At 39.3% G+C, this 117,616-nt stretch overlaps 1 protein-coding gene across 1 annotated transcript; it reads right to left on the bottom strand.

The window, feature by feature from the left end:
• Positions 1–6,992: 6,992 nt before the first annotated feature.
• Positions 6,993–104,988, bottom strand: LOC129020592 (zinc finger protein 430). Its single transcript, XM_063657749.1, is given in 12 exon segments — positions 6,993–9,346; positions 9,432–9,492; positions 9,948–10,993; positions 28,009–28,020; positions 37,120–37,135; positions 69,817–69,861; positions 70,335–70,528; positions 70,530–71,874; positions 93,552–93,647; positions 94,155–94,281; positions 94,812–102,135; positions 104,897–104,988. Coding segments are annotated over 11 exon segments (3,123 nt in total). The 5' UTR covers positions 94,875–102,135; positions 104,897–104,988; the 3' UTR covers positions 6,993–9,228.
• Between the last annotated feature and the right edge of the window lie 12,628 nt (positions 104,989–117,616).

The following is a 117,616-nucleotide window of genomic DNA, read 5'->3' as shown; positions in this document are numbered from 1 at the left end:
GAATGACCTCCTGAAAGAGTCATTAAATATTACAGGCCAGCTACCTTGGGGCAAGACAGGTCATGGAGATGCCGCACCCCAATCTATATGCTCAACTGCATCATAAGGTTGCAGGCAGTCCTTGAAATTATAACCAATGAAACATCAAAGGCACTAGATTTATTGGCAATACAAGCAACACAAATAAGAAGTGCTATATATCAAAATAGATTGGTTTTAGATTACCTCTTAGCCTCAGAAGGGGGAGTATGTGGAAAATTTAATTTAACCAACTGTTGTCTAAAAATTGATAATAATGGCTGAGCTGTCATGGAAATCACAGCTAGAATGCACAAGTTGGCCCATGTTCCAGTTCAGTCATGGTCCAGGTGGTCCCTGGATTCCTTTTTTGGAGGATGGTTCTCAAACTTCGGAAGATTCAAAACCCTCATTGGTGAGTTCTTGCTTATTCTTGGCATCTGCCTCATCCTCCCTTGCCTATTATCCCGTTTATTAGGAATATTCAATCAACTATGGAGGCAATAATAACCCGACACACTACCGCGCAGTTGATGGCATTAACCAAATATCAGCTGCTGCCAGTAGAAGAAAAAGCTCAGCTCCATGAAGAGGTGGCAAATAGTGATGTTTTCTATTAACACCTTTGTTATAAAAAGCACCAAAGGGGGGAAATGGAACAGAAATTAAATGAAATTAAAGAATACGTAAGCAGAAACTCAGTTGTATGTAAGAAAACCTAATTCCCCCTGAGAAGAGAAACAGCTGGAGTCCTTTAAAAATTAACTGCCTGTTTTTCTGTGGCTAGTGAGCCTTATCTCTCCTCCTTTCCCAGGCATTTTGAAAGCCCTGTTTCTCTAGCTGTGCAGCCGCAAGGTCACTAGACAGATAAACTCAAGTTGTAAAACATGTTTTTCCTTGGAAAGTAAAAAATTATGTAACGCATATCTCAGTTAATTGAATAACTGTCTTTGTTTCTTGCTTCTGTAATATGCTTCCCCTGCACAGATCTCCCCCTGCTGCCCCACAAAATGCTTAAAAGGTAACTTAACTCTTTGTTCACGGCTCAGTCCTTTTGACGTTAATCCGACTGGGCCAGTGCACCTAAATAATAAATATCTTCCTTAACCCCATCGGTCTCTCTGATTTCTTATCAATCCTGCTACAGTATCCCAAAAGACAAGCAACAAAAACAACAACAAACTGACTCCAGTGAGATGGTGTAACAGCTTGCAAAGTAAAATGCACCACTGCACTCCAGCCTGGGTGATAGACTGAGACTCCATTTGAAACAACAACAACAACAAAAAACGAACAAACAAAATTTATTAAACTTTCAAAATACAAAAGCATCATCAAAAAGTCATAGCATTTCTATACATTAGTAACAATCTCAAAATGAAATTCAAAAAAATTCCATCTACCTAACTACAGTTTGAAATAAATTTAACCAAAAAGTTGAAACACCTTATATTCTACTCTAAAGAACATTGTACAAATTAAGTAATACATAAATGGAATAATATTACTCATTAACTGGCATTATTAATAGTTAAATATTTGTATTACACAAAATGATCTGTAGATATAATGCAACCTCTATCCAAATACCAAATATCCAAATGCTTTTTTAAAAAGCATATCTAAAATTCATATGGTACCACAAAACACCCTGAATAGCCAAAGCAATCAAGGCAAAAGAAGTTAAGGTATCACCCTGACTTTGAAATACACTACAAAACTATGGTAACCAAAACAGTATGGCACTTGAATAAAAACAGAGATATAGGACAATGGAGCAGAAGAAAAAAGAGCAGAAATACATCTGTGTATTTACAGCTGATTTTAAATACAGGTGACTTTTTTTTTTTTAAGGGAAATAACAGTATCTTCAATAAATGATGTTTAGAAAACTTTATATCCACATGCAGAGAAAAAAAAGTGAGACCCTCATCTCACACCATATGTAAAAACAAACTCAAAATAAATTAGCCACTTAAATGTAAGGCCTAAAACTCTTAAACTACTACTACCAAAAAATAGAGTGAAAGCCCCATAACATTGGTCTGGGCAGCAAGTTTTTTGATTTAACCTAAATATCCCAGGACACAAAAGGAAGAACAAGTCAGTCAGATCACTTCAAATTAAAAAGCTGCTGCACAGAATCTGATACAATGAACAGAATGTGACAACTAAAAAAAGGGAGAAAATATTTGCAAATTATACATGTGACAACGGGTTAATATCAAAAATATATAAAAAACTCAAATGACAATACAACAAAAATAAGTAACTATTAAAAATAAGTAGCTGAAATATTTTTCAAGAAAATACATACATAATGGCCAACTGATATATTTAAAAATGCTCAATGTCAATTATCACAAAAAGGCAAGCCAAAAAAGAAAAAACAAAACTAGGAGATATCAACTCATTCCTGATAGAATGACTCTTATTAAAAAGAAAAAGCGTTGGTAAAGATGTGAAGAAAAGGGAAGGCTTGTGCACTGTTGGTTTGGAATGTAAATGAAGACAGCCATTATGAAAAACAAAATAGAGATTTCTCAAAAAACTTAAACTACCATGTCATAACAGCAATTGCAGTACTGGATATATATACAAAACAAATAAAATCAGAATGAAGAAACATTCGCAATTCTGTTTGCAGCACTTTTCACAATAGCCAAAATACAGAATAAACAGTTTAACATCTAATGAGTAAATGAAGACAATGTGGTAGATATACACAACGGGATATTATTTTTTAAATAAGAAAATTCCTTTTCTCTTGAGACCACGTCTCACTCTGTTACCCAGGCTGGAGTGCAGTGGCATGATCTCAGTTCACTGCAACCTCTGCATCCCTGGCTCAAGGGATTCTCATGCCTCAGCCTCTGGAGTAGCTGGGATTACAGGCATGCACTACCATGCCCATGCCCAGCTGAGATTTTTTTTTTTTTTTTTTTTGTAGAGACGGGGTTTTTCCATGTTGACCAGGCTAGTCTCAAACTCCTAGGCTCAAGCAATCCACCTGCCCTGGCTTCCCACAGTGCTGGGATTACAGGTGTGAGCCACCACACCTGGCCTTAAAAAAAAAAAAAGAAAAAAGAAAGAAAAAAATTATATTATTTTAAATCACATGGATTAAGCTGGAGGACATTATATTAGTTGGGATAGGCCAGGCACAGAAAGATTAATATCTCATGATTTCACCTACACATGGATTCCAAAAAACTTAATCCCATTGATGTATAGAGTAAAATGGTGACCATCAGATGCCAAGGTATTTAGAAGAAATGGGGGGTTGGAAAAAGTCTGTCAAATAATACGTAATTATAGTCAAATAGGAGAAATAAGTTCAAGAGATTTATTGTACAACATAGTGACTTAGTTCATAATAATGTATTTGGATTTTTGAAAAATGATAAGACAATGTCACACGGTCTCACCACAAAAACGTTAACTATGTGAGGTATTAATTACCTAGAAATAATAACTATATATACTTCAAAATGTTCTACAGAAAAAGTACACATTTTGTCTGTCAAGTTAAAATATTTTTAAAACATTATAAAAGAATAACTGTGTCAAATACTGTGTCTTTGTGATTATTTTGGCTAAATAGTATGAAAATACATAGTTTGGGGACTATTGTCATTTAATTTTTTTAGTCATAATCATACGAACTCTGATATTTAACAGCACGTTCAAAATATGTTCTACAGAAAAAGTACACATTTTATCTGTCAAGAGAAAATATTTTTAAAACGTTATAGAAGAATAAGAATGTGTCAAATACTCTCTGTATCTTTGTGATAATCTTGGCTAAATAGTATCAAAAATATGTATTTTGGGGCTATTATTGTCATTTGTCAGTCATAACCATAGGAACTCTGATATTTAATAGCATGTTCTGGACCCAGCACATTGCATGGGAGAAGCCAATGTACTTTAGGATTTTTACTTTAAGCTTGGGGCACCTGGAGTTTCTGGTACTGATGGTAATGGTATGAAAGACACTAAAGGGGCAGGTGTTGCTTATGGTCCCATGACTGGCCAGTCTGTGAACACAGTAAACTAGTTTGCATGCAAAATAACAGAATGTTTTAATCCAAAAGTTGTCATGATCTCCAAATGCTTTTCAGAGAAAATGACCCAGGAGTTGGCTACAGCTTGGTGACTAAAAATAAAAACTGTAGACTAAACTTCTCCCACTAAAAGAAAAAATATAAAAAATAACAGAAATTTCTCCAAATTGTAAAATCAATATAGAAAAGACATATTTTTCTAAATTTTAAATTCAGAGGTCATTTCATTATTTTGCAATCTTTACCACCACACTTAAAAATAAAAGATTCTGCACGGAAATGTAAATTGTGCTGTAATTCTATCACAGAAAATTAAATTCGTGGCCTGGCGCGGTGGCTCATGCCTGTAATCCCAGCAATTTGGGAGGTCAAGGCGGGCTGATCATGAGGTCAGGAGATTGAGAGCATCCTGGCTAACATGGTGAAATCCTGTCTCTACTAAAAATACAAAAAAATTAGACGGGTGCGGTGGCGGGCCCCTATAGTCCCAGCTACTCGGGAGGCTGAGGCGGGAGAATAGCGTGAACCCGGGAGGCGGAGCTTGCAGTGAGCCAAGATCACACCACTGCACTCCAGCCTGGGAGACAGAGCGAGACTCCATCTCAAAAAAGTAAAAAATAAAAATAAAAAAAGAAAATTAAATTCGTTTACTATTAACTCTCTTAAAAATTTAATTTCCATCTTTTCAAGCAAGTTTTATATTTGCCACACTTTGTATAAGTCTATAAAAAGATTTTTCTTTTAAAAACAAAGAAATGCAATGCTAATTTAATCCTCTTACCTGTGGACAGTGTGCACCTTTTATCATTTTTTCCTTTTTTTTTTGAGAAGGAATTTTGCTCTCGTCCAGGCTGGAGTGCAATGGCGCAATTTCGGCTCACTACAACCTCTGCCTCCTGGGTTCAAGAGATTCTCCTGTGTCAGCCTCCCGAGTAGCTGGGATTACAGGCATGCGCCACAACATGTGGCTAATTTTGTATTTGTAGTAGACACGGGGTTTCACCATGTTGGTCAGGCTGGTCTTGAACTCCTGAGCTCAAGTGATCCACTTGCCTCGGCCTCCCAAAGTGCTGGGATTAGAGGCGTGAGCCACCACACCTGGCTTTTATCTTAACTAATCTGCATGTTATATTGATAAGCAAACTCACCAGTTAAAATCCATTTTTAAGTGCACTAAAAATAGAATTTCCTCATCAAAATCTACAAAGTACCATGTGAAATGAAATGGCGTGAAGAGAACAGTGAGAAAACTGTATAACTCAGAAAAAGAAGGACTGTTGTGCATACATAGTTGGAAAGTACATAAGAGAAACAAATCTGAAGAGAAGTGAAAATAAAAGCAGAATTTTTTTTTTTTTTTAATGAGTCTCGCTCTGTCACCCAGGCTGTAGTGCAATGGCACAATCTCGGCTCACCACAACCTTCACCTCCTGGGTTCAAGCAATTCTCCTGCCTCAGCCTCCTGGGTAGCTGGGCTACAGGTGGATGCCACCACATTCAGCTAATTTTTGTAGTTTATTAGTAGAGACTGGGTTTCACTAAGCTGGTCTGAAACTCCTAATCTCAGGTGATCCATCTGCCTCGTCCAGAATTTCTCTTTAAATTCAGCAAGATTCAGTTTTATAGTCTGGAAAAAATGTCCACTCCATATGAAGAATCAATCTTATTTCTTCACCATTGATATTTTTCATTTCTGACTTGAAATTACAAACTAACTCCAGCAGGAATATTTATGAATTATTATGGAGCATTGATTACATAGTAAGAACTGTAATGTATGTTAGCTACATTTATATATAAAAACATCCTTATGACTTATGAAGCCCCCCAGTACTTACCTGAACAAATTGACTCAATAAATAAATACACTTATGTCAATTATAAAAAGTGAAAGGAACAATCACTAAAGAAAACTTATATATTGTTCTCCCCTTAAAAGAACAAAATGGAGTGCTGTCACTAAATAAAATGTAACTTAATACGCTACTTTTGGGATTACATCTAAAAATTATTTTGTGTGCACTAAATTTCATAAAAATTCTTATAATCACAGACCAGCTCACATAATGAATACTTCCTAAACCATAAAACAAAAACATACGTAAGAAGCAAAAAAAGTATGGATCTAGCATGAGTACCAGGCAAGTATATACAGAGAATTTGCATGAAAAGGTTCAGAACTGTAAGTCATGGATTGTACAGTAATAAATTCAATACAAAGCACAAAGTATACATTTGCTTTCATTATTTTTTAAGTTTTTAGTTTTACAGTAGCCACCTTATTAAAATGATTTTTATTCCCATATTGTTCTTTTCTTCTGAAAATAGGTACAAACTCATACTCACACACACACACTTATTCCATAATTTTCTTACACCTAAAGTTTGTCTTTAGACTAATATATATTTAACTCTATGTGAATCAAAAAGTCTGCATGTTTGCAGTTAGACAGGCCACATGTTCAAGAAAAATATATAACAATTTGGAAAAAATATCAAGAGTTTAGAAATGAATTTTATTTATACTCATATATAATTTGTATTATGACCATAAAAATAACCCTATAGTAAATAACAATTTAATTGTACATTTTAAAATTTTAAAAAAGTGGCCGGGCACAGCGGATCATGCCTGTAATCCCAGCACTTTGGGAGGTCAAGGCAGGCAGATCATGAGGTCAGGAGATCGAGACCGGATCACGAGGTCAGGAGATCGAGACCATCCTGGCTAACACGGTGAAACCCCATCTCTACTAAAAATACAAAAAATTAGCCAGGCATGGTGGAGGGCGCCTGTAGTCCTAGCTGCTTGGGAGGCTGAGGCTGGAGAATGGCATGAACCCGGGAAGCGGAGCTTGCAGTGAGCTGAGATTGTGCACTCTAGCCTGGGTGACAGAGCGAGACTCCGTCTCAACAACAACAAGAACAACAACAACAAAAAATTTTTAAAAAGTGTAGGATTGGATTGTTTGTAAAACAAAGGAGAAATGCTATGGGTGAAGGATGCCTCACTTAACCCTGATGCTATTACTATATATTGTATTCCTGTACTAAAATATGCCATATAAGTGCATAAATATATACTCATATTATGTACCCACCAAAATTAAAATAAACTTAAATGATTAAAAACAAAATAAAAATTTAACCTACAGAAACAATATTTTTTAACTTATTTGCAGTTTAAAGCCACTGGCAAAAAAAATTACTAGAGATGTTAATCCATTATGCTACTAAATAGTATATCGTTACCATCTTATACCTATACCCCTCGAGTAAGGTGGAAGAGGGTAAAGTTTGTGGTATAATAATGCTTCATTGAATGCACAATAGTATTTAACATGTTAAAAATGTTAAGTTAAACTATTAACTTCACACAATCTAAAATTTTAAAAATGTACTGCATCTTCTTATATAAAAGTATAATTAGTATGATAATATACTACTAAATTTAATTTTAAATAAGTTTTCTTTTCATAATGCAGAATATTACTCTGAACACCAACCTCATGCACCACTCAATATTACAAGTTAACCCCAAAGAGCCTCTCCACTTATATTTTCATTATGCATCTTACATTCTAATGTCTTTACTTTTCAATAGAAAAGATCACAAATAATGCCCACCTAATAAAAAAGAATCTCTTGCCAGGAGCAGTGGTTCATGCCTGTGTAATCCCAGCACCTTGGGAGGCCAAGGTGGGCAGATCACAAGGTCAGGAGCTCAAGACCAGCCTGGCCAACATGATGAAATCCTGTCTCTACTAGAAATATAAAAATTAGCTGGGCGTGGTGATATGCGCCTGTAATCCCAGCTACTCAGAAGGCTGAGGCAGGAGAATCGCTTGAAACTGGAAGTTGAAGGTTGCAGTGAGCCAAGATCACGCCACTGCGCTCCAGCCTGAGCGAAAGAGCAAAACTCCATCTCAAACAGAACAAAACAAATAAAGAATCTCTCATATCTTTGATACAGCAATAATTGATCCCATGCTTTCACATGTGAATCCAATAGGAATGAAGAAACAGCAGGAATTTCAGAGTTGAATGACATCATTACTCACTTTTCAAAAAATCTGTAATATTTTTCAAGAAATAAAGTATACTTTGAATGTAATTATAACTGCAAAAAACCTTCTGATCCTCTTAAAGTTATATACAAATAATTTTTCTACCAACTTTAGTTTTATTTTCTATACTCAGCCCTCTGATTTAGTATATCTGATGTGTCAGTGCCTTATGTATTTCTACCATAAATTCTGATATTTACACAGACTTATGGATTAAATTTTTTTTTAACTTTTACTGCATCTATATTCTAGTATGAACTCTGTTTTCTAAGCTGTAGTTTTTGAAAAAGTGTTTTTCCAAATTTACTACATTTGCATGATTTTTCTTCAATATTAATTCCCTGATATTGAACAAAGTGTGAAAGTGCTTCAGAGTTTTTCCTCTACAAAAAATGTCTACAATAAGATCTGTGATACAAGTAAAGGCACTACCACCCGCTTTATATTTGTAAAGTTCATCTTCAAAATAAATATTCTTCACTGTGAAAGTTCATATTTTCTTTTTTTTTACTTTTTAGATGGAGTCTTGCTCTGTGGCCCAGGCTAGAGTGCAATCTCAGCTCACTGCAATCTCTCCCTCCCCGAGTTCAAGTGATTCTCTTGCCTCAGCCTCTTGAGTAGCTGGGATTACAGGCACCACCACCGCGACCGGCTAATTGTTGTATTTTTAGTAGAGATGGGGTTTCACCATCTTGGATAGGCTGGTCTCAAACTCCTGACCTCATGATCCACCTGCCTTGGCCTACCAAAGTGCTGGGATTACAGGCCTGAGCCACCACACCTGGTCAAAAGCTTGTATTTTCTGAAAGATCTTTTGACAGTAATTGTACTTATAATGCTTTTATTAAGTATGAACTCTCTGGTGTTGAGATATGAACACATATTAATGGCTTTTTCAGTCTTTATATTTGTATAATTTATCTCAAGTACAAATGCTTTCCTGTACAATAAAGTGTGAGCATTGGTTAAGTTTTGCCACATTGTTCACACATGTAGGTGTTTTCTCCAGTACGAATTACCTTACCTACAATGAAGTGTGAAAACCATTTAAAGGTTTTGTCTCATTCTTCAGATTTCTAAGATTTCTCACCAGTATAATTTCTTTTATGGTTAGAAAACTTTGAGGCGTTGTCAAAAGCATTGCCACATCTTTCTGGTTTGTAGAGTTTCTTTCCAGTATAAATTATCTTATGTCTGTTAAGAATTGAGGGCTTGTTAAAGGCTTTGCCATGTTTTTCACCCTCGTAGGGTTTCTGTACAGTATGAATTTTTTTAATGCTTAGTAAGAGTTGAAGACTGGTTAAAGGCTTTGCCATATTGTTCACATTTGTAGAATTTCTCTCCAGTATGAATTATTTTCTTTAATAAGGTTTGAGGACTGGTTGAAAGCACTGGCACTTTCTTCACAGTTGTAGGGTTTCCTTCCAGTATGAATTTTATTTTTATTTTTATTTTATTTTTTTTTTTGAGACAGAGTCTTGCCTTGTGGCCCAGGCTGAAGTAGAATGGTACGATCTTGGCTCACTGCAACCTCTGCCTCCCGGGTTCAAATGATTCTCCTGCCTCTGCCTCCCGAGTAGCTGGGATTACAGGTGCCTGCCACCACATCCAGCAAATTTTTGTATTTTTAGTAGAGACAGGGTTTTAGCATGTTGGCCAGGCTGGTCTCGAACTCCTGACCTTGCGATCTGCTCACCTAGTCCTCTCAAAGTGTTGGGATTACAGGCGTGAGCCACCACACCCTGCTGAATTTTCCTATGTTTAGTAAAAGTTGAGGATTGGTTAAAGGCTTTACCACATTCTTCACATTTGTAAGATTTCTCTCCAGTATGAATTATGTTATGTTTAGTAAGGTTTGAGGATCGGTTAAAAGCTTTGCCACATTCTTCACATTTGTAGGGTTTCTGTCCAGTGTGAATTCTCTTATGTGTAGTAAGGTTTGAGGATCGGTTAAAAGCTTTGCCACATTCTTCACATTTGTAGAGTTTCTCCCCAGTATGAATTATCTTATGTTTGGTAAGGTTTGAGGATTGGTTAAAAGCTTTGCCACATTCTTCACATTTGTAAGGTTTCTCTCCAGTATGAATTATCTTATGTATAGTAAGTTTTGAGGAGTGGTTAAAGGCTTTGCCACATTCTTCACATTTGTAGGGTTTCTCTCCAGTATGAATCATCTTATGTGTAGTAAGGTGTGAAGACACATTAAAGGCTTTGCCACATTCTTCACATTTGTAGGGTTTCTCTCCAGTATGAATTCTTTTATGTTTTGTAAGGGTTGAGGACCAGTTAAAGCCTTTGCCACATTCTTCACATTTGTAAGATTTCTCTCCAGAATGAATTATCTTATGTTTAGTAAGGTATGAGAATCGGTTAAAAGCTTTGTCACATTCTTCACATTTGTAGGGTTTTTCTTTAGCATGAATGAACTTATGTGTAGTAAGGGCTGAAGGGTGGTTAAAAGCTTTACCACATTCTTCACATTTGAAGGGCTTCTCTCCAGTATGAATTATCTTATGTGTAGTAAGGTGTGAAGAATGGTAGAAAGCTTTGCCACATTCTTCACATCTGTAGGGTTTCTCTCCAGTATGAATCGTCTTATGTGTAGTAAGTGTTGAGGAGTGCTTAAAAGCTTTGCCACATTCTTCACATTTGAAGGGTTTCTCTCCAGTATGAATTCTCTTGTGTCTAGTAAGGGTTGAGAACCGCTTAAAGACTTTGTCACATTCTTCACATTGGTAAGAATTCTCTCTAATATGAATTCTTTTATGTTGATGTAGGTGTAAAAGCATGCAAAATGATTCATCACATTTTTTACATTTGAAAGGTTTCTCTCCAGTATGTCTTATGTCTATTTGAATTTAAAATTTTACTAAAGACTTTTATATATTTATCACATTGAAATATTTTGCTCTGGGTAGTTGTCAAACACTGGTTTAGTTCATTATAACCTTTGTGCACCTTACACTCATCCACACTTGCGGACCCTTTTCTTAACTGTAAATTCTCATGTTCACATTTTCCGTATCTTCTCAGTATCACTTGTTGAAAAGAATCTTTTATGTCTTGCTCTGGCCAAAGGTCTCTGGTAAAATAAGAACACATAGCTGAAAGAAATAAAAACAACAAATTATTCAACTTACTAGACTTAGATAAACATCCTTTACAAATCTAACCTATATTATACAAACTACATAAGCAAGATGCCATAATAAAATACCACAGGCCCTAAATCCTTCATAGACATATAAATGTAATAAAAAACATACTGACCAAAATACATGAGGAAAACTTATAAATAAGCGTGTAAAGTTCCCCAGGTGAGTACACAGATGAGTACACAGGAATGCAAAGACACAGAAGAAAAAGAAAAGTCTGTTACCTTTGCCCAACACAGTTCTTCCTACTTAACAGTATAACATAGTGCCTTTCAAAGTAAATTGCTAACTTTTGGTTTCTTTTATAATAAAAAGGTAAAATACTGGCACATGCATCTATATTACTTGCTTCTAGAGGCCTTTCCAGAAACTGGTCTCCCATAACATAAAGTGCTGAAAAAAATGGTAGTATATTTTGGAGTTACAGTTTGGGTCTTGAGACCAAAGCTAATTGTTACAGCGGCAGAGAGACTGCAGTACAACAGACAGAAAACAGATAGAGCAAATGGTTACTGATTAAGATGAAGCAGAAATAAACTCCTTTAACTAAAAAGTAAACACAAAATTTTAGGCAAGATACATTCTAAGAACATGTTTGAGAGTCTACCAGGATCTCTAACCAAGATAATTGTTTTCAGACTATGCCAGGAGAAAGCTACATGATAAAAACTGTGTCGGGTAGCTTTATTTAATGTCCAAATTTTAATCAAAGATTACAATGAATACAAAATAGGGCAAAATGGTTCTATCAAAAATATTATAAATTTTTCAGAAAGAAACCATAAAAAGGATGTATACATTAATTTTAAAAATTAAAAATAAATTGAATACTCAATGAGTAAAATAGGAACACAGAGAACTATAGAAAACCAGAAAAAACTGAGGAAAAGAAAAAAATATTTAAAATATCCAAAAAACAGAAATTGTAAAGGTAAAAAATATCAAAAGAAAACATAACTCAAAAATTCTGAAAGAAAAAATATTGTCAAAATGAAGAAGCTCAACAATTAGGATACACACAAAGATATTTATAACAAACACATACATAAGCACAATTTCAAAAACCACAGACAAGAAGAGAATGGAGCTCAAGATAAAAATGGCGTGTCATTTACAAGCATAGTCTTATGAGATAGTCAGTGAACTGTGAACAAAACCTTTGCAGGCCAGAAGGAAACTGTGATATAGTCAAAGTCCTAAAAAAAAAAATAGCTATCAAGTGAGAATAATACCAGTCCTGCCAAATAAAAAGAAAAAAAACCTTCAAAAATAACCAAATTCTGAAAAAATATATTGGCACTTCATATGCCCTAAACATAAAAGATGCTGAAAGCAGTTGCTTCTACTGAAAATAATGATTAAACAAAATACTTTTATAAATAATAATTTTATCATATACATTATTTTCTAGGGAAAAATGCACATACACAAAAATGGAATTTCTTAGCATTATATTAATGGCACAAAAAACATTTTTAATTATTCTCTAAAATTTGAAAGGTAAAAGAATAGAAATCATCATAAACATTTCTTAATGATATACAACTTAAAATATATGATTAGCAACATCAATGACAAATTTGAGGGCAGATATAATGAGAAAAAATTTATGAATCCAGCTGAAGTTCATTTTTTACCAGATTAAAATACACTGTTTTATCTTTTAGAGGTGTTACATAATTCCCAATATACCACCAAGAATATATCTGCATAGATACACAAAACAAGAAAGAAGTGAAAGCATATCAAGATAAGTATAAAAAAAGACACAAAGACAGAAAAAGAGAAAATGAGGAACAAAGATACAAGAATCAAATAAAACAATAGAATAACATTACTAAGTCTCTGTAACTGGAGAAAAATAAAATTCTTTTCAGAGAAGCAAATGCTGAAGGAATACATGACCACCAGGCCTGCCTTGCTAGATAGAGCTATTAAAGAAGCATTAAATATGGGAAGAAAAAAAACCATTACCAGCCACTGCAAAAACACAGTGAAGTACAAAGATGAATGATGCTATAAAACAACTACATCAATGACTGCAAAATAAGCAGCTAGCACCAAATGGATAGAATCAAAATCAAACATAACAATATTAGCCTTAAATGTAATAGGCTGAATGCCTCAATTGAAAGACACAGAAGGGCAAGCTGGATAAAGAGTCATGACCCATTTGTGTGCTGTATTCAAGAGACCCGTTTCGCATGAAAAGACAAACGTAGGCTCAAACTAAAGGAATGGAGGAAAATTACAAAGCAAATAAAAGCAGAAAAAAAAAGCAGAAAAAAAAAAGCAGGGGTTGTAATCACAGTTTCTTTTTTTTTTTTTTTTTTTTTGAGTTGGAGTCTCACTCTGTCACCTAGGTTGGAGTGCAGTGGCACGATCTCAGCTCACTGCAAGCTCCACCTCCTGGGTTCATGCCATTCTCCCACCTCAGCCTCCCAAGTAGCTGGGACTACAGGCACCCGCCACCACACCCGGCCAAATTTTTTGTATTTTTAGTAGAGACGAGGTTTCACTGTGTTAGCTAGGATGGTCTTGATCTCCTGACCTCGTGATCTGTCCACCTTGGCCTCCCAAAGTGCTGGGATTACAGGCATGAGCCACCGAGCCCAGCCTGCAATCATAGTTTCTGACAAAACAAACTTTAAACCAACAAAGATCAAAAAAGACAAAGAAGTGCATTACATAATGGTAAAGAGATCAATTCAAGGAGCACCCAGATTCATAAAACACATTCTTAGAAAACTATAAAGAGACTTAGACTTCCACATAATAATACTGACAGTCTTTAATGCTCCACTGTTAATATTAGACAGATCATTGAGTCAGAAAAGTAAAAAGGCTTGAACTCAGCTGTGGGTCAAGTGGACCTGACAGACATCTACAGAACTCTCCAGCCACAAACAACACAATACACATTCTTCTAAGTTCCACATGGCACTTACTCTAAAATTGATCACATGGCTGGGCATGGTGGCTCACACTTGTAACCATAGCATTTTGAGAGGCCGAGGTGGGTGGATTGCGTGAGCTCAGGAGCTCAAATCCAGCCTGGGGAACACAGAGAAAGCCCACCTCTACTAAAAATACAAAAAATGAGCCAGGCATGGCAGCATGTGCCTGTAATCCCAGCTACTCAGGAGGCTGAGACAGGAGAATCGCTTGAACCTGGGAGGTGGAGGTTACAGTGAGCCAAGATTGTGCCATTGCACTCCAGCCTGGGTGACAGAGCAAGACTTGGTCCAAAAAAAAAAAAAAAAAAAGAAAAAGAAAAAGAAAAAAAAACAAAGAAAAGAAAAAAAATTGATAACATAATTGGAAGTAAAACACTTCTCAGCAAATGCAACAGAACTGAAATCATAACATGCCACTGCACCCCAGCCTGGGTGACAGTGTGATACTCTGTCTCAAACAAACAAAAAAACAAAACAAAAAAACTAACGAGTAAGAAACTCACTCAAAACCACACAACTACATGGAAATTGAGCAACCTGCTACTGAATGACTTTTGGCTAAATAATAAAATTAAATCAGAGGCCGGCATCCACAGCCACACCATTCTGACCGTGCCCAATCTTGGAAGCTAAGCAGGGTCGGGCCTTGCTGGGACTTGGAGGGGAGACCACCTGGGAATACCAGGTGCTGTAGGCTTTGGCTGGGCATGGTGGCTGACACCTGTAATCCCAGCACTTTGGGAGGCCGAGGTGGGCAGATCACTTGAGGTCAGGAGTTCGAGACAAGCCTGGCAAATGGTGAAACACACCATGACTACTAAAAATACATAATATTAGCCTGGCATGGTGGTGGGTGCCAGTAATCCCAGCTACTCAGGAGGCTGAGGCAGGAGAATCACTTGAACCTGGGAGGCGGAGGTTGCAGTGAGCCAAGATTGCGCCACTGCACTCCAGCCTGGGCGACAAGAGAAGAACTCTGTCTCAAAAAAAAAAAAAAACTCAGAAATCAAAAAACTATTTGAAACCAATGAGAATGAAGAGACAATGTACCAGAATCTCTGGCACACAGCTAAAGCAGTGTTCATGGGGAAATTTATAGCACTAAATACCCAAATGAAAAAGCCAGAAAGATCTCAAATGGACACCCTAACATCACAACTAAAAGAAAGAGAAAACCAAGAGCAAACAAACCTTAAAGCTAGCAGAAGACAAGAAATAACCAGATTCAGATTGGAAGTGAAGGACACAGAGACACAAAAAAACCCTTCAAAAAAAAAAAAAAAAATCAATGAATCCAGGAGCTGTTTTTTTGACCAAATTAGTAATATAGACACTAGCTATAAAGAGAGATGAATGAAATAGACAATAAAAAATGATAAAGGGGATATCACCACTGACCCCATAGAAATAAAAACAACTTTCAGAAAATACTATAAACACCTCTGTGCACAAAAACTGGAAAATCTGGAAGAAATGGATAAATTCCTGGACATATCCATCCTTTCAAGTCTGAACAGGAAGAAGTTGAATTCCTGAATAGACCAATAACAAGTTCTGAAATTGAGGCAGTAACAAATAGCCAATAGCCTACCAATCATAAAAAGTCCAGGACCAGATGAATATATAGCTAAATTCTACCAGAGGTACAAAGAGTACCATTTGTTCTGAAACTATTCCAAATGATAGAAAAGGAGGGGCCTCTCCTTAACTCATTCTATGAGGCCAGCATCATCCTGATATCAAGACCTGGCAGAGACATAACAACAACAACAAAAAAAACCTTCAAGCCAATATCCCTGATAAACATTAATACAAAAATTCTCAATAAAATACTTGCAAACTGAATCCAGCAACACATTAAAAAAGCTTATCCACCACAATCAAGTCAGCTTTATTCCTGGGATGCAAGCCTAGTTCAACATACAAAAATCGATAAACATAATTCATCATCACATAAACAGATTTAAAGACAAAAACCACATGATTATCTCAATAGATGCAGAAAAGGCCTTCGATCAAATTCAACATCGCTTCATGTTAAAAACTCTCAATAAACTAGGTATTCATGGAACATACATCAAAATAGTAAGAACCATCTATGACAAACCCACAGCCAATATTATACTAAAAGGGCAAAAACTGGAAGCATTCCCCCTGAAAACTAGCACTAGACAAGGATGCCCTCTCACCACTCCTATTTAACATAGTATTGGAAGTTCCGGCCAGGGAAATCAGGCAAGAGAAATAAATAAGCAGTATTCAATTCGGAAGTCAAACTTCTGTCTGCAGAAGCTCGCAGACGACATGTTTGCAGACAACATGATCCTAGATCTAGAAAGTCCCATTGTCTTAGCCCAAAAGCTTCTTCATCTAATAAGCAACTTCGGCAAAGTCTCAGGATACAAAATCAATGTGCAAAAATCACAAGCATTTTAATACACCAGCCATAAACAAGCAGAGAGCCAAATCACGAATAAACTCCCATTCACAACTGCTACAAAGAGAATAAAGTACCAAGGAATACAGCTAACAAGGGAAGTGATAGACCTCTTCAAGGAGAACTACAAACCGCTGCACAAGAAAATCAGAGAGGACACAAACAAATGAAAAAGACAGAAAGAATCAATATTGTAAAAATGGCCATACTGCTCAAAGTAATTTATAGATTCCATGCTATTCTGACTAAACTACTACTGATATTCTTCACGGAATTAGAAAAAAAAACTATTTTAAAATTCATATGAAACCCCAAAAGACCCCATATAGCCAAGAGAATCCTAAGCAAAAACAACAAAGCTGGAGGCATCATGATATCCAACTTCAAACTATACTACAAGGCTATAGTAACCAAAGCTGCCTGGTACTGTTATAAAAACAGACACACAGACCAATGGAACAGAATAGAGAACTCAGAAATCTAAGACTGCATGTCTACAACCATCTGATCTTTGAAAAACCTGACAAAAACAAGAAAATGGGAAAAGGATTCCCTTTTAATAAATGGTGCTGGGAGAACTAGCTAGCCATAGGCAGAAAATTGAAACTGGACCCCCTTTCTTACACTTATACAAAAATTAACTCAAGATGAATCGAAGACTTAAATTTGAAACCCAAAACTACAAGAACCCTAAAATAAAATTTAGGCAATACCATTCAGGACATAGGCATGGGCAAAGATTTCATGATGAAAGCGTCAAAAGCAATTGCAACAAAAGCAAACATTGACAAATGGTATCTAATTAAAGAGCTTCTGCACAGCAAAATAAATTATTATCAGAGTGAACAGACAATCTACAGAATGGGAGAACATTTTTGCAATCTATCCATCTGACAAAGGTTAATATCTAGATTCTACAAAGAACTTAAACAAATTTACAAGAATAAAACAAACAACCTCATTAAAAAGTGAGCAAAGAACAAGAAGAAACACGTCTCAAAAGAAGACATTTATGTGGCCAACAAACATGAAAAAAAGCTCAACATCAGTGATCATTAAAGAAATGCAAATCAAAATTACAATGAGATACCATTTCATGCCTGTCAAAATGGTGATTACTAAAATGCCAAGAAACAACAGATGTTGGTGAGGCTATGGAGAAATAGAAATGCTTTTACACTTTTGGTGGGAATGTAAATTAGTTCAACCATTGTGAAAGCCAGTATGGCGATTCCTCAAAGACCTAGAACCAGATATACTATTGGACCCAACGATCCCATTATACTGGGTATATACCAAAGGAATATAAATCATTCTACTATAAAGATACATGGATGTGTATCTTCATTGCAGCACAATTCACAATAGCAAAGACATGGCATCAACCCAAATGCCCATCTATGACAGACTGGATAAAGAAAATGTGGTACATATGCACCATAGACTACTATGCAGCCATAAAAATGAACAAGATCATGTACTTTGCAAAGACAGAGATGGAGCTGGAAGCCATTATTTTCAGCAAACTAACACAGGAACAGAAAACCAAACACCACATGTTCTCACTTATAAGTGGAAGCTGAACAATAAGAACACATGGACACATGGAGGGAAACAACACACACTGGGGCCTGTTGCAGGGGAGGGAGAGAATCAGGATAAATAGCTAATGCATGCAGGGCTTATCACCGAGGTGAGGGGTTAATAAGTGCAGCAAACCACCACGGCACACGTTTACTTATGTAACAAACCTGCACATCCTGCACATGTATCCTGAAATAAAATTAAATTAAATTAAATTTTAAAAAAAACAACAATGAAACTGGTAATAGTAACTTTATATCTTTAAGCAGTCATTTTAAATATAAATTAATTAAACTACTTATTTAAAAAATGTAATCTCAGAACTTTTGGAGGCTGAGGAATCTGATCACTTTAACTCAGGAGTTTGAGACCAACCTAGACAACAGGGCAAAAAACTGTCTCTACAGAAAAAGGTACAAAAAACTATCTGGACTTGGGATGGCAAATATTTGCAACCCAGCTACTCAAGAAGCTAAATGAGATCATCTGAGTTTGGGAGGTTGAGGCTGCAGTGAGTCATGATCATGCCACTGCAAACCAGCCTGGTTGACAGAGTGAGACTTTATCTCAAAAATAAATAAATTTATAAAAAGAAAAAAATAAGATGGCTTAGTGGCTTAACTTAAAAAGCATACAATTTGCTGTCTATAAGAGACTCATTTTAGCATTGAGTCAAATAGGTTGAAAGTAACAGAATGGAAAAAAATCTATATTCCATGCAAATAGTAACCACAATTGGGTGAGGTGGTAATAATTATATTGGATATGTTTTAAGTCAAGTACTAGCATAGGACAAGCATGGTATTATATAATGGTCAAATGGGTCAATTTACCAGGAATCTATAACTGTCATATCTATTTATATGTATATGTGTCTGTATATATAACATGAGGTTTCCCAAATATACAAAGCAAATTTTGGCAAAGGTGAAGCAAGAAATACATAGCAACATAAATGTGGAGATCAAGACATCATTTGCAATAATAAATAGAAAATTCAGATAAAAGATCAATAAGAAAACAGAAAACAGACATTATAGACTGTATTAACTATTTTGCATAAAGAGGAATACCTGAGTGTATAACTTATAAAGAAAGCAGGTTTATTGGGCTCACAGCTCAGCAGACTGTACAAGAAGGGTGTAACAGCATCTGCTTCTGGTGAGGGTCTCAGGAAACTTACAATCATGGTGGAAGACAAAGAGTAACTGGACATATCACATGGTAAGAGAGGGCAAGTGTGAGGTGAAGGAGTCAGTTTCTTTAAATGAACCAGCTCTCATTTGAATTAATGGAGTGAAAACTTTCTCATGACCAGGATAGCACAAAGGCATTCATGAAGAATTTGTCCCCATGACCCAAACACCTCCCACCAGGTTTCACATCTAACATTGAGGATTACATTGCAGCATGAGGTTTGCAGGACATAGACATCCAAACCATACCACAGACCAACTAGGCTTAACAGATAGGTACAAAACTTTTCAGTTAAAAGCAAGAAACAACACAATGTTCTTATTTGCACCTGATGTATTCTGTTAGGACACATAACAAGTCTTATTAAATACTGGCTGGATGTGTGGTTGGTACCTACAATCCCAATAATTTGGAAGATGAAGGTGGGAGGATCACTTGGGATCAGAAGATTGACACCAGCCTGAGTAACATAGTGAGAACCTGTCTAGTGAGACCCATTACTACAAATAACCAAAAAAATTAGTGAGGCATGGTAGTGCATGTCTGTAGTCTCAGCTACATAGGAGGCTGAGGTGTAAAGATCGCTTGAGTCAAGGAGGCTGAGGTTGCAGTGAGTCAAATTTATGTCAAGGTACTCCAGCATGGGTGACAAATATGATCCTGTCTCAAAACGACAATAAATAAGAAGACCAAAATCATACACTTTGTTTTCTGACCAAAACTGAATAAAACTAGAAATTAAAAAGTAAAACTGGCAAATCCAAGAATATCTAAAAATAAAACACACGGGTTGAGTATGGTGGCTCATGCCTCCAATACTAGCATTTAGGAAGGCCGGGCAGGAAGATTGCTTGAGCTCAGAAAACCTACATGGACAACATAGGAAAACCCTGTCTCTAAAACAAATAAAATTAAATTAAAAGACACTCTTCAACATATTTTTGTTCAATGGTCAATAAAATTAATTTTGTTAAGATGTCAGTACAAACTACAGTGGGAAACAAATTCAATATAAGTTCTTTAAAAATCCCAATAGTACAGTTTCATTATAGAAATCTTGTCTATGGCTGGGCATGGTGGCTTACACCTGCAATCCCAGCATTTTGGGAGGCCAAGGCGGGCGGATCACCTGAGGTTGGGAGTTCAAGACCAGCCTGACCAACATGGAGAAACCCCATCTCTACTAAACATACAAAATTAGCCAGGTGTGGTGGCGCATGCCTGTAATCCCAGCTACTCGGGAGGCTGAGGCAGGAGAATTGCTTGAACCCGGGAGGCAGAGGTTGCGGTGAGCCGAGATTGCACCATTGCACTCCAGCCTGGGAAACAAGAGCGAAATTCCGTCTCAAAAAAAAAAAAAAAAAAAGAAATCTTGTCTAAAATTTAAAAATTTGATTATAAACTATAACCAGCCAAACGCCCAGGAAAAAGAACAAAGAAGCATTATACTTCGAAATTTTAAAACATATTACAAGCTAAAATAAGCCAGGTACGGTGGCTCATGCCTGTAAGCCCAGCACTTTGGGAGTCTGGGGTGGGTGGATCACGAGGTCAGGGGATCGAGACCATCCTGGCCAACATGGTGAAATCTCGTCTCTACTAAGGATACAAAAATTAGCTGGGTGTGGCAGCGCGTGCCTGTAATCCCAGCCACTTAGGAGCCTGAGGCAGGATAATCACTTGAACCCGGGAGGCAGAGGTGCAGTGAGCCGAGATCGCACCACTATACTCCAGCCTGGTGACAGAGCTAGACTCCATCTCAATACATACATACATACATACATACATATATAAGCTAAAATAACAAAAACAGTATGGTACTGACACAAAGGCAGATAAACAGATGAAAGAAAAGAGTGGAGAGCCCAGAAATGAAGCCTTCTGTATATGATTACATGATCTTCCACAAAGTTGCCATGAGCACACAACAGAGAAGAGATAATCTTTTCAAAAAATAATGCCATAAACTGGATAACACTGATAAAGTTGAATCATTTCCTTGAACCATATACAAAAAATATTTTATTGTTTTTTGTTTTTCAGACGGAGTCTTGCTCTGTCACCCAGGCTGGAGTGCAGTGGCACAATCTCGGCTCACTACAACATCCGAATCCCAGGTTTAAGTGATTCTCCTGACTCAGCCTTCTGAGTAGCTGGGATTACAGGCACCTGCCACCACGCCCAGCTAATTTTTGTATTTTTAGTAGAGATGGGGTCTCACCATGTTGGTCAGGCTGGTCTCGAACTCCTGACCTCGTGATCCGCCCGCCTCAGCCTCCCAAAGTGCTGGGATTACAAGCGTGAGCCCGATTTTATTTTATTTATTTATTTATTTATTTTTGGAGTGACGGAGTCTCGCTCTATTGCCCAGGCTGGAGTGCAGTGGTGCAACCTCGGCTCACTGAAATCTCTGCCTCCTAGATTCAAGTAATTCTCCTGCCTCAGCTTCCCAAGTAGGTGGGACTACAGGCACGTGCCACAATGTCCAGCTAAGTTTTGTATTTTTTAGTAGAGATGGGGTTTCACTATATGTTGGCCACGCTGGTCTCGACCTCCTGACCCTCACGTGACCCTCCTGCCTTGGCCTCCCAACATGCCGGGATTACAGGCATATGCCACCACGCCCAGCCTATTTATTTTGTTTGAGATGGAGTCTCATTCTGTCACCAAGGCTGGAGTGCAGTGGCATGATCTTGGCTCACTGCAACTTCCACCTTCCGGGTTCAAACAATTCTCCTGCCTTAGCGAATCTCTTAGAAAAAAAAAACTTGACATGGGTCTTGGCACCATTTCCTAAGATACGACATTAAATGCATATGCAACAAAGGAAAGAACAGAAATATTTAACTACACTATACTTCAGAATTTCTGCACATTAAAAAAATTCAATAAACAGAAAAAGTCATCTAGGAAGTGGGTGAAAATATATGGAAATCACGAGTGAAAGTAGTTAATATTCAGAATATATGAACAACTCTTAAAACTGAACAATGAAGTTGAATAACTTTATTTAGAAATGAAAAAGTAAGGCCAGGCACAGTGGCTCACGCAGGTAATCCCAGCACTTTGAGAGGCCGAGGTGGGTGGATCACGAGGTCAGGAGTTCAAGACCAGCCTGACCAAGATGGTGAAACCCTTTCTCTACTAAAAATACAAAAATCAGCCAGGCGTGGTGGTAGGCACCTATAATCCCAGCTACTCAGGAGGCTGAGACAGGCTGAGGCAGGAGAATCACTTAAACGCAGGAGGCAGAGTTTGCAGTGAGCCGAGATCACACGATGGCACTCCAGTCTGGGAGACAGAGTGAGACTCCGTCTCAAAAAAAAGAAAGAAATGAAAAAATAATTTTCATCAAAAAATAAACCCAAATGGGAAAAAACATTTGAAAAGAAAAGCAGAATTAATGATTTGCAGAGAAACAGATAAAAATAGAGGCCAGGCGCTCACCTCACGACTGTAATCCCAGCACTTTGGGAGGCCGAGTCAGGTAGGATCACCTGAAGTCAGGAGTTCAAGACCAGCCTGGCCAACATGGTGAAAACCCCGTTTCTACTAAAAATACAAAAACTAGCCAGGCATGATGGCAGGTGCCTGTAATCTCAGCTACTCGGGAGGCTGAGGCATGAGAATTGTTGGAATCCAGGAGGCGGAAGTTGCAGTGAGCCATTGCACCATTGTACTCTAGCCTGGGTGATAACAGTAAGACTTCATCACAATGAATAAATAAATAAATAAATAAATAAATAAATAAATAAATAAAATGAAAAAACAAAATTGCCTCACACTCATTACAATGGCCACTATACCTTTTTTTAAAACACCAAATCTCTTGATGATGCAATGAAAATAAAACTATGTTGATTGTTGGTAGAAAACAAGATGCAACCATTATTTTAAAATGTTATAAATGCTTCTTAATTAAAAATGGAATTATCATCAAATACAGCAATCCCACTTATGAATATATTTCCAAAATATGAAGCACAGGGCCTGGAAGACAAATTTGAACATCCATGTTTATTGTACCAGTATTCACAAAAGCCAAAAGCAGAAGCAACCCAGGTGTCTCTTACAAACACATCAAAAATGTAACATATACATCCAATGAAATATCACAGAAATCAAAGATTATCAAATATTATCATAATTAAATCAAATATCAAAGAAATCTTGTCACATTTTGATATAAACTTTGAAAATATTATGTCATGGGAAATAAGCCCATAACAAAATGATAAAACTATATGATTCCACTATGTATATGAGATATCTTAAGTAGTCACACTCATAAAAACAAAGTGGAACAGTGTTTGTCAACGGCTGGGGAGAGGGTAAAATGGGTTCTTGTTACTTAAATGGGTACTGAGTTTCAGTTTCACAAGATGTAAAATTTCTAGAAGTCTTTTGCATAACAATGTGAATATATTTAACATGACTGAAATGTACAGCTTCTTTTTGAGAGAGGGTCTCACTCTGTCACTCAAGCTGAAGTGCAGTGGCACAATTATGCCTCACTTCAGCCTCAAACTCCCAGGCTCAAGTAATCCTCCCCTCAATCTCCCAAACAGCTGGGACCACAGGTGCACACTACCATGCCTGGATATTTTTAAAAATTTTTGTAGAGAGGGAATCTCCGAATGTTGCCCAGGCTGGTCTCAAACTTTTCGGCTCAAATGATACTCCTGTCTTGGCCTCCCAAAATCCAGGGATTACAGATGTGAGCCACCACCATGTCTGGCCCTGAAATGTGCACTTAAATAGACTTAAGATGCTAAATTTTAATGTTTTTACTGTTTTTTCTTGTCATTCTTTTGAGACAGAATCTCGCTCTGTCACCCAGGCTGGAGTGCAGTGGTGTGATCTCGGCTCACTGCAACCTCTGCCTCCTGGGTTTAAGCGACTCTCCTGCCTCAGTCTCCTGTGTAGCCCGAATTACACAGGCGTAGGCCACCATGTCCAGCTAATTTTTTTTTTTTAGTAGAGACAGGGTTTCACCATGTTGGCCAGGCTGGTCTGGAACTCCTGATCTCAAGTGATCTGCCTGCCTCAGCCTCCCAAAGTGCTGGGATTACAGGCGTGAGCCACTGAGCCAGGCCTGTTATGTGTTTTTACAACAATTACTTTTTCTAAAGGAAAAACGGAAAAAATACTAAATTACAAATCTTCTCAAAAATTACCTTCAAATCACAAATAGCGTTTCTCTCACACAAAGGAAATATACATTCATCATTAGACACATGGAGAAAATAAGACATAATGAAAATATTTCCATGACTACTCACTTAGACAAGATAAAATGCCCACTGAAAATCAGCTAAGAAAGAATATATACAAGATAAGCCATAACCAATATTGGGGTCATATTTATAGATAAACACCCACACATATATAATCCAATTGTGATAGATGTATGGCTGATTTATCTCTTAATTAAACACCACATTGACTTAAAGTATACAAACAGAATTGCAAATTGGCTAAAATTATAATATATAAGAAAAACTAAAAAACACAATAAGCTGATGTTAAGAAACCTACACTGAAAAAACACTAATATGAAAACTGCACAACAGTAAGAGACATGTTTACTCATAAAATCTGGTATGCAGCATTAATATACCTTTAAAAAAGAATTGTCTGGATAACCACAATATTTGTGTACTCAGGGAAGGCAGGTATTTTGAATCATTGGCATGCACTATGTGGCAGTAAAATTTCACAGAATATGCAGTATAATTATAAATAGAATATACTAATGAGAAACTTTTAATAAGCATGTAAAAGAAATGTGATAATTTTTATGTTTTAAATATATGCTATTCTTACACAAAATGAAACTGCTGTAATCCAACTTCAGAAGCAAAGAACAGCATTACATTGCTAAATTAAAACTTATATTTTTCAAAATAGGGTTAGAGCCTCTGATATGTAAAACAAATATTTACAAGTAAATTATCATTTAGATATATGCTGAAGAAAGTGGGTGAAAATCCTATAATTCCTTTTTACCTGCAGCAAACTTAAATTAAGTAACCATTCTAGTAATATGGAGTGCCTATCAATTATCTAATTTATTTCAGGCATAACATGTAAATTCTAGCATATTGTCCTAAATGTCTGAATCTAAAATTACGACAAGTTTGAAATGGAAAATAGAAAGTAAAAATGTATAGAAAGAGTAACATCAGTGACATGAAAAAATAAGAGGTGCTCTATTTGACCATCCTCACCACAGCAAAAAAGCTTTTCAGTCACCCCTGACAAAAAAATGCCTTTATGAGACAGCCAGGCATCATGGCTCACACCTGTAATGACTGCTACACGGTACATTGAGGTTGGAGAATTGCTGCAGGCCAGGATTTCAAGACCAGCCTAGATGATAAACAGGATCCCATCTCCCAAGTAAGTGCCTTTAGAAGAGCTTTGAGACCCAGGGAGGGAGTTGTGAAACTCTGCTAAAGCCCAAGATTGAGGAGTGTTTTTTTTCAGAGGACAGGCACTTATTCATGTGAGAAACTACATGACACCTGGTTTTGGATACAGACCAAGAAATGGCCCACCCAACTTGGTCCAACAGAGAATTCTGAAGTTAACTCTGTAAGCATCCCAAACTCCTCCCAGTTACAGTCTAAGAGAGGTCCTGCCCTTCCAGAGACCTGGAGGAAGACACCCATTTGCAGCCATGCAGACAGGCCTACAGACCTTGGTTTTTACTGCAGTCCCTGAAATAGTTTAATGACTCAGTTCCAGCTCTGAGACACAGTTCATGACCAGTTTTGCTTAAGTAGAAACCCACACAGTGACCTGAGGAAATCCTCTCTGGTACTCAGTGAAAGGCAAACCCATTCACATCCTGATATAAGCGCCATTATATATGGAGCCAGCTGCAGACACTGCCCTCGTGTCTGCCCTACAGATCAAAGTCTTAAAGAACATTCAATCTGTCCAAAAATAAAATGGAAATTACGATTACCCAAGCCCTTTGTAACAAACCATCTAAAGGTGGATGCTAGTGCAGACCGAGCAGTCTTGTGACCAAGCTACAACCCCTCTTCACTACAAACCCAGAGGGCATCCCATCACCCTAGGGACACAACAGAAAAAGATCTTTACCTCCTGAAACCAGTTTATAAAAGCTTAAGGAGTTGTTTGCTCCTTCAAATTCACAGATATCAATATATCTGTGAATTTGTGCCCATTGTCAATGCTTCTATTTTAATGTAGCACTGGAAGTGTATGGCACAAGGATTAGTCAAAAACATTTTTAAAAAGCCATTGGAATTGAAGAGAAATAAGTAAAAAGTTGCTTTTTGTGGATCGTATGATTTTATTATATAAAAACCCATAAACAGCACATTAAAATTTGTCTAAAAAGCCGGGCATGGTGGTTCACACCTGTAATCCCAGCACTTTTGAGGGCCGAGGCGGGCAAATCACGAGGTCAGGACTTCAAGAACAGCCTGGCCAACATAGTGAAACCCTGTCTCTACTAAAACTGCAAAAAAAAAATTAGCCAGGTGTGGCGGTGGGCGCCTGTAGTCCCAGCTACCTGAGAGGCTGAGGGAGAATCATTTGAACCCAGGAGGTGGAGGTTGCAGTGAGCTAAGATCGCGCCATTGCACTCCAGCCTGGGTGAAACAGTAAGACTCTGTCTTGAACAACAACAAAAAAATTGTCTAAACTAATAAATACAGTCAGTAAATTAGCAAAATATAAAATTAACATACAAGTTATGGTTCCATACACTTAAACTATCTGATGCAATAAAGAAAACAATCTTATTTATAATAGTATTAAAATAATAAATTTCTGAAAACCAATTTAACTAACAAGGTAAAAAATCTTTTTGTTTTATTGAGATGGAGTTTTGCTGATGTTGCCCAGGCTGGAGTGCAATGGTGCCATCTTGACTCACCACAACCTCTGCCTCCTGGGTTGAAACGATTCTCCTGCCTTAGCCTCCCGAGTAACTGGGATTACAGGCATGTAATCTATGCCTGTAATATGGCCAGCCACTTTTGTATTTTTAGTAGAGACAGGGTTTCTCCATGTTGGTCAGGCTGGTCTCGAACTCCTGACCTCAGGTGATCCACCCTCCCTGGCCTCCCAAAGTGCTGGGATTACAGGTGTGAGCCACTGCGGCTGGCCAAGGTAAAAAATCTTTACAATGAAATATATAAGATATCAATGAAAGAAATTAGAGAAGACAAAAATAAATTTAAAAATATTTTATGTCGGCTGGGCATGGTGACTCACGCCTATAATCCCAGCACTTTGGGAGGCCAAGGCAGGCGGATCACAAGGTCAGGAGATCGAGACCAGCCTGGACAACATGGTGAAACCCTGTCTCTACTAAAATACAAAAATTAGCCGGGCGTGGTGGCACATGCCTGTAATCCCAGCTATTAGGGAGGCTGAGGCAGGAGAATCACTTGAACACAGAAAGTGGAGGTTGCAGTGAGTTGAGATTGCACCACTGCACTCCAGCCTGGGTGACAGAGCGAGACTCTGTCTCAACAACAACACAAAATTTCATGTCTATGGATTGAAAGAATAAATATTGTTAAAGTGCCATATTATCTAAAGTAATCTACACATTCAATAAACTTCCTAATAAAATTCCAGTGGCATTTTTTTCAAAATAGAAAATACAATTCTAAAATTTACAAGAAACTACAATAAACTTCAAATAGCCAAAGCATTCTTGAGAATAAAAAGAACAAAGCAGAGAGACAGGACATCATAACTTATAATTTCAAACTATATTTTAAGACTACAGTAATAAAAACAGGATGGACTATGCAGAAAAATTAACAAGAAACCCCTAATGGAACAGAAACCACTACTCTCACATATTTCAGACAGGATGCAAAAAAAGAACTAAAAAATAATGTAACATAGAGTTTTTCAGCCGGGCGCAGTGGCTCACACTTGTAATCCCAGCACTTTGGGAGGCCAAGGTGCGCAGATCACTTGAGGACAGGAGTACAAGACCAGCCTGGCCAACATGGTAAAACCCCGTCTCTACTAAAAATACAAAACAATTAGCCGGGTATGGTGGCAGTTGCCTGTAATCTCAGCTACCCAGGAGACTGAGGCAGGAAAATCGTCGAACCCAAGAGCCACAGGTTGCAGTGAGTCGAGATCACCCCACTGTAATCCAGCCTGGGCAACCAAAGCGAAACTCTGTCTCAAAACAAAACAAAACAAAACAAAACAAAATAAAAAAACAGTGTTTTTCAAAATTATGCAGATATTTGTGTGTTCACCCAAGGAAAAGGAAAATTCTTAGAGAATTTAAAAGCATAAGACAGAAGATGCCCTTTAGTGAGAGAAAATTTTAAGAAAATATTCAGTCTTCCCAGAAACTATATGCTTTGCAACACAGCTTCCCAAATCACATTGTAAGGACTGGCTTGCTTTTTTTTTAAACCTTTGTACCTCTCATCTGTGTCATCTGTTGTGTTCACTCTCACCTACCTGGGGATTCATCCACCATCTCATGTCTCTTCATATTCCAGGGCTCTTTTTCTTGCTCCAGACTGGTGATCGGGTCTTGCTTAGAGACAGCAATACCTGCCTTATTAAAAGTAAACAGCATAAATCTTGCTTATATTCTCTAGTTACCAACCTAGTACTGTGCTCAGTAAAAAGGATGTAATAGAATATTTTAGAAAATTAATCCTAAAATACTAATTAATGAGACATCTCTAACTATTTAGAAAATATTTTAAATTTGTAGGTCCTTAATTTTACTACCTGGTACTCATGAATCAAAAATTGATGGCGGAAAATAGATTTTAAGATATGGGCAATATTTTATGCCACCAAATTTCTGGAATTACCACTAATTTAGAGTGAAGGATGCAGATCAGCTCAGGAATGTGGAAAGTTCAGGTCAAGATGAAACATGTTGAAGAAATTCTTTTCTACACAGACAAATCATCAAGATTTTCTTGAAAACTGGGATCAGAAACTCATTTATACAAAGCATAAATTACCAAAAAAATTCTACAAAAAAACAGACATAAAACATTTAGGGTATATTAAGAATTACGTATTAAAGTTATTCTCACCCAAGAAGACCAGGTTTTTGTAGTTCTCTAACATCACATTCATATATAAATTCTGCTGAGAAGGGTTCAGGCATTCCCACTCCTCCAGAGAGAATTCTATGGCCACATCCCTAAATGTCAATGTCTCCTGAAAAACACAAGCACAGAGACACACATATATTTACCAAGTGGCCATGGGCAGAATTTATTATTTGACTTAAGGTGAAATGAGAGAGTAAAGAGAATTGGTTCTGACTTATAAGAATAACTGAAATTATCCAGTAATTTTTAACACAGAAATATTCTCTAATGTATTCTTACTCTGAGGGCAGAGAATGGCATAAGATCCACAACACCAGTGCATATATAATACTTTTCTGGATGATAAAGAATATAATTAAGGACACAAATGTATACATTTTTGAGTGCTATATCTACATCATAATGAGTTGTGTATATTTTTCAGACAAAAAAAGACATGTTGAGTTAGATGGTACCTCTCAAATTTAAATATGTACAATAAACTGGAGATCCTGTCGTGAAGCTTTTTTTTTTTTTTTTTCCCCCAGAAGATCTGGAATAAAGTCTGAGTTTTTAAAATTCTAACAAGGTCACTAGTAATGCCAGTGTTTTTGACCCCAGAAGACTATTTTGTCAGACATTCAGTAAGTGAAAGAGATTGTGTTTTTCCCAACTTTTCTGGTCTGTAAACAAAGAGCCTTCATTTTCCAAAGACAGATACTTGCAAAAAACAAACAAAAAAACCTAATAAAAAAGGGCAGGTGCCAGATTAAATGTGATAGTTTATTAGCTACATAAAGATACTTAATAATAAAGAGAAAAACAATTAACTCTATAGTGAAAAAAAGTCAGAGAGCTCTTTAACCAAGCAAATTATTAACATCAACAACACTAGAATAAATTTTTATGATGTGCTGATGCACACAGAAGAACACAACATCACTGCTGAGATATTGCCCCTCAAAAAGTCAATTACAGACTGAATTTAACCATAAAGAAAAATCAGTTTTATGCGAAGGTCAAGATATCTCCCATGTTCTATAATTTTTAATAATGATTTTAAGTATTCCTTCTTTAGCATCCTAGAAAGCAGGTATCTCTGAATAATTTTCTCCAGAACTTCCTGGGTAATAAATGCCATCCTGAACAGGCCGGGCACGGTGGCTCACACCTGTAATCCCAGCACTTTGGGAGGCCGAGGCGGGCGGATCACGAGGTCAGGAGATCGAGACCATCCTGGCTAACATGGTGAAACCCTGTCTCTACTAAAAATACAAAAAATTAGCCTGGTGTGGTGGTGGGCGCCTGTAGTCCCAGCTACTGGGGAGGCTGAGGCAGGAGAAAAGCGTGAACCTGGGAGGTGGAGCTTGCAGTGAGCCGAGATCTCGCCACTGCACTCCAGCCTGGGCGACAGAGCGAGACTCTGTCTCAAAAAATAAAAATAAATAAATAAATAAATAAATAAATAAATAAATGCCATCCTGTTTAAATAAGCATTTTCTTAATCCTGTTCTGCATAGAGCTAATGGAGAACACAGGCGACACCTCAACATTATATGTTCTCCATCTTTACTAAGGACCCTAGCTTTCCCCCAATAGGAATCTTGAGTATCCACATCTTCCCATGTTCAGCAGCCACAAAAGGAACACTTTTAATATGGCAGATCATAAATTCATGGTAGGAATTCTGCATTGCATATAAGAAGCCATGATGTAGAGAAGGCTCTGGTACATAGGATAGAAATATTTTTTAGAGACCCTTGACTATCACAAGAATTTTTAAAAGTATGTGAAACAAAATCACTGGGGGAGGGAAAACACAAGTAGAGAAGCAAAGGTTTGCAAGTACTAAACGCATGGCACTCCAGGAGGCAGAGTGGACACAGCTCTTGATCTGAGACATGTTTAGCTGAAAAGAAGCATTTTTCCTTTCTCCTCCTCTGGAAATCCTTTTCAGATGAAATTCTCTGGACAAGTAACACCTGCATCTTGAGAAAAGTCCCTTAAACGCATCAGCACCACCTGCTTACCTACTAGCCTCACACTCACAGACAGAAGGACCAAGACCAAAAAGTCCACTCATCTTTCTCCTTTATAACAGAAGAGATTCAGGAACAATGAGTTGCTCCACGGAAATAAAAATATATGTTCCTCTTTTACTGTCCACAGGTGCCCTCCCCTGCCACAGACACCAACAATTTTTGCTACAGTAATGAAAATATGAAAATATGGGCCACTGCCCTGTCCCTACCAAACCCAAACAGAACAGGTCCTGAAGCCACCCTTTAGTGCAAATGTGGCACTTAACTCTCAGGAATGTATCTTGAAGCCCTCATGCTTGATTCTGGCCTCACCGTAGAGTCACATGAGGCCCTGGAGTTTCACTCTCTTACCACACATATCTACATGTATCATGACGAAGACACCAAAAGCAACTGCAACAAAAGCAAAAATTGACAAATGGGACCTCTTGGGGTGATCAGACTCAACACCAGGTCGTGGGGGTGAGAAAGTCCGGTGGAGTCAAAGGATTGAGAAAAAGACAGTTTGAGATATAAAGGTGGGACACCAGGCTGGGCACGGTGACTCACACCTGTAATCCCAGCACTTTGGGAGGCTGAGGCAGGCGGACGACGAGGTCAGGAGATCGAGACCACGGTGAAGCCCCGTCTCTACTAAAAATACAAAAAAAAAAATTAGCTGGGCACGGTGGCGGGCGCCTGTAGTCCCAGCTACTCAGGAGGCTGAGGCAGGAGAATGGCGTGAACCCGGGATGCGGAGCTTGCAGTGAGCCGAGATCACACCACTGCACTCCAGCCTGGGTGACAGAGTGAGACTCCGTCTCAAAAAAAAAAAAAAAAAAAAAAAAAAAAGTGGGACACCAGAGGGCCATCACCATCATGGAGGCTGCGAAGGCCCTGAGCTCTGGGAGCCCACAGTATTTATTGGTAATCCAACAAAGAAACAGGTGGTGAGAACGTGGAGGTCAAAAGAGCAGGCGCATGATCTACAGCTGTGATGGTTTAGCATTTATAAGGAACATGTTCTGCTACTTGAGATAATGGGAATAGGAACCTAGGAAAGCTAGAAGCAAGGAGCCAGCAGGTCTAGACTCATTCCAGAGGACATTATGCAAGCTCTGCCTCAGTTTCCCTCCCAACACCCAGCTTTTTCCCAACAGGGACCTAATTAAAGAACTTCTTCACAGCAAAGGAAACTATCAATGGAGTAAACAGAAACATACCAAATAAACAAAAATATTTGCAAACTATGTTCCTGATAAAGGTTTAATATCCAGAATTCATAAAGAAGTTAAGCAGGTTTACAGAAAAAAAAAAAAAAAAAAACTTCATTAAAAAGTAGGCAAAAAACATGAACAGATGCTTTTCAAAAGAAGACAAACATGTGGCTAACAAGCATGTGCAAAAAATGCTCACCACTAATCACTAGAGAAATGCTAAAAACAAACAAAAACCACAATGAGATACCATCTCACACCAATCCGAATGGCTGTTGTTACAAAGTAACAGGCTGGGTGCAGTAACCCCAGCACTTTGGGAGGCCAAGGCAGGCAGATCACTTGAGGTCATGAGTTTGAGAGCAGCCTGGCCAATATGGAGAAATCCCATCTTTACTAAAAATACAAAAATTGTCAGGCTTAGTGGCGCACATCTGTAGTTCCAGCTACTCTAGAAACTAAGGCATGAGAATCTACTGAATCAAGGAGGTGGAGGTTGCAATGAGCTGAGATCACACCACTGTACTCCAGCCTGGGTGACAGAGTGAGACTCTGTCTCAAAAACCGAAGTCAGTAACATGCTGGTAAGGTTGCAGAGAAAATGGAATGTTTATACACTGCTGGTGGGAGGGTAAATTAGTTCAACCATTGTGAAAAGCAGTGTGGTGATTCCTCACAGAACTGAAAACAGAATTACTGTTTGACCCAGCAACCTCCAAATTGAGTATATACCCAAAGAAATATAAATTATTCTGCCATAAAGACACATGCATATGCATGTTTATTACAACACTGTTTGCAATAACAAAGACATGGGCTGGGTGCAGTGGCTTATGTCAGTAATCCCAGCACTTTGGGAGGCTGAGGCCGGTGGATCACCTGAGGTCAGGAGTTCCAGGCCAGCCTAGCCAATATGGCAAAACACCATCTCTACTAAAAATACAACATTTAGCCAGGTGTGGTTACATGTGCCTGTAGTCCCAGCTACATAGGAGACTGAGGCAGGAGAATCGCTTGAACCCAGGAGACAGAGGTTGCAGTGAGCTGAGATGGTGCCACTGCACTCTAGTCTGGGCAAGAGTGAGACTCTGTCTCAAACAAACAAAAAACAAACGCATGGAACAAATCGAATTGCCTATTAATGTAGACTAGATTAAAATAATAAGGTATGGTCAGGTGAGGTGGTTCACACTTGTAATCCTAGCACTTTGGGAGGCCGAGGCAGGTGGATTACCTTAGCTCAAGAGTTCAAGACCAGCCTGGGCAACATGACAAAACCCCATCTCTACAAACGATAGAAAAAGAAGTTAACTGGGTATGGTGGTGCATGCTTGTAGTCCCAGTTACTTAGGGGGCTGAAGAGGGTGCCTTGAGCCTGGAAGGTTGAGGCTGAAGTGAGCCAAGATTATACCACTGCACTTTAGCCTTTGTGACAGAGTGAAACACTGTCTCCAAATAAATAAATTAATTAAATAAAATAGAAGATTTAATAAAAACAAAGTATGATATATAAACATGATGGAAGATTATGTGGCCAATAAAACAAAACAAAACAAAACAAAAAAAACAAGCTGGGCATGGTGGCTCAGCCTGTAATCCCAGCATTTTGGGAGGCTGAGGCAGGCGGATCACCTGAGGTCAGGAGTTTGAGACCAGCCTGGGCAACACGGTGAGACCCACCTCTACTAAAAATATAAAATTAGCCATGAGTGGTGGTGCATGCCTGTAATCCCAGCTACTCGGGAGGCTGAGGCAAGAGAATTGCTTGAACCCAGGAGGCGCAGGTTGTGGTGAGCTGAGGTGGTGCCATCACACTCCAGCCTGGGCAACAAGAGTGAAAACTCCGTCTCAAAAAATAAATAAATTAAATAAAAACAAGATTAAGTGATTTGCAAGGCCGGGCATGGTGGCTCACGCCTGTAATCCCAGCACTTTGGGAGGCTGAGGCGGGTGGATCACAAGGTCAGGAGACCGAGACCATCCTGGCTAACACTAAAAATTCTCTACTAAAAATACAAAAAATTAGCTAGGTGTAGTGATGGGCACCTGTAGTCCCAGCTACTCGGGAGGCTGAGGCAGGAGAATCGCTTGAACACGAGAGGCGGAGGTTGCAGTGAGCTGAGGTCACGCCACTGCACTCCAGCCTGGGCGACAGAGCAAGACTCTGTCTCAAAAAAAAAAAAAAAAAAAAAGATTAAGTTATTTGCAGCAACGTAGACGATGCTGGAGACCATTATCCTTAGGAACCTAAAACAGAAACAGAAAACCAAATGCATGTTCTCATTGATAAGAGCTAAATAATAAGAACACATGGACACAAAGAGGAGAACAACAGACACTGAGGCCTAGTTGAGAATAGACAATGAGAGAACAAAAGAAACAGAAAACGTACCTGTTTGGTGTTATGCTTAGTACCTCAGTGACAAAATAATCTACACCAAACTCCCATGACACAATTTTACCTACATAATAAAGCTGCACATGGATCCCTGAACCAAAAAGAAAAGTTGAAAGAAAAAAAAAATCCATGCTTGGGGAAGAATGCAATGTAAGTGGAAGGAGTTGTTTGTTCTACAGATAGTGGCCCAGGTGGGGCTGGACTCTGATTTATTTCTGTGCCCATGCAGGTAGATGAGATTATGAACAGGTGGCCCAGAACTCTAGGTTACTGGGGAAAACAGTTTGCTGCTGCAGATTCACTGTCTGGGGGTTGGAATATGCCAGGAGACTTGACACTTTTGTGGGTTTTTGTCAAGAAACACTAAAATCAACAATGCTGTGGTGAAATTCCTGAGGGTGGTGCCTAGTCCTGGGAGTGGTGTGCGCATGTCAATGTCTAGTGGGCATGTTTGGGAGTGGGTGGGAATCCTGTGGTGGCAGCTGTGGGAAAAGGGGGTCTGTCATCAGAGCTCCTTTCCTCTAAGTTTTCATCCTCTCTCTCCCTGGGAGGAGGCCTGGGATCCCAGGACAACGGGCAGTGTGAAAGCCTGTGTACAGGAGAGCAGAGCCTCCCATTTCCAGATACCAAGAGTTTTATTCCAGGACAGGCCTCTGTGATATCTTTCTTCCGGCACCAAATCTGTAGTTTGCTTAACACCAAGCAATTCTCCAACAGTAACTCAATGTCTAACATTTCAATTCTGACACCACCCAGAGTCAGCACAGACCCTGATTCAGGGCTCAGTCTCACAACATTGCCCTCATTGCAGATGCCAGTCACAAACCCCATAGGCCCATCTATGCTTCTGAGCTACTGTTTAAAAATGGGGGACTCCTACAAACTTCCTCAAGTTCAATAATTAGATCAAGCTACTCACAGAACTCAGCAAAACACTGTAGTTATGTTTACTAGTTTATTATAAAAAGTACAACCCAGGAAAAGTCAAATGGAAGAAATGTACATGACCAAGAAAAGAGGTGGGGAACAATGAAGCACAAACATAATCTAGGTAAATAGATGTGATTAATAAAATCCTTCATCCTTTGTGTTCTCTAGAAAGTTTATGGAAAGAAACACCCTTCCCATTATGACTTAGATGGTGCTCTCTTTTCTTATTTATCACACAGCCAGACACAGACTCTGTCAGAGGCGTATGGAACCAGAGCAACTCCATTTGGAATAGAGGCTGAGTAAAAATAAGGCTGAGACCCACTGGGCTGCATTTCCAGATGGTTAGGCATTCTAACTCACAAGATGAGATAGGAGGTCAGCACAAGATACAGGTCATAAAGACCTGGCTGATAACACACGTTGCAGTATAGAAGCTGGATAAAACCCACCAAAATTAACATGGTAATGAGAGTGACCTATGGTCATCCTCTCTGCTACACTCCCACCAGTGCTATGATAGCTTATAAATGCCATGGCAAAGTCTGGAAGTTATCTTATAGCAGTTTAAAAAGGAAAGGCACAGGCCAGATGCAGTGGCTCACGCCTGTAATCTCAGCACTTCGGGAGGCTGAGGTGGGTGGATCACGAGGTCAACAGATTGAGACCATCCTGGCCAACATGGTGAAACCCTGTCTCTACTAAAAACACAAAAATTAGCTGGGCGTGGTGGCACGTGCATGTAGTCTCAGCTACTCGGGTGGCTGAGGCAGGAGAATCGCTTGAACCCGGGAGGCGGAGGTTGCAGTGAACTGAAATCATGCCACTGCACTCCAGCCTGGCAAAACAGTGCGAACCTGTCTCAAAAAAAAAGGAGAGGCATAAATATTCCACCCCTTGTTTAGCATATAATCAAGAAATAACCATAAAAATGTGCAACCATCAGTCCTCAGGACTGCTCTGCCTATGGAGTAGTCACTCTTTTATTGCTTTACTTTCTTAATAAACTTGCTTTCACTTTATGAACCTGCCCTGAAGTCTTTCTTGAGCGAGATCCAAGAACCCTCTCTTGGGGTCTGGATCAGAACTTCTTTCCAGTAACATCTTTCTGGCAACCACAAAGGGACTATACTCTGACCCAAAGGAAAATCATCTGTGTGCACCAACTGGCTGACTTTGGGTGACTGGGGTGCATATACCTGGGTAAACCTCTCAGTAAAATCCAACTCAGCAAGAACTGGTTTGACACTACGGGATATTCATTGCTATTCTCTTTGGATTAATCTGTCTTGCACTCCTTGCTGATGGCTATGGGTGACAGAATTAGGCATCTACAGGACCATGGGACATGGGGATCTTTTTCTTCTCCAAAAAGGAAAACTGAAGTGCTAATGGGACTTCTGGAAAAAATCTTTCCTACCAAGAGGCAGCCACCTCAACTTTTTATTATCACTGCAATGGGCAGGTCTTTCTCTGGCCCCCTGAGCTCTTTGCCTTCCCCACCCTGCCACAGGCAATGCTTTTTCTCTCTTTTCCCTTTCTTATCTTTTCTATTACTCAGAGTAACCATCTTGCCCAGAGGCCTCAAGTTGAAACTCCTGATCAGAGGTTGAATTAATGATGACAGGGCCCAACTGGGGCCAAGTTTAAGAGTTGCGTTTGATATTGGTTGCTAAGCAGAGTAGCTAATGTCTGTGTTGTCACACATATTTTGCTATGGCCAGAATAGAAAAAGATAATTTTCCTTTGTGTTGTGGCTTGGCCCCCAGTGCTGTGGTGCAGCCAGCCACGTCACTAGGGCAACCCAGGGGAAGGGAACCCAGAAGCCTGGCATGCTGGCAAAAGGGTACAAATTTCTTACCAGACTTCTGGCCTCTATGTAAACTGATGGAATGAGTGGTAAAAAAATTACTGTTTATCTCCTATGTAAAGTTCTAATTAATTTGGAGATGCATTTGTGAGGTTAGTCTTAAGCTGTAACAAATCTGTTGTACTTTGAGCTATAAATGTCTTTCTGTATGGTTCTGTCATTAAGAGGGGTACCTTAGGATAGAATGCAGGCCTAGGACCCTTTAAGGCTGCTGTTCAGGATGGCCCAGCAAAGTGCTCAGTCATGTCCTTGGAAGCTCGACCTTGTGACCACATGACAGTACTTTCTCTTGGTCTCCACCATCACAGTGGTGGCCCAGGTTCAGGGTTCCATTCTCAGCTTAGGGAATGAGGACTTTCTTGTTTGATATTTGGGTGAGCTTTACCATTTGTTGATTCTCTTCCCCTCCAGGAACCATCTTGAATTCTCCTTTTTCAGAACACCTGTGAAGTTACTTTGGTAAAATTCAAAAGCCAGAGATATTGGCTGTTTGACCTGACTAACGCCTGGTAATAAGAAATTTAAAAGGATTTTTTAAAAGAGCACTATGTTTAAAAGTCAGCTTAATTAAAAGCAGGTATTCAAGCTCTAACAGCCTGGGACTCCTTGGGAAAAACAGAAGAGACACTATAGACCCTGTTTTGGGAAACACCTCTTTTTCCTCATGAAACCCCAGGAATTGGAAGTGAATAGATCCTTCTCAAAATCTAAGTTTATCTTCTGTTTTGCATTGCATTATCTGATGTTTTTTACTTTTGGGGGTATCACGAATTACTTCACATTATAAAAGAACTTTGGCATGTAATAACTGGGCGAGAAATATACTTTTGGAATGGCTAAGGGCAGTTATGGGGAAAAACTCAGCTCTTCACATTTGGATCAGAGAAACATACTCTGGACCACTTAGGAAGTATGGAGGTGTACCCATGTCCCACTGAGAAATAAGACATCCCTTGGGATGAACTGATTCTCTCCTTTTTAGATACAAGATCTGATGTAAAAATGGGAGCCTTAATTTAGGGGGATCCATTTTGTTGTCCAGCTCTGTTTACTTATTAAGCCATAGAAACTACATGCTTTCCTGGTCGTGGGCTAGTAATCCAATTAAGAAACTGACAAAGAAAAACCTTACAACTACTGAATCTTCTGTCTGTGTGTGTGATATAAAAAAACTCTGATTAATTGGTTTAAAAATAATAAGAGCTTAAATCAAATATTTTGTCAGAAAAGTAAAAAGTGCAATGCCTTTTAGTTCATGTGACAAGTAATCTTTTCAAAATAAAAAGTTTAAAAGATCAATGGGAAAATAAAAATGTCTTCAAAATATAAACCATTTGATCTAAATTATATAGGTCAGATATTAGATTTGCCAAATACTTTAAGGTCATAAATTGGTTCTTTGACTTTTAAAAATTGTTCAATTTACCTATCTTGAAGCCAGTAGATTCTAAATAAGGCCTTGGGACATATGGAATTAGCCATGTCCCCTAAATATACAAAGGTTATAAAGAAGAGAAATTTCATATAAGAAAATTTGTTGTATAGTAAATTATTATCCTAAAATAAAATGACTGGTTATTTAAAAAGATGGATGTTTAGGACAAATCAGAGAGTCCAAACATATTATAGATGGTCTGTATAAGTCATGAAATAATTCACTAAAGGAAATTTATGCAAGAAATATTGTACAATTTAAAGGTTACTAGGCCTCTTAAAGACTTCTCAAAATGCCACTATGACTGTTCACTGTACAACTTGCCTGCTTTACAGCTAGGTAAGGCCTGGGACACATCAAGTTAGCCACACCCCCTAACTATTAATACACTGGAGTCAGACCTTATATACACTTGTGTCTGTGTCCTGGACTCCAGGCCTAGTACATAATTAAAATCCCTTACTTACCAAGGGTTTCATCAAAAGCAAAAGTTGCTAAGAGTTAACATTGTAACATGTAACTTTGACTACTAAAAAACAGTTTTACATGCAAGGTATGCAGAGAAAGTGAAATGTGTTTTTGATAAAAGATTATAAGAAGACATGGAAATGTGGACTTTTGCCTGGATTAAAAGGTTAAAGGATTGTTTCAAATTAGAATAAAACTGAAGGTTTAAACAAATTGTGAAAGATGTGCTAAAATTTAATTGCAAAAGAGATTCTGTGTGTGAACATACAAAGTTAAATGGGTATTATTCAGTTTTTCTATAAATTGAACATTGAGATAAAAACAACAGGTTTCTCTGAAAGCACTGATCTACTCTTTAACAACAAGGACTTTGTAAAGAGTTATAAAACGTTTATAAGAATATTACCTTATGGTCAAATACTAAAATTGGATAGGTTTGTCTATAAAGATTAAGAATTGGGTTTGACATCAATAATACACAAATATAATAGTAAAGTTTGGCTCATTTAGTATAAAAAAATCACATAGAAAACACTGTCAAATGTGAAATCATGTTTGACTATTTTTGGACTGTTTTTCTAAATGTTACTGGTATGTGTTCCAAAATTATGAGAAACTCCTGTAATTCTAATGACTAAGTGTATATCATTAATAATCACAATTGTTACATAAAATTATTGTATGCCACAGAGCTAACCAAATTTCCTTGTCAATCATGTTTTTTTTTTTTTTTTACTGAGACTGCCCTAAGACTTTCCCATCCAGACAATCATCTTGTGTTGATCCTCTTCAAAAGATGATTTATAGTTAACTTAAGACTTTGACAGATGTTCTCAAATGCAAGTTTGTTGTAACTTTAGAAACTGTGACATTAGAATAGAGAGAAAACTTTCAGTATTCATGGAGAACTGAAATGTTCATGACTATCAAACAGAATAGGAATTAACTGAATGGACTGAACTAATAGAAGACTGAAGTTATATTTTTTGACTTTGCATAAAATGTCACTGATCCTTTGTTTTGTTTTTCAGGGTCAAGAAGACTCTGACTAGTTAGGCAAAAATATCATCACCCCTATTCAGCATGAAGTAGTTACAGTAAATGAATCTTCATCCCTGTACAACTCTTAGGATTAAGTGTGCCCATGTTAAAAAGAAGGGGGAGATGTCAGAGGCATATGGAACCAGAGCAAATCTATTTTGAATAGGGGCTGGGTAAAATAGGGCTGAGACTGACTGGGCTGCATTCCTGGATGGTTAGGCATTCTAAGTAACAGGATAGGATAGAAGGTCAGCACAAGATACAAGTCATAAAGACCTTGCGGATAAAACAGGTTGCAGTAAAGAAGTCAAATAAAACCTACCAAAACCAAGATGTGACGAAAGTGACCTCTGGTCACCCTCACTGCTACACTCTTACCAGTGTCATAACAGTTTACAAATGCCATGATAACATCAGAAGTTCCTGTATATGGTCCAAAATTGGGAGGCATAAATAATCCACCCCTTGTTTAGCATATAATCAAGAAATAAGCATAAAAATGGGCAACCAGCAGCCCTCGGCACTGCCCTGCCTATGGAGTAAGCCATTATTTTATTCCTTTACTTTCTTTTCTTTTCTTTTTTTTATTTTATTATTATTATACTTTAAGTTTTAGGGTACATGTGCACAATGTGCAGGTTAGTTACATATGTACACATGTGCCATGCTGGTGTGCTGCACCCATTAACTCGTCATTTAGCATTAGGTATATCTCCTAAAGCTATCCCTCCCCCCTATTCCTTTACTTTCTTAATAAACTTCCTTTCACTTTACTGTGTGGACTCACCCTGAATTTTTTCTTGAGTGAAATCAAGAACTCTGTTGTGGGGCTTGAATTGGGACCTTGTTCTAGTAAGAACTCTGCACATTTTCTTCTTTTTCCCATTAAAAGATTCAGCTGAATTTGTCTTCAGTGGTCTAAATAAAATTTTTCACAGGCCCCAGAACTTTAAACTATTCTCAGTCTGAGTCAACACAAAACCTCTTTCTATGTCTCTTCTAAGAACACGCTGTCTTCACGGTAAAACATTCTCTGATTTAAAATCTGAATTTTCACCCTTCATTTGCCATTCCCCTCCCACCTTCTTTCTAATCTTGCTTGCCGCTCCCTAGGAAAGAAAGCCCTTGTTTGCCTAAACTATGCAATCCTTAAAATTTTTATAGTTGGTACTTTTTCCTGTTGCAATACTCCTTTGGAATTCATTTTCTTTCTTTTTTTTTTTTTTTACATAAACCTAACTTTGTTTGATATTCCAAAGCCTAGAAACTGCCTCAAAACAATAACAACTTTATCATCAGTAAGACCCTCTCAGTCCCCTTTCATCTTAACATTTGCCTGTGGGTCCCCAGCTTTCCAGGGCTCTGTCAGCAGAAAGGCTTCTTCCATGGCTGGGGTGAGCAGGCTGGACATCTGTAGGAGAGCATCCCCAGAAATAAACTAGCTGGTCCTTTAATAACCTCCTTTTGTAGGCTCAATATTAGCCTTAGCTCTGAGACACTGGGCTCAAGCTTTAATTTCCATGTTAGAGTTACTTATTTGGTTTTTGAAACTACGTGTTTGAAAAATCCAGCAAAATTACTCAAACACAGTGTTCATATAAGGGAAGGAAATTTTGAGGTACTTACATTTTATACCTCAATAAGAAAAGCAAAAGTATCTACTCCTTTACGATAATATATCTATTATTGTATTATTTTCATTAAAAATCATGTAGTAAACAATTAGTCATATGGGAACACTTCTAGGTGGTACCAAGTTTCATCTCATAAAATGTAGCATGAAACTCAGAAATCAAGATAACAGGATTTGAACAGAGATATTCACTGTCACAAATTTACCCCGCAGATAGAGGAACTGATGTTTTCATGAATCTATGTTTACTCACCAATTATCTACCACATTTTCTTATGGACATGTATTCATTTTCTACAGCCAAAATAGATAGAGATTTTCCCTATTCTTTTCCTCGGTAGCTAGCATTCTAAAAGCTAAGCCTTGAAATTCTGTTTGAATTCACCTAGCCATAAAAAAAAACACACCTGAGAAAACTTTTAAACTCACTCTGGGAAAGAAAAAGGTAAATGAGAATTTTTAACAAATGGAATATATAATTAAGCATTAATTTCTTTTTCTAAAACCCATCTCTTTTATGCCCTTTGTAAATATTTTCCTGCTGGCTGGGCGTGGTGGCTCACACCTGTTATCTCAGCACTTTGGGAGGCCAAGGCAGGCAGATCATCTGAGGTCAGGAGTTTGAGACCAGCCCGGCCAGCTGAGGCAGGAAAATCACTTGAACCCAGGAGGTGGAGGTTGCAGTGAGCCGAGATCGTACCACTGCACTCCAGCCTGGGCAACAAGAGTGAAGCTGTCTCAAAAAAAAAAAAAAAAAAAAAAAGTTCCTACCTTTCAAGCCCAATATAATGCAATTTACAGCAAAAAAACTGAGGTCAAAATAAGTGAACAAATCTCTTCAAGGTGACAAATCCAGAAGTGGCAGTGATGGTTAAATAACAGATGTGTGTGACTCATGTTTCAAGTCAAGCCATTCAGTCACTTGAGAGTTTCTTCCACCCACTCCTGCTCACTTATGTGCTCAAGAAGCACCCATTCAGGAGACACTGCAGTATTTCTCGGTGGCTGCTCCAGAGGCATTTTACTTTGCAAGTTCTTACACCATCTCAGTTAACCTTGCTGATGGCTATGGGTGACAGAATTAGGCATCTACAGGACCATAGGACATGGGGATCTTTTTCTTCTCCAAAAGGGAAAACAAGTGCTAATGGAACCGCTGGAAAAAATCCTGACTGCCGGAGTCAGGTTTTTTGTGGGTTTTTTGTTGTTGTTGTTTGATTTTTTTTTCTTTTTTGGTCTTTTGGGACACTATTTTTTCTGTCACAATTTTTTTTTCTTTTTAACACCATTTTTTCTTTCACTATATTTATTTCATTATATTTCTGCCCCCTTAGACAATCCAGGAGGCGGATGTTATTTCTGTGTTTTCCCTTCAGTACCAACATCTGATTACCTTTTCAAAATAAGAGTACACTAGAACCTTCCTCTCTGCCCCAGGGATCCACTTGCTCCCTTGAGAGGATACACTCCAGACCTCAGGTGGTCCTATGGAAGAAAATAAACCAGAAGCTGATACTCACTAGGCACTTTAGCTGACATAACCACGGTGGATATCTTGGTTTATCCCCAGACAGTACTGAAACCCACAACCAGAAAAAAACTAAAGGGTGGCTGAGGACACATCACCTCATAAAGTTTTCAAAGGAATACCTTGACCCAAAAACATTCTGACAAGATCTTTGTACCTAGAGGAGATACAAGGAGAAGAGGCACAGAGAGATTTTACAATACAGTGTCAGGGGATTATTCTTTGCTTTCTTCTCATGGGAAATAGTTACAAACAGGTAACAAACCTTTTTAAAAGCGTCATTTAATGCTTTGTCAAAAAATAATTAATTAAAATACGGTATAGAAAAGTACACTAAAAGACAAATAGGTGATAACGTGAATTAGGGAGGCATTAGCTGGCATTTGGGAATGCCAGGAGGAACTGGAAATTTAATATCTTACTGCAAGCCAGAGTGAGGCTGGAGATATGGGGGACGGGAGGTTAGATTTAAGACACTGCTTGGGACACAGTTGAAAAATGCACCAGAAAATCAGATCCCCATGGAGTGTGAAAATAATTAAGCGGTGGGAAATTAGACTGAGGTGTCTCTAGTCCCTGGATTCCTACTTTTAAAAAAATCTGGCCGGGCGCGGTGGCTCACGCCTGTAATCCCAGCACTTTGGGAGGCCGTGGAGGACAGACCACCTTAGGTCGAGAGTTCGAGACCAGCCTGACCAACATGCAGAAACCCGTCTCTACTAAAACCACAAAATTAGCCGGGCGTGGTGGTGCATGCCACCTCAGCTACTTGGGAGGCTGAGGCATTGGATCGCTTGAACCCGGGAGGCAGAGGTTACGGTGAGCCAAGATCGCCCCATTGCACTCCAGCCTGGGCAACAAGAGCGAAACTCCGTCTCAAAAAAAAAAAAAATCTAACTGAAGTGCATTTTTAGTAAATTGCTACACTGAGAGAAACAAAATTCATCCTTAACCAACTATAAACTGCCAATTAACATCTAATTACATAACCAGGAAATTTTCACCTTTATTTTACAAATTAAGAAACTATGTATCTGAACCTAACCAATTACTGAATTTGGTTTTCTTCATCATGCTGTTTATAAAAGTCTTTACTTCAAGCCCCGCCCATGAACCACAAATTACAAACCACAGCTGGGTGCTCCACAATTTTTGAATCACTCTTTGATTAAATGCTTTAGTGTTTTAACGGTGACTCCCATACATTTTCAACAGAAGAAAAGAGGAACTGGGAACCTCACGGACCAAAGCTCTTTCCATTCATAAACCCGCACCCCGAGTCAGGATTCTTCCCCGGGGACCCTCCAGTGGTCCCTGCACAATCCGGGAGAGTCGCGCCGCTGCGGGTCCAGAGCTGCCCTGAGAGGGCTCCAGGTCAGGGCCCAGTCACCGCTCAGGGAAAAGACAGGACGCCTGGGGTCCCGCAGTCAGCGCAGCCGCCATCTTATGGCTGAAGGGGACTGAGGCCGAGCTGAGCAAGGAGAACTCGGGGCACAGATTGCAGAGTCGACTGCGGGGAGGCCTAAGTCCCGCCACAGCCACTTCCCACCGGTTACAACCCGCCCCTTCCCCTCTCTCGGGATGTCGGACCCCGCACTCTCACCATTTCTAGGCTTCCAGGGGGTCCTGGCGTCTTAGCTGTGGATCTCCCAATACCTGCAGGTCACAAGGCCACAGAGGCTGGGCCTCTGCGAGCAGAGGACACAGGGCAGTGAAGGCGAGACCTGCGGCTCCAGCTGCAACGAGAGACAAAGGCCCCGCCACATCCCCGAAGCCATCCTGTCCGCTCTAGCTGTGGGCCTGATTGGATGGTTCCCAACCCGGCGTCGCTGATTGGATAACGTTTAAAACCCCACCTTCTCGTGCCCTGAGTGACAGAAGATGTGATCAGATGCTGGGCTAAGTGAAGAAAGGGTGACAGCCTAGGCTGCAGCCTTCTGAGGCAGGGCTTCCTCCCAGAGCTGAGCCAGGCCCACCCCAGAGGGAATTTGCCTTTAAACTTGTGTGTAAAGTCATATGCATTTATAAATAATATATGGCTATTCACAAAGGAAAAAATATAATTTTATAATAACAATTATTTTAAAATTTCAGATTTTATGAGCTTCCTGGCTTCTTTCTGGTTCTTTGAGCAGGCAGGCTGAGATTTTAGAAAGGAGGTAATCTCCGAAATAAAATGTGAGCCACATGTGAATTTTAAATTTTCTAGTAGCCAAACTTGAAAAAGAAACAAGAACAGGTTGAATGATTGTAACAATTTAATTAACCCAATATATCAAAAAAAGTTTCATTTTGATGTGTAAGAAATATGTAATTATTATTAAAGTATATAAATATTTGGAACTAAATCTTTGAAACTAACTCTGTATTTTACCTTTCTAGCATCGCACTTCAGACCAGGCGCCGCACATGGCCGATAACTACCACATTGAAGTGCGGCTCTGATGTCAGCGGTGTGAAGGGCCCAAGCAAACCTTTTCTGCCAGAGGTGAAGGAAGAGCCTCTCCCTACCAACATCTCTCTTCAGTTCCGGGGGTGGAACAGATAGTGGCCAAAGAAAGACGAGAGGGTAGCAGGAATAAAATAATCACAGATAAAGCACTGCTGGATGAGATCACAGGCGCACGCCACCATGCTCGGCTAATTTTTTGTATTTTTGGTAGACACGGGGTTTCACTATGTTGGCCAGCCTGGTCCTGAACTCCTGACCTCGGGTGATCTGCCCGCTTCGGCCTCCCAAAGTGTTGGGATTACAGGCGTGAGCTACCGCGCCCAGCCTCAAAATGTTTTCTTTCTTTCTTTCTTTCTTTTTAAGTCATTTTAAAAAATGATGGGAACATGTCAAAGGGAGCCAGCCTGAAAGAACTCCCAATGGTCCATCCTGGAACAACATAAGCATCCAAATGAATAATTAGAGCACTGACCTATAAAATAAATCAACTCAAATAAATAAATACCCATGCATTTACACTGATACACAAAAAACTTTAAATAAATAAAAAAGAAAAAAGGATAGGGAAATTTTTTTTACAGAATTCCAAATACTAATCAACATAGATAAAATGCTAAAGCAACCATCACAAAACCACCACAGTTATTATTGTATCCAAGGTTAACTGAGGAGTGTAAAAATTGTAAATAACACTTAAAAAATAAGCATTGTATTTGCATAGCACCAAAGTATCTGACTAAATTGTACCCTTCATTTTTAAAGCAACCTATCACTATTAAAAGCAACAATTATGACTCTGTTATTGGATTTATAATATGTAGATATAAAATTGTAAAAGCACCACAAAAGATCAAAGAATAAAATAGAATTGCCCAGGCACGGTGGCTCACGCCTGCAATCCCAGCACTTTGGGAGGCCGAGGTGGGCGGATCAAGAGATCAGGAGTCCGAGACCATCCTGGCTAACCAGGTGAAACCCTGTCTCTACCAAAAATACAAAAACTTAGCTGGGTGTGATGCCGCACGCCTGTATTCCCAGCTACTGGGGGGCTGAGGCACGAGAATTGTTTGAACCCGGGAGGCGGAGGTTGCAGTGAGCCAAGATCGCACCACTGCACTCCAACCTGGCGACAGAAGGAGACTCTGTCTCAAAAAAAAAAAAAAAAAAAAAAAAAAAAAAAAAAAAAAAAAGAGCTGCCTGGTCAACATAATAAGACCCCATCTCTACAAAAAAAATTTAATTAGCCACTGTAGTGGTGTGTACCTCAAGTCCCAGTTACTAAGGAGGCTGAGAGCTAAGAATTTTGAGGTTTGATTGAGCTACACTCTGGCCAAGATGACAGAGCTGTCTACAAATACATACACACATGTGCAAAATATAACACTTTTTTAAAAAGCTTGCAAGTTCTTTTATGATCCCGTGTCTGTGCATTACTGTAATAATATGGATTAGAAGCAGAGTAACTGTATCCAATATGGAGTTTGAGAGAAAACAGAAATATATCATCTGTACTTCAGGTGTCCTGATAAGGATCAGCGGAGGGTTCTGCCCTCTGACTTTATCTCTACTAAATGCATGAGAGGCAGAGTTTTTTTTTTTTTTTTTTTTTTTTTTTCAGATGGAGTCTCGTTCTGTCACCCATGCTGGAGTGCAGTGCCACAATCTCAGCTCACTGCAAGCTCCGCCTCCCGGGTTCACACCATTCTCCTGCCTCAGCCTCCGGGGTAGCTGGGACTACAGGCGCCCGCCACCACGCCCGGCTAATTTTTTGTCTTTTTAGTAGAGACGGGGTTTCACTATGTTGGCCAGGCTGGTCTCTAACTGCTGACCTCATTATCTGCCTGCCTTGGCGTCCCAAAGTGTTGGGATTACAGGCGTGAGCCACCGTGCTCGGGGAGGCAGAGTTTTTAACATAATTTTTTTTTTTTTTTTGAGACGGAGTCTCGCTCTGTCACCCAGGCTGGAGTGCAGTGGCTCAATCTCGGCTCACTGCAACCTCCGCCTCCCAGGTTCAAGCGATTCTCCTGCTTCAGCCTCCAAAGTAGCTGGAACTATGGGCGCGCGCCACCACGCCCAGCTAATTTTTTTTATATTTTTAGTAGAGACTGGGGTTTCACAATGTTGGCCAGGGTGGTCTCGATCTCCTGACCTCGTGATCTGCCTGCCTCGGCCTCCCAGAGTGCTGGGATTACAAGCGTGAGCCACTGCGCCCGGCCAACATAAATGATTTTAACACAAGCAATATTCTGTAATATTAACGGACATAGAGGTTTTCTACTGATTATGATTTTTGAAATTTTTAATGCCCTGGTAGACCAGATAGATCATCTCTGTCAACATCATTTTGTTAATAGCGTTTTCAACCTATTCTGATTCCATCCTCTCTTTTATTTTAAAAAGACATAGATGCTAGAAAACACCATTTCTACTGAAGGCAGAAAAAGCAAACATAAATTTCAATATTTACAAGTCACATTTATGAATATATTTTCTAATTAGGGAGTTACAACTTCAACTTTCAAAGAAAATGGTATGGGCAGCTGGGCACCGTGGCTCACAACTGTAATACCAACACTTTGGGAGGCTGAGGCGGGTGGATCACCTGAGGTCAGGAGTTCAAGACTAGCCTGACCAACATGGAGAAACCCCGTGTCTACTAAAAATACAAAATTAGCCGCACGTGGTGGCGCATTCCTGTAATCCCAGCTACTCAGGAGGCCGAGGCAAGAGAATCGCTTGAACCTGGGAGGTGGAGGTTGTGGTGAGCTGAGATCGCGCCACTGCACTCCAGCCTGGGCAACAAGGGCAAAAACTTCATCTTAAAAAAAAAAAAAAAAAAAAAAAAGGTAAGGGGCAAACATAAATAACATTTTTATTATAAAAAAATTATCCGCTGAGGGTGGTGGCTCACGCCTGTAGTCCCAGCACTTTGGGAGGCCGAGGCGGGTAGATCACGAGGTCAGGAGATCGAGACCACCCTGGCTAACACACTGAAACCCCATCTCTACTAAAAATAGAAAAAATTAGCTAGGCGCCGTGGCAGGCGCCTGTAGTCCCAGCTACTCGGGAGGCTGAGGCAGGAGAATGGCGTGAACCCGGGAGGCGGAGCTTGCAGTGAGCTGAGATCCAGCCACTTCACTGTAGCCTGGGTGACAGAGCGAAACTCTGTCTCAAAAAAAAAATTAAAAAAATTATCCAGTCTCTATATTTTGCAAATTATTTTTCTCTCATCGCTAAGCAATTTCACCTAAACTAATATACAACCAATTTTATAAGTTTAGCTTTTTTTAATAAAATAAAATAATAAAACTGAATTAATTTAAGACAACATGAAAAATTATAGTACATATCACAAGCCCCCATTCAGGTAACGTATTAACCATGAAGATCTGCTAAATGGCAAATGTCACATTTTCAGATAGTTTTGTGATAACCAGAAAAAAATTTATCTATTAGCAATTTTCATAACGAAATAAGAAAAAATGACACTTGAAATATTATAAAATATTTAAATTATCTCATGTATTAAGATATCATAAATTCAACAAATTGTAAAATATTATAAATATACTAGGGGTTCTCCAAACTGAAAAATAAGAAGCAAAATAATTTATCATTAAAAATTGGCTCTTTTTTTGTTTTAAAAATGAAGTTTAAGGCTGATCATATGCAGAACACAACTGGATCCCTACCTATACTAATACAGTTACAATTTGACACGAGATTTGGGTGGGGATACAGAGTCAAACGATATCATTCTGCCCCTGGCCCCTCCCAAACCTCATTCCCTTCTCACATTTCAAAAGACAATCATCCCTTCACATCAGTCCCCCAAATTCTTAACCAATTTCAGCATTAACACAAAAGTCCAGTTTAAAGTCTTGTCTGAGACAAGGCAAGTCTCTTCCACCTATGAGTGTGTAAAATCAAAAACAAGTTAGTTACTTTCAAGATACAATGGATGTGCAGGCACTGGGTAAATGTTCCTCTTCCAAAAGGGAGAAATTTGCCAAAGCAAAAGGGCTCCGGGTCTATCAAACTCCAAAACCCAGCAGGGCAGTCATTAAATCTTAAAGTTGCAAAATAATCTCCTTTGACTTGGTGTCTCACATCTAGGCCACTTTGATGCAAGGGGTGAGCTCCCAAGGCCTTAGGCAGCTCCACCCCTGTGGCTCTGCAGAGTACAGCCCCTGCAGCTGCTTTCACAAGCTGGCATTGAGTGCCTATGGCTTTTCCATCCAACTCATACAAACTTATTTAACCTTAATCACTTTCTAAAATTGCTGTTCTCTGCCAGGCACTGTGGCTCACACCTGTAATCCCAGCACTTTGGGAGGCTGAGGCCAGCAGATCACAAGGTCAGGAGATCAAGACCATCCTGGCCAACATGGTGAAACCCCATCTCTACTAAAATACAAAAAAAAAAAAAAAAGAATCACATTGCAGGTTAGGGCTTACCCTATACATTTTGATAAAAACTAAATTCAGTCTAAATCAAGGCAAAAGAACCATATAGGGGTAATATTTTTATATCTCATTGGAATTAAGTTAATGTAAACACGAAGCAGATTATAATAAGATATGTTATAAGGCCTAGAGAAAATAAGAAAGTAGCTGGGTGCGGTGGCTCATGCCTGTAATCCTAGCACTTTGGAAGGCCAAGGTGGGCAGATCACGAGGTCAGGAGTTCAAGACCAGCCTGGCCAACATGGTGAAACCCCATCTCTACTAAAAATAAAAAAAAATTAGCTGGGCGTGGTGGCGGGTGCCTGTAGTCTCAGCTACTCAGGAGGCTGAGACAGAAGAATTGTTTGAACCCGAGAGGCAGAGGTTGCAAGTGAGCTGAGATCAAGCCATTGCACTCCAGTCTGGGCGACAGGGCAAGACTCCGTCTCAAAAAAAAAAAAAGAAAGTAACTGCAAAAACATAAACAATCACTATAGAAATTTAAATATTATATAGGAAGTATCTAATATAAAAGAAAGCAGTAAAGGAAGAATAAAAATATGCTGGGCACGGTGGCTCACACCTATAATCCCAGCACTTTGGGAGGCTGAGGTGGGTGGATCACCTGAGGTCAGGAATTCAAGACTAGCCTGGCCAACATGGTGAAACCCCGTCTCTGCTAAAAATACAAAAATTAGCCAGGCATGGTGGTGGGTGCCTGTAATCCCACCTACTCGGGAGGCTGAGGCAGGAGAAGTGCTTGAACCCAGGAGGTGGAAGTTGCAGTGAGTGGAGATCATGCTACTGCACTCCAGCCTGGGTGATAGAGTGAGACTTTGTCGCAAAAAAAAAAAAGAAAAAGAAAAAAAAAATACATGAAACAAATAAAAAGCAAAAAGCAGGCCAGGCACGGTGGCTCACACCTGTAATCCCAACACTTTGGGAGGCTGAGGCAGGCGGATCACAAGGTCAGGAGATCGAGACCATCCTGGCTAACATGGTGAAACCCCTCTCTACTAAAAATACAAAAAATTAGCCGGGTGTGGTGGCGGGCACCTGTGGTCCCAGCTACTCTGCAGGCTGAGGGAGAAGAATGGTATGAACTCGGGAGGCGGAGCTTGCAGTGAGCCGAGATAGCGCCACTGCACTCCAGCCTGGGTGACAGAGCAAGACTAAATCTCAAAAAAAAAAAAAAAAAAAAAGCAAAAAGCATAATGGCCAATGCAAATCCAACTATATTGATAATATCATTGGCTATGAATGGGTTAAATAATTAAATCCAATGGCCGAGATTGTCAGATCAGAAACTTTCATACCTGAACTTAAATAATAGAAAAACTAGACAGAATATCAGCAAGAAAATATAACACATGAACAACACTGTTAACAAATATAAAGAGCCTTCTACAGAAATCACCACTCAAGATTAGAAGTACACATAGGTGGCCGGGCACGGTGTCTCATGCCTGTAATCCCAGCACTTTGGGAGGCCGAGGCGGGTGGATCACCTGAGGTGGGGAGTTCAACACCAGCCTGGCCAAGATGATAAAACCCCATCTCTACTAAAAATACAAAATTAGGCCAGGCACGGTGGCTCATGCCTGTAATCCCAGCACTTTGGGTGGCCGAGGCGGGCGGATCACGAGGTCAGGAGATCGAGACCATCCTGGCTAACACGGTGAAACCCCGTCTCTACTAAAAATATAAAAAAATTAGCCGGGCATGGTGGCGGGAGCCTGTAGTCCTAGCTACTCGGGAGGCTGAGGCAGGAGAATGGCATGAACCCGGGAGGTGGAGCTTGCAGTGAGCCGAGATAGCGCCACTGCACTCCAGCCTGGGTGACAGAGTACGACTCTGTCTCAAAAAAACAAAACAAAACAAAACAAAATTAGCCGGGCATGGTGGCAGGTGCCTGTAATCCCAGCTACTCGGGAGGCTGAGGCAGGAGAATAGCTTGAACCCAGGAGGCAGAGGTTGCAATGAGCCAAGATCGTGCCACTGCACTCCAGCCCAGGTGACAGAGTGAGACTCCATCTCCAAAAAAAAAAAAAAAAAAAAAGAAGTACTCATAGGTTATTCTTCAGGATAGATCATATGGTAGGCCATACAGCAAGGAAACATCAATAAATTAAAAGGATAAACATAATCCAAAGTATGTTCTCTGACTTTCATAGAAGGAAATTAAAAATAAATAAATGCAGAAAGTTTGAGAAACTCACATATATGTGGAAATAAAACATTTCTAAGTAACTAATGTGTCAAAGAAAAAAAAACAAAATTTGAAAATATTTTCAGATGAATGAAAATGAAGCCACAACCTATCAAACATATGAGATGGAGCAAACTGTTCAGAGAAATTCATAGCAGTAAACACCTACATAAAACATAAACAATTTAGAATCAATAACCTATTTTTTGGCAAAAATATTTAAGGACAAATTAACTACTCATTATACCTGGGAAAAAGAGTATCAGTTTGGGCAAGCAAAAGTCATGTAGTATGTATGAGAAAAAACTGAGGAGTGAGGTGCTTGTAGGATTAGGGCTTTGAAAATTGTCCACATATGTCTAAGAATCCAGAAGCTCATAAGCATGTTCAGGGTCAGTCAAGGGCCAGGCAAATGCTCAGAAAGACCTAAGAAGATGTTATCTCTCATCTCTGCTTTACCCTCAATCTCTAAACATGCAAGAAGAGAAGACAGTGGCAAAGTTGTAATCTTCCTAGCTGTGTAAACCCAGCTGCAAGAATTAGGAAATGTGTATTTGAGGTGAGCAGGCATTTGAGGTAAATCTCTTTCAAATCACTAGTTCGCATTAAGCTAAAGAAACAGATTTTTACTGCCAAACACAACAAAAAACAGTATTTAAAAAAAATAACTTTTAGCCTGTAATCCCAGCACTTTGGTAGACTGAGGCAGGTGAATCACGAGGTCAGGAGTTCAAGACCAGCCTGGCTAAGATGATGAAACCCCATCTCTACTAAAAATACAAAAATTAGCCAGGCGTGGTGGCAGATGCCTATAATCCCAGCTATTTGGGAGCCTGAGGCAGGGAATTGCTTGAACCCAAGAGGCGGAGGTTGCAGTGAGCCGAGATCACACTACTGCACTCCAGCCTGAGCGACAGAGCAAGACTCCATCTCAAAAAAAAAAAAATAATAATAATAATAATAATAATTTTGAAAACTAAACACAAAAGTACAAGTTAAAATAAGCAGCAACAAAAACCCAAAGGATAAGAGTACATATGATTTTATGGTTTTTATATTATAGTAGAACAATGTCCAGTTTTCAGCAGCAATAAGATACAAGGCATGCAAAGAAATAAGAAAATATGGCCTATGAATAAGTAACAGATATGAACAGAAAAAGTCCTAGAGGAAGCCTAGGCATTAGAAAGCCTAGAAAAAGTCTAAATTACCTATCCTAAATATGCTGCAAATAGAAATATTAATAGAGAGAGGGACTATAAAATAAATTGAAGAGAAATTTATGGTTTTTAAAAAATTATTTTCTATTTTTTGAGATGGAGTCTCGCTTTGTCACCCAGGCTGGAGTGAAGTGGTGTGATCTTGGCTCACTGCAACCTTCACCTTCTGGGTTCAAGCGATTCTCCTGCCTCAGCCTCCTGAGTAGCTGGGACTACAGGCACCTGCAACCACACCTGACTAATTTTTGTATTTTTAGTAGAGATGAGGTTTCATCATCTTGGCCAGGCTGGTCTTGAACTACTGACCTCAGGTAATCTGCCCACCTCAGCCTCCCAAAGTACTGAGATAACAGGTGTGAGCCACCACACCCGGATTCGAGAAATTTATGTTATCTAAAAGAGACTCTCTTTAGTTCTAAACTCACAAATAGTTTTAAAATGAAAGGATAGATGAAAAGGTTTCATACAAATAGTAACCAAAAGAGAGCTGGGGTGGCTACACTTAGAAAAGAAAGGTGTTAAGACAAAAGTGTTGTAATTAACTGACAAATGACAACCTTTTATACTGAAAAAATTGTAAATCTATCAAGATAATATGATAGTTGTAAATATATTTGTACCTAGCAAAGATCCTAACATATAAAGCATAAAATGACAGTTAATGGCGAAGTAGAAAGTTCTCAATAAGAATTGTTGGCTTTGGCCGGGCACAATGGCTCACGCCTGTAATCCCAGAACTTTGGGAGACCGAGGTAGATGGATTACATGAGGCCAGGTGTTCCAGACCAGCCTCGCCAACATGGTGAAACCTCATCTCTACTAAAAGTACAAAAATTAGCCAGGGCTGGTGGCACACGTCTGTAATCCCAGATACTCGGGAGGCTGAGGCACGATAATCACTCGAATCTGGGAGATGGATGTTGCGGTGAGCCAAGATCACACCACTGCACTTTAGCCTGGGTAACAGAGCGAGACTCTGCCTCAAAAAAAAAAAAAAAAAAAAAAAAAAAAGGTCAGCTTTAATGTACTAACTAGAGACACATTCAGAAACTCCTATTCAATTATCTTGAAATGGGCAAAAAATTAATTTTATTTTCAAATTGTGAGTTTGTTTACAGCAAGTAATTTAGCCACCTTACTATTTTATGGCATTATTATTTTAAAAATATTTATTATTAAGAGCTTCAGCTTTCTTGCCATCATCATGTTTCACCTTACCCTTTAAGTTTCCACCCCAGCTTCACAGTTTCCATGAGGATGAGTAGGCAGCACAGAAACTTAAAACAACTAGCTGCACCCAGACCCCCAACGGGAAGTTACATCTGTGGAGCCCCCACAAATTCTGATGAAGATCATGTTAAGTGCCTTGTTGTTTATGTACTTGTAGTTTTTTGTTTTGTTTTCTTTCTTTTTTTTTTTTTTGAGATGGAGTCTCTCTCTGTCACCCAGGCTGGAGTGCAGTGGCCGCATCTCAGCTCCCTGCAACGTCTGCCTCCCAGGGTTCAAGAGATTCTCTGGCTTCAGCCTCCCAAGTAACTGGGATTACAGACGTGAGCCACCACGCCCGGCTACATTATCTCATTTTTATGTAGAATATTAAAAAATTCAAACTAATAAAAGCAAAGTGTAGAACAATGATTGCCTGGGGCTGGTGGTGGAGGAGATGTTGGTCAAAAGTAATGAGTCTTCCCTACGTCTATTACCTTAACAAGTAAGTTTTGACTCACCAGGGAATTGAATCATCCTGAAGAATCAAAACTAAAGAAATAATTTCTTTATTAAAGCAATACAGGTTGTATACTAATATTTATTCCCCAAAGAGCAGAGTGACAAATTAACTCTATAGTTTAATGTACAGTTAATAAAAAATAAAGATGTAGAGTCATTTATTTTAACTGCATACTTGAGAAGAAAACCTTGGGCTATAGGCCAAGAGCTTTTACAGATGTTAGCTCATAAAATTTGGGGTGACCTGGAATAGAAACATTCACCCCATGCCCAAAGGGGATATAATTCCGTGTCTTTCACCCCTAATTCCAGCTATTAACCAAGAGCTAGAAAAATATGATGTTATTATAGCCCAAAGCATTTTATTATTTTTATTTTAGATTTGAGGGTATGTGTGCAGATTTGTCACACAGGTATACTGCATGATGCCGACATTTGGGCACTTAATAATCCCATTGCCCAAGTTATGTACATATGTACATTATACTTGATACGTAGTTTTTCTTTTTTTTTTTTTTTTTATTGAGATGGAGTTTCGCTCTTGTTGTCCAGGCTGGAGTGCAGTGGCACGATCTCGGCTCACTGCAACCTCTGCCTCCCGGGTTCAAGCGATTCTCCTGCCTCAGCTTCTCGAGTAGCTGGGATTACAGGCATGTGCCACCATGCCCGGCTAATTTTGTAAATACGTAGTTTTTCAGGGCTTGTTTTCCCTTCCTTCTTTCTTCTTTTTGGAATTCCCAGTGTTTATTGTTCCCATCTTTGTTTCCATGTGCATCCAATGTTTACCTCTCACACGTAAGTGAGAACATGTAGTATTTGTTTTCCTGATCTGTGTTAATTTGCTTATAATAATGGCCATTTGTTGCATTCATGCTGCTGCAAAGGACATTACTTCATTTTTTTTATGTGGCTGCATAGTATTGCAAGGTGTATAAGGACCTCATTTTCTTTATTCAATCTAAGTTTCATGAGTACCTGGTTTACTTTTGTGTCTTTGCTATTGTGAATAGTGATGCAGTAAACATCTGATGGCAGGTGTTTTTGTTTGTTTTTTTTTTTTTTTTTTTTTTTGAGATGGAGTCTCACTCTGTCACCCAGGCTGGAGTGCAATGGTGTAGTGTCGGCTCATTGCAACCTCCGCCTCTCAGGTTCAAGCAGTTCTCCTGCCTCAGCCTCCTCTGAGTAGCTGGGATTACAGGCGACTGCCACCACACCTGGCTAATGTTTTGTATTTTTAGTAGAGACGGGGTTTCACCATGTTGGCCAGGCTGGTCTCTAACTGCTGACCTCGTGATCTACCCGCCTCGGCCTCCCAAAGTGCTGGGATTACAGGTGTGAGCCAGCGCACCTGGCTGACTGCAGGTGTCTTTTTAGAAAAATAATTTATTCTCCTTTGGGTAGATACCCCGTAATGAGGCTCATGGGTCAAATGGCAGCTCTATTTTTAGTTTTGTAAGAAATCTCCAAACTGCTTTTGAAAGAGGCTAAATTAATTTGCATTTTTACCAACAGTGTATAAAGATTCCCTTTTCTTCACAACTTCAACATTTTCAATTTTAAAATTTTTTATTACTATGTTTTTGAGACAGAGCCTCACTCTGTCACCCAGGCTGGAGTGCAGTGGTGCGATCTCAGCTCACTGCAACCTCCGCCTCCCAGGTTCAAGCGATTCTCTTGCCTCAGCCTCCCAAGTAGCTGGGACTGCAGATGCCCACCACCACGCTGGCTAATTTTTGTATTTTTATTAGAGACGGGCTTTCACCATGTTGTCCATGCTGGTCTCCAACTCCTGACCTCAGGTGATCCAGCCGCCTTGGCCTCCCAAAGTGCTGAGATTACGGGCATGAGACACCGCGCCCAGCCAATTTTTGACATTTTAATAACAGCCATTCTAACTGCTGTGAAATGGTATCACACTGTCACTTTGATTTACATCTCTGTGATGATTAGGGATGTTGAGCAATTTTTGCATGTTTATTGGCAGCTCTCATGTCTTCCTTTGGGAAATGCATATTCATATCATTTGCCGCCCTTTTTCTTATTAAATTTTTCTTTTTTCTTTTTTTTTTTTTTTGAAACGGAGTTACACTCTTGTCGCCTAGGCTGGAGTGCTGTGGCACGATCTTGGCTCACTGCAACCTCCATCTCCCGGGGTTCAAATGATTCTCCTGCCTCAGCCTCCCGAGTAGCTGGGATTACACACATGCGTCACAATGCCCGGCTAATTTTTGTATTTTTTTTTAGTAGAGACGGGGTTTCACCACGTTGGCCAGGTTGGTCTCGAACTCCTGACCTGAGGTGGTCCACCTGCCTCAGCCTCCCAAAGTGCTAGGATTACAGGCATAAGCCACCGCTCCTGGATATTTCTTATATATTCCATATATTAATCTTTCGTTGTATGCAGTTTGCAAATATTTTATTCCATATTGTAGCCTGTCTGTTCACTTTGTTGATAGTTTCTATTGCTTTGCAGAAGTTCTTTAGTTTAATTAGATGCCAATTTTTGATTTTTATGTTTGTTGCACTCACTTTTATTAGTTTTAAGTGTTTTTTTTTTTTTTCCAGAGGCCAGTGTCTAGAAGAGTACTTTCTAGGTGTTCCTGAATTTTTGTAGCTTGAAGACTCACAGATAAGTCTTTAATATGTCTTTAGTTACATTTTTTATATGGGAAGAGGTAGGCGTCCAGTTTTCTTCTGCATATTGCTAACCAGTCTTCCCAGTACAATTAATTAAACAGGGAGTTATTTCCCCTTTATTTCTGTTGACTTTGTCAAAAATAAGTTGGCTGTAAAAGTGTAGCTTTATTTCAGGGCTCTTTCTTCTGTTCTATTGGTATATATGTATATTTTTGTACCTGAACCATGTTACACTGGTTACTGTAGCTCGTAGTAGTTTAAAGTCAGATAATGGGAGGCCTCCAGGTTTATTCATTTTGTATAAAGTTGCCTTGGCTATTAGAGTTCTTTTATTATTCCATATAGATTTTAGAATAGCTTTTTTGTTTTGTTTGTTTGTTTGTTTTTGTTTTTCTGAGACAGAGTCTCACTCTGTCACCCAGGCTGGAGTGCAGTGGTGCAATCTTGGTTCACTGCAACTTCCGCCTCCCAGGTTCATGCGATTCTCCTGCCTCAGCCTCCCGAGTAGCTGGGACTACAGGCACATGCCACCACGCCTGGCTAATTTTTTGTATTTTTAGTAGAGATGGGGTTTCATTGTGTTAGCCAGGATGGTCTCGATATCCTGACCTTGTGATCTGCCTGCCTCGGCCTCCCAAAGTGCTGGAGTAAAGGCGTGAGCCACCGCACCCGGCGTGTTTTTTTTTTTTTTTTTTTTTTTTTTTTTTTTGAGACGGAGTCTGGTTCTGTCGCCAGGCTAGAGTGCAGTGGCACAATCTCGGCTCACTGCAACCTTCGCTTTCTGGGTTCAAGCAATTCTCCCCTCTCAGCCTCCTGAGTAGTTGGAACTACAGGCACACGCAACCACGCCAGGGTAATTTTTGTATTTTCAGTAGAGACAGGGTTTCACCATGTTGGCCAGAACGGTCTCGATCTCTTGAACCTTGGGATCGACCCGCCTTGGCCTCCCAAAATGCTGGGATTACAGGTGTTAGCCACTGCTCCCGGCCTTCTTTTTTTAATTCTATAAAAAATGTCATTGATAGTTTGATAGATATACCACTTAATCTCTAGGCTGCTTTAGGCAGCATAGACATTTTAATTACATTCATTCTTCAAATCCATGAGCGTAGAATGCTTTTTTATTTATTTGCATTGTCTCTTATTTCTTCCAGTAGTGTTTTGTACTTCTTCTTGTAGAGATATTTTACCTCTTTGATTTAGTGTATATGTAGGTATATTATTTTTTGTCTGTGGTTATTCAAAATAAAACTGTTCTTGGCCAGGCACGGTGGATCACGCCTGTAATCCCAGCACTCTGGGAGGCCAAAGCGGGCGGCTCACCTGAGGTCAGGAGTTCAAGACCAGCCTGGCCATGGTGAAACCCCGTCTCTACTAAAAATACAAAAAATTAGCTGGGCATGGTGGTGTGCGCCTGTAATCCCAGCTACTTGGGAGACTGAGGCAGGAGAATCGCTTGAACCCGGCAAGCGGAGGTTGCAGTGAGCCAAGATCGCACCATTGAACTTCAGCCTGGGCAACAAGAGCAAAACTCCAACTCAAAAATAAATAAATAAAATAAAACTGTTCTTGATTTTGAATGTTATTGGTGTACAAAAATGCTACTTGTGTATATTAATTTTGTATCCCGATACTTTGCTAAAGTCATTCATTAAGCTTTGGAGTCTTTTGGTGAATTTTTTTTTTTAGATGGAATTTCGCTCGTTACCCAGGCTGGAGTGGCTGGAGTGCAATGATGTGATTCCAGCTCACTGCAACCTCTGCCTCCCAGGTTCGAATGATTCTCCTGCCTCAGCCTCCCAAGTAGCTGGGATTACAGGCATGCGCCACCACACCCAGCTACTTTTGTATTTTTAGTAGAGATGGGGTTTAGCCATGTTGGCCAGGATGGTTTTGAACCCCTGACCGCAAGTGATCTACCCACCTCGGCCTCCCAAAGTGTGGTATTACAGGCGTGAGCCACTGCGCCTGGCCCAAAATCTTTTGTTTTCTAGGTAGAGAATTATATAATCAGTGAAGATTATTTGACTTCCTCTCTTTCTATTTAGATGAGTTTTTTTGGGGGGTGGGGTGGGGGGGACGGAGTTTCATTCATGTTGCCCAGGCTGGAGTGCAATGGCATGATCTCGGTTCATCGCAACCTCCATCTCCTGGGTTCAAGTGATTCTCCTGCCTTAGCCTCCTGAGTAGCTGGGATTACAGGCACGTGCCACCACTCCCAGCTAATTTTGTATTTTTAGTAGAGATGGGGTTTCCCCATATTGGTCAGGCTGGTCTCGAACTCCTGACCTCAGGTGATCTGCCCGCCTCGGCCTCCCAAAGTGCTGGTATTACAGGCATGAGCCACCATGCCAGGCTTTAGATGCCTTTTATTTCTTTATTTTGTTGAATTGCTCTGACTAGGACTTCCAGAACTATGTTGAATAGAAGGGATAAAGTGGATATTCTTGTCTTATTTTTATTCTAATGGAGAATGCGTCCAGCTTTTGCTTAAGTATAATGCTAGCTGAGGATTTGTCATAGATGGCTTATTATTTTGAGGTATGTTTCATCAATGCCTACTTTGTGGAGAATATTTTCATGAATGCTGAACTTTCTTGAATGCTTTTTTCTGCATCTATTGTGTTAATCATATCGTTTTTTGGTTTTATCATCTTTACATGTTGAATCACACTTGGTAGGTTTTTTATTACTAATTCAATTTCATTATATATTTTATACATTTTTGCTTTGTTCAAGACTTCTGTTTCTTCCTGGCTCAATCTTGGAAGTTTGTGTATCCAGGATTTTATCTATTTTCTTCTAATTTTCTAGTTTGCAGGCATAGAGATGTTCATAGTAGTCTCTGCGGATTTTTCATGTCTATGTAGGATTTATTGTGATTTCACAACTCTAACATTTAAATAGATGCAAAGTACAAAAAGAAAGAAAGAGATGCAGAAGAAAAGTTTGACAGAAGTTGACACTCCCTTATGATGAATCTCTGAAAAAAATAGGTATGGAACAAATGCACCTCAGCCAATAAATGCCACATATAACCAAAAAATGCACAGCTAATAACACGCTAAACAGGGATATGTTGCAAGCTTTTACTCTAAGAGCTAGAACAAGACAAGCATGCCCACTCTAGTCAGTCTTACTAAACATAGTACTAAATGTCCAAGACAAAGAAATTAGAGAGTAAAATCAAAAGCATTCAGATTAGAAAAAAGGAATTTAAATTATCCCTGTATAATAATCTTTTATTTCTATACAATATCTGAAGTATAGAAAAGCCTCAGACTTTACAAAAACTATTAGAACTAATAAACAAAGTTATTAAACTTTCAGAATAAATAAGCTACATCCAAAAGTAAGTAGCATTTCTATACAATAACAACTATCTCAAAATGAAATTAAAAAACAATTCCATCTAAAATAACTTTAGTAACTATGCTTTGAAATAAATATAACCAAAAAGTTGAAACATCTTGCATTATACTCTAAAGAATATTAAAGAAATTAAGTAATATACAAATAAAATAATATTCATTCATGAATTGGCATTATTAGTAATTAAATATCTGTATTACACAAAATGATCTACAGATATAATGCAACCTCTATCAAAATACCAGTGACATACTTTATGGAAATTTAAAAAAGTAGGCTGGGCATGGTGGCTCACGCCTGTAATCCCAGCACTTTGGGAGGCTGAGGTGGGCAGATCTTGAGGTAAGGAGTTTGAGACCAGTCTGACCAACACCGTGAAACCCCGTCTGTACCAAAAATACAAAACTTAGCTGGACGTGATGGTGTGCACCTGTTGGGCCTGTAATCCTAGCTACTCAGGAGGCTGAGGCAGGAGAATCACTTGAACCCAGGAGGCGGAGGTTGCAGTGAGCTGAGATCACACCACTGCACTCCAGCTTGGGCGACAGAGTGAGACTTCGTCTCAAAAAAAAAAAGAAATTTAAAAATGTATATCTAAAATTCATATGGTACCACAAAAGATCCAAATAGCCAAAGCAATTAAAAAAAAAAAAAGTGAAGATATCCCTCTATTTGACTTTGAAATATACCACAAAGCTATAGTAACTAAAACAGTATGGTACTCAATAAAGACAGACATATAGGCCAATCAAGCAGAAAAAGAGAGACCAGAAATACATCTGTGTATTTACAACTAGCTGATTTTAAATAAAGGTGACGATTTCTTAAGGAAAGAACAGTATCTTCAATAAATGGTGTTGAGAGAACTATATCCACAGGCAGCACAGTAAAATGAGACCCTTATCTCACACCATATAAAAAAATCAACTGAAAATAAATTAGATACTTAAATGTAAGGCCTGAAACTACTACTAAAAAATAGAGTGAAATCTCCATCACATTGTTCTGGGCAGTGAGTTTATTTAACCTCAAAATCCCAGGGAATAGAAGAAAAAATAGATTAGTCAGATTACTTCAAATTATAAAGCTGCTGCACAGAATGTGGTACAATCAACAGGATGAGACAACTAATTAATGAGAGAAAATATTTGCAAATCATATATGTGACAAGGAGTTAATATTAAAAATATATAAGAAACTCAAATGACTACAACAAAAAACAAATAACTTAAAATAAGCAAAAGGCTTAAATAAGTCTTTTTCAAGAAAAGACATACATATGGCCAACAGAAATATTTAAAAATGCTCATTGTCAATTATGATCAGGGAAAGGCAAGCCAAAAAACACTATGAGATATCAACTCACTCCTGTAATATGACTCTTATTAAAAAGAAAAAGAATAAAGTGCTGGTAAAGATGTGAAGAAAAGGGAATACTTGCATACTGTTGGTTTGAATGTAAATGAAGACAGCTATTATGAAAAATGAAATAGAGGTTTCTCAAAAAACTTGAAATCAAACTACCATGTAACACAGCAATTGCACCATTGGATATGTGTCCGAAACAGATAATGCCTAATGAAGAACATTTGCACTTCTATGTTGTTTGCAGCACTTTTCATAAAAGACAAAATATAGAATCAACAGTTAAAGGCCGGGCATGGTGGCTTACACCTGTAATCCCAGCACTTTGAGAGGCTGAGGCAGGTGGATTACCTGAGGTCGGAAGTCTCCCCCTGTTGCTCGGGCTGAAGTGCAGTGGCTCCATCTCAGCTCACTGCAACCTTCACCTCCCAGGTTCAAGCGATTCTCCTGCCTCAGCCTCACAAGTAGCTGGGATTACAAGTGTGTGCTACCATACTGCCTAATGTTTTTGTATTTTTAGTAGAGACGGGGTTTCACTACATTGGCCAGGCTATCTCGAACTCCTGACCTTGTGATCTGCCCGCCTCAGCCTCCCAAGGTGCTAGGATTACAGGCGTGAGCCACCACGTCTGGCCAGGAACTCTGATATTTTAACAGCATGTTCTGAACCCAGCACCTTGCAAGGGAGCAGCTGATGTACTTCAGGATTTTTGCTTTAAGCTTGGGGCACCTGGAGTTTCTGGTGATGATGGTAATGGTATGAAAGACACTAAGGGGGCAGGTGTTGCCTATGGTCCCATAACTGGCCACTCTGTGAACACAACATAACTAGTTTGCATGCAAACTAACAGTAAATGTTTTAATACAAAAACTGTCAGGATCTCCAAAAGTTATCCAGAGAAAATGACTGAGGAGTTGGCTATAGTTAGGTGACTAAAAATAAAAACTGAAGACTGAACTTCACCCACTAAAAAAATTCTACAAAATAAGAGAAATTCCTCCAAATTTCAATATCAATATGGAAAAAAGTATTCTTCCAAATTGCAAATTCACAGAGGTCATTTTATTATTTTGCAAACTTTAACATTTACACTTAAAAATAGAAGATTCTGCATGGAAAACTAAGTTTTGCTATATCATAGAGAATTAAATATAAAATTGTTCACTTACCATTAACTCTCTCAAAAATTTAATTTTTGCCAGGTGCAGTGGCTCATGCCTGTAATCCCAGCATTCTGGGAGGCCGAGGAGGGTGGATGACCTGAGGTCGAGAGTTCGAGACTGGCCTGACCAACATGGAGAAACCCCATCTCTACTAAAAATATAAAATTAGCAGGGTGTGGTAGGGCATGCCTGTAATCCCAGCTACTCGGGAAGGCTGAGGCAGGAGAATCGCTTGAACTCGGGAGGTGGAGGTTGCGGTGAGCCGAGATCATGCTATTGCCCTCCAGCCTGGGCAACAGAAGCAAAACTCCGTCTCAAAAAAATAAAATAAAATAAAATAAAAAATAAAGTCTACGTGCAGTGTTTGTAATCCCAGCACTATGGGAGGCCAAGGTGGGCAGATCACGAGGTCAGGAGTTCGAGACCAGCCTGGCCAACATGGTGAAACCCTGTCTCTACTTAAAATACAAAAATTAGCTGGGCGTGGTGGTGCACGCCTGTAATCCCAACTACTCAGGAGACTGAGGCAGGAGAATCGCTTGAACCCGGGGGGCAGAGGTTGCAGTGAACCGAGATCGCGCCACTGCACTCCAGCCTGGGCAACAGAGTGAGACTCTTTCTCAAAAAAAATAAATAAATAAAAAATACATAAATAATTTTTAAGGTATATTTTCTAGCAAATTTTTTATTTGCCACACTTTGTATAACAATCTAATAAGCTTTTCCTTTTACAAACAAACAAAACCCATGCAACTGATTTAATTCTCTCACCTGTGGACAGTGTATGCCTTTATCTTAATTCACTGATCTGAAAGTTATATTGATAAGCAAACTCTCCAGTTAAACTCAATTTTCACGCTGGGTGCTGTGGCTCACATCTGTAATCCCAGCACTTTGGGAGGCCGAGGTGGGTGGATCACCTGAGGTCAGGAGTTCAAGACCAGCCTGACCAACAAGGTGAAACCCCATCTCCACTAAAACTACAAAACTAGCTGGACGTGGTGGCGCATACCTGTAATCCCAGCTACTTGGGAGGCTGAGACAGGAGAATCACTTGAGCCCAGGAGGCAGAGGTTGCAGTGAGCCGAGATCGCACCATTGCACTCCAGCCTTGGCAACAAGAGTGAAACTCCACCTTAAAGAAATAGAAAACAAAAACTTTTTTCAGGGCGTTAAAAATTACCAAGTTTCTCATCAAAATCTATAAAGTACCACGTGAAATGAAACGGCATGAAGACAACAAAGAGAAAACTGTAGCCATAACATAGAAAAATAAGGGCTGTGATGCATACATAGCTGGAATACACATAATACAAACAAACCTGAAGAAAATAAAAGCAACTTTTTTTTTTTTTTTTTGAGACGGAGTCTTGCTCTGTCACCCAGGCTGGAGTGCAGTGGTGTGATCTCGGCTCACTGCAAGCTCCGCCTCCCGAGTTCACGCCATTCTCCTGCCTTAGCCTCCCGAATAGCTAGGACTAGAGTAGCTGGGACTACAGGCGCCTGTCACCACGCCCGGTTAATTTTTTGTATTTTTAGTAGAGACGGGGTTTCACCGTGTTAGCCAGGATGGTCTCGATCACCTGACCTCGTGATCCGCCCACCTCGGCCTCCCAAAGTGCTGGGATTACAGGCGTGAGCCACCGCACCCAGCCGGCATTTTTTTTTTTTTTAAAGGCGGAGTCTCGCTCTGTCGCCCAGGCTGGAGTACAGTGGTGCAATCTCAGCTCACTGCAACCTCCGCCTCCCAGGTTCAAGGGATTCTCTGCCTTAGCCTCCCAAGTAGCTGGGATTACAGGCACCTGCCACCATGCCCAGGTAATTTTTGTATTTTTAGTAGAGATGGGGTTTCACCATCTTGGCCAGGCTGGTCTTGAACTCCTGACCTCATGATCGACTTGTCTTGGCCTCCCAAAGTGCTGGGATTGTAGGCGTGAGCCACCATGCCAGGCCACATTTTTTTTTATTCAGCAACACTCAGCTTTGCAGCCTGGAAAAAGTGTCCTCTCCACATAAAACATCAGCTGTATTTCTTCACCACTAATATTTTCTATCTCTGACTTGAAGTTACAAACTAACTTTAGCAGAAATGTTTATGGCTTTTTCTGGAGCATGTTACACACCAAGAACTGCTATATATGCTTTCCACATTTACATATAAAAACATCTTCATGACTTACTAAGCTTCCCTTGTATTTACCTGAACAATTTGACTCCATAAATAAATTTACTTATGTCAATTATAAAAAGTAAAAAGAACAATAACTAAAGAATAGTAAGCTTATATAGGGTTCTCGAATTGAAAACAAAATGGAGTGTTCTAACTAAATAAAATGTAACTTAATATACTAATTGTGGAATTACATATACAAATTATTTTGTATGCACATTTCATAAAAATTATTCTTATACTCACATTCCAGCTCACATAATGAATATTTCATAAACTATAAAATAAATATGCAAAATACAAAAAAAGTAGGTGTCTATGATGAGTACCAGGCAAGTATAAACACAGAAATTGCATGGGGAGATTTGGAAGTATAAGGCATAGATTATACAGTAATAAATTCAATACAAAGCAGAGAGTATACGTTTGCTTTTGGCATTTTTGAGGTTTTTAGTTTTCTAGTAGTCACCTTGTTAAAATGACTTGCTTTGCTCCTATATTGCTCTTTTTTTTCTGAAAATAGGTACAAACTCATATTCCATAGTTTTCTTACAACTAAGGTTTATCTTTAGACTAATATATATTTAACTCTATGTAAATCAAAACTAAAAGTTTGTATGTTTGCAGGCAGACAGGCCACATATTCAAAAATATATGTAAGAAAATTTTAATATTTATTCAGGACTCAGAAATGTATGGATTTTATTTATACTTGTAATTTTAATAATATTTATTCAGGATATAGAAATGTATGGATTTTATTTATACTTGCATATTTTTTATTATGACCATAAAAATAACCCTGTAACCAATAACAATTGTACATTTTAAAATAACTAAAAGTGTAGAACTGAATTGTTTGTAATACAAAGGATAAATTATTGCTAGAGGTGATGGATACCCCATTTGCCCTGATGTGATTATTATATATTGTACTCCTGTATCAAAATATGCCATATATGGCATAAATATATACTCATATTATGTACCCACAAAAATTTTAAAAATAAATTTAAATAATTGAAAAAGAAAAATTTAACCTACAGAAATAATATTCTTTAACTAATTTGCAGTTTAAACCCACTGACAAAAGAGATTACTCAAGATGTTAATCCACTATGTTGCCAAATAGTATATTGTTACCATCATTTTTTTTTTTTTTTTTTTTCTTGAGACAGAGTTTCACTCTTTCGCCCAGGCGCAGTGGCATGATCTCGGCTCACTGCAACCTCCACTTTCTGGTTTTAAGCAATTCTTCTGCCTCAGCCTCCCAAGTAGCTGGAATTACAGGCGCCAGCCACCACAACTGGCTAATTTTTGTATTTTTAGTAGAGATGGGGTTTCACCATGTTGGCCAGGCTGGTTTCGAACTCCTGACCTCATGATTCATCCACCTCAGCCTCCGAAAGTGCTGGGATTACAGGCGTGAACCACTGCGCCTGGCCCCTTATTGTTATGATCTTTCATCTATACACTTAAGTGGAACAGGTTAAAGTTCGTGGCATAATAACACTTCACTGAATGCACAATAGTATTTAGCATGTTAAAAATATTGGATTAAAATATTAACTTCACACATAATCTAACATTTTTTAAATACACTGGATTTTATTATACAAAAGTACAATTAGTACAACAATATACTAATTTATTTTCATTTAATTTTAAATAAAATTAAAAATGTTTTCTTCTCATAATGCAAAATAATATTACTCTGAACACCTACCTAATGCATTATTCAATATAAGTTAACCACAAAGAGCCTCTTCACTTAATTTTTCATCATGAATCTTACATTTTAATGTCCTTACTCTTTCATAGAAAAGATCATAAATAATGGCCACCTAATAAAAAAGACTCATGTTTTTAATGCAGCAATAACTGATCACATGCTTTCACACGTGAATACAACCGGAATAAAGAAACAGTAGGAAATATTTTGAGAGTTGAATTACATCATTATTTACAAAAAATCTGTAACTTTTTCAAGAAATAAAGTATACTTCGAACGTAATAACTCTGCAAAAAGCCCTTCTACTCCTTTTAAAGTTATATACAAATAATTTTTCTACCAACTTTAGTTGTCGTTTTTTTTTTGAGACAGAGTTTCACTCTTGTTGCCCAGGTTGGAGTGCAATGGTGCAATCTCAGCTCACTGCAACCTCCACCTCCCGGGTTCAAGCAATTCTCCTGCCTCAGCCTCTCGAGTAGCTGCGATTACAGGCATACACCACTACACCTGGCTAATTTTGTATTTTTAGTAGAGCCATGTTTTCTCCATGTTGGTTAGGCTGGTCTCAAACTCCTGACCTCAGGTGATCCGCCCTCCTCGGCCTCCCAAAGTGCTAGATTACAGGTGTGAGCCACTGCACCTGGCCCCAACTTCAGTTTCATTTTCTGTACTCAGCACTCTGATTTAGTATAATATCTGAAGTCTCAGTGCCTTATATATTTCTACAGTAAATTCTCTGATATTTACATAGACTTAATTTTCGATTAAATATTTTCATTTTTACTGCATCTGCAAAAATATATTTTAGTATGAACTCTGGTGTCTTCTAAGCTGTACTTTTTGAAAAAGTATTTTTTAAAATTTATTAAATTTGCAAGGTTTTTCTTCAATATAAATTCCCTGATGTTGAACAAAGTTTGAGCAACTACTTCAGAGTTTTCTTCTAGTACAAAATGTGTACAATAAAATCTGTGATACAAATAAAGGTACTACAACCCTCTTCACATTTGTAATGTTCATCTTCAAAATAAATACCTTCTTCGCTTTAAAGGTTTATATTTTCTGAAAGATCTTTTGACAGTAATTGCACTTATATTCCTTTTATTAAGTATGAACTCTCCAGTGGTAAGATGTGAATAGATATTAATGGCTTTTTCATGGTCTTTATATTTGTACAATTTTTCTCAAGTATAAATGCTCTCCTGTGCAATAAGGTGTGAGCATTTGTTGAAAGTTTTGCCACACTGTTCACACTTGTAGAAGTTTTCTTCAGTATGAACTATCTTACGTATAATGAAGTGTGACAACCATTTAAAGGCTTTGTCACATTCTTTACATTTCTAGGATTTCTCACCAGTATGATTTTTTACGTTTAAAAAAGTTTTAGGTGTTGTCAAAAGCATTGTCACATCCTTCAAGTTTGTAGAGTTTCTTTTCAGTATGAATTATCTTTTTTTTTTTTCTGAGATGGAGTGTCACTCTTGTTGCCCAGGCTGGAGTGCAATGGCGCGATCTCGGCTCACTGCAACCTTTGCCTCCCGGGTTCAAGCAATTCTCCTGCCTCAGGCTCCCGAGTAGCTGGGATTACAGGCATGCACCACCACGCATGGCTAATTTTGTATTTTTAGTAGAGACAGGATTTCACCATGTTGGTCAGGCTGGTCTCAAACTCCCGAGCTCATGTGATTCACCCGTCTCAGCCTCCCAAAGTGCTGGGATTACAGGCGTGAACCACCAAACCCAGCCCATGAATTATCTTATGTCTGGTAAGAATTGAGGACTTGTTGAAGGCTTTGCCATATTCTTCACACTCATAGGGTTCCTCTTCAGTATGAATGTTCTTATGTTTAGTAAGAATTCAGGACTGGTTAGAGGCTTTGCCACAATCTTCACATTTGTAGGGTTTCTCTCCAGTATGAATTACTTTGTTCAATAAGGTTTGAGGACTGGTTGAAAACTTTGCCGTATTCTTCACAGTTGTAGGGTTTCTCTCCAGTATGAATTACCTTATGTTTAGTAAGAGTTGAAGACTGGCTAAAGGCTTTATCACATTCTAGATATTTGTAAGATGTATCTCCAATATGAGTTATCTTATGTTTAGTAAGGTTTGAGAATTGGTTAAAAGCTTTGCCACATTCCTCACATTTGTAGGGTTTCTCTCCAGAATGAATTACCTTATGTGCAGTAAGTTTTGGGGACCGGTTAAAGGCTTTGCCACATTCTTCACATTTGTAGGGTTTCTCTCCAGTATGAATTATCTTATGTGCAGTAAGGTTTGAGGACTCATTAAAAGCTTTGCCACATTGTTCACATTTGTAGGGTTTCTCTCCAGTATGAATTCTTTTATGTTTAGTAAGGGTCGAGGACCAATTAAAGCCTTTGCCACATTCTTCACATTTGTAGAATTTCTCTCCAGTATGAATTATCTTATGTTTAGTAAGGTATGAGAATCGGTAAAAAGCTTTGCCACATTCTTCACATTTGTAAGGTTTCTCTCCAGCATGAATTATCTTATGTGTAGTAAGGGTTGAGGATTGGTTAAAAGCTTTGCCACATTCTTCACATTTGTAAGGTTTCTCTCCAGTATGAATAATCTTATGTGTAGTAAGGTGTGAGGACCGGTTAAAAGCTCTGCCACATTCTTCACATCTGTAGGGTTTCTCTCCAGTATGAATTCTTTTATGTGTAGTAAGGTGTGAGGACCGGTTAAAGGTTTTGCCACATTCTTCACATCTGTAGGGTTTCTCTCCAGTATGAATTATCTTATGTGTAGTAAGGGTTGAGGACTGCTTAAAAGCTTTGCCACATTCTTCACATTTGTAGGGTTTCTCTCCAGTATGAATTCTTCTGTGTCTAGTAAGGGTTGAGAACCAGTTAAAGACTTTACCACATTCTTCACATTGGTAAGAATTTTCCCTAATATGAATTCTTTTATGTTGAGTTAGGTGTAAAAGCATGCAAAACGATTTGTCACATTTTTTACATTTGAAAGGCTTCTTTCCAGTATGTCTTATCTTATGTATATTTGGATTTGAAAATTTATAAAAGACATTCACATATTTATCACATTGAAATATTTCACTCTGGGTAGTTGTCAAACACTGGTTTAGTTCATCATAACATTCTTTGTGCAGACTATACTCATCCACACTTTTATAGCCTGTTCTTAACTGTAAATCTTCATGTCCACATTTTCCATATCTTCTCAATATGACTTCTTGGAAAGAATCTTTTATGCCTTGCTCTGGCCAAAGGTCTTGGGCAAAATGAGAATATATAACTGAAAGAAATAAAAATAACAAATTACTCCATTTACTAGACTCAGATGAATATGCTTTACAAATCTAACCCATAAAATTATACAAACTACATAAACAAGATGGCATAGCAAAATAATAAAGGCCCTAATTTTTTTTTTTTTTTTTTTTTTTCAGACAGAGTCTCATTCTGTAGCCCAGGATGGAGTGCAATGGCATGATCTCTGCTCACTGCAACCTCTGCCACCCAGGCTCAAGCTATTCTCCTGCCCAAGCCTCCAAGGTAGCTGGGATTACAGGCACGCACCACCACACGCAGCTAATTTTTGTATTTTTAGTAGAGATGGGGTTTCGCCATGTTGGCCAGTCTGGTCTCGAACTCCTGACCTCAGATGATGCGTCCACTTCAGCCTCCCAAAGTGCTAGGATTACCGCATTTTGGCACACTGGCCACAGCGCCTGGCCCAAAGGCCCTAATTTTTTATGGACATGTAAATGTAACAAAAACATCCAACAAAAATACATCTGAGGAAAATTTATAAATAAGTGTGTGAAGTGCCCCAGCTGAGCACAACATAGAGAGTGACACAGAAGAAAAAGAAAAGTCTGTTAAATTTACCCAACACAGCTCTTCCTGCTCCCCAATATAATATAGTGCCTTTTGAAGTAAACTGCCAACTTTTGGTTTCTTTTTTAAAAGACAATTAAAATACTGGCACATACATCTTTATTACTTGCTTCTAGGGGCCTATCTAGACACTGGTTTCTGTCTCCTATGACATACAGTGCTGAAAGAAATGGTGGTATACTTTGGAATGACAGTTTAAGTCTGCTGAGACCAAAGCTAAATGTTACAGCAGCAGAGAGACTGCAGTGCCACACACAGAAAACAGGTGTAGCAAGTTATTACTATTAAGAAGAAACAAAAAAAGGCCAGGTGTGGTGGTTCATGCCTGTAATTCCAGTACTTTGGGAGGCCAAGGCTGGTGGATCACTTGAGGTCACAAGTTTGAGACCAGCCTGGCCAACATGGTGAAACTCCATCTCTACTAAAAAAACAAAACAAAAGTTAGCCAGGTGTGATAGAGTGCACCTGTATTCCCAGCTACTTGGGAGGCTGAGGCAGGAGAATCACTTGAACCCAGGAGGCGAAGGGTGCAGTGAGCTGAGATTGCGCCACTGCACTCTAGTCTGAGAGACAGAGCAAGACTCCGTCTGACAAAAAAAAAAAAAAAAAAAAACTAAAAAAAGAAGAAAAACTCCTTTAATTAAAAAATAAACACAAAATTGTAGACAAGACACATTCTAGCAACATGCTTGAGAGACTCCCAGTATCTCTAATCAAGACAATTGTTCAGACTATGCCAGGACAAAGCTACATTATAAAGATTGTGACAGGTAGCTTTTTTAAATGTACAAATTTCAATCAAAGATTACAATGTATACAAAATAAGGCAATATGGTTTTATCAAAAATATAAGTTTCAGAGAGAAACCATAAAAATGTATATATTAATTTTAAAAATTGAAAACAAATTGAATAATAGTGAGTGACATAGAAATATAGAGAACTACAGAAAATCAGAAAAATGAGGGTAAGAACAAAAATACGTAAAATACCAGAAAAACAGAAATTATGAAGGCAAAAAATATCAATAAGACTAACTGAAAAATCCTGAAAGAAAAAATGACGGCCAGGCGCGGGGGCTCACGCCTGTAATACCAGCACTTTGGGAGGCCAAGACGGCACATCACAAGGTCAGGAGATCGAGACCATCCTGGCTAATATGGTGAAACCCTGTCTCTACTAAAAAAAATACAAAAAATTAGCCGGGCATGGTGGCGGGCGCCTGTAGTCCCAGTTACGCAGGAGGCTGAGGCAGGAGAATGGCGTGAACCCGGGAGGCGGAGCTTGCAGTGAGCAGAGATGCGCCACTGCACTCCAGCCTGGGCGACAGAGAGAAAATCCGTCTCAAAAAAAGAAAAAAAAAAAAAAGACGTGAAAATGAAGAAGCTCAAAAAACAAACTAGGATACACACAAAGATATTTATAACAAACACATATATAAGCACAATTTCAAAAGTCACAGACAAAAACAGCCTCTTGGAAACTGCAAGATAAAAGTGATGTCATTTGCAAGCATAGTCTTATGAGACGGCCAGTAAATTGTCAACAAAAATTTTGCAGGCCAGAAGGGTACTGTCTGATATAGTCAAAGTCCTGAAAAAAATAGCTATCAAGTGAGTATAATACCATCAGCAAAAAAAAAAAAAACTTAAAAAATAACCAAATTCTGAAAAAGTGCATTGGTAATCCGTATGCTCTACACATAAAAGATGCTAAAAGCAGTTGCTTCTACTGAAAATAACATTATTCAATGAAACAACACATAATCATAGAAAAATACATTATTTTCTGGAAAAGATATGCACAAACACAAAAATTGAATTTTTAAGCATTATTATAATGGTGCAGAAAACATTTTTAATTATTTTCTAAAATTTGAAAGTTAAAAGCATAGAAATCATTATAAACATCTGTTAGTGAATATACAACATAAAAAAATATAATTCAAACATCAATGAAAAATTTGAGGGCAGATGTAATGAGAAAAAATATTTGCATGTAACTGAAGTTTTTTTCTTTTTACCAGACTGAAATATATCGTTGTATCTGTTAGAGGTTTTATGTAATCCCCAAAATAGCACAAATAATATATTTGTATAGAGACACAAACAAAATAAGAAAGAAGTAAAAGCATATCAACATAAAAATTAAAAAGACACAAATTAAGAGAGAAAATGAGAGACAAAGATACAAGAATCAAATAAAACAATAAAATAACATTAATAAGTCTTTCTGTTTCAGAGTTTATATATATACACATACATGTATATAACTAACTTTCCACTCATGAGACATACGTTCAATAAAGTGATTTATTAAAAAAATGTTTGGCTGGGTGCAGTGGCTCATGCCGGTAATCCCAGCACTTTCAGAAGCCAAGATGGGCGGATCACTTGAGGTCAGGAGTTTGAGACCAGCCTGGCCAACATGGTGAAACCCCATCTCTAGCAAAAATACAAAAATTAGCTCAGTGTGGTGGTACCTGCCTGTAATCCCAGCTACTCGGGAGGCTGAGGCAGGAGAATCACTTGAATCTGGAAGGCGGAAGTTGCAGTGAGCCAAGATCATGCCATTGCACTCCAGCCTAGGCGACACACTGAGACTTTGTATCAAAATAAATAAATAAATAAAAATAAAAAAACCAATGTAGAAAATAACCTATATGTGATGGTCCAATCTCAATTCTAAGTGCGTTAGTTTTAAGCAGGTTACATGGAAATAAAGACATAAAGAAGTAGAGTGTACTGAGTCACTACCCCCCTCCTTCCTGCCTTCTCTTTTACCCAGTAGCCAGGCGCCTATAGGTCAGGGTCTCCGCAACTACCCCTCCTCCACCCCACCAAAAAATTTAGGTTAGTTTGCAACATAGATAATTGTACCCTTTCTTATCAGCTAAGTGCAGCCACTAGGGCCAGAAGTCAAATGTCTGAAGAGTCCTGAACAGTCGCGATGCATTTTGGGCTGCAACAAAATGCAACAAGACAACTCATAAGAAAAACACCTAAAGCCCTTGCCAATAGGTGACATCTGGGAAGATTGTGACCCAATAGTAGTTAGCCTACGAGGAACCTGTGCACGAAGAGATAAATTGTTTGTTGAAACTGTGCTGCATGTGCCTGTATGCCAGACACTCAATCTTGCAAGACCGTCATTAAAAGTCTCACTTTCGCTGTTCTCCAGGTCTCTGAGTCCGTTCTTTGGGTTTGGATCGGTGAGTTTGTTTCTCACACCAAGATGCAACTTGCCTTTCTACAAGAGTCAGCTAAAATCTAATGATAAAAAAGGATTGAAAGTGGCAAGATGGACTTAGACACTCCATGCAAATATTAACCAAATGAGAGCAGAAGAGGCCAAAATAATATTACACAAGCTACATCTTAAGTCAAAAACTGTCATAGTTTATAAAATGTACTTTAAGTCAAAACTGCAAAGAGACAAAGAAGGACATTAAACAATAATACATTCATTTACTGGGAACCTATGTATATATATGTGTGTGTGTGTGTTTGTATCTCACATTAAGTCTCCAAATATATAAAGCAAATATTGACAGAATGGAAAAAACACCTAGACAGTAATATATATGGTAGGACATTTCAATACCCAACTTTCAGTAATAAAAATAACACAAGACAGAATATTAGTAAGTAAAGAGAGGACTTGAAGGCAGTATAAAACAATTATTTCTAACAGAGGTATAGAGAAGACACCTCAACAATATCAGGATGCACGCCCTTCTCAATAGCTCATACAACATTCTCCTTGATAGACCACCTGGCAGGCAAAAAAAGAAGTCTTAACAAATTTTTTTAATTTTTAAGTTTTTAAAAACAAATTTATGAATTACATTCTATGACCAAAATGAAATGAGTATAAAACAACAGACAAAAACTGAAAAATTTATAACTATATAGATATTAAACAAATTCTCCAGCATGCTCCTGTTCAAAGGTTGAAATAATTAATATTTTGAAGATGTCCATACTGCTCAATGTAATATAGAGATTTAATGCAATGGTTTTTTAAAAATTTCTCATTGCATTTTTGAGGAAACAGAAACAGCAACTCCAAAAGTAGTATATGGACTCTCAAAAGACAATAAAGTACCCAAAGTATTCAAAAAAAGGAACAATGTTGAAGTCATTATAGTTCCTGATTTCAAAATACATTACAAAGTTACAGAATAAAAACAATTTGGTATGAGTATAATGGCTAAAAAGTAGACTAATAGGCTGGGTGCAGTGGCTCACGCCTATAATTCCAGCACTTTGTGGGGGCCAGGGTGGGCGGATCACGAGGTCAAGAGATCGAGACCATCCAGGCCAACACGGTGAAACCCCATCTCTACTAAAAGTAAAAAAATTAGCTGGGCTTGGTGGTACAAGCCTGTAGTCCCAGCTACTCAAGAGGCTGAGGCAGGAGAATCGCTTGAACCCGGGAGGTGGAGGTTGCAGTGTGCCGAGATCACGCCACTGCACTCCAGCCCAGGTGACAAAGTGAGACTCTGTCTCAAAACAAAGTGAACTAATAAAATAGAAGTTAGCACATGTATAAATGTTCACATATATGGCCATATGAAGTTATTTGCATATCCATAATTATTGCAGCATTGCTACTGAAAGCCAGTAGGTAAAAGGAATGCAAATTTCTGTCACCCAATTATTCAGTAGATATAATTTAAAATATAAAAATACTGGAGTATCACCTAGGACTTAAAAAGCCAAAAATATTCTAACAATTATAAAGATAAAGCTTGATGACATTATGCAAAATGAAATGAGCCAGCCACAAAAAGAGACTGTAGGAGATACATGAAGCAGTTACACTCTTAGAAAAAGAAAACAAAGTGGTGTTTGCAAAGTGCCAGAAAGTCAGAAAAATTGGTTCTTGTTAAGTGTGTATTGAGATTTAGCTTTGCAACATATAAATATTATAGGGATATGTTGCATAATATTGTCATATAATTAATATGACTAAACAGCATATTTTATTTTTTTCAAAGACAGAATCTTGCTCTGTTGCCCAGGCTGGAGTGTGGTGGCATGATCTCAGCTCACTGCAACCTCTACCTCCCGGGTTCAAGTGATTCTCCTGCCTCAGCCTCCTGAGTAGCTAGGACTACAGGCACTCACCACCACACCAGGGCAATTTTTGTATTTTTAGTAGAGACAGGATTTCACCAAGTTAGCCAGGCTGGTCTCGAACTCCTGACCTCGGGCAATCCTCCCACCTTGTCCTCCGAAAGAGCTGGGATTACAGGCATGAGCCACTGCGCCTAGCCTAAACAGCATATTTTAAAATGTTTGATAATAAATTTTGTTATGTGGTTCTGACAAGTAAAAATAATAATACCTAAAAAAGATACAAAGTTATGATAGTTTGTATATAATCTTCAAATCCAAGAGTGTTCCTTCCACACAAAAATAATATAGCTTCACAATAGATATTGAAATTAGGAGATGACTCACCTAGACAAGATTGAATAGCCATTCACAACAAACCTACATAACAAATATACAAGTCATAAAAAATACAGAGATAATATTTATACAGGGAAAAAGAGATAAAAGAGATAATTATATTGGCAATAGACATATGGCTGATTTATATTTGATTCTGCTCCAAACTGCCTTAAATTGTACAGAGTTAAACATTGTCATACACAATTATAATATAAACTAAAACATCAAAACACAGTTAACTGGTATGAGGTGGCATACCCTAAAATATATAACATAAAAATATAAAATTGCAAAACAAAAGAAAAATATGGAATGTAAAACTTATTGGACACCATCAAGTCCATCAATATATTCATGAAATAAATCTTAGAAAAAGAATATGGGGGGCCGGGCACAGTGGCTCATGCCTGTAATCCCAGCGTGGGAGGCCGAGGTGGGTGGATCATGTGGTCAGGAGATCGAGACCATCCTGGCTAAGACGGTGAAACCCCGCCTCTACTAAAAAAATACAAAAAATTAGCCGGGCATGGTGGTGGACGTCTGTGGTCCCAGCCACTCGGGAGGCTGAGGTAGAAGAATGGCGTGAACCGGGAGGCAGAGCTTGCAGTGAGCTGAGATCGAGCCACCGCACTCCAGCCTGGGCAGCAGAGAGAGACTCTGTCTCAAAAAAAAAAAAAAAAAAAAAGAAGAATAATATAGGGAAAAAGTAATACAGAGGTAAATTAAAGAAAAAGAAAGCTGAGAACTTCCCAAATTTTGATGTAATAAAAAATTCTAACCAATAATATTTAATTCAAAGTTATTTTACTTGAAAAACAAAATAAAAATACAGACTTTCCTAAATTAAATTTCAGGGTGTTCATTACAACTAGCACATTCCTACAAGAAATGTTACATGGTGGCCAGACATAGTGGCTCATGCCTGTAATTCTACAGCTTTAGGAAGCCAAGGCAGTCAGATCTCTTGAGACCAGGAGTCCAAGATCCAGTCTGAGAAACACAGACTCTGCGCATAAACAAATAGAAATGCTAAAATGAATCCATTTTGTTGAAAAATAAAATGATGCTAGATGGCATCATAAAACCACATATATATATAAAACTCCCTATTAAATATAAATATGCAGATACATATAGAATTTTTTACTACCATAGTAATGGTACCTAAAACCGTTAAAGTTCTGTAGATATAAAAATACAAGATATAAATCTGTTAATAGATACATAATATAATTTGTAGTATCAATAACAAACTGGAAAATGTAGCAGTATAGGTTTTGTATTTAATTAAAGTTTTTAAGAAGTTAAAATATATCTTCTTTACTTTTTTTTTTTTTTTTGAGATGGAGTCTCACTCTGTCACCCAGGCTGGAGTGCAGTGGTGCAATCTCTGCCATCTGGGTTCAAGTGATTATCCTGCCTCAGTCTCAGGTGTCTGCCACCACACCCAGCTAATTTTTGTATTTTTAGTAGAGACGGAGTTTCACCATGTTGGCCAGGCTGGTCTCAAACTCCTGACCTCAGGTGATCTATCCACCTCAGCCTCCCAAAGTGCTGGGATTACAGGTGTGAGCCACCATGCCTGGCCTTATTTTTTTAACTTTAAGATGTTTTATGTAATCTCCACTTTAAGATGATTACATTATACTTCAAGATAATTACATAATATTTATAAAAAGTATGCAAAAAAATGAAAAAATAATTGAAGCATGTAACGATAAAGTTAACAAAAATAAAGGTAGTAAAACAGGAAATGAGAAAACACTTATCTACAAGAAACACATAAAACAGGAACAATGAGGTGGTTTCTGCAGATCAGCAGACTTAGTCCTTCCCTCTGCTGGCTCTGAGCAATCCAGGCAGTACAGATGTATGGAATCTCCCGCAGTGCAGCACAGCCACTCCACCAAGGGGCAGCCAGAGTGCTTTCTTAAGTGGTTCCCAGATCTCATGCATCCTGACTGGGTGAGACCCCCACAACAGACATCATCAGACAACTTATAAAGGAGTGTTCCCACTGTCATCAGGTCATTGCCCTTCTGGGACAAAGACCCCAGAGGAAGGAGCAGGCAGTCATCTCTGCTATTCTGCAGGCTCCACTGGTTGACACCTCCAGATGTGGGAGAAACCCAGGCAAATAGGGTCTGAAGTAGATCCCAAGCAAATCACAACAGTGCTACAGAAAAGTGGCCTGATGGTTAGAAAAACAAACAGAAAGCAACGACAAAAACAGCATGAACGAAAAAGTCCTCACAAGAATCCCATCCAAAGGTCAGCAGCCTCAAAGATCGAAGCTAGAAAAACTCACAAAGATGAAAAGAATAAACCAAAAAATGCTGAAAACTTAAAAAGCCAGAGTGCCTCCTTTCCTCCAAATGATCCCAGCATATCTCCAGCAAGGGCACAGAACTGCGCGGCGGCTAAGGTTGATAAATTGACAAAAGTAGGCTTCAGAAGGTGGGTAATGATGAACTTTGCTGAGCTAATGGAGTATCTTCTAACCCAATGCAAAGAAGCTAAGAACCATGAAAAACGTTACAGGAGCAGTTAACCAAAACAACCAATTTAGAGAGGAACATAAATGACCTGATGGAACTGAAAAACACAGCATCAGAACTTCATAATGCAACCACAAGTATCAACAACCGAGTAGACCAAGCCAAGGAAAGAGCTTCAGAGCTTGAAGACAATATTGCTGAAATAAAACAGGCAGACAAGATTGAAGAAAAAAGAATAAGCGGGAATGAAAGAAATCTCTGAGGTCTATGAGATTATGTAAAAAGACCGAACCTATGATTGACTGGGGTACCTTAAATAGACAGGGAGAATGGAACCAAATTAGAAAACATCCTTCAGGATATCATCCAGAAGAACTTTTCCAAGCTAACAAGAAAGGCCAACATTCAAATTCAGAAAATCCAGAAAACCCCAGGAAGATACTCCATGAGAAGATCATCCCCAAGACACATAATAATCAGATTCTTCAAGATTGAAATTCAGGAATAAACGATAAGGCAGCCAGAGAGAAAGGCCACATCACCTACAGACAAAAGTTCATCAGACTAATAACAGACCTTTAAGCAGAAACCCTACAAGCCGTAAGAGATTGGGGGCCACCACTCAACATTCTTAAAGAAAAGAATTTCCAACCAAGAATATCCAGAAAAACTAAGCTTCATAAGTAAAGGAGGAATAAAATCATTTTCAGACAAGTACATGCTGAAGGAATTCATCACCACCAGGCCTGCCCTGCAAGAGCTCCTGAAAGAAGCACTAAACGTGGAAAGAAAAAAACCATTACTAGCCACTGCAAAAACACACTGAAGTACAAAGACCAATGACACTATGAAAAAACTACATGAAAGAGTCTTCAAAATAACCAGCTAGCACCATGAAAACAGGATCAAATTCACACATAGCAATATTAACCTTAAACTTTTTTTTTTTTTTTTGAGATGGAGTCTTGTTCTGTCACCCAGGCTGGAGCGCAGTGCACAATCTTGACTAACTGCAACATCTGCCTCCTAGGTTCAAGCAATTCTGCCTCAGCTTCCTGAGCAGCTGGGATTACAGATGTGCACCACCATGACAGGCTAATTTTTATATTTTTAGTAGAGGCGGGGTTTCGCCATGTTGGCCAGGCTGGTCATGAACTCCTGACCTCAGGTGATTCACCTGCCTCAGCCTCCCAAAGTGCTGGGATTATAGGCATAAGCCACCGTGCCTGGCCTAATCTTAAATTTAAATGGGCTAAATGCCCTCATTAAAAGACACAGAATGTCAAGCTGATTAAAGAGTCAAGACCCATTGGTGAGCCATATTCAAGAAACCCATCTCACATGCAAAGACACACACATGCTTAAAATAAAGGAATGGAAGAAAATTCACCAAGCAAATAAAAGAAGAAAAAAGGAGGGGTTGCAATTGTAGTTTCTGACAAAATAGACTTTAAACCAACAAAGATCAAAACAGAAAAAGAAGGGCATTACATAATGTTAAAGGAATCAATTCAAGGAGCATCCAGATTTATTAGAGACCTACAAAGGGACTTAAACAAACTCCCACACAATAATAGTGGGAGACTTTAACACCCTACTGCCAATATTAGACCAACAATTGAGACAGAAAAGTAACAAAGATATTCACGACTTGAACTCAGCTTTGGGTCAAATGGACCTGATGGATATCTACAGAACTCTCCAGCCAAAAACAACACAATACACATTCTCCTAAGTGCCACATGGCACTTACTTTAAAATTTTAAAATTGATCACATAATTGGAAGGAACACTCCTTAGCAAATGCAAAAGAACTGAAATCATAACAGTCTCTCAGACCACAGTGCAATCAAATTGGAACTCGAGAGTAAGAAACTCAAAACCACACAAGTACATGGAAATTGAACAACCTGCTCCTGAATGACTTCTGGGTAAATAATAAAATTAAATCAGAAACCAAGAAATTCTTTGAAACCAATGAGAACAAAGAGACTATGTACTAGAATCTCTAGAATGCAGCTAAAGCAGTGTTAAGGGGAAATTTTATACCACTACATAGCCACAGAAAAAAGCTGGAAAGATCTCAAAATGACACCCTAATATTATAATTAAAAGAACAAGAAAACCAAGAGCAAACAAACCCCAAAGCTAACAGAAGACAAGAAATAACCAGAATCCAACTGAAAGTGAAAGAGATAGAGACACAAAAAACCCTTCAAAAAACCAATGAATCCAGGAGCTATTTTTTTGAATACATTAATAAAATAGAACACTAACTAGAGTAATGGAGAACAAAAGAGAGAAGAAGAAATAGACACAATACAAAATGATAAAGAGGATATCACCACTGACCCCACAGAAATACAAACCATCAGAAAATACTATAAACATCTGTATGCACATAAACTGAAAAAGCTAGAAGAAATAGATAAATTACTGGACACATACACCCTCCCAAGACCAAACCAGGAAAAATTTGAATCCCTGAATAGACCAATAAGAAGTTCTGAAATTGAGGAAGTAATAAATAGCCTACAAACTAAAAATGCCCAGGGGCAGATGGATTTACAGCTGAATTCTACCAGAGGTACAAAGAGGAGTTGGTACCATTTCTTCTGAAACTATTCCAAATGATACAAAAAGAGGGACTCCACTCTAACTCATTTTATAAGATCAGCATCATTCTGATACCAAGATCTGGCAAAGATATAACAACAACAAGAAACTTCAAGCCAATATCCCTGATAAACATTGATGCAAAAATTCTCAATAAAATACTGGCAAACCAAATCCAGCAGCACATCGAAAAGCTTATCCACCGCGTTCAAGTCAGCTTCATCCCTGGGATGCAAGGCTATTTCAACATAAACAAATCAATAAATACAATTCATCATATAAACAGAACTAAAAATAAAATCCATATGACTATCTCAATAGATGCAGAAAAGGTCTTTGATCAAATTCAACATACCTTCATGTTAAAAATGCTCAATAAACTATGTCATACCTCAAAATAATAAGAGTCATTTATGATGAACCCACAGCCAATATCATACTGAAAGGGCAAAAGCTGGAAGCATTCCCCTTGAAAACCAGCACAACAAGAATGCCCTCTCTCACCACTCTTATTCAACATAGTATTGGAAGTTCTGGCCAGGAAAATCAGGCAAGAAAAATAAATAAGGGGTATTCAAATAGGAAGTCAAACTGTCTGTGTTTGCAGATGACATGATCCCATATCTAGAATGCCCCAATGTCAGCCCAAAAGCTTCTTCAGCTAATAAGAAGCTTCAGCAAAGTCTCAGGATACAAAATCAATGTGCAAAAATTACAAGCATTTCAATACATTAATAATAAACAAGCAGAGAGCCATATCATGAATGAACCTCCATCCACAATTGCTACAAAAAGAATAAAATACTTAGGAATACAGCTAACAACGTAAGTGAAGGACCTCTTTAAGGAGAACACAAACCACTGCTCAAGAAAATCAGAGAAGACACAAACAAATGGAAAAGATAGAAAGAATCAATATTGTAAAAACGGCCATATTGCCAAAAGTAATTCAATGCTTATCCCACTAAGTTTATTTTATCCCACTAAACTATTACTGACATCTTTCACAGAATTACAAAAAACTATTTTAAAATTCATATGGAACCCAAAAGACCCCATATAGCTACGACAATTCTAACCAAAAAGAACAAAGCTGGAAGCATCATGCTATCTGACTTCAAACTACACCACAAGGCTATAGTAACCAAAACAGCCTGGTACTGATATAAAAACATACACATAGACCAGTGAAAAAGAATGCAGAACTCACTAAGACTGCTTATCTACAACTATCTGATCTTTGAAAAATCTGACAAAAACAAGCAGTGAGGAACAAACTCCCTATTTAATGAATGGTGCTGGGAGAATTGGCTAGCCATATGCAGAAAACTGAAACTGGAACCCTTCCTTACATCTGTACAAAAATTAACTCGATGAATTAAAGACTTAAATATGAAACCCAAAACTATAAAAACCCTAGAAGAAAATCTAGGCAATACCATTCAGGACATAGGCATGGACAAAGATTTCATCATGAAAACGTCAAAAGCAACTGCAACAAAAGCAAAACTTGACAAATAGAATCTAATTAAACTAAAAACCTTTTGCACAACAACAAAAAAACTATCATCAGAGTGAACAGACAACCTACAGAATCGGAGAACATTTTTGCAACCTATTCATCTGACAAACGTTAATATCCAGAGTCTAAAAGGAACTTAAGCAAATTTACAAGAATAAAACAACCCCATTAAAAAGTGGGCAAAGAACATGGACACTTCTCAAAAGAATACATTTATGTGGCCAAGAAACAAACAAAGCTCAACCTCAGGGATCGTTAGAGAAATGCAAATCAAAACCAGAATTAGATACCATCTTATGCCAGTAAGAATAGTGATTATTTTTTCTAAATTTTTTTTTTTTTTTTTTTAGACGGAGTCTCACTCTTTCGCCCAGGCTAGAGTGCAGTGGCACGATCTTGGCTCACTGCAAGCTCTGCCTCCCAGGTTCACGCCATTCTCCTGCCTCAGCCTCCTGAGTAGCAGGGACCACAGGCGTCTGCCACCACGCCCGGCTAATTTTTTGTATTTTTAGTAGGGACGGGGTTTCACCGTGTTAGCCAGGATGGTGTCGATCTCCTGACCTCGTGATCCTCCTGCCTCAACCTCCCAAAGTGCTGGGATTACAGGCGTGAGACACAGTGCCCGGCCAAGAATAGTGATTATTAAAAAGTCAAGAAACAACAGATGCTAGTGAGGCTGTGGAGAAACAGAAATACTTTTACACTGTCGGTGGGAATGTAAATTAGTTCAATCATTGTGGAAGACAGTATGGGAATTCCTCAAGGACCTAGAACCAGAAATACCATTTGACCCAGCAATCCCATCACTGGGTATATACCCAAAGGAATATAAATAATTCTGTTATAAAGATATGTGGATGTGTATGTTCACTGCAGCACTATTTACAATAGCAAAGACATGGAATCAACCCACGTGCCCATCAATAATAGACTGGATAAAGAAAATGTGGTACACATACACTATGGAATACTATGCAACCATAAAAAATAAGAGCATGTAGTTTGCAAAGGCATGGATAGAGCTGAAAGCCATTATCCTCAGCAAACTAATGCAGGAACACAAAACCAAACACCACATGTTCTCACTCGTAAGTGAGAGCCAAACAATAAGAACACATGGGCCGGGCACGGTGGCTCATGCCTGCAATTCAGCACTTTGGGAGGCTGAGGCGGGCAGATCACGAGGTCAGGAGATCAAGACCATCCTGGCCAGCATGGTGAAACCCCATCTCTACTAAAAATACAAAAATTAGCTGAGAATGGTGGTGCATGCCTGTAATCCCAGCTACTTGGGAGGCTGAGGCAGGAGAATCGCTTGAACCAGGGTGTCGGAGTTGGCAGTGAGCTGAGATCATGCCATAGCACTCTGGCCTGGCGACAGAGCGAGACTCTGTCTCAACAACAAAAACAAAAACAGAAACAAAAACAAACATGGACACATAGAGGGGAACAACACACACTGGAACCTGTCAGAGTGGGGGAAACAGCATCAAGATAAATAGCTAATGCATGCAGGGCTTCACACCTAAGTGATGAATTGATAGGTGCAGTAAACCACTATGGGACATGTTTACCTATGTAACAAACTTGTAAATCCTGTACATGTATCCCAGAACACACACACACAAAATATTTAAACAAAACAATAACAATGAAACTGGTAATAGTAACTTTATTTCTTTAAGCAATCATTTTAAATATAAATTAATTAAACTACTTAATAAAAAAATGTAATCCCAGGACTTTGGGAGGCCCAGGGGGACTGATTACTTTAACTCAGGAGTCTGAGACCAGACTGGATAACATGGCAAAATTCTGTCCCTACAAAAACAAAAATAAAAACAATAAAATGAGCTGGGCCTGATGGCACACATTTGCAGCCCAGCTACTTGGAAGCTGAGATGAGATCATCTGAGTTTGGGAGGTTGAGGCTGCAGTGAGCTGTAATCATGCCACTGCAAACCAGCTTGGTTGACAGAATGAGACTCTATCTCAAAAATTGATAAATTTATAAAAAGAAAAAGAAATAAGATGCCTGAGTAGTTTAAGTAAAAAAGCATACAATATGCTGTCTATAACAGACTCATTTTAGCATTGAGTCAAATAGGCTGAAAGTAACAGAATGAAAAGAATCTATATTCCATGCAAATAGTAACCATAACTGGGTGAGGTGGTAGTAATTATATTGAATATAATATGCTTTAAGTCAAGTACTAACATGAGACAAACACTGATATTATATAATGGCCAAATGGGTCAAGAATCTATAACTATCATATCTACCTATTTATGTTTATATGTATATGTATATATAACATCAGGACTCCAAAATATATAAAGCATATTTTGGTAAAGGTAAAGCAAGAAATATATAGCAACATAATAATTGTAGACATCAAGATCCCATTTGCAATAATAAATAGAAAATTTAGATAAAAGATCAGTAAGAAAACAGACATTATAGACTGTATTAACTATTTTGCATATAGACAAATAACTGAGAGTGGATAAATTATAAAGTAAAAAGGTTTATTTGGTTTACAATTTGGCAGACTGTATAAGAAGTGTGTGCCAGTATCTGCTTCTGGTGAGGGTCTCAGGAAACTTATAATCTTAGTGGAAGACAGAGTAGCTGGACATATCACATAGTAAGAGACAGAGCAAGTGTGAGGTGAAGGAGGCAGGTTATTTTAATGAACCAGCTCTCATTTGAATTAATGTAGTGAAAACTTTCTGATTACTAAAAGGATGGTGCCATGGCATTTATGAGAATTAGTCCCCATGACCCAAACACCTCCTACCAGGTTCCACATCCAACATTGAGTATTACATTGCAGCATGAGCCTTGCAGATCGTGGACATCCAAACTGTACCACAGACCAACTAGGCTTAACAGCATGTACAAAACTTTCCAGTTAAAAGCAAGAGAATACACAGTATTTCTATTTGGATGTGATATATTCTGTTAGGACAGATAACAAGTCTTATTAAAGAATACCACCTGGGAGTAGTGGCTGATACATCTAATCCCAACAATTTGGAAGATGAAGGTGGGAGGATCACTTGGGACCAGAAGTTTGATACCAGACTGAATAATATAGTAAGACTCTGTCACTACAAAAAATAAAAAAATTAGCGAGGCATGGTAGTGCATGTCTGTAGTCTCAGCTACTTAGGAGGAAGAATAGATCACTTGAGTCAAGGAGACTGAGGTTGCAGTGAGCCAAAATTATGCCACTATACTCCAGCCTGGGTGATGGAGTATGATCCTGTTTCAAAACAACAACAAATAAATATAAGAAAACCAAAATCACACACTGTGTGTTTTCTGACCAAAACTGAATGAAACTAAAAATTAAAAGCAAAAGTAGGCCGGGTGTGGTGGCTCACACCTGTAATGCCAGCACTTTGGGAGGTCAAGGTGGGTGGATCACCTGGGGTTAGGAGTTCAAGACCAACCTGGCCAACGTAGTGAAACCCTGTCTCTACAAAAATACAAAAATTACCCGGGCATAATGGCGGGTGCCTGTAATCCCAGCTACTCGGGAGACTGAGGCGGGAGAATTGCTTGAACCTGGGAGGCGGAGGTTGCAGTGAGCCAAGATCGCACCATTGCACCCCAGCCTGGGCAACAGAGTGAGACTCCGTCTCAATAAAAAATAAAAATAAATTAAAAAAAAGCAAAAGTAAAACTGTCAAATCCAATAACATATTTGAAAAAACAACAACAACAACAAAAAAAACACATGGGCCGAGTGTAGGGGCTCACGGCTATAATACTAGCACTTTGAGAGGCCAAGGCAAGAAAATTGCTTGAGCCCAGGAGTTCCAAACTACCACGGGCAACATAGGAAAACCCTGTCTCTAAAAATAAAAATAAATAAAATAAAACTAAGGCCAAGCATGGTGGCTCATGCCCGTAATCCCAGCACTTTGGGAGGCCGATGTGGGTGAATCACTTGAGGTCAGGAGTTGACCAGCCTGGCCAACATGGTGAAGCCCCGTCTCTACTAAAAATACAAAAGTTAGCCAGGCATGGTGGCAGGCACCTGTAATCCCAGCTACTCGGGAGGCTGAGGCAGGAGAATTCCTTGAACCCGGGAGGCAGAGGTTGAAGTGAGCCGAGACCATGCCATTGCACTCCAGCCTGGGCGACAGAGCGAGACTCCGTCTCAAATCAATCAATCAAACACACTCTTCAGCTCAAGGTTCAAAAAGTTTAATTTAGTTAAGTTGTCAATACAACCTACAGTGGTGAACAAATTAAATATGATCTCTATAAAAATGACAATAGCACAGTTTTATTACACAAATATTGTTTAAAATTTTTAAATTTGATTATGAACTATAGCCAAACACCCATGAAAAAGAATAAACCGGCATTATACTTCCTGATTTTTAAACATATTAGGCAGGGTGCAGTGGCTCACGCCTGTAATGCCAGCACTTTGTGAGGCCAAGGTGGGGGGATCACCTGAGCTCAGGAGTTTGAGAACAGCCTGGTCAACATTGTGAAACCCCCGTCTCTACTAAAAATACAAAAATTAGCCAGGCGTGGTAGTGCACGCCTGTAACCTCAGCTACTCGGAGGACTAAGGCAGAAGAACCGCTGAAATCCCAGAGGAGGAGGTTGCAGTGAGCTGAGATCGAGCCACTGCACTCCAGCCTGGGCGACAGAGCCAGACTCCATCTCAAAAATAGTAGTAACAAAAAATTAAAAGCTACAGTAACAAAAACAGTGTAATATTGACACAAAGGCAGATAAACAGATGAAAGAACAGAATACGAAGCCCAGAAATGAAACCCTTTATATATAATTAAATGATCTACAAAGCTGCCAAGAGGAAACAATAAAGATAGTCTTTTAAACAATGTTAAAAACTAAATAGCAATACTGATAAAATAAGGTTGGATCATTGCTTTGAATCATATACAAAAATATTTTAAGTAAAATATTTAGACATAAAAAGACTAATAAGTCTCTTAGAAAAAAATAGAAGACATAACATTGGTCTTGGCACCATTTTCTTAGATAAGACACTAAATGCATGAGGAACAACAACAAAAAATTTACTATGCTATACTTCAAAATTTCTGCACATTAAAACAAAACATTTAACTCAGTGAAAACGCCTCCTAGAAAATGGGTAAGAATATTTCCAAATTACATGTGATAGTTAATATTCAGAATATATAAAAAACCCTTAAAACTGAATAAGTTAAATAACTTGATTTGAAAATTAACAATTGAACTAAATTTTTATCATAAAAGATACACAAATGAAAAAAGCATTTGAAATGACATGCAAAATTAATAATTTGTAGAGAAACACATAAAAATAACAATGAAAAATGAAATCATGTCATACCCATTACAATGGCCACTATAAATTATTTAAAAACACCAAATCTGTTGATGATGCAATGAAAATAAAACCTATGTCGATTGTTGGTAGAAAACAAAGATGCAGTCATTATTTTTAAATGTTATAAATGTTTCTCAAATAATTAAAAATGGAATTATCATCAAATACAGCAATCCTGTTTATCAATTTAAAATATGCAACACATGACCTGGAAGACATATTTGAACATCCATGTTTATTGTACTAGTATTCACAAAAGCTAAAAGGCTGAAGCAACCCAGGTGTCTCTTGATTTATAAACACATCAAAAATGTAACATATGTGTACAGTGAAATATTATTCAGTCTTAAAAAACAAAATCTTGCCAAGCGTGTGACTCACGCCTGTAATCCCAGCACTTTGGGAGGCCGAGGATGGCAGATCACCTGAGGTCAGGAGTTCGAGACCAGCCTGACCAACATGGTGAAACCCTCCCTCTAATAAAAATAAAAAAAAATTAGCTGGGCGTGGTGGCACATGCCTGTAGTCCCAGCTACTCGGGAGGCTGAGGCAGGAGAATCGCTTGAACCGGGGAGGCAGAGGTTGCAGGGAGCCGAGATTGCGTCATTGCACTCCTCCAGCCTGGGTGACAGGAGACTCCGTCTCAAAAAAAAAAAAAGAAAAAAAAAAAAAAAAGAAAATCTTGTCACATTTTAAGATAAACTTTGAGAATATTATGTCACCTGAAATAACCCAGTAACGAAATGATGGATACAGTATGATTCCACTTATATGAGATATTTTAATTAGTCACACTCCTAAAAGCAGAAAGTGGAAGGATGTTTGTCAAGGGCTGGAAAGAGGGTAAAATGGGTTGCTGTTATTTAATGGGTATTGAGTTTTAGTTTCACAAAATGTAAAATATCTAAGTCTTTTGCATAACAATGTGAATATAATTAACATGCCTGCCTGAAATGTAGAGCTCTGGTTTTTTTTTTTTTTTGAGACAGAGTCTCACTCTGTCAAAAAGCTGGAGTGCAGTGGTACAATTATGGCTCACTTCGGCCTCAAACTCCGAGGCTCAAGTAACCCTTCCACCTCAATCTTGCAAGTAGCCTGAACCACAGATGCATAACACCATGCCTGGCTATTTTTAGAAAACATTTTGTAGAGAGGGAATCTCCATATGTTTCCCAGGTTGGTCTCAAACTTTTGAGCTCAAATAATCCTGGATTACAGATGTGAGCCACCACCATGTCTGGCCCTAAAATGTACACTTAAACAGATTTAAGATGGTAAATATTATGTGTTTTTACAACAATTAATTTTTCTAAAGGAAAAACTGAAAAAAATACAGATTTATAACTCTTTTCAAAAATTACCTTCAAATTACAAAAGTGTTTCTCTCACACAAAGGTGAGAGAAACATCATCATTAAACATATGGTGAAAATAAGAGATGGTGAAAATATTTCTATGACTACTCACTTAGGTGAGATAAAACAACCACTGAAAATTAGCTAAGAAAGAATATATACAAGATAAGCCATAACCAATATTGGGGTCATATTTATAGATAAACACACACACATATATATCTAATTGTGACAGACATATGGCTGATTTATCTCTTAATTATAAGAGATAAACCAAATTGCAAACTCTCTAAAATTACAATACAAAAGTGAAACAAAAAAACAGAATAACTCAATGTTAAGAAACCTACACTAACAAAACACTGATATGAAACTGCACAACAATAGTAAGTGACATATTAACTCATAAAATCTGCTGTGCAACACTGATATACCATTAAAAAGAATTTGTCTGCATAACTACAGTAATCCTCTCTGGTATTCAATAAAAGCCATACTCATTCACATCCTGATATAAGGACCATTATATATGAACCTGACTGCAGAAACCTGCCCTATTGTCTGCTTTACAGATCAAAGTCTTGAAGGATATTCAGTGTGTCCAAAAATAAAATGGGAATTACAACCACCCAAACCCCTGTAACAAGCCAACTAAAGGTGGACCCTAGTGCAGTCCCAGCAGCCTTGTGACCAAGCTACACCCCCTCTCCACTACAAACCCAGATAGCATTCTATGACCCTGGAGACATGACAGAAAAAGATCTTTACCTACTGAAACCAGTTTATAGAAGCTTGAGGAGTTGTTTGCTCCTTCAAATTCACAGACGCTAATGCAAAATTATATTGTGCCCATTGTCAATGCTTCTATTTTAACATAGCACTGGAAGTATGTGGCAGAATAATGAGTCAAAAACATTTTTAAAAAGCCACTGAAATTGAAGACAAGTAAAAAGTTGCTCTTTGTGGATCATATGATTTTATATATAAAAAACCATGAACACTACATTGAAATTTGTCTGAATTAATACTCAGTAAATTAGCAAAACATAAAATTAACACAAGTATTAAGTTATTGTTCCATACGCTTAAACTAACAGAGAAAGAAAACAATTTAAAACAGCATTAAAATAACAAATTTCTGAGAACAAGTGAAAAATCTTTACAATGAAAGATATGTTATTAATAAAAGAAATTAGAGAAGACACAAACAAATTTAAAAATATTGCATGTCTACAGATTGAAAAAATAAATATTGTTAAAGTGTCATATTATCTAAGTAATCTATAGATTCAATAAATTCCCAATCAAAATTTCAGTGGCATTTTTCTTCATAGTAATGGAAAATACAATTCTAAAATTTACAAGAAACTACAATAAACTTCAAATAGCCAAAGCAATCGTGAGGAAAAAGAACAAAGTAGAAAGACATCATACTTTATAATTTCAAACTATATTTCGAGAATATAGTAATAAGAACAGAATGGAATGTACAGAAAAGTTAACAACAACAACAACAAACAATGGAGCAGAAGCCACTACTCTTACACATTTCAGACATGATGCAAAAAGAGAACTAAGAAAATAGTTTGGCCAGGTGCAGTGGCTCACACCTGTAATCCCAGTACTTTGGGAGGTCAAGGCGGGCGGATCACTTGAAGTCAGGAGTTCAAGGCCAGCCTGCCCAACATGGTGAAACCCTGTCTCTACTAAAAATACAAAAAATTAACTGGGCATGGTGGCGGGTGCCTGTAATTCCACCTACTCGGGAGGCTGAGGCAGGAGAATTGCTTGAATCCAGGAGGCAGAGGTTGCAGTGAGCCTAGATCGTGCCATTGCACTTTAGCCTGGGCAACGAGCACGAAACTCAGTCTCAAACAAAAAAAAAAAAAAAAAAGAAAGAAAAAAGAAAAGAAAAGAAAATAGTTTAACATAGAGTTTCTCAAAATCATGTAGATATTTGTGTGTCCCCCAAAACAATGGAAAAGCAGTCAGATTGCGAGTCTCACATGCCATGAAGAGCACTTTGGTTCTGAAGCAAACCTGAAGGGAGATCACCAAGGGGAAAGAATCCTTAAAGAATTTAAAAGCATAAGACAGAAGACGCCCCTATGCGAGAGCAAAATTAAAAAAAACACTCAGGCTTTCCAGAAAATATTTGCTTTGGAACACAGCTTCTCAAATAACATTTTAAGCATTAGCTTTCTTTTTTTTTCGACCTCTCATTCATGTCGTCTGTTGTGTTCACTCTCACCTACCTGGGGGTTCATCTACCATCGCATGTCTCTTCATATTCCAGGGCTCTTTTCCTTGCTCTAGACAGGTGATCAGGTCTGGCTTAGAAACAGCAATACCTGCTTTATTGAAAATAAATAACATGAATCTTTCTCATATTCTTCAGTTACCAACCTAGTACTGTGCTGAGTAAAGAGGATGTAGTAGAATATTCTAGAAAATTAATCCTAAAAATACTAATTTATAACAGAAATTTCTAAGTATTTAGAAAATATTTTACATTTGTAGGTTCTTAATTTCACTACCTGGTATTCATTAATCAAAAATTGGTGGTGGCAAATAGATTTTAAGATATGGGCAACAATATTTTATGCCACTAAATTTCTGGAATTGCCACTAATCTAGAGTGAAGGATACAGATCAGCCCAGGAATGTGGAAAGTTTGAGTCAAGATAAAACTTCCTGAAAAAATTCTTTTCTATATGGAAAAATCTTCAAGGTTTTCTTAAGAACAATTAGCAGAAACTCATTTATGCAAAGCATAAATTACCAAACATTATTCTAAAAAAAATGAGAAATGAAACCTTTAGGGTATATTAGTAATTGTGTACTAAAGTTATTCTCACCCAAGAAGACCAGGTTTCTGTAGTTCTCTAACATCACTTTTCTATACAAATCCTGCTGAGCAGTGTCCAGGCATTGCCACTCCTCCAGAGAGAATTCTATGGCCACATCCCTAAATGTCAACGGCCCCTGAAAAACACAAGCACACAAGACACACGTATATTTACCAAGTGGCCACGGGCAGAATTTATTATTTGAATTAAAATGAAATGAGAGAATAAAGAGAATTGGTTCTGACTTACGGGAATGACTGAAATTATCCAATAATTTTTTTTTTTTTGAGACAAAGGCAACCTCTGCATCCCGGCTTCAAGCGATTCTCCTGCCTCAGCCTCCCGGGTAGCTGGGATTACAGGCATGCACCACCACATTCGGCTAATTTTGTATTTTTAGTAGAGACGGGGTTTCTCCATGTTGGTCAGGCTGGTCACGAACTCTCAACCTCAGGTGATCCATCAGCCTTGGCCTCCAAAAATGCTGGCATTACGGGTGTGAGCCACTGTGCCCGGCCCCAATAATTTTTCACACAGAAATATTATCTAATGTTTTCTCTAACTCTGAGAGAAGAGAATGGCATAAGATCCATAACACCAATATATATATGATACTTCTCTGGATGAGAAGCATAAAATTAAGGGCATAAACAAAAATTTGTACACTTTGAGTGCTATATTTACATCATAAAGTTTGAGTTGTGTATATTTTTCAGACAAAAAAGACATGCTGAGTTCGAAGGTACCTCTCAATTTTAAAGGTGAACAATAAACTGGAGATCCTGTCGTGCAGATTTTTTTTCTTCAGAAGATCTGGAGTAAAGTCTGAATTTCTAAATTTCTTTCTTCTTTTTTTTTTCTTTGAGATGGAGTTTTGCTCTTGTTGTCCAGGCTGGAGTGCAATGACACCACTTGGCTCACTGCAACCTCCACCTCCTGGGTTCAAGCTATTCTCCTGCCTCAACCTCCCAAGTGGCTGGGATTACAGGCATGCACCACCATGCCCAGCTAATTTTGTATTTTTAGTAGAGACGGGGTTTCTCCACGTTGGTCAGTCTGGTCTCGAACTCCTGACCTCAGGTGACCCGCCCACCTCGGCCTCCCAAAGTGCTGGGACTACAGGTGTGAGCCACCACACCCGGCCAACAAATTTTTATGATGTGCTGATGCACATAGAAGAACACGGCATCACTGCTAAGATATTGCCCCTCAAACAGTAAATTATAGTCTGAATGCAACCATAAAGATACATCAGTTTTATACAAAGTTCAAAATACAGATATCTCCCATGTTCTGTTATTTTTAATAGTGATTTTAAGTAGTCTTTCTTTAGCACCCTAGAGAGCAGGTATCTCCTAATAATTTTTTTCATAACTTTCTGGGTAATAAATGGTATTCTGTTTAAATAAGCATTTTCTTAATCCTGTTCTGCACAGAGTTAATAGAGAAAACAGATGAAACCTCAACATTACATATTCTCCATCTTTACTAGGGACCCCAGCTTTCCCCCAATAGGAATCTTGAGTATCTATATCTCCCCATGTTTAACAGCCACAAAGGGAACATTTTTAGTAGTGCCAATTATAAATTTATGGTAGGAATTCTGCGTGGCATATAAGAAGCCATGATGTAGAGAATGTAGAGAAAGCTCTGGTATATAGTAATGTTTTGCAGAGAGCCTTGAATATTTTAAGAATTTTTAAATGTAGTTAAAACAAACTCCTTAAGAAGGAAAAACACAAATAGAGAAGTAAAGATTTGCAAGTACTAAACGCATGGCATTCCATGAAGCAGAGTGCACACAGCTCTTCGTCTGAGACATGTTTAGCTGAAAAAAGCCATTTTTTCTCTCTCCTTCTCTGAAAATCCTTTTTAGATAACATTCTCTGGACAAGTTATACCTGCATTTTGAGAACGTTCCTTTAAAAATGTCAGCACCACCTTTTTGTCTGCTACCATCACGCACACAAATAGAAGGAAGGTCCTGCAGAAAAAGTCCACCCATTTCTCTGTCCTTTATAACAGAAGGGATTCAGGAACAATGGGCTGCTCTATGAATATAAAAGTATGTTTCTCTTTTCCTGTCCTTAGGTGCCCTCCCCCGCCACAGACACCAGCAATTTCTGCTACAGTAATGGAAATATGAGCCACACTCCTCCGTCCCTACCAAACCCAAACAGAACGGGCCCTGTGACCACCCTTTAGTGCAAAGGTGGCACTTAGCTCTCATGAATGTATATTGAAGCCCTCATACTTGATTCTGGCCTCACCTTAGAGTCACATGAGGCACTTCATTAAAACAACATGGATGCTTCCACCCAGAACAATAAACGAAATCCATGGAAAGGGCATAAGTACAGAGATTTCTGCCATGTAATCCTAATTAGAAGACTGGGCAGAGGCCGGGCGCGGTGGCTCACACCTGTAATCCCGGCACTTTGGGAGGCCGAGGCACATGGATCACCTGAGGTCAGGAGTTCAAGATCAGCCTGGCCAACATGGTGTAACCTCATCTCTACTAAAAACACAAAAAATTAGCCAGGAATGGTGGCGGGTACCTGTAATCCCAGCTACTCAGGAGGCTGAGGCATAAGAATGGCTTGAACCCGGGAGGCGGAGGTTTCACTGAGCCGAGATTATGCCATTGCACTCCAGACTGGGTAACAGGGTGAGATCCTGTCTTAAAAACAAAAACAAAACAAAACAAAAAAACAAGACGGGGCTGATAACCACTTAGCTAAGCACTGCCTCTCAAACTTTAATGAGCTTAAAACCAGCTTGGTAATTTTGGCCCCACTCTATGTAATGTGGATTTGCAAGTTTGAAAAGGGTTCATGAATGGGTGTTTCAAACAAGTTCCCTGTCAATGCTGATGTTGTTCCCCCTGGGCTCATTAGCATTAGTTAGAGAAGCAGGTACAGCACAGAGTCCCTTACACTTAGCACTCTTGTCACAACACAAATACTTCTGGTACAAATAAAACCAATCTCCATCTTAAAGTTTTATATTCTTTGCTGGCTCTTTAAAGTTTACAGAACAAACAGAAGGCGGCAATGTCTGAATAAATCTGCCTTTGGAAAATAACATGTACACATATACAAATGCAATGTTTATTAAGCAGGTACTACGTGCTCAAGGGTATGTTACAGAGCACTGTGCTGGGAATAACACATTTTGGGATTTAATCCTAGTAACACCCTGGAAGTTGACACTAAGTGTTCAATAATTCCCAGGATTTAGATAAAGTGTTCAGCATTTTTATTTCTTCCTCTGTTTCTCTGTCATTGATTTTGTTTTAAATGTATAGAATAAAAGTTAAATACAGGCAGATGAGAAGAACATAGAAAAAGTTTAATGTAGTTTAGAGAAATTTTTATTGTGTATACATTTACTTGTTTGTGGCTTGTGGAGCAACTGCTAGATTGGCAGAAACAGAAAACAAGGTGCTAAATGGAAGGTTTCTGTAAGCACTGGTTTTAATACAAAATTTTAAAAATAAGATCCTAAAATAAATAGTTTATTTCTGTCATTTATCTGTTTTTGGGTTTCAGAAAATTGTGAGCACCAGCTCTAGAAAAGCAGCAAGATTCACCAGACAAAACTCCAATCTATTTTTTTGTAGACGGAGTCTCGCTCTGTTGCCAGGCTGGAGTGCAGTGGCACAATCTTGGCTCAATGCAACCTCTGCCTCCTGGGTTCAAGTGATTCTCCTGCCTCAGCCTCCTGAGCAGCTGGGATTACAGGCATGTGCCACCACGCCTGGCTAATTTTTGTATTTTTAGTAGAGACGGGGTTTCACCATGTTAGTCAGGCTGGTCTCAAACTCCCGACCTCGTGATCTGTCTGCCTCAGCCTCCCAAAGTGTTGGGATTACAGGTGTGAGCCACCACACCCAGCCAAAACTCTGATTTTTATAAATCAGTTTTGTGAGGCAAGGCTCCAGAGTAGGGCCAGACATAAATAAGGCCTCCAAAAAGGGTGAATCTGAACAGAATTTGGGCAGGGAAAGGACCCTATGTAGAATTATGTTCTCTCTGCCACCAAGGTATTTCCAGTTCTGTTTTTCCTAAGCTTACATAAGAGAATCTTAAATCCCAGAGCTTATGTAACTTTAATCTATTTTTGCCACTGCCCTGTCAATTTTATAACATATGCTAATGAGCAATTTAAACAAATTTATTAGTTCTTTAGAATAATTATATTAGAAGATAAATATATATTCTTAGCAAAGTAAAAGAAACACAAATAATAACAAATCTTCGCTCCATAAATATCCCTTCAGCTGATGGTATCAGAAATAACAATATAAAACAGTGGCCCAAATTTTTTTTGGACACATCTATTCATTGTACCAACCATATAATGCTTAATTCACCCATGTATCCAGTTGTTAGTCTAGACAAAATGTTCCTGGATAGTAAGGATCATGACTGCTTCATCTGTTTTTTGAATGGCCATATAAAATGAAAACAATTACTTTATCTGTCTGAGTCACCAGACCTCCTATTGCTTTCATCCAAGTACCAGGAAACTTGAGAAACTCTCATCTGGGTACCAACCAAAGTTATCTCTTGTATAAGGAGAGAAAAAAACACAGAATTGCCAGGCGTGGTGGCTCACACCTGTGATCCCAGCATTTTGGGAGGCTGAGGTGGGTGGATCACAAGGTCAGGAGTTCAAGACCAGCCTGTGCAATATGGTGAAACCCCGTCTCTACTAAAAATGCAAAAATTAGCCAGGCATGGTGGCAAGAGCCTGTATTCCCAGCTGTTCGGGAGGCTGAGGCAAAAGAGTCACTCGAACCCGGGAGGCAGAGGTTGCAGTGAGACGAGATCGCGTCACTGCAGTCCAGCCTGGGCGCTAGAGCAATACTCCGTCTAAAAAAAGAAAAAAAGAAGAAAAAAAAACCCCTAAAAAAACCACACACACACACAGAATGACTCATTTCTCTTACACCAAGCCAGAAGCAGAATTAACCACTCATCAGCCTGACACAATTCTGCCCTGGACATCCTCAAATGTCTCAAAGACGCCTAGGTGATTGTGAGAGGGTTCTTAGTGACCCTGGGCTGATGGCCCAATGATAAGCCAGGCTGGAGAGATTCAGGCTGATTCTAAATAGAAAATGGCCTGGTGGAGCTCCAGAACCTAATCACTTGTCCCAATTTGCTAGCTTTTGGGTAAGGAGAAAGACAAGAATACTCTACTCCAGTATCACATTTTACAGGTAGGTATAGTTGTGGTCATGGCTATGGATACATTATGACTTTGATATCTCACTCTTAAAATGCTGATTCTGTCATCAGATTCTATTTATATCTGGAGCCTCTCACATAACTGTGGCAAATCACTGAACAAGATCTGAAAAGCTTAAAGAACCACACTCTCAAAGGGGGCTTTAAGATGTCTATGTTGACAACTCATAATGGAGAAAATGCCTCCTGTTGGTTTTCTGTACATTCTCAATCTAAAGTCTGGCCGTGTCCTATAAATCCCAGGAAGAGGCCAGACCTTATGTGCAGATTCTAGGTAGGATCAACCACACTCTGCATTCTTGGGTGTTACAGCAAGTGGAGTACAATCGAAGGAGAGATCCCCTCATAGAGGCTGCTCTAGCTCATTCTACGTGATATGACTACCTAAAAGGAAAAAGCTGAGGCAACATGAATATAAGAGAGTTTATTTGGGCCAAGCTTGAGAATAGCAACCTGGGAGCAAAGACACATTTTCTAGAGACTGAACAAATAAGAAAGTGAATCCCTGAATAGACCAATAACAAGCTCCAAAATTGAATTAGTAAGAAATAGCCTACTAGCCAAAAAAAAAAAAGCAAAGAACCAGACAAATTCCTAGCTGAAGTCTACCAGATGTACAAACAAGAGCTAGTACCATTTCTACTAAAAATATTTCAAAATATTGAAAAGAAAGGACTCTTTTTCAACTCATTATATATAAGAATAGCATCATTCTGATATCAAAACCTGGCAGAGATAAAAAAAAGAAAACTTCAGGCCAATATCCTTGATGAACATTGATGAAAATATCCTCAACAAAATACTGGGAAACTGAATTCAGAAGAACATCAAAAAGCTAATCCATTATAATCAAGTAGGCTGCATCTCTGGGAGGCAAGTTGGTTCAATATACAATCAATAAATGTTATTCATCACATAAAGAGAACTAATAACAAATACCAAGATTATCTCAATAGATGCTAAAAACATTTTCAATATAATTTAATATTTTTCATGTTTAAAACCCTCAACAAACTAGGCATTGAAGGTATATACTTCAAAACAATGAGACATCAATGACAAACTTACAGCCAACATACTGAATGGATACAAGCTGGAAGCATTCCTCCTTGAAAACTGGCACAAGATAAGGATGCCTTCTCTCAAACATCCTATTCAACATAAAATTGGAAATCTTGGCCAGAGCAATCAGAGAAGAGATGAAAATAAAAGGCATCTGCTGGGCGTGGGAGCTCACGCCTGTAATCCCAGCACTTTGGGAGGCTGAGGCGGGTGGATCACGAGGGCAAGAGATTGAGACCATCCTGGACAACATGGTGAAACCCCGTCTCTCCAAAAAATACAAAACTTAGCTGGGCATGGTGGCATGCGCCTGTAGTCCCAGCTACTCAGGAGGCTGAGGCAGGAGAATCGCTTGAACCCGGGAGGCGGAGGTTGCAATAAGCCGAGATCACACCACTGCACTCCAGCCTGGCGAGAGCAATACTCTGTCTCAAAAAAAAAAAAAGAAAAGAAAAGAAAAGACATCCAAACAGGAAGAAAGGAAGTCTAACTATCCCTGTGTGCAGATGACATGATTCTATATCTTCAAAACCCTACAGTCTCAGCAGAAAAGCTCTTTAAACCGATAAACAACTTTAGCAAAGTTTCAGGATACAAAATACATGTACAAAAATCAGTAGAATCTCTGTACATCAAAACATCCAAGCCAAAAGCCAAATCAAAAACATAATCCCATTCACAATTGCCACAAAAAGAATAGAATATCTAGGAATACAGCTAATCAGAATGGTGAACGATCCCTATGACAAGAATCACAAAACACTGCTTAAAGAAGTCAGAGATTGGCCGGGCACGGTGGCTCACGCCTGTAACCCCAGCACTTTGGGAGGCCGGGGCAGGCAGATCACAAGGTCAGGAGTTTGAGACCAGCCTGACCAACATGGTGAAACACCATCTCTACTAAAAATACAAAAACTGGCCAGACGTGGTGGCATACGCCTATAATCCCAGCTACTCAGAAGGCTGAGGCAGGAGAATCACTTGAACCTGGGAGGTGGAGATTGCAGTGAGCTGAGATCGTGCCATTGAACTCCAGCTGGGGCAGCAGAGTGAGACTCCGTCTCAAGAAAAAAAAAAAAAAGTCAGAGATACGGCCAGGCACAGCGGCTCATGCCTGTAATCCCAGCACTTTGGGAGGCTGAGGCAGGTGGATCAGGTGGATCACGAGGTCAAGAGATGGAGACCATCCTGGTCAACATGGTGAAACCCAGTCTCTATTAAAAATACAAAAAATTAGATCCAGGAGTGCATCCAGAGGAAACCATGCCATGGATCTGGGGCCCACATCACTGTCTCATAAAAAGTGCGATGACCAGGTTTATGGATCACTCTATTCTCAATGACAGAACCTTCAGTCTGTATTAAGAAGATATGGCTGCAGAAAGACAAGATGAATTGTGGAAAGAGCACAAAGAGGGGGAAAGTAGGAGGTTTCCCAGTTCCAATGGCTGACTAATGGGAGGAGGAGATGGAGAAAGCAGAGTAAACTGATTGGACTAAAAAAAAAAAAAAAAAAAAGTACAAAAATTAGCCAGGCGTGGTGGCAGGTGCCTGTAATCCCAGCTACTGGGGAGGCTGAGGCAGGAGAAATACTTGAACCCGGTAGGTGGAGGTTGCACTGAGCCGAGATGATGCCGTTGCACTCCAGCCTGGCCAACAGAGTGAGACTCCATCTTAGATTTAAAAAAAAAAAAAAAAAAAAAAAAGAAAGGAGAAATGTCAGAGGTGTATTGAATCAGGGCAAATCCATTTCGAATAGGGGCTGGGTAAAATGAGGCTGAGACCTATGGGGCTGCACTCCCAGATGGTTAGGCATTCTAAGTCACAGGATGAGACAAGATTTCAGCACAAGATACAGGTTATAAAGATCTGGGTGATAAAACAGGTTGCAGTAAAGAAGGTGGATAAAACCCACCAAAACCAAGATGGGATGAGAGTGACCTCTGGTCGTCCTCACTGCTACACTACTACCAGTGCCATGACAGTTTACAAAATGCCATAGAGACATCATGGAAACATCAGGAAATTACTTTATATTGTCTAATTGGGAAGGCAAAAATAATCCACCCCTTGTTTAGCATATAATCAAGAAATAACCATAAAAATGGGCAACCAGCAGCCCTCAGGGCTGCTCTGCCTATAGAGTAAGCCATTCTTTTATTCCTTCTGTTTCCTAATAAACTTGCTTTTACTTTACTCTGTAGACTCAACCTGAATTCTTTCTTGAGCGAAATCCAAGAACCCTCTCTTGGGGTGTGGATTGTGACCCCTTTCCGATAAGAACTCTGCACATTTTCTTTTCTTCATTAAAAAAAATCAGTTGAATTTGTCTTCAGTGGTCTAAATAAAATTTTCCACAGGCTCCTGAACTTGGAGCTACCCTCAATCTGAGCCAATATACAATTCCATTTTATGTCCTTCCTAAGAACACGCTGACTTCAGGGTAAAACATTCTCTGATCTAAAATCTGATTATTTCACCCTTCATTTGCCAGTCCCCTCCAACTTCTTTTTTTTTTTTTTTTTTTTTTTTGAGACGGAGTCTGACCCTGTCACACAGGCTGGAGTGCAGTGGCGCGATCCAGGCTCACTGCCAGCTCCGCCTCCTGGGTTTATGCCATTCTCCTGCCTCAGCCTCCCGAGTAGCTGGGACTACAGGCGCCCGTGACCATGCCCGGCTGATTTTTTTTGTATTTTTAGGAGAAACGGAGTTTCACCATGTTAGCCAGGATGGTCTCGATCTCCTGACCTCATGATCTGCCTGCCTCGGCCTCCCAAAGTGCTGAGATTACAGGCGTGAGCCACAGCATCCGGCCGTCTCCAACTTCTAATTTTGTTTGCTCCTCCCCATGAAAGAAAGCCCTTTTCTGCCTAAACTTTGCAATCCTTAAGGTTCTTACAGTTGGTATTTCCTTCTGTTGCAATAGTCCTTTGGAATTCAAATTTTTAACATAAATCTAACTTTGTTATATATTACAAAGTCTAGAAACTGCCTTCAAACAGTAACAACTTTATCATCAGTAACACCCTCTCAATCCCCTACCATCTGAACCTTAACTGCATCTGCCTGTGGGTCCCCACCTTTCCAGGACTCTGTAGCTTCTCTCAGGAGAAAAGCTTCTTCCACAGCTAGAGTGAGCTGGCTAGGACATCTACAGGGGAGGCTCCCCAGAAAAAACTAACTGGGCCTGTAATAAACTCCTTTTGCAGGCTCAATATTAGCCTCAGCTCTGAGTCACTGGGCTCAAGCTTTAATTTCTATGTTAGAGTTACTCACTTGGTTTTGAAACTATGTGTTTGAAAAATCTAGCAAAATTACTCAAACACAGTGTTCATATAAGGGAAGGAAATTTTAAGGTGTTTGCAATTTATACCTCAATAAAAAAAGCAGAAGTATCTATTTCTTTCACATAATATATGCATTATTTTATTAATTCCGTTAAGAATCATTTAGTAAACAATTAGTCATATGGGAAAACTTCTAGGTGGTACCAAGTTTCATCTCATAAAATTTAGCATGAAACTCAGAAATCAAGATAACAGGATTTGAACAGAGATACTCACTGTCACAAATTTACCCTGCGGAGAGAGAAACTGATGTTTTCATGAACCTATGTAACTCACCAATTATCTATCACATTTTCTTGTAGAAATGTATTTATTTTCTACAAAAAAATGGAACAGAGATTTTCCCTACTCATTTCCTTGGTAGCATTCTAAAAGTTGAGCCTTAGAATTCTGTTTGAAATCACCCAGCCATAAAAAACACACCTGAGAAAATTCCTAAACTCACCCTGGGGGGAAAAAGGGAATAGAGAATTTTTAATGAATGGAATATATTATTAGATACTATTTTTTTTCTTAAACCCACCACTTTTATGCCTTTGGTAAATATTTTCCTACCTTTCAAGCCCTACTAATACAATTTACAGCTAAAAAACTGAGGTTAAAATAAGTGAACAAATCTTTTCAAGGTGACAAACCCAGGGAGTGGCAGTGCTGATGAAAAAACAGATGTGTCTGACTCATGTTTCAAGTCAGGCCATTCAATTACTTGAAACAGTCTTCCACCCACTCCTGCTCACTTATGTGCTCAAGAACCACCCACTCAGGAGATACCACACTATGCCTCAGTGACTGTCCCACAGGCATTTAACTTTGCAAGTTCTTACAGCATCTCACTGGGGTCAGTGTTTTTCTTTTTCTTTTTGTCTTTTGGGATACTATTTTTTCTGTCACAAATGTTCCACTTTTTCCCACTATTTTACTTTCACTATATTTATTTCACTATTTTTCTGCCTCCCTTAGACAATCCAGAGGCAAAAGTTATTTGCTTTCCCCTCAGTGCCACAGTCTGATTGGTTGACCAGCAATGTGTCTCCAAGAAATGAAAGCTGGGTTGGATGAAGACAATTTTAACATCTCAAGGGGTTACCTTTTCATAAACAGAGTACACCAGAAGATTCCTGTCAGCCCCAGGGCATCCACTTGCTTCCTTGAGAGGATACACTCCAGACTTCAGGTTCTCCTATGGGAGAAAATAACCCAGAAGCTGATATCCACTAGACACTCTAGCTGACATAACCATGGTGGATATCTTGGTTTATCCCCAGACAGTACTGAAACCCAGGACCAGAAAAAAACTGAAGGGTGGCTGAGGACACATCACCCCATAAAGTTTCCAAAGGAAAACCTTGACCCAAAAACATCCTGAGACAAGATCTCTGTGCCCAGAGAAGATACAAGGAGAAGCAGCACGGAGAGTTTTTACAATACAGTGTCAGGGGATTATTCTTTGCTTTCTTCACATGGGAAATATTTACAAACAGATAACAAATCTTATTAAAAGCACCATTTAATACTTTGTCAGAAAATAACTAATTAAAATACGGTGTAAAAAAAGTACACTAAAGGACAAATAGGTGATAATGTGAATTAGGGAGGAAAAGTTGGCATGTGGGAACGCCAGAAAGAATTGGAAATTTAGTATCTTACTGTAAGCCAGAGTGAGGCTGGAGAAATGGGGGACGGGGGTTAGACTTAAGACTCTGCTTGGGACACAGGTGAAAAATGCAGCAGAAAATCAGTTCCCCATGGAGTGTGAAAATAATTGAGTGGCAGGCAATTAGACTGAGGTGTCTCTAGACCCTGGGTTCCTACTTTTAAAAAGATCTAACGTGGCTGGGCGTGGTAGCTCACACCTGTAATCCCAGCATTTTGGGAGGCCAAGGCAGGCGGATCACCTGAAGTCAAGAGTTCGAGGCCAGCCAGGCCAACATGGTGAAACCCCGTCTCTACTAAAAGTACAAAAATTAGCTGGGCAGGGTGGTGAGTGCTTGTAATTCCAGCTACTCAAGAGGCTGAGGCAGGAGAAGCTTGAACACGGGCAGCGGCAGAAGTTGTAGTGACCCGAGATTGTGCCACTGCACTCCAGCCTGGGCGACAAGAGCGAGACTCCATCTCAAATAAAAAAAAAAAAAAAAAAAATCTAACTCAAGCGTATCGTTTTGAAAATTACTACATTGAAAGACACAAAATTCAGGCTTAACCAACTGTATACTGCCAATTAAGCTCTGATTACACAATCAGAAAATTTTCACCTTTACTGTACAAGCTAAGAAACTACATAACGGTACCTAACCAATTACTGAATTTGGCTTTCTTCATCATGCACCTTATAAAAGTCTTTCCTTCAAGCCCCGCCATGAACAACAAATCACAAACCACAGCTGGGTGCTCTACAGTTTTTTAATCACTCTTTGATTAATTTCTTTAATTTTTTGCGGTGACTTCTGTACATTTTTTTTTTTTTCCCGAGACGGAGTCTTGCTCTGTTACACAGCCTGTAGTGCAGTGGCACGATCTCGGCTCACTGCAACCTCCACCTCCCAGGTTCAAGTGATTCTCCTGCCTCAGTCTCCCAAGCAGCTGGGAATACAGGCGTGTGCCACCATGCCCGGCAAATTTTTGTATTTTTAGTAAAGACGGCGGTTTCACTATGCTGGCCAGGCTGGTCTTGAACTCCTGACTTAGTGATGCGCCCGCCTCGGCCTCCCAAAGTACTGGGATTGCAGACGTGAGCCACCCCGCCCGGCCTGTACATTTTTAATAGAAGAAAAGAGGAACTAGGAACCCAGGACCAAAGTTCTTCCCCATTCATCAACTCGCACCCCAAGTCAGGATTCTCCCGTAACGATCCTCCCGTGGTCCCTGCACAGTCTGAGAGAGACGCGGCGCTGCGGATGCAGAGCTGCTCAGAGGGCTCCAGGCCAGGGCACAGTCACTGCTCAAGGAAGAGACAGGACGTGCGGGGGCCCGCCTGTCAGCGCAGCCGCCATCTTATGGCTGATGAGGACTGAGGCCCAGCTGGGAAAGGAGAACTCGGGGCGCAGATTGTGCAGCTGACTGCCGGGAGGCCTGAGTCCCGCCACAGCCACTTCCCACCCATTACAACCAGCCCCTCCCCTCCCTGGGGATGTCGGACCCGGCGCTCTCACCATTTCTAGGCTTCCAGGGGTTCCTGGCGTCTTAGCTGTAGATCTCCCAGTACCTGCAGGTCAAAGGGCCACAGAGCCTGGACCTCTAGGAGCAGAGGACACAGAGCGGTGAAAACGAGACCTAGAACTCAGGGCACAACGAGAGACAAAGGCCCCGCCAAACCCGGAAGCCGCCCTGTTCGCTTCACCTGCGTGCCTCATTGGACGGTTCCCTGCCTAACGTCTCTGATTGGATAACATTTAAATCCCCGCCCCCTCAGGCCATGATTGACGGAGATGTGATGAGATGCGGGGCTGAAAGAAGAGTGACAGCCTGGGCTGCATCCTTCTCTGACAGGGCTTCCTCCCTGAGCTGAGCCAGGCCCACCCCAGAGGTTATTTGCATTTAACCTTGTGTGTAAGGTCATATGCACTTATAAATAACATATGGGGCCGGGCGCGGTGGCTCACGCCCGTAATCCCAACATTTTGGAAGGCCGAAGCGGGCAGATCACCTGAGGTCGGGAGTTAGAGACCAGCCTGACCAACATGGAGAAACCCAGTTCTTACAAAAAATATAAAATTAGCGGGTCGTGGTGGCCCATGCCTGTTATCCCAGGTACTCGGGAGGCTGAGGCAGGAGAACCGCTTGAACCTGGGAGGCGGAGGTTGCGGTAAGCCGAGATTGTGCCATTGCACTACAGCCTGGGCAACAAGAGCAAAACTCTGTCCAAAAAAAAAAAAAAAAAAATATATATATATATATATATATAGTGGCTATTCAAAAATGAAAAGAATGTAACAATAATTATTTTAAAATTTCAGATGTTATGAGCTTCCTGGCTCTGGTCTTTGAGCAGGCAGCCTGAGATTTTAGAAAGGAGGTCATCTCTGAAATAAAATGTGAGCCACATGTGAATCTTAAATTTTCTAGTAGACAAACTCGAAAAAGAAACAAGCAACAGGTTGAACTGATTGTAACAACTTAATTAACCCAATATGTCCATAATATTATCATTTTAATGTGTGAGGAATGTGTAATTATTAATAATGTATATAAACATTTGAAACTAAATCTTTGAGACTAACTGTATTTTACCTTTCTAGCACATGGCAGTTCAGACCAGCCACATTCCAGTCACTCAGGAGGCACACGTGGCCAATAGCTGCCACATTGAAGTTCAGCTCTGATGTCAGGGGGGTGAATGAACTGAACATCCCTTTTCTGCCAGAAGTTAAGGCAGAGCCTCTCCCTACCAATATCATTCTTCAGTTCTAAGGGTGGAACAGATAGTGGCCATCAAAAGAGCAGATGGCAGCAGGAGTAAAATAACCACAGGTAGACCACTGCTGGCCACTTGTTGCCCACTTTTCTTCCAGAGATCAGACAGTGAACAAAGAATGTTGGGGCCATAGGATAATAAAACTCTGTGTCTTCAGATCTGTCCACACTCTTGACCTCAAATGTTTAGATATGGAGAAAACAGATTAAAGGCAAAACTTATTTTGCTATTGGCCTTGGCCCTAATAGTCAGGCTGTAGTTACCTGTTTTCTCCTGTGGTGTGTGGGACCGTGTGGGTAGAAGCACCAATCACATGCATACATGTCTACGTGTATTTCTGCATTACTCAACATTCTCTTACAAGTCACCCAACTTTAAATCAGGAGAAAAAATCAGTACCTATAGGGTGCCCACTGTTAGAACGTAACTAGTAATCAACCTGTCATTAAATCCTGGCATCCTATCTGCACTGAGTGCATGTATTAGTTAGCTATTGCAGCATAACAAATCATCCAAAACTTATTAGTTCATAATTGAGATGGTCAGCCATTTAGGTTGGGCTCAGTGGGGCCATTCTTCTGGTTTCAGCTGAGCTCCTTCAGACACACGTCGTCAGCTGCCTGTTGACTAGGCAGCTGTGCTTCTGGGGGTGATGTTCTGCTTCTGGGGTTGTCAACAGGGACACCTTGCTTCTCCTCCCCATGATACTTATTTTACAGCTGGCTAACATGGGCTTTTTTCCAAGGTGATGTCAACATTCTAAAAGAAAAATAGAAGCATTCAAGACCATTTGAGCCTAGGCCCAAAACTAGCCCATTACCATGTTCACAGGTTTCTACTGCCCTGAGCAAATAAGGCCAGCCTGATCTAGGGATGACAAGCAGACTCAATCTCTGGGTTCTAGACTATAAAGGGTTTTTCTGTCCTCAGTCAGTAGACCATAAAAGGTTGTTTACCTGGTGAAAATATGCTTTGCCATAACGCATTAAACTCTTGCTGCATTTAGTCATATTAAACTTCAGTAACAGAATACACATGAGGTTCTATTATCAGGTACATAAGCCATCCAATGACAAGTTTATAATAGTCAAAACAGTTTTTCACTCTCAGTGAATCTGATTGTCATCAATCTGCAATTACAAAAGCAATCCTGTCAATTTAGTTGGATTTTCTCAATACTATTGTTTCTGGAATACCTTATTTAACAGTTTATAACTTCTCCAGTGAAATAGTTTTGTTTTTTTTTTTTTTTTCCTGAGACAGAGTCACACTCTGTCACCCAGGCTGGAGTGCAGTGGCGTGATCTCAGCTCACTGCAGCCTTTGCCTCCTGGGTTCAAGCAATTCTCTGCCTCAGCCTCCCGAGTAGCTGGGATTACAGGCACCCGCCACCACGCCTGGCTAATTTTTGTATTTTTAGTAAAGACAGGGTTTCACCATCTTGGCCAGGCTGGTCTTGAACTCCTGACCTCGTGTTCCACCCTTCTTGGCCTCCCAAAGTGCTGGTATTACAGGCATGAGCCACTGCTCCCAGCCAAAATAAGTATATTATTGGAGACTTTTTCAGAAATGTCTCATGAGCAAAACATATTTTTAATTATCCTTTAAGCTACTGTTATAACATCAGACTTTTCCCATGAGAAAATTTTTATTCTACAAGAAAATATGCATTAAACATGAAAACTGAATAAAATTTCTTTATAAATGTTTAAATAGTTCCTCAGGTAGCAGAAATGTACATGAAACATTTTTTTTTTTTTTTTTTTTTTTTTTTTTTTTGAGATGGAGTCTCGCTCTGTCACCCAGGCTTGGAGTGCAGTGGCGCGATCTCGGCTCACTGCAAGCTCCGTCCCCCGAGTTCATGCCATTCTCCTGCCTCAGCCTCCTGAGTAACTGGGACTACAAGCGCCCGCCACCACGCCCGGCTAATTTTTTTTTTTTCATATTTTTAGAAGAGACGGGGTTTCATCGTGTTCGCTAGGATGGTCTCAATCTCCTGACCTTGTGATCCATCCGCCCTGGCCTCCCAAAGTGTACATGAAGTTTGGATTGTCTTTTCAGTATTATATGTTTTAGAGAAAAAAAAATGGTCCTAACCTATTTTAGTAGTTAGGACAGTCACCACACACACACACACACACACACACATTTAATTTATATTTAACTTAGATTATTATTATGTATTTTTTTGAGATGGAGTTTCACTCTTATTGCACAGGCTGGACTGCAATGGTGCCATCTCAGCTCTCTGCAACCTCTGCCTCCCAGGTTCAAGTGATTCTCCTGCCTCAGCCACCCAAGTAGCTGGGATTACAGGAGTGCACCGCCACACCCAGCTAATTTTGTATTTTTAGTAGAGACAGAGTTTCTCCATGTTGGTCAGGCTGGTCTTGAACTCCTGACCTTGGGTGATCTGCCCGCCTCAGCCTCCGAAAGTGCTGGGATTACAGGCATGAGCCACTGTGCCCCGCCAACTTAGACTATTTTTTTATCTCTTCTGTGGCAAGTGATAAAATGCAGTGCTTTTGATAAAGGAAGCTTTAAGAACTCAGGAATGAAAAAAGTCACTGCTGTCTAGGTTCTCCATGAGTTCACAGTTAACATTAAATTTATGTCCTCTTAAATATCAGGTTTGTTTCTTCAATTCAGGTTCATACCACGGATAACTGAGAGGTTATCATAGGTAATTTGACTTGGAACACACAGTATATTCAAATGGCATATCTAAAAAAATTCAGTACTGGCTGATTTAGTTTAAGAATGTGGCAGAGTATTTTTCATAATGTATAATTAATTTTTGTTTTGCCTGGATTACTAGTTTTATTTTTTATATATTTTTTTGAGACAGAGTCTCACTCTGTGTCTCAGGCTGGAGTGCAATGGCACAATTTTGGCTCACTGCAACCTCCGCCTCCCAGGTTAAAGTGATTCTCCCCTCAGCCTCCCAAGTAGCTGGGATTACAGGCATGCACCACTATGCCGGGCTAATTTTTGTATATATATATATATTTTTTTTTTTCTAAGTCTCTTTTTTTTCCCCCATAAGTTACTGGGGTACAGGTGGTATTTGGTTACATTAGTATGTTCTTTAGTGGTGATTTGTGAGATTTTGTTGCACCCATCACCCGAGCAGCATACACTGCACCATATTGGTAGTCTTCTATCCCTCATCCCCCTCCCACTCTTTCCCCAACATCCCCAAAGTCCATTGCATCATTCTTATGCCTTTGTGTCCTCATAGCTTAGCTCCCACATCTCAGTGAAAACATTCAATGTTTGATTTTCCATTCCTGAGTGACTTCACTTAGAATAATAGTCTACAATCTTATCCAGGTCACTGCAAATGTTAATTCATTCCTTTTTATGGCTGAGTAGTATTCCATTGTGTGTGTGTGTGTGTGTGTGTGTGTGTGTGTATGAGATATGATTCTTTCCTTCATCTTAACGTTAGATAACCTGATGACAATGTGATTAGGTGATGATCTTTTTGCGATGAATTTCTCAGGTATTCTTTGTGCTTTTTGTATTTGAATGTCTAGGCCTCTGGCAAAACCAGAGAAGTTTTCTTCAATTATTTCCCCAAATATGTTTTCCAAACTTTTAGATTTTTCTTCTTTTTCAGAAAAACCAATTATTCTTAGGTTTGGTCATTTAACATAATCCCAGGCTTCTTTAATGTTTTGTTCATTTTTTTTGTCTTTGCTGGATTGTGTTAATTTGAAGATCTTGTCTTTGATCTCTGAATTTCTTTCTTTTACTTGTTCAATTCTATTGCTTACTTTCCAGAGCATTTTGCATTTTTATAAGTGTGTCCAATATTTCCTGAAGTTCTGATTGTTTTTTCTTTATGCTATGTCCTTGCATATTTCTCCCTTCACTTATTTTCATTTTATTTATTTACTTATTCATTATTTTTATTATTTTATTTATTTATTTATTATTATTATTTTTTGAGATAGAGTTTCACTCTTGTTGCCCAGGCTGGAGTGCAATGGCACGATCTTGGCTCACCACAACCTCTGCCTCCCGGGATCAAGCAATTCTCCTTCCTCAGCCTCCTGAGTAGCCGGGATTACAGGCATGCTCCATCACACCTGGCTAATTTTGTATTTTTAGTAGAGATTGGGTTTCTCCATGTTGGTCAGGCTAGTCTCGAACTGCCGACCTCAGGTGATCCATCCACCTCAGCCTCCCAGAGTGCTGGGATTACAGGCATGAGCCACCTCGCCCAGCCTATTTTTTATTTTTTTGAGATGGAGTCTTGCTCTGTCGACCAGGCTAGAGTGCAATGGCGCAATCTTGGCTCACTACAACCTCTGCCTCCCAGGTTCAAGTGATTCTCCTGCCTCAGCCCCCTGAGTAGCTGGGATTAAAGGCTTGCACCACCACGCCTGGCTAATTTTTGTATTTTTACTAGAGACGGGGTTTCGCCATGTTAGTCAGGCTGGTCTTGAACTCCTGACCTCGTGATCTGCCCACCTCTGTTGTAGCAGGATGAGACATAGACAAGAACCCCTCAGACACTGAGTTGCAGAAGCAAAGGGCTTTATTCAGCTGGCAGCATTGGCAGACTCACATCTCCAAAAACTGAGCTCCCTGAGTGAGCAATTCCTGTCCCTTTTAAGGGCTTACAACTATAAGGGGGTCCACGTGAAAGGGTCAAGATTGATTGAGCAAGCAGAGGGTATGTGACTGGGGGCTGCATGCACCAGTAGTCAGAACAGAACAGAACAGGACAGAGATTTTCATGATGCTTTTCCATACGATGTCTGAAATCTATAGATAACACAAGCAGTTAGGTCAGGGGTGGATTTTTAACTACCAGGCCCAGGGCATGATGCTGGGCTATCTGCCCGTGGATTCCATTTCTGCCTTTCAGTTTTCACTTCTTCTTTCTTTGGAGGCAGAAATTGGGTATAGACAATATGAGGGGTGGTCTCCTCCGTTATTCCCCCCGTTTGAGAACCTCACTCATTAGTGGGAGTTCTCACCTTTATCCTCACTACTCATGTCTTCTTGTAAGACAGATCGATAGTGATTCATATAGTACACTTGTGCTGAAGCATTTTGGTGAACTAAGGTAGCGATGAAGCTTTTTATCATTTGAAGAAGTACAGGTAGCAAACAAGGGAGCAGTAAGCATGTTCTTATTACTATTATAACTCCTACTATAAGAGTTTTAAATTCTCCTAGTGCTGGGAACCAATTTTCAAACATGGCCCCAGGATTAAATCCATGCCACACTTGCACAGGCACATGTGCCAGTTTTGTCATATCTCTAACTATGTCTTCAACTACTTGCCCTTGGTCATCTATGTGTAGACAGCAATTAGTAAGGTTAAATTTCCCACAGACCCCTCCTTTAGCTGTTAGCAAGTAGTCTAGGGCTAGTCTATTTTTATAGATAGCATTTCTCATCTGGGTTTCTTGCTGGGCTAAAACAGTTGAAGCTCTGCCAGTTTTATTAGTGATTATTTCTAAGACAGCTTGTAATCGTATGATTCAGTTGAGCATATAAATAGGGATTCGGTATCCCCATGAGCTGTCTTGTGCCTAAGTGGCAGGCCCATAGTACTGTATGATTCTTTCAGGGGGCCACTTGTCATCTTTGCAGTAGCCTATAGCTATGCTTCTCTTTTCTCGGGAAGCATAGACCAGGAAACCTAGAAGTTCGCCTGTTTTTATGGGCAGTAGGAAAAAGGATGAGTTATAGCACACATCAGGCTGGTCATTTTGTGGACTACATACCTTGTATAGAATAGCATTATACAAACAAGTTCCTTTTAGAGTCCTGGTACACTTAAAATAACCATAAAATAATAGGACTGTAGCAAACTTTTGTCCTACCTCAGTGACTTGATGTATATGCTGGGAACAGTCCTCAGTCTGAGGAAGGTCAGTTGAAGTCCTTACTGTACAAGTCCAAATTTTAAGGGAAATGAGTTCTGTGATGAATTTCTTCATGCTTTGGCCATGCGGGGACCAGTTGGCTTCCGGGTGTGACTGGACCAGGGCTTGTCATCTTTTTCAGAGTCACTTTGCAGAGATTGGCAAAGCTGCTCTTGTCCAAGTACATCTCACAGTCTACTGATATTCAAGGATGGTCTTGGAGGTTGGGCCCACTAGAATAAACTGAGTCCAATACCTCTACACAGTTATGTAGGGTCCAGCCCTACAGGGTCTGTGGGTTTTTTCTCCTCATGTGTGGAGATGAGAGATCATAGAAATAAAGACACAAGACAAAGAGATAGAAGAAAAGACAGCTGGGCCTGGGGGACCACTACCACCAAGGTGTGGAGACCGGTAGTGGCCCTGAATGCCTGGCCGTGCTGTTATTTGTTGGATGCAAGACAAGGGGACAGGGTAAGGAGTGTGAGCCATCTCCAATGATAGGTAAGGTCACGCGAGTCATGTGTCCACTGGACAGGGGGCCCTTCCCTGTTTGGCAGCTGAGGTGGAGAGAGAGAGAGGACAGATTACACCATTATTTCTTCTATGCATTTCAAAGACTTTTAGTACTTTCACTAATTCTGCTACTGCTATCTAGAAGGCAGAACCAGGTGTAAAGGGTGGAACATGAAAGTGGACCAGGAGCATGACTGCTGAAGCATAGCATCACAGGGAGACGGTTAGGCCTCCAGATGGCTGCGGGCAGGCCTGACTAATGTCAGGCCTTCCACAAGAGGTGGTGGAGCAGAGTCTTCTCTAACTCCCCCAGGGAAAGGGAGACTCCCTTTCCTGGTCTGCTAAGTAATGGGTGCCTTCCCTGGGCACTGATGCTACTGCTAGACCAAGGTCCGCTAGGTAATGGGCGCTGGCATTACTGTTAGACCAGGGAGCCCTCTAGTGGCCCTGTCTGGGCGTAACAGAGGGCTAACATTCTTGACTTCTGGTCACTTCTCACCATGTCCCTTCACCTCCTATCTCTGTATGGCCTGGTTTTTCCTAGCTTATAATTGTAGAACAAAGATTATTATAATATTAGAATAAAGAATAATGCTACAAACTAATGATTAATGACATTCATATATAATCATATCCGTAATCTATTTCTAGTATAACTATTCTTATTCTATATATTTTCTTTATTATACTGGAACAGCTTGTGCCCTCAGCCTCTTGCTTTGGCACCTGGGTGGCTTGCCATCCACATCTTCCCCCTTTTTATTGACTAGGATCACCACCACCATCATTGCTTGTCATTGACTTTGGACTTGTCCTCGGACTCCTTGGAGACATGTGCAGACTAAAAGTAGACAACATAAACATACCAATATTAATAATGCCAGTGACAACAATGATCCTCCGAGGGGTTTGATCCATTTAAAAGGATTAAGACAATTATGTTTTAACTGGGCTCTCTGATACCAGAGTAAGGTGGCAGGGTTTAGGGTGTTGCAAACTTCAATGGTTATGTGGGGATTTTCACATAGCAAGCTTTGGTACTTGTTAATCTAGCATTTGTTAGCCAATGATGTCCTTTGGTATTCATCAAATTTACCACAGCATGGGGGGCCTTTATATTCAGGTTTTGCCCAAGAGTTAGCTTATCTGCTTGTTGTGCCAGCAGGGCTGTTGCTGCCAAGGCCCTCAAACATGGGGGCCAACACTCAGAAACCCTGTCTAGTTGTTTAGAGAGGTAGGCCACCACCTTTGGCCAGTGTCCCACAGTCTGGGTTAAAACTCTTAACTACCAATTTTTTTTTTTTCTGACACATATAGTGTAAAAAAAAAGTTATAAAAAAAGAATTTATGCAATAAATTGTTGTATAAATTTAAAAGTAATTAGTCCTCCTGAATGTAAAACTATTGTCAGGTCAGGTAGCCCCAGGGCTGGAGCCACCATGAGCTTTTCTTTTAACTCATGAAAAGCTCGTTGCTGTTGGTTGTAATAGATGTAGTTTATCCAATCTACATTTTTATTAACTGTCACCAACCAAAATATTGACTCAAATCCTGCAGCTATTTGATTTCAAGCTTTAAATTGATCTGGTATTCCCCGTGGGACTCCAATTGCGTCTAAATAGACGTGAGAGTTGAAAGACCCATAAGGGGCTTCTCTCACTTTACGATGTCTTATTTTTCCTCCCTCTGGTTATGAAATGCCAGGTTGAAAGGGATAGCCAATTGGACTAAAGTACAAGTGCCACTCCAGTTATTCGGCAGAGTGCCCAGTAAAGGTCCACCACAATACCACCACACATCCGCTCAGGGATGAACAAGGGCTGACTGATTGATAAGCCCTTGAAAATTCTTAAGCTCACTGCATCCCTTCAGGTCTCCAAGGAATGCTAAGTTTCCTCCCTGTCATGAGAGATACAAAGTGAACTTAGTGTTGGGAGACAGAAGCTGGATGGCCCTCGGGGGCTGACTCACAGGGTGCCGGACTTTGGGATATCACAGAGAGAGCTTGGCACGACTTATTACTCCAGGCTGTAGAATCCTGGAAAAGAGCTACCATGCAGCTCATGCCTGGTTGACAGGAGGACCACCTTAGTGGAAAGGGGACAATCTGGGCCTCTGGCCTGCCATGTACCCAAGCATAACAATTGCTTTTGTTCAACGTGCGGATGGAATATTTGATCCATTCCAACCAGGCATTTGCATCTTCGTATCCTGTTTGCCAAAGTTTAAGTCTTTAACTTCTATGTTCCTCTAGTAAAATTAATGTATGATTTTAGGAAATTACAAAAACCAGTTGGGGCAGTCCATCCTTGCTCTTTAGTGGTCCACAGAATGTTGGACCAACTATGGCATAAAAGCTCTACATTGGGGAGCAAGGCTCCTGGTTGACACTGGAGTCTTTATCGAAATTTCCCCGGATTAAATGGTCCTAATTTACTAATTAGGACCTCCTGAGGAGAGTCAGGAGGGACAGAGGTACTTTTCTGAAGTAGAGAGCTGTCTTTGACTTGGCAAGTCCCCACAGGGTATAATAAGGCATGCATTAAATGCAATAGTTTGAGGTGAAATTGACTTGGCTACATTAATAACTAGATGGTCAGCAATAGAGCAAGGAAAGAAGAAAGAGTAATAGAATAGATGAGAGAGTTAAATTTTTCTTAGCTTTAGTTTGGTAGGGTTTTCCCCTGGGACTATGGCCCATGACTCTGGAGGGGGTGGCGCTTTCTCGACTCAGTTGTGATGAGTCCATCCTTTTTTCACTGTATAAACAGCAATCTCAGTGGTCAGCAGCACAAGGTAGGGTCCTTCCTAGGCTGGCTCGAGTTTCCTTTCTTTTCACCCTTTGATGAGAACGTGATCTTCAGGCTGGTGCTGGTTTACTGGAAATTCTAGGGGTGGTACATGTGCCAAAAGACTTTTAGTTTTGATGGAAAGGAAAGTGGAAGATAAACCAAGTATATAATTTCTAAGAAATTGACCTTTTGTTTTAAAT

Source organism: Pongo pygmaeus, chromosome 20 (genome assembly GCF_028885625.2).
Source record: "Pongo pygmaeus isolate AG05252 chromosome 20, NHGRI_mPonPyg2-v2.0_pri, whole genome shotgun sequence".
Taxonomy (NCBI): domain Eukaryota; kingdom Metazoa; phylum Chordata; class Mammalia; order Primates; family Hominidae; genus Pongo; species Pongo pygmaeus.
The sequence above is the reverse complement of the archived record's forward strand: the minus strand, read 5'-3'. Positions and strand labels throughout refer to the sequence as shown.